This window comes from Plecotus auritus, assembly GCF_963455305.1.
Source record: "Plecotus auritus genome assembly, chromosome: 2".
In the NCBI taxonomy this organism is placed as follows: Eukaryota; Metazoa; Chordata; class Mammalia; order Chiroptera; family Vespertilionidae; genus Plecotus; species Plecotus auritus.
The window spans coordinates 85,779,686-85,923,864 of NC_137771.1; the positions used below are offsets into that span (position 1 = coordinate 85,779,686).

The 144,179-nt window shown below is 41.9% G+C and overlaps 2 protein-coding genes across 4 annotated transcripts in view; both read left to right on the top strand.

The window, feature by feature from the left end:
• The first annotated feature begins 22,024 nt into the window (after window positions 1-22,024).
• MCUR1 (mitochondrial calcium uniporter regulator 1) lies at window positions 22,025-51,045 on the top strand. 2 transcript variants are annotated; one of them, XM_080655014.1, is made up of 9 exons: window positions 22,025-22,598; window positions 30,601-30,720; window positions 35,540-35,643; window positions 37,001-37,102; window positions 40,318-40,359; window positions 41,155-41,226; window positions 44,506-44,559; window positions 46,423-46,537; window positions 47,354-51,045. In XM_080655014.1, exons 1-9 carry the CDS (start codon window positions 22,178-22,180, stop codon window positions 47,407-47,409), a joined length of 1,086 nt encoding a protein of 361 aa, XP_080511140.1. In that variant the 5' UTR covers window positions 22,025-22,177; the 3' UTR covers window positions 47,410-51,045. The 2 variants fall into 2 exon arrangements, with proteins under 2 accessions (XP_080511140.1, XP_080511139.1); XM_080655013.1 differs by having other exon boundaries at window positions 49,989-50,859.
• A 53,241-nt stretch (window positions 51,046-104,286) lies between these two features.
• RANBP9 (RAN binding protein 9) overlaps window positions 104,287-144,179 on the top strand; it is a 101,578-nt gene continuing 61,685 nt past the window's right edge. The window contains exons 1-2 of one of the 2 annotated variants that reach the window (XM_080656855.1): window positions 104,287-104,961; window positions 123,545-123,656. In XM_080656855.1, coding sequence (XP_080512981.1) covers window positions 104,415-104,961; window positions 123,545-123,656 — 659 coding nt within the window. In that variant the 5' untranslated portion in view covers window positions 104,287-104,414. Of the gene's footprint in view, window positions 104,962-105,043; window positions 105,155-123,544; window positions 123,657-144,179 lie in introns of those variants that run through there. The other variant, XM_080656856.1, reaches the window with a different exon arrangement.

Below are 144,179 nucleotides of genomic sequence, written 5' to 3' on the forward strand. Positions count from 1 at the left end.
ACCGAGGGACTTCAGAGGCAGGCATGCGGAGCGGCCGGGCTCCCTGGGGGCAGGCCCAGCCTTGCCATGCGCCTGCCACCCCGGCGGGGCTGAGGGGACTGGGCGCCGCCATCTTGCGGCTGTGGGCGCCACCATCTTTGAGGGTGTGGCAGTCAGTTAGCATATTACCTCCTTATTGGCTGTGGGTGCCGCCATCTTTGTGATGTCATGAGGGTCAATTAGCATATTCCCTCTTCATTAGATAGGATGGGATGGGGTGGGAGATAAGGGAAGGAGGAGGGAGACAAACACCAAATAATTAAAAAATATATACAGCATTTCAGAGAGTTGTTTTAAGTTCTGTGATAACATGTCAAAAGGATCCAGATAAGCATCTCAGCTCTTCCTTCTGAGTTGGTTCTCCATATTCTTGAGATGTATCTTTTAGAAATTCCCTTAGTGAAGATCTGTTGGTGATAAACTCTGTTTATTTATCAGCATTGTCTATATGTCAGCCTTCTTCCTGGAGAACAATTTTGCTTAATATATAATTATAGGTTGATAACGATGCTCCTTCAGCACTAAATACAGTTTCCTTCTTTTCTGGTTTCTGTTTTGCTCTTGGTACCTCCATTACTGGTCTAATTTTATTCTTTGTTGCATAATCAGTGTTTCCTCTGATTCCTCTCTACCTACTTTAATAATTTTGCATTGTCTTTGATGTTTTGCAGTTTTTTTACCATCTGTCTGATTGCACATTTCATTTTATTTATTATTCCCAGAAATTTGTCTTTTCAATAAATCAGCTTTGTTAATATTCTTTATTGTTTCATCATTTTCTACTAGTATTTTTTTTTTTTTTTTGTCTCTCCTGAATGTTTCCTTCCTGAATTTTTGGCTTTCTTTTTTTCTTTTTCTTTTTTCATAAAGGGTCAGAGTTCCTTCTCTTTTTTTAAATATATTTTTATTGATTTCAGAGAGGAAGGGAGAGGGAAAGAGAGATAGAAACATTAATGATGACAGAGAATCATTGATTGACTGCCTACTGCAAACCTCAATGGGGATCAAGCCTGCAACCCAGTCATCTGCCCCAACTGGGAATCAAACCATGACCTCTTGGCTCATAGGTCAACACTCAGTCACTGAACCACACCAGCTGGACTAGCTTTTCTTTTTAAGACTAAAAATTTGTCATGAAATACCTCTTTAGCTACATCTATTAGGGTTTTTTAAAATATTTTTATTGTGTTCTTTTGTTTGTTTGTTTGTTTTTTAGACAGAGAGGAAGGGTGAAGGAGAGAGAGAGAAATATCGATGTGAGAGTGAAACATCAATCAGCAGCCCCATGCATGCCCCCTACCTAGGATAGAGCCAGCAACCTTTTGGTGCACAGGCCAATACCCAACCAACTGAGCCACACTGGCCAGGGTCATCCATTACTTTTTATTATTATTATTATTGATTTCAGAGAGGAAGGGAGAAAAAGACAGAAACATAAATGATGAGAGCGAATCATTGATCAGCTGCCTCCTGCACTCACTCTACTGGGGATCGAGCCTGCAACCCAGGCATGGGACCCTTCAGTCCACAGGCGGACGCTCTATCCACTGAGCCAAAACAGCTAGGGCCATCCATTACATTTTAGTGTGTAGTATTGTCTTTGATCAATGAGGTATTTAGAAATGTGTTTTTAAAAAATCTAAACTAGGGAGAAACCAAGATGGCGGCATAGGTAAACACCTAAACTGCTGCCTCGCACAACAATTTCAAAACTACAACTAAAAGACAAAACGGACATCATCCAGAACCACAGGAAAGCTGGCTGAGTGGAAATTCTACAACTAGAAGGAAAGAGAAAAGCACACTGAAACTCAGAGGAGCTGCAGGAGGCAGAGGTATGGATGCACACGCGGAGAGGACTGGCAACTGAGTGTGCAGCTGGCTTTCTCAAGCGGGAGGGAGACAAAAGCTACCAACTGCGCTGAACTCCAGTTCCAGGCAAGACTCTGGGGACCCAGACTCAGGGTGAAACTGGACTGTCAGGAAAGAGAAAAGCACACTGAGACTCAGAGGAACTGTGGAAGGCAGATGTACCAAGACGCGCGTGTGGAGAGGGCTGGCAACTGAGTGTGCAGCTGGCTTTCTCAAGTGGGAGAAAGACAAAAGCTCCCAACTGCACTGAACTCCAGTTCTGGGTGAGACTCTGGGAATCCAGACTCATTCGGGGAGAAACTGGACTGTCTGGCAGCGGGCAGAACTCGAGGGCACCTTTCTCTCAGAGGTGCTTGCAGTGATTACCACGGGACACTGAGATAAAGGGGCCTATTAGGGCAGGGCTGATGGGAAGCCAAGGCTGTCTGCTCTGCCCTGAGACTCCGCCCAATCCAAGCTGAGCACAGAGGCTTTTGCAGGTCTTGTCTCATAAGGGTGTCACCAGCACAGGAGTTCTCCCTGCATAGACACAGCTGATCCTCACAGCCAATTGGCCTGGAGGTCAATTCCTCCCAGTGATACCAACAACAATCAAGGCTTAACTACAACAAGACTGTGCACACAGCCCACAAAGGAGTGCACCAAGAGTGTCCACCTCAGGTAACTGGGGAGGCTGAGCCACTGGGCCCTATAAGACACCTACCACACAAAGCTACTCTACCAACTCAGAGAAGCAGCAAAAATGTGGAGACAAAGAAACAGATCACAAATGAAAGAAATGGAGGAAAGCAAACGACTGGATATAGAGTTCAAAACCACGGTTATAAGGTTTTACAAGAATTTCCTAGAAAAGGCCGATAAATTTAGTGAGATCCTTGAGGATATGAAAAAGGACCAACTAGAAATTAAGCATACACTGACTGAAATAAAAAAATAATATACAGAGATCCAATAGCAGACTAGAGGATAGCAAGAAACAAGTCAAAGATTTGAAATACAAAGAAGCAAAAAACACCCAACTGGAAAAGCAAAAAGAAAAACGAATCCAAAAATATGAAGATAGTGTAAGGAACCTCTGGGACAACTTCAAGTGTACCAACATCTGAATTATGGGGGTGCCAGAAGAAGAGAGAGAGCAAGATACTGAAAACCTATTTGAAGAAATAATGACAGAAAACTTCCCCCACCTGGTGAAAGAAATAGACTTACAAGTCCAGGAAGCACACAGAACCCCAAACAAAAGGAATCCAAAGAGGACCACACCAAGACACATCATAATTAAAATGCCAAGAGCAAAAGACAAAGAGAGAATATTAAAAGCAGCAAGAGAAAAACAGTTAGTTACCTACAAGGGAGCACCCATACAACTGTCAGCTGATTTCTCAACAGAAACTATGCAGGCCAGATGGAAGTGGCAAGAAATGTTCAAAGTGATGAATAGCAAGAACCTACAACCAAGATTACTCTACCCAGCAAAGCTATCATTCAGAATTGATGGTCACATAAAGAGCTTCACAGATAAGAAAAAGCCAAAGGAGTTCATCACCACCAAACCAGTATTATATGAAATGCTGAAAGGTATTCTTTAAGAAGAGGAAGAAGAAGAAAAAGGCAAAGATAAAAATTATGAACAACAAATACATGTCTATCAACAAGTGAATCTAAAAATCAAGTGAATAAAAAAATCTGATGAACAGAATAAACTGGTGAATATAATAGAATCAGGGGCATAGAAAGGGAGCAGACTGACAATTCTCAGGGTGAAAGGGGTGTGGGGGATGCGGGAAGAGACTGCACAAAAATCGTACACCTATGGATGAGGACAGTGGGGGGGCGGTAAGGGCAGAGGGTGGGGTGGGAACGGGGTGGAGGGGAGCTATGTGGGAAAAAAGAGGAACAATTGTAATAATCTGAACAATAAAGATTTATTAAATTAAATAAATCAATCAACAAATAGTCTAAACTAATTAGAATTTTTAGTTTTCCTGTTGATTTCTAACTTAATTTCACTGTGGTAAAAAATATGATCTTGAAATTTGTCAAGATGGACTTTGTGGCCCACTCATGGTTGATTTTTGTACATGCTCCATGTGTTCTCATTATAAATATATATTCTCTAATTGTTGGGTGCAAGGGTTTATAATGTTATGCGATAATATTGTTAGTATTTTTGAAATGTTCCATGTCCTTATTGATTTACCATCTTTTGATCTTCAATAAAGAGTGGTTTAAAATATCTCACTAGGAAGGTAGATTTATCTATTTCTCCTAATGTTTTTTTTCTTTGTGTATTAGAGGCTTTGTATTAAAGTGCACACAAGTGTTGTTATTTCTTTCTGGTAAATTTAATGTTTATCATGATGAAGTGATCTTTTTATGTCTAGGAATGCTTTCTGCCATAAGGTCTAGTTTTCTGATGTTAACATAGTTACAACAGCTTTATTTTGTGCTGGAGGCCCGGTGCATGAAATTCGTGCACAGGGGGGCTGTCCCTCAGCCCATCCTGCACCTTCTCTAATCTGGGACCCCTTGAGGGATGTCTGACTGCCTGTTTAGGCCTGATCCCACAGGGATCCCACAGGGATCAGGCCTAAACAGGCAGTCGGACATCCCTCTCACAATCCAGGACTGCTGGCTCCCAACCGCTCGCCTGCCTCTGCCTGATTGCCCCTAACCGCTTCTGCCTGCCAACCTGATCACCCCCTAACCACTCCCCTGCCAGCCTGATTGATGCCTAACTGTTCCCCAGCCAGCCCGATTACCCCTAACTGCCCTCCCCTGCTGGCCTGGTCACCCATTACTGCCCTCCCCTGCCAGTCTGGTTGACCCTAACTGTCCTCCCCTGCAAGCCTGGTCGCCCCCAACTGCCCTTGCCTGCTGGCCTGGTCACCCCCAACTGCCCTCCCCTGCAGGCTTGCACCCCCCAACAGCCCTCCCCTGCAGGCCTGCACCCCCCAACTGCCCTCTCCTGCAGGCCTGGTCCCTCCCAACTGCCCTCCCCTGCTGGCCGGGACCCCCCCCCCATCAGCCCTCCCCTGTTGTCCTGGTCCCCCCAACTCCCCTTCCCTGCAGGCCTGGTCCCCCCCCAACTGCTCTCCCTGCAGGCCTGGTCCCACCCAACTGCCCTCCCCTGCAGGCCTGGGTCCCCCCCAACTGTCCTCCACTGCAGGCCTGGTTCCCCCTCAACTGCCCTCCACTGCAGATCTGGGTTCCCCCCAACTGCCCTCCTCTGCCGGCCTGGTGTCCCCCAACTGCCCTCCTCTGCTGGCCTGGTCACCCCTAACTGGCCACAACTGCCCTCCCCTGCAGGCCATCTTATGGCAGCCATCTTGTGTCCACATGGGTGCAGCCATTCTTTGACCACATGGGGGTGGCCATCTTGTGTCTTGGAGTGACTGTCAATTTGCATATTACTCTTTTATTAGATAGGATTAGTCCTGGAATCCAGACTCTAGAAGTATTGCTTACACAATAGCTATTATCCAATGGTGGTCTTTGAACCAACTCTTTAAGGATTCTCAGCTCACTCAGAAGAAATGTGGGGAGGTTTTAGCTTTCTCAGTAATAATGTCTTTGTTTTGTGGAACTGCGCCCACTCTCCCCTTCCGTGCCCTAGGAGCCAGAGAGGACGAATTTTAAAGCTAATAATTAACAGCATTTCAGAACTTCAGGTAATTTCAGTCTAGGTCATTAAACTAGCTTCATCCGTGTGTCATTTGGGGTCACTACCCAGGTGGAGCCCCTCTCCCACAGCAGGGCGGGACTCCTGCCCTTGCCTGTGCCTCACCTGCACTACAACTCACCTGGTCCCGCATCCCTTCCTGCGGGTCCCAGGCGCTGGTGACTGGCAGGTGCTGTTGCCTAATTAGCCAAGGGTGGGCCTCTTGTGCCAGTGGCATTTCTCCAGGGACTGCAAAGGGGTTGGAGCAGTTAGGGGACCTGGGAGTCCCTGTGGCACCCCAGTCTAGCAGAGATCCTGTTCCACAAAAAATGCCAGAATTTCCACTGGGATGGCCGCTTCTCTGTGACAACCAGAGGGGAACAATACTCACCCTGCCCTGCCCTCCATGTGCCCTTGCCTATGGCCAAGTCCCTCCCACCCATGCAGCATGCTAAGCTCTCGCCCACCTTAATTCTCTGGGGGACCCCAACTTCTAAAAGGAGTGGTTATTAATTCCTTGGATGGGATGGGGCAGACATATGAACACTCCCCTCTTCACAGGAAGGGCAGAGGGAATACATAGTCACTGCTCATTAATTCTGTTCTCCAAATGAAAGAAAATCCTGCTCTTACCTCCACCATTCTCTCTCTCTCTCTCTCTCTCTCTCTCTCTCTCTCTCACACACACACACACACACAAAGACAAACCGGTTTTTCCTCCATCCATGCCTCACCAAGACAAAGTGACTGTGTTAGTCTGCTCTGGCTGTCACAACGAAGTACCACAGACTGGGGGAGTTACAGAAATGCAGGGTGTCCCCAAAAAAAGGTATATACACTTTAACAGCTAACAGCTCAATTTTGAAAATGAAATGTATTTTAATAAACACTGCCTTTATAATTATTCAAAGTATGAGTATACATTTTGGGGGGACACCCTATGTTCCCACAGTTCTGGAGGCTGAAGTCCCAGAGCAAGTTGTCAGTAGGGTTGGTTTCTTCTGAGGCCTCGCCCTTCTGCGGATAGCTGCCTTCCTGCTGTGTCATCTCAAGGTCTTTCCTTTGTGCAAAAGTGCCCCGCAGGTTGTTGCCACAGCAAACACGTCACATCCCTGTTGCCTATGTTCAAGCCCCCTCATTCACAAACATTGGTGTGAAGCTCCGTCCTAACCACTCCAAATGGGTGCCATAAACTTGTGTCCAATGATTGTTGGTAAAACAAATGTGGGGACTTGGGGGGAAACAAACATTGGAAGTATAGACAGGAGGTTAAAAAGTGCCTGGAATCACCCTCAGAAGCAAAGAAAAAAAATGAAAGCAGAAGCCAACGGTGCTGGCTGAGCCCCAAGACCTCACCCTGGATAACACCGCCTGCGACATTTTTCTTTGCTGCCTCAAGGCTCCCTGGTGAGCAGTAATGAGAATTAGAGGTGGGCTTGTTCCAAGAAGCATTTTACCAAAGTAAAACTCCGCAACTTTTACTGCCCCACAGCTGTTCCTCCTGGGTCTCTCTTCACTACCTGTTACTGCTTGCTGGACTTCTGGAGCAAAATAGAAATACAAGCTTCCCTTCGTAGATACCACAGCACCATCACTTAATAGGGTTTGTTTTCCCTTTATCCTAAGCGAGTCTAGTAAAGCACAAGAAATGGCTGTGATAAAACCATTTTCTTTCTTTTTTTTTTTTTTAAATATATTTTATTGATTTTTTACAGAGAGGAAGAGAGAGGGATAGAGAGTTAGAAACATCGATGAGAGAGAGACATCGATCAGCTGCCTCCTGCACGCCCCCTACTGGGGATGTGCTCGCAACCCAGGTACATGCCCTTGACCGGAATCGAACCTGGGACCCTTCAGTCCGCAGGCTGACGCTCTATCCACTGAGCCAAACCGGTTAGGTCGAAACCATTTTCTGTGATCCCAATTAACTCCTTCATGGTGATGCTTTTTCTAGCTCAATATATCTTGTGCTCTGTTCCTTTAACCACTGCCACGAGCTACGGGCTTCCTTTACCCAGAAGCTCTCCCAGGCAACTGATCCCCAGGAACTGGAGCCCTCACAACCTTGTACCTGTAAGAAGGGAAGGAACACCTCACACCCAATAGCATGACTACTATCAACAACATGCAAAATAAGTGTTGGTGAGGATGTGAGAAATTGGGATCTTTGTACATTGTTGGTGGACTGTAAAATGGTGCAGCCGCTGTGGAAAATTATATGGCAGTTCCTCAAAAAAAATTAAAAATAGAGTTATCGTAAGATCCAGAAATTCCACTACTGGGCATATACCCCAAAGAGTTTAAAGCTGGATCTCAAAGAGATATTTGTACACCCATGTTCCTAGCAGCTTTATTCACAAAAGCCAGAGGGGAAAGCAACACAAGTGTCCAGCAACAGATGAATTAATAAACAAATATGACATATGCATATAATGGAATATTATTAGCCCTGAAATGGAAGGAAATTCTGATACATGCTACTACATGGATAAACCTCAAGGATGTTATGCTGAGTGAAATAAGCCAGTCACAAAAGGACATACACTGTGATTCTACTTAAATGAGTAACTAGAGTAGTCAAATTCATACACAGAAAGTAGAATGGTGGTTGTCATGGGCTAAAGGGAGGGAAGAATGGAGAGTTATTGTTTAATGAGTATAGGGTTTCATTTTTTCAAGTTAGAAAAGCGTTCTGGAGTGGAGGGTGTTGCTGGTTGCACAACAATGTGAATGTACTTAATGTCACTGACTCATACACTTAAAAATCATTAAGATAGTAAATTTTATATTATATGTATTTTATCACAAGTTTTAAAATTTTGAAAATCCATAAATGAAGATATAAATTTTAAAATACAATTTTTTTTTTTAAGAGAAGGAATGAAGGATGAGAATCAAAGATGGGATGGGGTCCAGGAGAGGTGGCTGTATCTGTTAAGCATGCCATTTGGTCATTTTTAAAAGCTGAATGACATTTTTATCATGCAACAAATTATCATTGTCAAAATGGTTGTGTCAAAATATTGATTGCCCCCTTCGTAGTTACAGAGCAAGAATGGTATATCACCTAAATATGTCTCTCTTGGAATCTGTCTTTTAAGTACAGACATTAGAATAAATATTACCTGCTCCAAAACCCACTTACATTTTCATTCTTTTACATCCAACTAAATGGGATGAGCTTATACAGCTGATCCGAATGAGCCATTTTAACGAGGACGGTGAGAGGAAGACATTTTTTTACCAGCTATTTGTCAATTGTGCCAAAGCAATACATCAAAATGAAGAAATCCTATTTTTATGGCTAATTAATATTTCAAATAAACATCACTGACACCCCTCACCCTGAGCCCCACCCCATCGCTAAGCCTATCCCATTTCCTTACCTCCATATTGATATAACTGCATACAAATTGTTAAAACTGTTTCTTTTCATTATCAGTTTTCGCCACAGACATCCAGACATCCCTGAGCTTCACACATTGCCCATCTGGTCCCATTCCTTGCAGGCACTCCCCCCATAATGATGGAAAGAGGCTCAAGAAAAAGTGTGTGTCCAAACAGGATGAGACATCGGGTACCCATATTAATGAGAAATTGCAGTAGCCTCTTTTGGTGCCCCCTGTCCCATCCCCTTGACTCAGCTCTGATTTTAGTCACAACTGCAGTAGACAGTTCCTGCTGGAGTAGACTCAGACCTAAGGCACTCACCCCAAGCATTCTCCTTAAGACTCCATGTCCTGCCTCAAGCCCTTCTCTGAACTCTCAGGAGCCCACTCAGCCCTCATAAAAATAAAAACTAGCACTCTTAAGGTGACCCTCAATCAGTGGAGGACAAAAGATCTGGTAGTGAATAGTGCCCCACAGTCTCATCTTACAGATAGATCTGGAGGCTGCCTGTACCCTGCTCATCCAGGTGGAATTGAACCCCCATCACCTGAATAACTCACCTCTTTTCTGGCCTACCTTACTCCACTCTTTTCTTATTTCCTAGAATTACCCTCTCTCTAGTGTTTGATTCAGGCTCAACTTTCAGAAGAACCCATACTATGATGGTAATTTTTTTCAAAACCTGAATGTTTCATGTTAGGTTTTTGTTTTTTTTATGTTGTTAAATTTTTTAAATGGTGGGTTAGGGGAAAAAAAACAAAAAACTAGTTATTTTCTTCAGTGTGGTATCCCTGTGACCTGAAAAAGAGTTCATACAATTTCTATTTTGCTCATTGGTTCTGCATCAGCCTAGGAAGGTGCAAAGTAAATCCCACAAGAAGGTGTGTGTGAGTGTGTGTGTTTGTGAGTGAATATGTATACATTACCATTGTAGGTTCAGTCCTAGGATAGTTTTTTTAAGGCATCTCTAAGTTTTAGCAGAAATCATAAAAAGAGGCAAATAATATTTGTGTTGAAAGAGTATTTAGATATCATCATATCCTATTTTATAGGTGGGAAGCTCAGGCCCAGAGAGGTTAACAACATGCTCAAGGCATGTCATAGGAATAATGGTAAAAGCGGGATGAAAACCCATTTATTCTGAATCCAAGGTCAGTGATCCTTCATTTATACCACACTAGAGGCCCGGTGCACGAAATTCGTGCACGGGGGAAGGGGTCCCCCTCAGCCCAGCCTACATCCTCTCCAATCCAGAACCCCTTGGGGGATGTCCGAATGCCGGTTTAGGCCTGATCCCCGGGATCGGGCCTAAACCAGCAGTTAGACATCCCTCTCACAATCTGGGACTGCTGACTCCTAACTGCTCACCTGCCTGCCTGCCTGATCACCCCTAACTGCCCCCCCCCCCGCCAGCCTGATCACCCCTAACTGCCTCTGCCTGCCAGCCTGATTGCCCCCAACTGCCCCCCCTGCCAACCTGGTCTCCCCCAACTGCCCTCCTCTGCCAGCCCAATCACCCCCAACTGCCCCCCCCGCCAACCTGGTCTCCCCCAACTGTTCCCCCTGCTGGCCTGGTTGCCCCCAACTGCCCCCCCTGCCAGCCTAGTCGCCCCCTACAACCCCCCTCTGCCAGCCTGGTTGCCCCCAACTGCCCTTCTTGCCAGCCTGGTTGCCCCATGCAGCCTGCTGTTCAGTCATTTGGTCGTCCCTCACTAACCTCCCTGCCAGCCTGGTCACCCCACGCAGCCTGCTGTTCAGTCGTTTGGTCGTCCCTCACTAACTCCCCTGCCAGCCTGGTCGCCCTATGCAACCTATTGTTCAGTCTTCCTTCTGGTCGTTTAGGTCGTGATGTCCCCTGGCTTTTTATATAGTAGGATAATGAAATATTTCAAACATAAAGGAGCCCATTACTTAAATGATGATGATGAAATAACAATAGCATTTACTGGATACTCACTATGTGCTCTAAGTGCTGTACCTACATAATTTCATTTAGTTTACATAGCCTTGAGATAAATACTGTTATCATCCCCATTTTTGCAGATGGGGAAACTGAGGAACAGAAGCATAAGGTAACCTACCTAGAGTCACAGGACTAGTAAGTAATAGAACCAGGCCTTAAACTCAGGCAGGCTGGCCGTAGAACTTAGTGGGGTTTTTTTGTTTTTGTTTTTTAAATATATTTTTATTTATTTCAGAAAGAAGGAAGAGGGAGAGAGAGATAGAAACATCAATGATGATAGAGAATCATTGATTGGGTGCCTGGAGCCTGCAACCCGGGCATGTGCCCTGACCTGGAATTGAACCGTGACCTCCAGGTTCATAGATTGATGCTCAACCACTGAGCTACGCCAGCCAGGTGAACTTAGACTTTTAACCCTTATGCTTAAGTGAAAAGTGATCACATAATTTCTCAGTTTTATAAATGTATATTTTCCCATGTATAATCAAAGTCATTGTCTTTGAAAGAACAGAAAAAGGTTTTAAAGTAGCTTTCTAGTTTCACAGGGAACTATGGCACTGGTGTTGGTCTCTTGGGAACAGGCCAGAGCTGAACTGCCTCCACAGATGGCACCTCTCTGCCTGCCAGTGCAGTGCCAGCAATTCTGGCCACAGTTGGACCCTCCACTGGAAAAGGGCTAGTGTTCTTCCCTCTTCTTCCCACCAACTCCAAAATTCTTGAAGTTCATTAGATGGGATGCTTCATTTAATACAGACTTAATGCCTACAGAGGATATTTCACAGAGAGCTCCTTTGAAGAGCAACTGCCAAAAATGTCATTTTATCAAGACAAAACATAATCAAATTTGAAAGGAAACATGTTTTCCAGGTTCACCAGTATAAAATAATTATAGTTACGTAACTACTTTATGTCCATACAGATTATATTCTCAAAGCACAATAATTATGTCAGATTCCATATAGTTCTTTAAATTATAGAAAAGATAAATATTACTGGCATCTATTGTAAACATAATGTTGATTAAGGGGAAAAATGCACAAGCAAAGTAAAGTCTATTCTTTTTCTAAACATATTACAAGCCACTAAAAGAAGGTAACTATGCTACTGATAATAGAAATGGTAATACTAATCATAAAAACAAGTTTGGCCCGGCCTGTGTGGCTCAGTGGTCGAGCACCAACCTATGAACCTGGAGGTCACAGTTCAATTCCTGTGCATGTTGTGGGCTCCATCCCCAGTGAGGGGAGTATAGGAGGCAGGCAATCAATGATTCTCTGTCATCATTGATGTTTTTATCTCTCTTCCACTCTGAAATCAATAAAATATATATATTTTTTTAAGTTTGAATATATGTAAAAAGAAGTTCATCTATATCACACAAAAATGACTATTTCCCAACTCAAAACAGAAAAATAAATCACTATACTAAAGAATATCCCTTAGTTTGAGAAACACAATACTGTAGCAGTTAAATGCACAGAATGACAAATGAGGCTTCATTATAATTTTAAATGAGATTTCCTGGTAAATGAAACTCCTCAATCCTTATACAACAATATAGAAATAATGAATTAACAGTTTTGCTTTTTAAAAGCTGATGAGTGAGCAAGTTACTTTACTTTAAAGTATTCGTTTTATTTATCATAACATTGAGTGATAAATGTGAGTCAGAGACCTGTTGATTACAGCTATAACCTTATGATATCATGGGAACACACAGAATTCAGTTTCAGATTCAAATTTAAAATAAAAAGTCCAACAAACAAAAGTAATTGAAAACAATTCCAGGTGTTATTTTTACCATTTCAAGAATAATAATTTTTACCATTTCCAGCTTCCATTTCTTCTTTCTTGTAATTCTTTCGAATTCCATAATTGCTTCATGCATCTTTTTCTTACTCTCAGTTCTCCCAGGAAACTCTGCCAGTCACCTTTCCTTTCACCTCCTCTGTGCTCCTCTCTTTGCCTAGAAGCTCCTCCCTCCTGGTCAAATCCTACTCGCCACCCAGTTCTTTGATAAATAATATTCTTCTCTCATGACAAGGTTCTGTTGAATAAAATTCTTCATCTCCTTATATAACAACATAGTAATGAAAAGTTAACACTTCTGAATTTAAAAAAACACTATTGAGTGAGCAATACAATTATATTACTTTACAACATTTGTGTGTTCTTTATAACATTGAGTGATAAATGTGAAAAAGGTGAAAATTATGTTTAAGGAAAGTGTTCCTAATAATGGAATAATAGTAATAGGAAAAGAAAAATCCTTTTAAAAAGCCAAACACTAGATATAATCAAATATTGGATCTTCTTAGTGGTATTTTGGTGGTATAGGAATGCTTTTACCTTGAACTGTCCACTGGAAAGATAACTTTTTAAAACTGTTATTCTGTAACCCTCTAACTCATATCTTCCTTTTCTCACTAAAACAACTGTAATTGTGTGGGGTTTGACCCTTCTCCATTTCCCATCTCACTGCCTGGTAAAAAGAAAAAAAATGGGGATATCAACTTCCTACCATATGGGACTACTAGACATGGTGGTTATTCATTTTGATGTTTCAGAAATATATTACTTCTGGGCGTACCATCAATCTGGATTTTAAAATGAGAAACAATGGTTGTGATCATCCAATGAAGTAAAATTTTGTACACTGGGACCCACACAGGTATTTCTTTTCCACCAAATGAACCTTTCACACCTTATTATTTCTCTTTCCAAACTTCTAAAACCTCCCTCCCAAATAAATGACCTTAGTTTCCTGTTTTACTGAAAAACAGAAGGATCAGAGAATTTCCTCCTGTTCCCACCACAAGTACCAACCTACCTGCATTACCAAGGCTGCGCCGGTTCTCTCCTCTTGTTGTGAATGAACTTGAGGGTGACCACTCCTCCTGTGTGCCAGGGGGATCCTCTCCCCTACACAAATGTATCGGTCCAGCAATGGTTCCGTCTCACTCTTGCAGCTGCAATATTTTTCCTCTCTAGAGGATTATTCTCATTAACATACAAACATACTGTAATTACACTAAAAACAATTTTAAGCCCTGCCAGTGTGGCTTAGTGGTTGAGTGCTGACTTATAAACCAGGAGGTCAGGGTTCGATTCCCAGTCTCTGCCTCTCCCTTCCTCTCTGAAATCAATAAAAAATATTTTTTTAAAAAAAATTTAAGCTTCTTCTATTCCACTTACCCCTCCGTCTTTCACCTCACATCTCTGTGCTCTTTACAGTAGAACTCTTGGAAAGTTTTACTACAAATTTTCTCCAACTTTTCTCCTCCCACTCTTTTGAAACCCACTCCAATCTGGCTTTCCTCTGCTCTTCCATCAAAAAGGGATCTTGTCAAGCTCACTAATGACTTTCATGCTTGTCAATGGTTAATTCTCAGTCCTCCTCCTACTTGATCTATGGGGATCTTTTGACCCCTTTGCTCTCTCCCTCCTTGACACTTTCTAACCACTCCCTTCTTGTTCTCTATCCACCTCAGGGACTGCTTTTGCTAAGTTTTCTTCACTAGCTGGCATGCCCCAAAGCTCAGACCTCCTCTCTGCTCTGTCTGCATTCAATCCCTTGGCCATCTCACCCAGGCTTGTAATGTTAAAAGGCATGCTGCCAACCCAGACCTCTCCCTTGAACACCAAATTCAAATCCACCTGCTTGCACACCATCTCCACTTGAATTCATCATAAACTCAGCATATCCAGAAACAAACTGCTATCCCTGCCCTCCTCCAAACCTGCTCCTCCTGTTATTGGTGGAAGTGTAGTTCTTGGAGTGCCATGAGAAAAAGATTTTCTGAGGCCCTCACAGGAGGTTGGGGTTTCATGGAAAGCTTTATTGATGATGTAAAATAAAGGGGGTTCCCTTCCAAGGTCCCATCTCTGTCTGTCTCATCATGGAAGAAGTCCAATATTGTCTTCAGCAGGGCCAGAATTAAGGCCACTACCCAGAATTTCTGTTCCATATTAAAGTCCAGTCCAGTCCAGCATCCTATGTGTGGAGTCCATGACCATAGGTCCTGCAGCTGCTTAATGCCACATGACTATAGAGAGAAAACACGTGAATGTACAGGTGAATGCAGGTCACGGAGTAAGCAAGAGCAAGAGGGAACAAGTGATCAAGAGAGTAAGAGGGAATCAGGAAGGAGGGAACTCTTTGGTTAGAAATTTTAACCTCCCAAGATTTCCCAGGCTTGCACTGAGTCCATCCCCTAGCCCAGTGGTCGGCAAACTCTTTAGTCAACAAAGCCAAATATCAACAGTACAACGATTGAAATTTCTTTTGAGAGCCAAATTTTTTAAACTTAAACTTCTTCTAACACCACTTCTTCAAAATAGACTCACCCAGGCCGTGGTATTTTGTGGAAGAGCCACACTCAAGGGGCCAAAGAGCCGCATGTGGCTCGCGAGCCGTGGTTTGCCGACCACGGCCCTAGCCAACCCGTTGTTCGCAGACTAAACTGACAGACAAGCACCCTCCCTATATCACCCTGACTTCACTGGTATGTGCTCATCTCCCCCTTTGTTCGATTTCTTCCCCCAGTGATCTGCAGGGAATGGACCAGTGGTTCCCTGGGGAGCATGAAGCTGTAGCTTCCTGATGAAGCTGCCCAGGTGACCATGCTTATGTCTGGCCTCCCCTTTGCTCTCTTCTTGTTATTAATATTAACAAACTAGCTAATTATGACAATAACACTCTCACCATCAGCCCCATCTCAATAAAAAACAACTCCATCCAGCCCTGGTGGGTTGCTCAGTGGTTAGTGTCAGCCCGCAGACTGAAGTGTCTCCTGATAAAGGGTATGAGCCTCAGTTGCAGGTTCCATCTCTGATCCTGGCTGGGGAACGTGCGGGAGGCAACCAGTCAATGTATCTCTCTCACATCAATGTTTCTCACTCCCGTTCCTCCCTTCCTTCCACTCTCTCTCTAAAGATCAATGGAAAACAATATCCTTGGGTGAGGATTGAAAAAAAAAAAAAAAAGAGAAGAAGAAGAAAGCAACTCCATCCTAGTTTTTCTAACCTTAGAGTCAACCTTGACTTCCTTCTTTCTCTCACAGCACTCACCCAAACAAAGCCAGCAGCAAATTTTGTTGCTTCTACCATCAAAATACATCCAAAGTCTGACCATTTCTCATTACATCTGCTGTTACCTGACTAGTTCTAGACACCATCATCTCTCCCCTGGATTACTGCATTATCCTCCAAGCTAGTCTCCCTGCTTTCCACAACAATCTATTCACCACACAGCCAACAGGGAGCTATCTTTTATAGATAGATAGATAGATAGATAGATAGATAGATAGATAGATAGATGATAGAAGATAGATAGATAGATAGATAGATAGATAGATGATAGAAGATAGATAGATAGATAGATAGATAGATAGATAGATAGATGATAGACTGAGTGGCCAGATTATTATGATCTCTGAACGCATAATAACCTGGCCACTCAGTGTATATCCTATATAATAAAAGGCTAATATGCAAATTGTCCCCTCGACCAGGAGTTTGACCAGCAGACAGGCCAGTCAACCACCAATGTTCCCTCCCACTGGTCAGGCTGGCCGGACCCCACCCATGCACGAATTCATGACCAGGCCTCTAATATACATATACATATATATATATATATATATATATATATATATATATATATATATACATACATACATACATATACTGAGTGGCCAGGTTATTATGCGTTCAGAGATCATAATAATCTGGCCACTCAGTGTATAATGTGATAGCCATTTACATCTCTTCCACAAGAGCAGCTTTTGAATTTAAAATGCAAAATTAAATTATCAAGTGCTTGAGCCAAACTTAAGAAAATTATGAATTAGATAAATTAAAGAACCTCCATATTTTTCTTTCATTGCTTATGCAACTCAAAATATTTTCAAATAGTTCAAGTGAGTTTAGTGTATAGATACATCCAAACTGCAAAAGATCTATATTTTAGAAGGACACAAACAGATTATCAAGGAACGATTTCTTGATTTTGTTCCTCAGGAAGATGGTCCAACTGCTGGAATTATATTAATATGGGAACTCTATTAATTTGAGTGATCTGGAGCTTTCCAAGTGTCATAGATAGGTATATAGAAGCAGGCTTAAGAGAATGACAGCATATACTACCTAGTCCAGAATCTCAATTTCTTTAGCAACAACACAGTTAGTGAGTGACAGAAGTATCTAGTAACAGTGTTTAAAATACATGTTTTACCTATGGCTTCAATCTTGAGATTTGCCTCAAATCCCATTCCAAGCAAATGAGATACTATATTAAAGAATTTTAATTCTAAACAAATTGATAATCCCTTTATATAATATATAGTATATACATATTTGTGTATAAATATATGTATACTAGAGGCCTGGTGCATGAATTCATGCACAGGTGGGGTCCGGCCAGCCCGCCCTGATCAGGGCCGATCAGGGGCAGAGCCAGGCAGGGGGAGGAGCTGTGGGCAGTTGGCCAGCCAGCCCCACCCCCTGGCCGAACTCCCGGTTGAACTCCCAGTCCAACTCCCAGTTGAGGGGACAATTTGCATATTAGCCTTTTATTATATAGGATTATTATACATATCCATAAAGGTGCATTTTAATATATATAATATTAATATATTTTATAATATAAAACTTAGTTTTCCTACCATGGAAAAAGTAAATTTTCACACATGGTGAAAAATCTTTGAATTAATAAAAGGTAATAAAAGTCCTTGGGTTGTTTGGATTAGCAATAATACCCCCAAATTTTTATTTTATTATTATCACAATACTACAATACAAGGGATAGATAACATGTGTCCATACCAAAACTTATACAAGAATGTTCATAACAGCCTTATCCTATACTAGAGGCCTGGTGCACAAAAATATGTGCACTTGCGGCGGGGGGGGGGGGGGGAGGATGGGGGATCCCTCAGCCCAGCCTCTGTGCCCTCACGCAGTCTGGGAGCCCTCAGATGATGTCCAACTGGAGCTTAGGGCCACTCCCTGCTCCTCTGCAGAAGGCGAACAGCGGCCGATCAAGGGATGACCCTGCCAGCGAGCGGCCAGCCCCACGCCACCAACTGCCCCTCTGCTGCCGCTGGTTGCTGCCACCCCCACCCCCGATCGCATTCCCCTCCCTCTGCCCACTGGCACACGTCTTGGCTGACCTGGTGCCACCTGCTCATCAGCCCGGTCCCCCACCAACCAGTCATTCCACCATTCAGTCTATTTGTATATCACACTTTTATTTGATAGGATAACAAAAGCCTAATATGCTAAGTGTTTGGTCGACTGGTCAGTCATTCAACCAATCAAAGCGTAATATGCTAATGATATGCTAAGGCTACTCAACTGCTCACTGTGATGTGCACTGACCACCAAGGGGCAGACACTCTGACCGGTAGGTTAGCTTGCTGCTGGGGTCTGGCCAATCGGGACTGAGCGAGATGGGTCAGACATGCTCTGGAGCCCTCCTGCAGTCCCTCCCTGGCTGGCCAACCTCCTGTGTCTCTCCCTGGCCCTGATCATGCACCGGTGGGGTACCTCAGCCTGACCTGCACCCTCTCACAATCCAGGACCCCTCAGGGGATGTCGGGGAGCCAGTTTCAGCCCGATCCCACAGGCCAGGCCAAGGGACAACACTGATGCACAAATTCGTGCACTGGGCCTGTAGTTCATAATAACCAAAAACTGGAAACCAAATGCCATCAATAGGAGAATGGATGGCTAAGTTATGGAATAGTTATACAGCGAAATGCTACTCAATAATAAAAAAGAATAATTCCTGAAACAATAATATGGATGTACCTCACAGATATTATATTGAAGACAGACACAAGGCAGGAGGAAGTCAAACTCAAGGCAATACTTGATTCCATTTATATGAAATTCAAGAACAGACAAAACTAATCTGTGGTGACTGAAATCAGAAAATGGTTGTTTGTGCGAGGGGATTATTTAAAAACTAGAGGCCCGGTGCACGAGACTCGTGCACTTGGCGGGGAGGGTGGTCCCTTAGCCTGGCCTGTGCCCTCTCACAGTCCGGGAACCCTCAGGGGCAGTTGGACATCCTTTGTGCTGCTACGGAGGCGGGAGAGGCTCCTGCCACCACCACTGCACTCGCCAGCCATGAGCCTGGCTCAGGGCTTATGGTTGAGTGGCACTCCCCTGTGGGAGTGCACTGACCACCAGGGGGCAGCTCCTGCATTGAGTGTCTGCCCCCTGGTGGTCAGTGTGTGTCATAGCGACCAGTCGTTCCACTGTTCCGTTGATTTGCTTATTAGCCTTTTATTATATAGGATGAAAGGAGCACAAAGGAACTTTTGTGAAGTGATAAAAATGTTCTATATCTTGTTTGGGTCATGGTTACATGAGTATCTACAATTGTTAAAAGTCATCAAGTTGAAGTAAAATCTATGGATTTTTATTATATGCAAATTTTATCTCAACTTTCTAAAATTACAAAGGGCTATCATTAATAAAGTTTGTGCTATAGTTTTTTTAACCATTCCTCTAATGATAGACATTAGCTTTTCCCCTCTTTGTCACAATCATAAATTATAATACAATAAGTATCTTAGTATATTAGGTTGATTCATATGACATTACCAATTCAATATTTCCATGTATAAAAATGACAAGTCCATATGTTAATGTTTTGGGTTATTTCCTTAGGTTAAACTTTCAGAGTTGGGAAGCTTGAGCAAAATTTACGAACAGGAATACATAAACTGTTGATACATATTGCTAAATTGTTTCCCTATTAGTTCTACAAATGTATAATTCCTACTAACCTTTTTTGTTGTTAATCTTCACCTGAAGATATTTTTCCATTAGTTTTTAGCAGGCTAATTTATTTATTGATTGATTTATTAAATTTATTGGGGGTGACATTAGTATAGATAGCCCAGCTATAAAACCACATGTATATGGACAGATAATTTTTGACAAAGGAACCAGAAACACACAATGGAATAAAGATAGTCTCTTCAATAAATGGTGCAGAGAAAACTAGAAAGCCACATGCAAACAAATGAAACTGGATTATAGTTTGTCCCCATGTACACAACTTAATTCAAAATGCATCAAAGACCTAAACATTAGACCTGAAACAATAAGTTACATAGAATAAAAGATAGGTAACAAATTTATGGACCTTGGTCATAGAGAACATTTTATGAACTTCACCCCAAAGGCAAGGGAAGTAAAGGCAAAAATAAATGAGTGGGACTATATAAAACTAAAAAGCTTCTGCACAGAAAAAGAAATGACAACAAAGTAAAGAGGCAGCCAACCAGATGGGAGATGATATTTGCAAATAGTAGCTTCGACAAAGGTTTATTTCCAAAGTATATAAAGAACTCATAAAACTCAACACCAAACAAACAATCCAACCAAAAAGTGGGCAGAGGACCTGAAACTACACCTCTCTCAAGAAGACATATGAACAGCCAATAGGTATATGAAAAGATGTTCAACCTCACTAGCAATTAGGGAAATGCAAATCAAAACTACAAGGAGATACCACCTCACCCCTGTTAGAGTGAGTGGCCATATCAACAAGACAAGCAATAGCAAGTGTGGGAAAAAGGGAACCCTCATTCACTGCTGGTGGGAATGTAGACTGGTATAACCACTATGGAAAGCAGTCAGGCAATTCCTCAAAAATTTGAGAATAGAGCTACCATACGACTCAGCAATCCCTCTCCTGGGTATATACCCGAAAAACTCAAAATCATGTATTCACATAAGTATGTGTACCCCTATGTTCATTGCAGCATTATTCACAGTGGCCAAGACATGGAAACAACCAAAGTGTCCTGTGATAGAGGACTAGATAAAGAAAATGTGGTACATATACACAATGGATACTACTCAGCCATGGGAAAAGATGAAATACTGCCATTTGCAACAACATGGATGGACCTTGAGAATATTATGCTCAGTGACATAAGTCAGTCAGAAAAAGCATATGGGTCAGGAGAACCATATGATTTCTCTCATATGTGGGATATAAAACTGAAACTTGTGGACACAAATAGCAGTATGGTGGTTGCCAGAGGGAAGGGGGTGGGGGAGAAGGAGGTCCTAATGTATGGTAACAGGAGATTTGACTTTGGGTGGTGGGCACATGGTGCAATATACAGATATTGTAACAGAAACCCACACTTAAAACCTATATGTTGACCAATTTCCATTGATTTTTAGAGAGTGTGGAAGGGAGGGGGAAAGACAGAGACACATGGATTGGTTGCCTCCCACAACGGCTAGGGCTCTACTAACCTTACATGAACGTGTCTATTTGCACCTTAATATTTTTTTAATTCTTTGTAATTTGATAGCCATTTACATCCCTTCCACAATCATATGCACTTTCTATCTTATCAAAGAGCGCACTTTGTAGGTCTCTTACGGCTCATGTATGTGTACACCTAAGGGTGTATAAGAAAACAACTTGTGAAGGTCAAAAATAACCTCATTTTTCTTTATCTCCTAGTCTAGTGCCTTGTGCATGTCATTCATTCGCTCAAGGAACGTCTATTGAGTTCGCACAATGGACCAGTAACTGAGATAGGTTCGGCAGGCATTCAGGACATTCACTGAACTGAGCACCCCTAGTTTCAGATATCCTTTTATTGTGCCAGTGGGTCGCATTCAACATACTTGCCCCGCGTTTTAAATTTCCAGATTGAGGCTTTCTCATTTCTATGGTGCACTAATCCGGAAATAAAAGCGCTGAACGTTTAGCCTTTAAATGTGTTGACTATGTACAGGTCCTTCCGTTGGCTCTGTTAATAATTCCTTAAAATGCATCCACGCGCCATACTCTGGGGGACTTCGAACGGGGAGGGTAAAACCGAGGGCAGCCTGGTGAAGCAGGGACTTTTCACCGAAGTCTGAAGGGCACCGGCGTGGTAAATTTCTCTGTAAGGACACCAGTGTAATAAGTATGCAAATCATGCCGCACAGGCTCACTCCAGTTCCAGGAACGCCCGCAGCCCCACCCCACTTCCCCGGGTTGCCTTACTCAGCGGGCGGGGCTTGCCTCCCGCGCGGAAACGGAGACCAGCCCCGCCCCCCGCCCCGCCCGCCCCAGGCGCGCGCCCGGAGCCCCGCCCACCCGGCTGAAAGGGCCGCCGGCGCTGCGGGCACAGCGTCCTGCCTTCTGATTCGGGCCGGAGCCGCCCGCGACCGGCGCCGCGCGCGAACGCCATGCGCGCGCGCCCGGGCCAGTGACAGCCTTCGGGATGAACGGTGGCTCCGTCTCGGGAGAGGGGCCGAAGCGCCCGCCGGACCTCCGGCGGCTTCTGCTCTTCTTACTTGCCAGTCGCTGCGGAAGCCCGGGCGGCGTTCCGTCACGCCGCTGCCTGTCCGCGCTCGCGGAAGGTCTGGAGGCGCTGGGCCCCGGCGCCCCCGTGGCCCGCGTCGCGTCACGTGCCTCGGCGTTGTTCCTCCTGGTGCAGGTGCCCGTCCCGCGCCTGGCCGCCGCCGCCCCGCGCCGACCGCTGGGAGTCCGGGAGCGCTCGCGCCTGGGGCCCTTGGCTCCCTCAGCCGGGCGCTGCTGCGCGTGGAGGTGCCAGCCCGGCCTCGTCCCAGGCGTCGCCTGTGCCGCAGGCCCCCTCCACCAGTGCCATGTCCGAGTGCCCGCCCTCGCTTCCACCCGGAGAGGTAGGGTCAGGCGGTCGGAGGAGAGGGGGCTCGCCCCGTGCGGCTGGGACAGTGGGGCGGGGAGGAGCTTTGGCTTTCACCTCCCGGGAGAAGGCCAGGAGACCCAGAGGTCGGGTCACTTGAGGTCACCAGGCTCCTAGGGCGTGGCGGAAGAAGGAGTGTCTGGCCCCGCCCTTCTGATCCTCGGTATCCAGGACTTGGCCAGCTAAGAAGACCTGAATTACTCGGAATGCCTGCCCAAGGGTTTGGGCGCAAAATTGAAATGGGATGCGGGGAGGTGGTGCGTGCGGCGGCAGTGAGTTTGTGCACGCCCCTCCCTGTGCAGAGCTACCACGTGGGCGCTAGCGTACAGGTTGCTGTTTTGCCAGCAACTCTGATGAAGGGTGTGCGGAAGGCTTGCACGTTTGAGAATCGGAGCTCTGGGAAATGAAGGGACTGTTTCACAATTTGGGTTCCTTGTTATCTTCAATTAAGCACTAGCTCCTATTCTGTGCCTGGTACTTTCCTAGATACTTGGGATCTATCAGTCAACAAAACGCCTTCCTTCTATTAACGTAAAAAAAAAAAAAAAACACACACATTGAAACCTCTAAAGAATTTTTGAGTTTATTTGAGCCAAACTGTTGACATATGCCGGGAAGCAAAACCTCAACGAATTGAGATAATGCTCCAGAGAATGGCGGGCTACATCTGTATTTATACATTGCAATCAAAGGAAAAGGACATAGGTGGGTTACATGAAATCCATTGGTGATAGACTAGAGAGGCGGGAGAAAGCAAAGCAGGGTAAAAAGTAAAATGATAGACACATACTCAGGTGGGTGCAGGAACAATTAACATAACAATGAAGGAATTTGTGGTATCTGTCCTGAGTCCAGGCACATTAGGTTGTGCCCCAAGGGGTCCAGACAAAGAGAAGTTACAAGTTACCCAGACATTTCAAGGGTATGTTTTATAGATGCAAAAAGACAGATGGGCTCAGTTAAGATAAAGGCTGACCTTGTCAGTGAAGATACCAGCCTAGGACATAACTCCCCACCATAATTGCTTTTAGTTAAAGTTTAATTTCAGACCATCCTTTGTGGTTATTTTAGGTCTCTTGAGTTTGCAAGACCGCCATGCAGGCCTTCCCTGAACTTGTCAGGTCAGCATGTGGCCCCTTTCGTCCACACTTCTTGGAGCTTAATTCTAGCAGAGGCGGTGATACACACATATGTTTAAATAGATATAGATATAATTTTTGTATACATATACAATTTACATATGCACATATGATATTTATATATACATAATGGATAAATACTATAGGAAAAATAGAGGTGGTAAGGGTTAGGAAGTGAGATGGGCCTCCAGTTACCAACTTAATAGCATCAGAATAGGTTTCATTGAGAAGGTAGCTAAATACTTGAAGGGGATGAGAGCAGTCACTGTCCTACATGAGATTAAGGCAATCTAAATAGGTTCAATTTACTAGGTAGCAAATTGTTGATTAAAATGTCATCATTTTGGGTAATGTTAATTAGCAAACTTGGCCAAAATATCTCTTTGGGAGACTATACTTTTCCATCAGTAACCACTCTGGTAGTTCCCACACCCACCTCCTCCAATAGAAACACCCAGTAAATGTTGGCTGCATCTAAAATTTAAGAATACCTTGGCTGGGGAAGAAACTGATTGGTAGAGCAACAAAGTGAACCAAGCTTGACATACAGAGGTTGGTGAATGAGTAGTGAATGAACTCTGTCAGTGTCCTGCAGTAATTTTGAGTTAGAGATGGCTTTGAACTTTATTTCTGTACTTTGCCTTTTGGTGCTCTTTTTTGACAAGCTGGAAACTTGTGATTTATTTTCCTCTAAAAACTCAAGATTATGGGGCAAAGGAGAGAGTGTTCTTTCTTATCAGTTTTCTGACGAGCAAGGTAGTAATGTTGTTTTAGTCTCAGATTATGTCATTCTTCACAGTGTGGATGAATTCATAAATACTATGGGGAAACAGCCAAGACAGTTAAGGAATCATGTATGCCCATTGCCCATGAGTAAATGAGAGTTTTGTTCCTTTGTCTTCAGCCTAATGGTTCGTTTGGTGCCAAAGGTTCTAAGTAGGGCTACTTAGACTTAAGGATATTACGGGTAGGAAATTTGTACTGGGTTCCCTCCTCTGGTCAAGGGTAACTTTGGGCTCCTTTTGTGTGTTTTTTAATATCCTTTTGATATACTGAAGGTCCCCCAAAGGAGAATTTCATATTACACTTTAACACATAGCTCAGTTTACTTGCTTCCTGGTTATAAGTAGGAATTTATAGTTCTTGGGCCCCGTTTTGTTATCACAATAAAAGAGGAAAAGTGAGTCAGAGGTGTTCTGGATGTCTGAGTATTGCTGTCACCCTTTGACAGAAAGCAAACTGGCATTCATCTTCTGTCAGCAGCGGTTGGATGGCCAACTGGGAAGTGGCCAGCCCTTTTCTCCACTTCTCAGATGACAATATTTTTTTTGAAATAAGCTTGCAATTGAAATAAATTCCAATACTTTTTTGGGAAAAAAATTGGCAGTATCTAAGTTAGAATTGGCTCTTGCTTAGAAAATAGTAATGATGCTTTGTTTTGTTGGGGGGGGCAGATTATTTTGTTATTAGAAACAAGGAAATGGGGAGTAGACTAATCCCGTCACTCTTCATAAGCCAGCTTCTAGACTCCAATGTTTTCAAGCTCCCTAACCCATTACAGTCCTCAACAGTTCTATGATGGATGGGGTGGCCTGTAGAGAGCCCCCTGAGAGGTGCATTCATTCATTCATTCATTCACCCACCCAATGTTTTTAGAGCTAAGTCTGTTTTGTGTCAGCAGACATTCAGGTTCTCTTCTCATGAGACCAATTTTTGTCCCAGGACTGGAGATAAAGAATGAAAAATGATACTCATTTATGTGATAAAGGAAGACCATAGGCAAAGAGCAACACTTGCTCCTGTGATTTTTGTGAGTATATAATCAGATGCGCCTCCCTTAGCACGGTATCTGTTACCTAATAATTGGTGACAATCTTATTATTTTTGCCATTGTTACTCTGTCTTCTGAGCAGGTTCCCAAGCCCTGTCCCCACATGCGGTGGACACTCAGCTGCGTGCATAGACATTATGACTCTGCCCCCTAATCATAAGTGGCTGGGCCCAGCAGGGCTTCTCAGAGGTCAAAAGGCTGGCTGTGCCCACTAACTGGCAGTGTGACTTTGGGCAAGTGTCTCAACCTCCCTGAGTCTTATATTTCTTGTATGGAAAATGAGGGTCATAATAGACCTATATCTGCCATGGGATTGAGCTGAGGATCAAGTGAGTTACTGCATGAACAGCATTTAGCACATTGTGGGGCACATGGTAAGTACCTTTAGATATTAACTATTTGTGTTACTACTACCCATGTGACTACAAGTTATTTGAGTGCCTATTGTATACCAAGCACTGTTCTTAGTGCTGCAGGTACATAGTGAACAAAACCAGGCACACCCTGACCTTGCAGCGCTTAGATCTAGGAGGAGACGGCAAACAATAAACAAGTAAATATAATATCCAGTAGGGAGCAGTGCAATGAAGAGCAATAAAGCAGGTTGGGGTCTAAGATACAAATGATTAAGAAAAGGGGTAACGTCGTCGAGCTTTTCACTGAATGTTTTGGGTTCTCCTTCCCGACCTTTGTGACTTGATTTGGCCAATGAAATATGAATAGAAGGGGTAGGTGTCATTTCTGAGTGGACCTGCAGAGGCCCGGTGTGATTCTCCACCTCCCTTTAAAAATAGAAAAAAGGGAACAAAAAGAGGTACTCATTTATGTAAAAAGGGAAGACAATAGGTTAAGAGGAGAAAGGTGTTGATCTCAAATTTTCCTTCTAGACAGTCTCAGAAATCATAACAATTGAAGTTTTGTTTTTAATATGTTGTTAGCCTGCAGTATGGCAAGCCCTCTGCTAGATGCTAACAATACAAAAATGACTAAGATTGGCTGCTCTTGGGTTTGTGGACTAACAGATGATACAGATAAGGAAGTAATATAACAAGTGCTATGATAGAGCCATCTGTACTGAGCTGAGAACACAGATAAGGTAGCAATAAAGGCCGCTCCCTAACCTGGGTGGGGTTGGCAGAGAGAACTATACACTGTATAATCATAACCAGAACATAAAGAAGACTTAGGAAGTTGTCAAATTAAATGAAGAGGGGTAAAGAAGGTGCTTAAAATTTACCAGTTGAGAAAGGGGAGCAAACCAGGCTTCAGGATGGGATGCCAAAGTATGAAAGAAAGTTCAGGAAACAGAATAGCTTAGGTGGCTAGAAGAAGGCTGAAAAGGTAAGTGGGGGCCAAATTGGCACAGGCTTTGTATGCTTTGCTAAGGACTTTATGGTATAGTCTGGCTAGTGATTCTTTGAATCTAAGGGCCCCTTTTAACCATTAAACACAGATAGACAATTGTTGCATTTTATTTTTTGTCAGTCTGCAAACTGTGCTACAGAGTGATTATTGGATCTCTTGATCTTACTTGATGCTAACTATGACCAAAGCAATCATACTCATTCCAAGTCTCCAGTAAGTTGGGAACCACTGTTCTAGGCTTACAGAGAAGAATCAGATCCGTGGGGTCCTGTCCATGTCATCTTTTTGCTTACTTTGCAGTTTCTGTTAGAGTGTGTAAGGCTGAGAATAGGAGTTGATTAGCTGAAGTATCTTTCTGGTCATTTAGGAGATCTACTGAGAAAACTTTGAACTTTGAGTTAGTAGATGACTGTTCTCTTCTACCACTCTTCTACAACACCTGGCATCATTGAAAAGTAAGAACAAATATGTAGCAAGAATTACATATCTGTGTTTATTACATTTAAATGAAGGATTTTTATTTTATGTTGTCCATCTCTTTTTTTTTTCCTTTGCTATCAAAATGTCTTTTTTAGTATGATTATAATAGTAAGGCGCTATTACGTTTAAATGTCCTTTTTGACAAAATTATAAATTGACACTGCAGTTGTTCCATTTAAAAAAAATAAAACTATTGTGGTTCATGAAATACAAAAGCCAGGAAGCCATTACTATGCCACCTCCTTCAAATGAGCACCTTGAAATAAATATACAAAACAGGTTGGATCTGTGGTTATGTGCACAGAAATTCGTAAAAATGGTAATATACAAATTGTTAGAATTCATCTCTCCAAAAATGGGCTTTTGCAAAGACACCAAGGGAAAGAAAATGACAGATCAATGTCTCTTGTAAATAAGGATTAAGAAAAAAAAAAATACTAGCAGACCAAATCTGGCAATACATAGCAGGAGTATATATACATCATGACCAGATGGGATTTTGTCCCAAGAATACCAAGTTCATTTAGTATCTGAAAATCAATTTATGTAATGCACCTTATTAACCAAATAAAGGAGAGAAACCACATGACCATTTCAAAAGACAAAGAAAAGGAATTTGAAAAAATTTAGCACCCCTTCATGATTAAAAAAAAAATAATACCACTTGGCAAATTAGGACTAGGAGGGAACTGCCTCACCTGATAAAGGGCATCTGTGAAAAACCCATGGCTAGCATACTTAATGGGGAAAGACAATGCTTTCCCTCTAAGGTCAGGAGCAAAGATGCCTGCTCTCATCATTCCATTTAACATTGTACTAGAATTTCTAACCAGGGCAGTTAGGCAAGAAAATGTAAAAGCATTCAGATTGTAAAGGAAGAAGTAAATCACAGGTGACAACCTTGTACATAGAAAACTCTAAGGAATTCACTAAAAAACGATTGGAGCTAATAAGTTCAGCAAGATACAAGATCAATATATTTTTAAAATATACAAAAATTAGTTTTATTTCTACACACTAGCAAGGAACAACCTGAAAAATCTGAAAAAGCATTCCCTTTATAGTAGCATCAAAAAGAATAAAACACTTAGTGCTAAATTTAACAAAAGAACATAAAATTTGTACTCTGAAACCTATATAACATTATTAAAGACATAAATAAATGGAAAAACATTCCATGTGCGTGGATTGGAAGACTTTAATATTGTTAAAATGGCAGTACTCCCCCAAATTTATCTACAGATTTAACACAATTTCTATCAAAGTTCCAGGTGCCTTCTTTGCAGAAATTGAAAAACTGACCCTAAAATTCATATGGAAATGCAAGGGACTCAGAATAGCCAAAAGCAGTCTTGAAAAAGAACAGAGTTAGAGGATTCACTTCCTAATGTTGAAACTTACTACACAGTAATCAAGAAAATGTGGCACTGGCATAAGAACAGACATACTAGTATAGATCAGTGAGATAGAATGGAAGACCCAGAGATAAGCCCTCACATTATAGTCCATTGTTGTTTTTTTTACCAGAGTCACAGGACAACTTAAGGGAGAAAATAGTGCTGGGTCAACTGGACACCCACATCGTTCAAAAGAATGAAGTTGAACTCCCATCTCACAACATATACAAATATTAACTCAAATGGATCAAAGATCTAAATGTAAGAGCTAAAATTGTAAAATAATTAGAAGGAAACGTAGATGTAAATCTTTGTGTACTTGAATTAATCAATAGTTTCTTAGATATGACACCAAAAGCACAAGGAACAAAAAGAAATTGGGCTTCATTAAAATAAAAAACTTTTGTGCCTCAAAAAGCATTACAAAGAAAGTGAAAGACAACTCACAGAATGGGAGAGAATATATGAAATCATATATATAATACGGAACATGATCTAAAATATATAAAGAACTGTTACAACTCGGCAATAAAAAAGATAACCCAATTTTTTTAATAGGCAAAGGGTCTGAATAGAAATTTCTCCAAAGAAGATATACAAATGTCCAATAAGCACATTGAGATATGCTCAACATCATTAGCCACTAGGGAAATGCAAATCAAAACTACAATGAGATACCACTTTACACCCGCTAAGATGACTGTAATAAAAAAGATAATATCAAGTGTTGAGGATGTGTAGAAATTGAAAGCCTCATACATGGCTGTTGGGAATGTGAAAAGGTGCAGCCACTTTGGAAAACAGTCTGGCATAACCTCAGAAGGTTTAACATAAAGTTACTGTATGGTGTAGCAGCTCCACTCCTAAATATGTACCCAAGAGAACTGAAAACATGTTTATACAAAAACTTATATACCAGTGTTCATAGCAGCAGCATTCATAATAGCCAAGAAGAAACAACTCAAGTGTCCTTCAACTATTGAATAGGTTAAATAAAATTGGTATATTTATACAATGGAATAGTATTTGACAATAAAAAGAAACATGGTACTGACACATACTACAAGGTGAATGAACTTTGAAAACACCATGCTAGGTGAAAGAAACCAGTATAGAATACCACATATCTTATGATTCTGTTCATATGCAGTATCCAGAGTAGGCAAATCCATGGAGACAGAAAGTAAATAAGTGTTTGCCTGGGAGTGGGGGTGTTGGGAGTTTGGGTATAGGGCTTCTTTGGAGGATGATGACAGTGTTTTAAAGTTGATTGTGGGGATGCTTGCACCACTCTGTATCTATATATATAAAAGCCTAAGTGGCCGTTATGACTGAACAATCGGTTGACCGGTCGCTATAACGCACACTGACCACCAGGGGGCAGATGCTCAATGCAGGAGCTGTCCCTGGTGGTCAGTGTGTTCCCTCAGCCAACCTCCCGCAGCGGGCCAACCTCCCATGGTCACTCCACAAGCCGGCTGGCCCAGATCGGGACGAGGCGAGATGGCCCCGATCGGCCCCAATCGCAGGCCAGGCTGAGGGACCCCACCATGCATGAATTTGTGCACTAGGTCTCTATTATATAATAAAAACAATCAAATTGTATACTTAAAATGGGTGAGTTGTATAGTAGTATGTGAATTATAGCTCAATAAAGCTCTCATGAAGAAACAAACAGGCTTTTGAGGTATGACTGATTTTTTCATGTTGCTGAGTTGCTTTTGTTTACCATATGTCTTTTGAACTTTATTGTGCTTTCTGTTCTAGAGCTAAGCCTCTCTGCTGGGTGCCTGCAGTTGGAGCACAAACGCGGAGATTTCACCTCCTCTGGGAGTAGGAAGCTCTACTTTGACACCCATGCCTTAGTGTGTTTACTCGAAGAAAATGGTAATCCTCTTTCTTTGGTCACTCAGTGCCATAGAAGAACACAATACAGTATGACTTCTCTTATGGTTCCATCTAATTTCTCCTGTTTCTCTTTGACTTTTAAATCTACAAGTAATCTTTTGGTCAGTCTCATTTCTTAAGTCCTCATTTTCTGTTGAAGGACTTCTTTGCTTCATCAGTACAATTGAAATTTTCTCACACAGTCTGTCCAAGTGAAGCATATGCTTTTAACATCACTCCAGAAGTACAGCGTTAAAGATAAAAAGTTAGACACAAGTCAGCAAAACTCAGGAGTGGTTCTTATTATGACCATCTGAAGCACAAAAGTGATGTTTTATTACTGCATCTTATGTGCTTTTACAATTTTTATGAAATTAAAATGTTGCTGAGCAGTAGTTATTGATATCAACACATTGTGTTCTTTTTAAAAAATATTCCATCTAACATTTTCCCTTACTGCTCTTGCATTCATTAATGTAAAAGATGGCTCTGAATTTTGTTGAAAGTGCACTTAATATATAGATAACATTCTTATGTTTAATCTTATCAAGACAAATACACCAATACTGTGACACATATATTCTCAAAATCAGAAACTCATATATCATAGGTTATGCCTTGAAAATAAATATATGTGCTTTTACTTTATTGTATAGTTATTTACCCAGCTGTGCATGATTGAATGTGAAAAGCTGCCCTCTGTAGATGTACTACACATGCCCAGGTCAAGGTGATGGAATGAATTGTGTTCCTATGGGCATTTAGAAGCTCTGATGGCATGGGCATAATAATTCCAAAGAACCTTTTTAAAAGATATATATTTTTAAGTGATTTTAGAGAGAGATGGAAACATCTATGGGAGAGAAACATTGATCAGCTGCTTCCTGCATGCCCCCTACCAGGGATCAAGCCCACATCCCGGGCATGTGTCCTGAACCCGTGACCACTTGGTGCGTGGTCTCAACCACTGAGCCACACCAGCTGGGCTCCAAAGAACCTTTTACTTTTTTTCTCTATTTTTTTTTCCAAAGAGCCTTTTAAATATTAAATGAAATAATGTACTTAAGTGTACTCTGGAAAAAATGTCAAATGCTGTATAATAATTTTGGCAACCATTTTCTTCTCAAACTTGAATAATAGGCCGTTTTCACCAAAAACTTCTTTCATTGGCCAAAAAGAAAGGTGGAAGTGAGAAGAGGGCTATCTAAAATTATCTTGATGAACAGCAGTCTTCCCTAGTTTTTTTCTTATTCTTTTTTTGGGGGCAGGGGGCTTTGTGTTTGTATTCAAAGTAACCAATTGTAAAAAGAGATATTAGAGACAATGGGGACATTTCAGTATCCACTAGGTATTTGATGGCATTAAGGGAGCATCGGTGATTTTGTTACGTGGAACAATGCAAGGTAGCTGCAATGGACTCTAGATGGCCACCAATCCTTCCTCCCAACGAGAGGTGGGATTTATTGCCCCTTTCCCTCTTTCAAAATTTGTTTATTTAGACAGAAATTGCGTATGTTAAAAATATGATGTTTTGGTACATGTAATTTCTGCTTTTCTTGGTTTCAAACCTTGGCCCATGAATATTTGCATATTTCAAGACCAGCGATGGGAAGACCCCACTGAAGTGTGTGTAGCGTATGACCATGCTGAGATCAGTGACAGATGTGTAAGTTGTCTGGGTTAGGGTGAGGCCAGGAGGAACCCTTCAAGGAATATTCCCTCCTTTATTCTTTTTTTCTTCAGTTATGTCTCCCGATTAACAAAACTTGCTTTGTCTATAATCTCACTAACCCTGATGTGTCTAGTTCTCTCATTCCTACAAAAAATAATTTGTACCTGGTAACTAAGCAGGTTTCCAGGCTTCTGCTTTTCCTTATTCCCTTTCACCTTCCACAGGTGCTTGTTAAATTTTAAGGCTTTGGAGTTTATTTGCTTTTTATTATCAACATAAGTCTTTTCCAGTCTCTATTTTTATTTTCTTCATAATTGCCAAATCTCATTATGTTTACCTCTGAACTTTTCTTAAAGTTTTAAAAATTGCAAAAGACATGTTTATTTTCAAAAAATTAGGAAGACAGAAAAGAATCATGAAAAACTATTCCGAATCCCAATTTAACACTTTGGTGGGTCAACCTTTTGGGTTATTTTTCCAGATGTGCATGATCTATACATTGAAAGCTAAAGGATTTTGAATGAAGTAAAGGGAGTTGATCTTCTTTTCTTAAATTGTTTTTTAGAACTTTATTGATTTTAGAGCAGAAGGGAGAGAGAGAAACACCTATTGGTTGCCTCCTGCACATGCCCCAACCAGTAACCTGGGTATGTGCCCTGACTGGGAATCGAACTTGCCACCTCTTAGTGTATGGGATGATGCTCTGAGCCACACCAGCTAGGGCTGGGAGTAGGTCTTTGAAGGTCTTTTTTGTCGCCTTTAAGTCTGTGCCTTGTTTTGTTCTGTTAATATATTTTTATTTTATTTTAAGTGCTTTTTATTTTTTTTTCCCATCAACATTCTTTTTAAAAATTATTCTGTATTGTTGGAAGTATTACATATGTCCTCCTTTTTCCCCCACTGACTTCCTTCAGCCTGCCCCCCGACACCCCACTCCAGGCCTTCAGCACCCTATTGTCTGTGGCCATGGGTTATGCATATATGTATACAAGGTCTTTGGTTAATTACCTCCCCCCACCCACCCACCCTCCCCGCCTTCCCTCTGAGGTTCCACACTCTGTTCCATGCTTCCATGTCTCTGTATCCACCCTGTTCATCAGTATATTTTGTTGCTTAGGTTACACATATGAGTGCGATCATGTGTACTTGTCTTTTTCTGAACTGACTTATTTCACTTAGCATGATACTGTCCCTCCATGCTGTTGCAAATGGTAAGAGTTCTTTCTTTTTTACAGCAGCATAGTATTCCATGGTATAGATGTACCACAGTTTTTAATCCACTCATCTGCTGATGGGCACTTAGGCTATTTCCAAATCTTAGCTATTATAAATTGTGCTCCTGTGAACATAGGAGTATATATATTCTTTCTGATTGGTGTTTCTCTTTTCTTGGGATATATTCCTAGAAGTGGGATTACTGGGTCAAGTGGGAATTCCATTTTTAATTTTTTGAGGAAACTCCATACTGTTCTCCACAGTGGCTGCATTCCCACCAGCAGTGCACCAGGGTTCCTTTTTCTCCACATCCTCGCCAGCACTTGTCATTTGTTGATTTGTTGATGGTAGCCATTCTGACAGATGTGAGGTGATACCTCATTGTCGTTTTTATTTGCATCTCTCTGATGATCAGTGACTTTGAGAATTTTTTCATATGTCTCTTGACCATCTGTATGTTCTCTTTGGAGAAGTGTCTATTTAGGTCCTTTGCCCATTTTTTAATTGGATTAAAAATAAATAAAACAGATTTTTTTTACTTATTTCAGAGAGGAAAGGAGAAGGAGAGAGAAATAGAAACATCAATGATGAGAATCATTGATCAGCTGCCTCCTGCACGCCCCCTCCTGGGCATTGAGCACTCAACCCTGGCATGTGCCCTGACTGGGAATCAAACTGTGACATCTTGGTTCATAGGTCAATGAACTGAGGCACACACCACCTGGGCTGTGCCTTGTTTTTTTTTATTATGGTCTCATGCTTAATCTCATCCATATTATATCAGCTATAACTTTATTCAAACAAATGTGCCATTAATTAATTATAAGAATCAATAGAGCCCTAGCCAATTTGGCTCAGTGAATAGAGCATCACCCTGCAGACCAAAGAGTCCCAGGTTCGATTCCTGACAAGGGCATGTTACCTCAGTTGCAGGCTCCTCCCCGGTCCAGGCCCTAGTCGGGTGCATGCAGGAGGCAACCAATTGATGTGTTTCTTTCACATCGATATTTCTGCCTTTCTCTCTCTCTTCCACTCTATCTAAAATCAATGGAAAAATATCCTCGGGTGAGGATTTAAAAAAAAGAATCAATAGATTCTTCTGAAATTCTTATAGATGGACATATTTAATAGAAAGAATTACTTTCCAGGGACTTGGTTTTAAACATTTTATTAGCATTTCCAATGTAAAATATAAATTACTATCTAAAGTTATTAAAAACAGTAATACTGCTGAATTGAATCTTTATATAATTCAATTCAGCATCATTTCTTGAGTATCAAAGTAAATATATATTTTCCAGTGTGGGCCCCTATCACTGGTGACTGAAGAGAACTGTGGAGGAAAAACGAAAGAATTTATTTTAACATTATCTTTGAACATTTAATTAACAGCAAAATTGTAATTTCCATACTCAATAATTTGATTTATGCTAGATATAAAACAAATGAGCTTTCTACGTAAGTAAATTACTTTTGCTAAATACATACATTTTAAAATCAAGGAAGTCACATCCATTGAAGAAAATAAAAATTATCTAGAATTTTTGTTAAATCACAAAAGTGATAAATTGTATCTATAATATTGAGTCTTGCTTTTTTTCATTTGACCTTGCATGACAGTCATCCCCTATGTTATTAAACATTTTCTGAAAACATGGTTTTTGACAGTGTGGAAGGGCGTTAGAGAGCAGTTAGCCCAACTGCGCATTTCACATGAGGAAACACTCAGATGTGTCATACTTGTCCAGATGACAAACACATAATAGTCTATGACTGTAGTCTCCTCATCCGCCTGCCTCATCCGCTTTCCACCTGCTTCTCAAATTCAGACATTTGCTCCATGTGTAACTTTGTGTTGTCTCCCTTTCTACGAAGGCTTTCCTTTGACAACTAGAGTCTCCTGAGTGTGATTGTCTTTGTCTGTTTGCTTAGGGTTTACTACTCAACAAGCAGAAATCATTGTATCTGCATTGGTGAAGATCACGGAGGCCAACATGGATATCGTCTACAAAGACATGGTCACCAAGATGCAACAGGTTAGCTTTGTCAGGGCACTTTTGCAAATTTGAAATCTAAAGGGAAGATGTCACTTATAATATATATTTTTGGATAATGTCCTATTGAAAAGCATGTAGTTAATTGTTATCATAGTTGAGAGGCTAATTGCAGTGGCATAAAAAGTATTTAGTCAAAGCTATTTAGTAAACTCTTGTAGAATCAAATCATTATGCTAGAAATTCACTATGCTAGAAAAGGCTCTCTGCTTGAAAACTGTTTCAGTTCGCCATCCTATGTAATAAAAGCCTAATATGCTAAATGTCCGGTCGTCCGGTCTTCCGTCCAACCAATCAAAGCATAATATGCTAATGATATGCTAAGGTTGCTCAACTACTTGCTATGATGTGCACTGACCACCAGGGGGTAGAAGCTCTGACTGGTAGGTTAGCTTGCTGCTGGGGTCCGGCCGATCGGGGCTGAGCTAGACAGGCTGGACATGCCCTGGAGCCCTCCCATGGTCCCTCTCTGGCTGGCCAACCTCCTGCATCCCTCCCCAGCCCCAGTCGTGCACCGTTGTGGTCCCTTGGCCTGGCCTGTGCCCTCTCACAATCCAGGACCCTCGGGGGATGTTGGAGAGCCGGTTTTGGCCCGACAGTGGAATGACCAGTCGCTATGACGTGCACTGACCACCAGGGGGCAGACGCTCAATGCAGGAGCTGCCCACTGGTGGTCAGTGTGCTCCCACAGGGGGAGCACCACTCAGCCAGAACCCAGGCTCACGTGGGGAGTGGGCCTAAGCAGTCAGTCGGACACATCCCCCGAGGCCTCTCGGACTGCAAGAGGGCACAGGCCAAGCTGAGGGACCTTCCCCTGAGTGCATGAATTTCGTGCAACAGGGTGCTAGTACTTTAATAAATGGAGGTGTGGCCAAAATTATAGCAGTGTGTTTTTGAGCCAGTGGTCCTCAGATTTCTACCCTTTTAACTGTAATCCATTTGATGATGATACTGGGCTTGAGTTTTTATTCTTTTCCTTTTCTGTTTTGGAAGAGAGAAACTTTTTTTCTTGTGTCCATATTCGTCTAGTTCAGTGGTTGGCAAACCACGGCTCGCAAGCCACATGCGGCTCTTTGGCCCCTTGAGTGTGGCTCTTCCACAAAATACCACGGCCTGGGCAAGTCTATTTTGAAGAAGTGGCGTTAGAAGAAGTTTAAGTTTAAAAAATTTGGCTCTCAAAAGAAATTTCAATTGTTGTACTATTGATATTTGGCTCTGTTGACTAAGGAGTTTGCTGACCACTGGTCTAGTTTCTCATTAAGATGATACCAGGTAGAAACCATAGGAGGTGGACTTCCTAGACTACATTAGGTTTTATGTTTTGTTTTCCTTTTCCTAGGAGATCACTCTTCAGCAAATAATGTCTCAGATTTCTAATGTGAAAAAAGATATGATTATTTTGGAGAAGAGTGAATTTTCAGCCCTCAGAGCAGAAAATGAGGTAAACCTAAACAGCCACTTATCATTATAAAAAGCTTCATATTCAGACATTGAGATATAATGTACATAAACGGAAGTGCACAAGTAAGAATACATCTTTTTTTTAAAATAAATCTTTATTGTTCAGATTATTACAATTGTTCTTCTTTTTTCCCCCATAGCTCCCCTCCACCCGGTTCCCACCCCATCCTCTGCCCTTACCCTCCCCCTCCACTGTCCTCATTCATAGGTGTACGATTTTTGTCCAGTCTCTTCCAGCACCCCTTCCCCCCTGAGAATTGTCAGTCCATTCCCTTTCTATGCCCCTGATTTTATTATATTCACCAGTTTATTCTGTTCATCAGATTTTTTATTCACTTGATTTTTAGATTCACTTGTTGATAGATATGTATCTGTTGTTCATAATTTTTATCTTTACTTTTTTCTTCTTCCTCTTCTTAAAGAATACCTTTCAGCATTTCATATAATACTGGTTTGGCGGTGATGAACTCCTTTAGCTTTTTCTTATCTGTGAAGCTCTTTATCTGCCCTTCAATTCTGAATGATGGCTTTGCTGGGTAGAGTAATCTTGGTTGTAGGTTCTTGCTATTCATCACTTTGAATATTTCTTGCCACTCCCGTCTGGCCTGCATAGTTTCTGTTGAGAAATCAGCTGACAATCATATGGGTGCTCCCTTGTAGGTAACTAACTGTTTTTCTCTTGCTGCTTTTAATATTCTCTCTTTGTCTTTTGCTCTTGGCATTTTAATTATGATGTGTCTTGGTGTGGTCCTCTTTGGATTCCTTTTGTTTGGGGTTCTGTGTGCTTCCTGGACTTGTAAGTCTATTTCTTTCACCAGGTGGGGGAAGTTTTCTGTCATTATTTCTTCAAATAGGTTTTCAGTATCTTGCTCTCTCTCTTCTTCTGGCACCCCCATAATTCAGATGTTGGTATGCTTGAAGTTGTCCCAGAGGTTCCTTACACTATCTTCATATTTTTGGATTCTTTTTTCTTTTTGCTTTTCTAGTTGGGTGTTTTTTGCTTCTTCATATTTCAAATCTTTGACTTAATTCTTGCTATCCTCTAGTCTGCTGTTGGATCTCTGTATATTATTTTTTATTTCAGTCAGTGTATGCTTAATTTCTAGTTGGTCCATTTTCATATCCTCAAGGGTCTCGCTAAATTTATCAGCAGTTTCTAGAAAATTCTTGAAAAACCTTATAACCGTGGTTTTGAACTCTATATCCAGTAGTTTGCTTTCCTCCATTTCTTTCATTTGTGACCTGTTTCTTTGTCTTCACATTTTGGCTGCTTCCCTGAGTTGATGGAGTGGCTTTGTGTGCTAGGTGTCCTATAGGGCCCAGTGTCTCAGCCTCCCTAGTTACCTGAGGTGGACACTCTTGGTTCACCCCTTTGTGGGCTGTGTGCACAGTCTTGTTGTAGTTAAGCCTTGATTGTTGTTGGTATCACTGGGGGGAATTGACCTCCAGGCCAGTTGGCTATGAGGATCAGCTGTGTCTACGATGGGAGAACTTCTGTGCTGGAGACACCCTTATGAGACAAGACTTGCTTCAGTGGGGCTTTGGTGCTCACTGAGTCTTCCCCCTGAGTGTGTCCCTTATGGATCTGAGGAGTTGTAATCTGGATGGTCCCACTCTGATCCCTGGGTACACTGGCTCTTGGATCTCTAAGGAGGTGCCAATTTAGCCTCTGCCTGAAGCCACCCAGCAGGAGCTAGGGAGAGATCTGCAGATTCCTCTTCTTTGGGTTTTGGATGTGCCCAGATGAGGCCCAGCTGTGAAGCAATGAAAGCTGCTGCGGAGCCTTGGGCCTTCTTTTGGATGTTCTGGGTCTCACTGACTCAGCTGCAGTTTGTTAGGTAAGTTTAAAATTCAAAGGACCAGGCCATTCATATGTAAAAGCCTCTGTGCTCAGTTTGGATGGGGCTGAGTCTCAGGGCAGAGCAAACAGCATTGGCTTCGTGGGGCGGGATCTCAGGGCAGAGCAAACAGCGATGACTTCCCATCAGCCCTGCCCTAAGAGGCCCCTGGTTCTCAGTGTCCCGAGGTAATCACTGCAAGCACCTCTGAGAGAAAGCCGCCCTTGAGTTCTGCCCGCTGCCAGACAGTCCAGTTTCTCCCCGTATGAGTCTGGGTCCCCAGAGTCTCACCCGGACTGTAGTTCAGAGCAGTCGGGAGCTTTTGTCTCCCTCCCGATTGAGAAAGCCAGCCGCGTACTCAGTTGCCATCCCTCTCTGCGCATGTGCACCTCCGTACCTGTACCTCTGTCTTCCGCAGCTCCTGTAAGTTTCAGTGTGCTTTTCTCTTTCCTTCTAGTTGTAGAATTTCCACTCAGCCAGCCTTCCTGTGGTTCTGGATGATGTCCGTTTTATCTTTTAGTTGTAGTTTTGAAATTATTGTGGGAGACAGCAGTTTAGGTGTTTATCTATGCCACCATCTTAGTTTCTCCTCAGTAAGAGTACATCTTAATGAATCATCACAAAGTGTGCAGTACCAGAGTAGAACATTACCAGCACCCCAGAGGTGGCCACTGTCTTGGATTCTGTCACCATTGGCTAGTTTTGCCCATTCTAGAACTTGAACTGATGGGATCTTCAGTGTCTTGCAGCAGTAGGTCATTCTTTTTCATTGTCTGTGGTATCATATGAATATGCCACATTATTCTACTATGATGCATATTAGAATTATTTCCAGTGTTTGGTTATTATGAATAAATGCGGCTATAAAATAGCCCTTAGTTTCTTAAAGTGTGACATGGGATCAGTGTTTAAATAAATGCTGTCTTTGCATCTTCCTTGTGTTGTTAGTCCTATCGGAATCCCATAAAGGAAGCTCATTTATTACCAGTTTGTTAGTCTTAGTCTTGCAAGAAACCTTCTAGCAAAGATGCTTTCTTTTTCTAGAAAACGATAAAGTCTGAAACTCTCAGAATTACTCTTCAAGTCAGCAGTTTAAGGGCATTTAGTTAAAAAAAATTTAAAGGAGGTATTCAATAAAGCAAGGTCTCTGAAGGCAAATGTGTATGTTAAAAAAAATTGCACCATCCTATGGAGACTCTTCAGCTAAGGTTGTATTCTGAATATAGCAACTTCGCATTGAATGAGGGAAGACCTTGTGCATAAGTACATGTTCTAATATTAGTTTATTACCAAGTTTTCTTTTTCTTCTAACCTTCTAAACATATCGTTGATTTGTTTCTTTTTAATGTGTTTTTAGAAAATAAAACTTGAACTACAGCAGTTAAAACAACAAATAATGGTAAGATCCTCATTCCTATTAGCTTGCTTGTTTATAATTACCTAAGCTTAATAATAAATATAATGTTAAAAATACTTTGTATGTTCTTAAAAACTTAATTCTATGTTAAATGTTTGTGTGATATGCCTCAAAGGTACACATTGAAAGATTTGGCTAAAAACACAGCCAGTGAATAAATTACTGATGTGTGTAACCAGATTCATTAAGAAAATTGTGTTCTAGAAGGAATTAAGTCCTTTTTAAATAAGAAATTCTCTAAAGTAGCCAAGTGGAACCCTTATATTGTCTTTGAAGAGTTCTCACATGTCTTTAGAGAGTTACATGTGATTTTAAAAGGATTAGCACTGTGCCAGTTTAATTTTTTAAAATGGCAACGACATTAATGTAAAGAAGAAAAGATTTTGATGAGTGTCATAAAGAAGGCTGTATTTAAATAAGAATGTAATATTTTACTTCTGTGAATTCATCTCTGCTTTCCAAAGTTGTCGAAGAAACAGCTTTAATCATAAATTCCACAGGATATTATCTTGGGAAGTTTGAGATAAAAAAACAACAGTGACCCACTCTTAAACATAAAAGGGAATTATTTCTGTATATAACTGGAAAGTCCCAAGGCAGGGCTGACTCCAGATGTGGGTTGGCCAGAGTCTCCCCAATCACTGGTTCCCAGCTCTGTTAGCCCCTGAGCTGACCCCCTACCTAGAAGAGTGGAGGCAGCTTCACAGGCTTCACACACTAGGTGGGTTTGAATTTCTTACTTTGGATTTTTTTCTTTGTTGTTTGCCCTTCTACTAGGATGAAGTGGTCAAGGTCCGAACAGACTCCAAATTAGACTTCAATCTAGAAAAGAGCAGAGTAAAAGAATTGGTATGTTCCCTTATTAAAAATAGAGTATTAATTAAATTCTTTGCAGGATGAAATGCTTGGTCAAGTCTAAGTTTATACACAGTTCACAAGTACTATTAAATATTTACCTACATATCATTATTAAGACACAGTTTTTTTCTTTATTTTAATTATATTTTGGATTAGGGCTTATATTTGATGCTTTCATAAGTAACATTAAAATTAAAATGTTGCCCTGGCCGATGTGGCTTACTCAGTTGGTTGGAGCATCGTCCCATACACAAAAGAGGTGGTGATTTGACTCTGGGTCAGGGCACATACCTAGGTTGCAGGTTTGATCCCTGGTCAGGGAGCGTATGGGAGGCAACCAGTCAATGTTTCTTTCTCTTGCTCTCTCTCTCTCTTTCTTCCTTCCTCTCTCTAAAAAACAAAACAACAACCACACAAAAAAACTTTAAAATAAAAATATTGGTCAAATAAGTTTGAATCCCTTTTTGTTTCAGAGATACTAAATTATGTATCACTTAAATATTAATAAAGAAATTAAACTCAATCTTGACTTGATAGTAAATGATATTAAATTTTATACCATAATTCAAGATTTAAAGAATATTTTCCTCTTGTCTTTTTCTTAGAGAAATTATAATGATTTTACTGTATTATTTTGAAATGCAAATTCTAAATGAGTAAGTTATGTTAAATTGAAACTTTTAATTAGGAAAGTTAGTGCTGCACATTTGATACCAAAAAGATAAACTAAGAAAACTGGAAATAAGCTCTGTTGCCCTCGCTTTTTCAAAGATAATGCATATAAATACGATATTTTTTCCCTCAGAGCTTTCGCAGTAATCTTTTTTTAACTGAGGTGTAATTGACATATATTAGTTTCAGGTGTACAACATAATGATTTGATATTTGTATATATTGCAAAATGATCAACACAGTAAGTCTAGTTAATATCCATCACCATATTACATAGTTAAGAAATTTTTTCTTGTTATAAGAACTTTTCAGATTTATTCTCATAGCAACTTTCTAATGTACAGCACAGTATTATTAACTCCAGTTGCCATGTGGTGTATTACATCCCCAGGACTCATTTTTTAACTGCAAATTTGTACCTTTTGACTCCACCCATTTTGCTCACCCTCCATCCCTCGCCTCTGGCCACCATTAATCTGTTCTCAGTATCTCTGAGCTCCCAAGGTTTCTTGTGTTTTCCAGAATCCACGTGTGAGATTGTACAGGATTTGTTTCTCTGTCTGACTTAGTTCACTTAGCATAATGCTCCCAAGGTTCATCCATGTTGTTGCAATGGCAATATTTTTTCTTTTTTATGACAGAATATTTCATTTGAGATATATACTATATACCTCAAATTTTCTTTATCCATTCACCCATCAGTGGGCTCTTAGGTTGCTTCCATACCTTGGTATTGTAAATGCTGCTATGAACATGGGGGCAATAAGTTGTATATTTTAATCTTTATGTGTTGGGTTGCCTCTGATTTTTAACCCATCTATCTTCTTATTCAGTCTTTATTTGGATTTAATAACATTTGGGAGATACCTTTTTTATTCTTGGCATAATGAGAAAGGGCATATAAAGCATTTTTCACTAACATAGAATTGGATACACATGCAGAAACCGAGTACTCACAATTGTTTGTTGTATTCTCATTTTTCACAATTTGCTTTCAACTAAAATATGTTACACTGATAAATGAAACTAACATTGAAACACAAACAAGTATTTCACTATATTTTGGAACTGGATATGGATTCAATAGTTAAGCTAAACTTTCTTATACCAAATAATTATTATTCTGTTCCTGTTACCTGTCTTTCTAGTCTTAAAACGTTTTTCAACCATGAAGATTAAATCAATTAGTAACACTAAAATATTTAGCGATCACTAGCATATGACTATATCTGGAAGAGGAGAAACTCTTTTGTCTATCTTTGTCTTATTGTTTGTGTACTTAACAAATTTTCTGAATTCACTTTGTTAAAAATTTTGTTTGTTTGTTTATTTATTTTAGAGGGAGGGGAGAAACATAGATTTGTTGTTCCACTTATTTATGCCTACATTGATTGATTCTTGTAAATGCCCTGACTGGGGATCACACCCGCAACCTTGGCATATGGGGACAGTGCTCTAACCAACTGATCTACCCGGCCAGGGCTGAATTCACTTGATTTAAGAAGATGCCTGTTGTTAACCAAGCTGGGAAGAAATATACCTAGAAGACTGGGAAATATGGGATGTGAGCCTGGATTAAAGCCTGTGAGTTTATATGATTTACTGACCTAGCTGAGAAGTTGTTCTTGGTAATCCTAAACTTAGATTACTCTGAAGTGCAGGACAATAATGTAATATTATGCAGCTAGTATGTATTTAACATGATGAAGATGAGTTGTTTGACCCTCTCATTCCCTTGTTTAATAAAGTTGTAATATTGTGCCAATAACATTAACTGGGGTGATATTTACAGCCAGTTTCAAATGTAGTATGGCAAGTAAACTGTTTTAGGATACAGAAAGATGGGACTTACTTTAAAAATCATGGCAATATCAAGATATGTAGGCTTTTCTTTTCTCTTGTGGCTGAATCAATATTGACTTACTGAAGGCCAGAATTTAAAAGTATAAAGAAAATCCAGTCCCCCCTGCCTTCTGGTGGTGATCAGATGCATAGCTCTCTCCTGGTCTGAAGCCCAGGCATTTAAAGACAGAGATGAGCATTCTTTGGTACTATGACTAGTCCATAGTTTGGGGTTTAGGGGCTTTTTCTTCTTCTTCTTCTTCTGCCTTCTTTTTTATTTTATTTTATTTATTTATTTATTTATTTATTTATTTTTTATTTACAAGCAATGCTATTGTAGTCCCAGGGGCAATTTTTATTGGAATTATTCCCCACTTTTTCAACTCTCTCCTGTCAGAGCCAAAAAGCGTATGACTCCGCATCCATCTAAATTGGTCCCTAGAGTGCCGGTATGGGAGTGGGAGGGACCTAGAGACACCACAGCTAAGAAATGAAAAGAGAAAAACAGAGAGAGAAAGGTGAAGGCTGACAAAAGGGAGTCCAGATACCGGAGTGATGAGTGAATATAAATAAGAAACCTCAAAAAATAGATCTAAAGGAAAGAAAGGGTCACGTAGGCTTCTTACAGCTGGAGGCAGTTTCTAGTGTTACATATTCTTGGAAGTAGTGAGACCAGAATATTTGAGACACTAGTGGAGGAGGAGGAGAGAGAAAGAAATAAATCAGAATCTGACCTATGTGATATGTTTGTTTCAGTATTCATTAAACGAAAGGAAGCTGCTGGAAATGAGGACAGAAATGGTGGCATTGGTAAGAAATGAGACCGACTTTTCTTGGTCATTTTATTCATCTCTCCTTCATCCTGTGCATGGTTACTGCTATTTGTAGTGATGTGTTATAGAAAACTATGTGCAGGTTTAGTATCATAGGATTTTTTAAATTGTGGTAAAATACACATAAACAGTACCATTTTAACCATTTTTTTAAAATATATTTTACTGGTTTTTTACAGAGAGGAAGGGAGAGGGATAGAGAATTAGAAACATCAAGAGAGAGAAACATTGATCAGCTGAGCTGCCTCCTGCACACTCCCTACTGGGTATGTGCCCGCAACCAAGGCATATGCCCTTGACCGGAATCGAACCTGGGACCCTTAAGTCCGCAGGCGCTCTATCCACTGAGCCAAACTGGTTAGGGCCATGTTAACCATTTTTAAGTGGATGTCATTAAGTACGTTCACATTATTATGCAACTATCACTACCATCCATATACAGAACTCTTTTCATCTTGAAAAACTGAAATTCTCCCCATTAAACAATAACTGCCCCCCAGCCCCTGACTACCACTATCTACTTTCTGTCTATGAATTTGACTAATGTAGGTACCGCATATAAGTGGGATTATACGGTATTTGTCCTTTTGTGACTGGCTTGTTTTCATTTAGCATAATGTCCTCTAGCATCATCCATATTGTAGAATGTGTCAGAATGTCCTTTTTACAGTTGAACAGTAATTAGGTGGATACACCACATTTGATTATCCTGTCTCTGGACAGTTGGGTTGCTTCCTCTGGTGGCTGTTGTGAATGATGCCGCTATGAACATGGGGATACAAATATCTTCTGGGGTCCCTGTTTTCAATTTTTTTTAGCATATACCTGGAAGTGGAGTATCGTAGGATTTTTTTGCACTTAACCAAATACTTGATTATCATAATAAAAGTTTAAATCTCAGTGATTTAAGAATAATAAGGAATGGATTTTTAAATTATATTTTTAATTTATGGCATGCGTTTACTTCTTTTCCATCCTATATTACTTGGGACCTCAACCCGCAGGAGACTTCCATGAGAGAATATTGGAATATTCCTCTGGAATACTTTTTTGTTCATCCAGGCTCTTGTTTTTTTATTTGTTACCTGAATTGTTAGCCATAGGGCACTACTTTCCTGCCCTAGGATTTTTAGTAAAGCATTTCTAGTGCTTTGATGCATTAGTGAAGTATGACAACCCCTTTATAACATCAGCCAAACTCACCATCCTTTGGGGGTAATTATGTATCTAGTTTGACTGTTATATTTGAGAAAAAAAAAACACACACACAAATAGGCCTTTGGTATAGCCAAGCCTCATAATAATAAAACACTTGGAATTTGAACTATAAAAGAAGAAAACTTTAAAAAATGTGAATAGAAAAAGTGTCAAAGTAAGTACTGTTGCTTTTAAATTATCCAAGATTCTTTTCATTTTTTTAAAGCATTTTTGTATGCTTTTCATTAAGGGGAACTCAGAAGGGTGGAACATATTTATTGCCATAAAGAACAGACTGGCTTCATAATGTTAACATTACTTGCAGAGCAATTATAACGTACAAAAGCTTTTTTACGTAGATTATCACACTGGATTCTCTAAATAGCCTGTGTGGAGGCAGGACTAATGGTATTTTTTTTTTTTCCTTTTTTCAAGCAGAAAGAAACAGACCTAAGTATATTAAAGGCCCTGACCAACGCAACATAGCATGAGGATAGTAGAACTAAGACTAAAGCCCAAGTCTCCTTAATCTTACCCCTGTTCCCCTGACTGCACCTTGGTGGGCAGGAACTCTCAGGACTGACAGCAGAGGGGACGGTATATCCCAAGTGGTATAATGCTGCGAATCTCTTTGTTTTAAAAGCATGCCCAGCAAGATCGGGCCGTCACCCAGACAGACAGGAAGATAGACACTGAGGTTGCTGGCCTCAAAACCATGCTCGAGTCGCATAAGCTTGATAATATTAAATATTTAGCAGGTAAGCTGTTTTATATCTAGGTAATTGAAACAAGCTGAAAATAAAATAAATAAATTTTATAAAATAAGTTGGATAGATATTGCATTTCATTGATTCTAACACATTTTTTCATATTTTAATATCTTTGAATTTGGCAAGCTTCTTATAATTTCTGATAGTATCATATTACAATTGGCAGTTTTTTCTTAGAAGTAAATAAAATGATGTACTTTGCAGTCAATGGAATCTTAAATCTGATATGATACTACCATTAAATTACAGTTATTTAAAAAATTTTAAGTGGAATTCAAGACGGAATATTGGACAGATAGAACGAAAAGCTTTTAAGTTGTGATCTTTCTGCTTCTATTGGTGACCTTCCTCATAAGGAGTTACTTGCAATTTTTGAGACAAAACAGGGAATAAAGCTTCATGTACAAAAAAATTAGCCATTATTTTAACTCAAATTTAGTATGTTGGGTTCATCAATATTTTAAAGCTACAATAGTATTAAGAAGTGACATTTTGCTCATAAAACTAAGTCTGTGTCCCTTCCAGTACATCTACGTATGCTGTGACCACAGACTTTATGATTCTAAACTCCTATTGAAAGTTCTCTAGATTATTGGATACATTTGTACTTGGAAGAAGATGATTTCAAGGTGTGGGGGTTTTTTATGGGCAGGTGTCTCGTGGAATGTGGCACGTCAGTGAAGAAGTTTCTTAGTATGTTTTTCCCCCTTGGTAGATAGGTGGATATGTTTTCTTAATAAAGAGATGTTCCCTCAAGTCACTATTAAAATAACTAATACTGTGCTTAATTATTTTTTCTTACAGGGTCTGTATTTACATGCCTAACAGTAGCTCTGGGATTTTATCGCCTATGGATATAATAAAGTGTATATTTAAAGAAATCTCTATTGTTTTGCCTTGAGAATATCAGATTGTTGTGCTCTCCTACCCCCTCGTTTCAACTTTTAATGCCGATTTTTACTTAAAGCATATTACTTATTTTATGCAAATTATGGACCTATAATCAAGGCAAAGAAGTCAGGAATTTCATAATTGCTCCTTTACTCGTTTCTGTTTGGTTGACTTTATAATGCTGAGTGGCAGTGGACAAAACACGGAAGACTCCACTCAGCTGGATCGGTGAACTCGGCCTAACCTGTGAGACATAGCAACAGTAAATATTTGTGTAACTATCATTGTAAATCTTTTGTCACACAGAGGACTTGGGGTCTCCGTTTAAAAGGCACGTTGGCTTTACTGAGTGCTGAAGAATCACTGAAAGTAAACCAAGAGCACCTTATCCGCTTCACCTGCCCTGACCTTAGCATCAGCATCCCTAATGAAACAGCTGTACTTTACATCCAAACGAGGGTTTTTTCTTTATTTCCATTGTCTCAGTAACTTACTGTTACTGGTATTTTTATGTGCCTTCTGACTAGAAAATCTTGTGAGGTGTTGTAATTGTAATGGGGACTCTTGTACTTGTGGGTTTCTCTCCCTCCCTCTCTCTCACTGGGCCCTTCTTACCCTCCCTCCTGATTGGAGAGCTATGGTCATACTCCACTTGTGCCTGCCTAGAAAACTTGCTGATTCTCAGCCTGGACGTCTACTTCAGTTTGTGGGATGGGGTCTGCTTCCTTCTCGTCTTCTGCTTTTTATACAAAGGAGGCAGCCTGTGGCAGCATCTGGATATTTAGAGAGTGTATGCACTTTCAGGAATAACCCGTTACAAGCTAAGATCATAGGCTTTCAAAATTAGAAAACTGTCATGCCAGATATCTGAATTTAGGTTGATTTCTTTGGTTATTAAAAATATTCTCATATCTACCTTACCTCTATATTTAAAATAAATTCCTAGATAAAATGGGTTATTTTGAGAAAGAACCTTCCCAAAGGCATCTTATTGGAATGACTGGCAGGTAGGAGAAAATGAGCATTTTAGAACAGATGACATTGGTAGGACCTTTACTGACCTCCACAGGCAGACGTACGTAATCTGGTACAGTGGAGAAACCATGTTGAGACCACCTGACCAAACTGGTAGAATGAATACCCACTATCATTGTTTCAACCAGACTGGTAAAAAAAAGTCACCTGTTGTCCTGTGGATGGCATTTCTAAACTTCAGAAAGTGTAAGCCATTGCCTTTTTTTAAAAAAAACATTTGTGTAGCACAAAAATTCTGAATTCCAAATAAATCTGAAAATCAATCAAGTACTTTTGCATTTCAAAGTGAATAACAACTTAATCTTTTCAACTAGGTTTAAAACGATCTTAACTGCTTCATAAAATATTTTATCAGTATATTCCCTTTCAGAGAAGGATCCCCAGAAAATGGTGCACATTTAGCAATTGCCTTAAGTAGTAAAGACTCAAGGAAATGACATCCCATTAAGACCACATTTGCAGCTACTTCATAACTTTGGTTCATAGAGCTTAGAGAAAAGGCTTGGAGTACAGACACTCCTCAAATAAAGAGCACCCAAGGGAGAAAATATTATAGGTAATTATGTTTCAACGCAAACATTAACTTGTGCAGGTTGAAAACAGTGAAGTGGCCTTATATTCTGATAAAATATTTTAAGGTAATATTCAGTGGGGTGACATTCTTTCACCTGCCAAAAGTAGTCCAAATCAGCGGTCGCCAGCCTTTCGGACCTCATGGACCACCAGTGATCTGCGGACCACCGGTTGGCGACCGCTGGTCCAAATGACATTCCTACTGCTGATAGTGGGCTGCGTCAGCCCGTCACTTAATTCGGGCCGTTGATTTTGCTGTAGAGTCCTATGCAGTGCAGAGCAGCCTCTTTTACCCCTCCGCTTTGGGAACAATGAGCTCTCCTTTTGATGGAGGGATTGTGTGCTGATGTGAAGGTTCGGAGGGTGCGGGATGATGTTCCCTTTATTTAGTCAAGTGTATTCTACTTGAAAAGCATATGAGCCAAAAATACAAGTGTCCCCTTCCCACTGCTGGCTCATATTCAGAACCGTGGAAGCATGCCATGACGGGACAACCATGCAACAACTTCCTGAGCCCGCTTGGCTTGGCAGGATTCAGATCACTTTAGGAAATGAAGCATTCGCACTCAGAAGGGGGCAGATGCCTGGCAATGCTTCAGAAAAATCTGTGTCTAGCCCTCGGGAAATTAACCACAGGTAGATCCTGAAGCATACCTCTCAAGCACAGGTGCCTAAGGTACAGATGCCTGAAGCAGAACATCACAGATGGAAACTGTTTCCTTGTATTAATTGCTCCATTCCTAAGGGCTCCTCTGCATTCCTACTGTCTCCTCTCCCTTTATCTTTTTGAAAGAGCTAAACTCCACTTCCTCTTCTTACCTGCCCCATTAATAAGCAAAACCTATTTGTGTGTGCAGTTCTTATAGGAAACACGAATTTTAATTTTCTAGCTTAATATCTGACAAAACTGAATCTGAATGTATTCATTTTTTCCCTTAAGTATGCCAAGTGCCTCAGTTGAGAAGTCACAAATTCAAGAAGAAAGGCTTGATGACGGAAAACCACATATCTTGATGGAATTTGTCTCTGAACACATTAAAAACCAAAACCCTGAGCCACTGTAAACATGATCCTGACTGGACTTTCGTGGCCTCAGCTCTGCTTTCCCTTCGCAGCCCCACTCAGTGACATGGTCCCACTTCGTTCTGGTCTCCTCGAGCCTCACCGCTTGTTAACTGTGTCATCATCCGGCATTCCTCTCCCCTCACCTTAATGTTTCTCTTCCCCTACCCCAGTGGTTGGCAAACTGTGGCTCGCGAGCCACATGCGGCTCTTTGGCCCCTTGAGTGTGGCTCTTCCACAAAATACCACAGCCTGGGCGAGTCTATTTTGAAGAAGTGGCATTAGAAGAAGTTTAAGTTTAAAAAATTTGGCTCTCAAAAGAAATTTCAACTGTTGTACTGTTGATATTTGGCTCTGTTGACTAATGAGTTTGCCGACCACTGCCCTACCCTAATGTGCTATGTTCTGAGAATTCTGGCCTCATTTCTGAACAGATATACAGATGGCACTAGAGAACTCATAGAAAAATGACTTATACATTTACCAAATTTCTTGTGATTTTTCTGACACTACAGCAAAAACATGTTAATCAGAAATAATATATATAAAATGTTTGAGAATGTTTAGCCTTTTATTGGAATTTATTTGGAAAATACCTTTCTACAGATTTATGCTTATTATGTTCCTCTGATTATAACCCAAATAATTTCTTAACCCTTTTATTACTTATGCAAATATTCAGTTATCCTTTATGATATATTAGAGTGGGTATAACATTTTTATCATCTAAAATAAAATATTTAATTCTCTCTGTGTGACTAACACACTTTTCTATTTGTTCAAATTGAATCTGAACACTAGAATTTCGCCTACACTGTATTTCAATTGTTATTCTCTCCCATTGTATATGATAACACTGAAGTATTATAAGAAAACCCAGTACATAAAAATTTGAATTTGCATAAAACAAATTTGAAAGTAAATATTTGATTTACAAAATAATTTTTTATTTTTCAAAATTCTTTTAGCATGTTCATGGAAAATACTTTACTTGTTTGAGGGGATGTGGGGTATATACACAAGTTTTTAAAAACAGCTGAGGATTCAGGTTGCAAATGATAGAACCTAAATTGAACCAGCTTGAGCAAAAAGGCAATGCTTTTTTGACGTACGTGATCAGAGTTCAGGAAGAAGAAAAACAACGCCATCACTTCTCTGTACCTCTTACTGCTCCCTTTTCTCCAAGCGGGCCCAGTTCTCAGTCCAACTTAAGTATGGAGAGCCGGACACAGCCAGCAGGTGCCCTGCAACCTCACAGTTAGAGTTCCACTTTGAAAAAGCCTAGAAGGAAGTATCCAAAGCAAACTAGCAGCCAGCACAGGGGTCCCTAGACTGATCCATTCCTCGAAGGCTTCTTCCCTGAGGACCCGTGAACAAATGTCCCACCCCTGGAGAGTCAGCTCTTCAGCCTGCCCTGGCTGATGTTTGGAGTAATAAACATCTACTCAGGAGGAACACCTTAGCAAGGCAGATAAATTGGCAAATAGCCTGGAAATTAATTTTAAATACATTTCATTTTCTCTAACCAGAACTCTTTTACCAAAATTAGAGTCAAATAAACTAAGTAGATTTGAGGGTGAGCTGTTAAGTTTCTCAAAGGCCCTAAATGATTTGCAAACTCAGTCTGTGTTTAAAATGGTGTGCCGTGGATATTTTAGAAGATTACCCACATATCTCACCTGGATCCCACTCACAGCTGTGGTGTGCGGACCAACTCAAAAACGTTTCCTCTGCCTTGAGGCTTTGGTTTCTTTCCAAATAACATGTCTAGAAGCTGCATTCTCTCTGGAATCAACCTTTTGGCATTCCACAGCAGAGCTTCATGCAGCCGCTAGGGATCCTACCTTACCTTAACTGCAGTTTTCACACAAAGATCAGACTGGGAACCGGGAGAGGGGTCATAGAGCCACTGTCAACCTCACGGGTCCGAGCTTTGTGCCCTTAGCGAGGGAACACTAAGCTTGTCTTGTACATACAGATACGCAGATAAATGTTTTTAGGCCAACACTGAGGAATAAGAAGTTGAAATACTTGGGCATTTTACAGGGTCCTAACTTTTCACTTTAACCTGTGTGTGTGTGTGTACTCAGTAAACCCCAATCAGTGGCTTATGATTTTGAAGTTTCAGGTCAGTGTAATATTAAAGTCCAGGAAGCTACTCCGTTTCAGGGTAGTGTGTCATTTCTGAAGTTACTGTCTTGAGAGGTTTTTTCAAAACTTCCCTCCTCAGCCATTTAGATTGGACAACACCCATTCTCCCAGGAAAAAAGACAGCTGCTTGGCGGTGACTTGTCCCTTCCAACATGAAAGTCGGTGTCTGCCTAACATAGAAGTACTTTTTTACCATTTCTCTTTAATTTTATAGTAATTTATGGTTTGGACGAACCTCACAGCAACCCAAGCCAATGCTGTAACAGGCACTGTCTCTCTCAAACTTCCAGAATTGCTATCTGTGAAAACCTCAGTGGTAAGACTGTGGGGAAGAGATGGAAGCCAGAGATCAAGACACTTTGAACCCATGCGAGCACTTGTGCATGTTTTCATTGCATCTGTGTCAATTGGCTGCTTTCAACTGCAAGTAACAAAACAAACAGTGCTTGTGCCCAATGACTTCAATTCTTGCTTGAGTCTAGAAATAAGTGATCCTCAGGGTTGGGTTGGCAGCTCAATATTGCTTTTAAGAACCTATCTCTTTTCATCTTTTGCATTTTACCTTCCTCTATTTGTTAGCTTTCAGCTCCAGCCTTGGTCACCAACCTAATCACGATATTGCTACCACAGCTCCAGGCAGCACGTCCTCGCATGGCAGCATCCGAAGCAAAAAGAGCTCTTTTCAGATGTCTCCTTTTAATCAGGGAGAATGCTGTTCCCCTCCCACGGAAATCCTCTTATGTCTTGGGCCAGGACTAGGTCATAAGGTTACCTAGAGCAAGATAGGTAGCAAAGGGGAATATTTACTAGTAGCTACTAGTAGTATGGCTTATATTACCACCCAAACAACTAAATTTCCCTTGGTATGCTCCTTAGCAACCACTCCAGAGTACCCAGACAGACACATGTCCAGGGAAAGATGCAGGATTTCAGCAAAAGAACATAACCCTTCGAACTCCGTAGTAGGTATGGGGGAATAAGATAGCCTACAGGAAATCAGCATGAGCTCTCAAGTGCTGGACCCCGCCAGCCCTCATATAAATTCCAGATGATTGTGAATGTTCATATTTATTTGGAAGTCTTTATGTAAAAAGATTGATGTTGAGCCCAGCCAGTATGGCTCAGCAGTTGACCAAGAGGTCACTGGTTCAATTCCTGGTCAGGGCACATGCCCAGGTTATGGACTTGATTCCCAGGGGGGAGCAGGGGAAAGGTGTGTGTGTGTGTGCATGAGGCAGCTGATTGATTATGTTTCTCTCTCATTGATGTTTCTATCGCTCTTATGAAAAAGGCCTCCCATTAAAAAGGGCTCATTGCAGTCATTAAAAGTAATATAGGTTAGCCAAAACCGGAAACCTATCTTTTTTTTTAATCTAACACAGTGGCCAGTATTGTGCTTATGGCAGTCAAGGCAGGCAGAGCCACCCATCCTGACCACAGGACCTCTTCTAGGGAGTGAGTCAGCGTGGGGACTCTAGGGGGTGCTGTAACAGGCAGGAAGGCCCAGAGGTTAGCCATCCAGAGAGCCCAGAGCAGTCCACTCCACAGAAGCCCTCTGACAGGACCTTGCTGAGTCCCTCTCCATGTCCCTAACTCTGGGCCGACCCAGCCAACATAGGTAAGCCGGGTGTGCCTCAGAATCCCCCAACTGTGACTATCTTAGACCTCCAGTAGTATCTGAGAAACACTTGTCCAACTGTTCTCCTCTCATCCCAGGCCCAGTCCAACTCAGGCTGCTGCATTCAGGAGGTCACCTAAGGGGCGGTGGGGGAGGAAAGGCCCTAGAGTCTGGGGTGTGCTGGTCTGGGCACCACAGAAGCTCTTTGAGCGTAGGTTTCCTTGTCTATAAAATAAGGAGGTGAACCAGGTGATTTTATCGTCCTTTCCAGATCCAGAACTCTTGTTCTAAAGCACTTCAATCTTGGAACTCAGAGCAAGCAGGGCCCCAATAGCAGGTACTTATCTATATAAATAAAAGCCTAATATGCAAAGTGTCCCCTCGGGAGTTTGACCAACCAGGAGTTCAATCACTCGCTATGATGTGCACTGACCACCAGGGGGAGGCGGCAGCCAGCAGCCACTAGGGACCCTACCCATGCACGAATTTTGTGCCCTGGGCCTCTAGTGGAATGATAAAATTTAAGCATTTATGGAAAAGGCCTCCCATTAAAGAATGCTCATTGCAGTCATTAAAAATAATATAATTAGTTAATCTAACTCATTCTCATTCACCCTCAACATTTCCCTGACTCCTCGTAATTTATCAAAAGAATTCCTGCCGTGGCTGGTGTGGCTCATTTGTTTGGAGCGTCCTCCCATAAACCCAAAAGTTCGCAGGTTCAAATCCCTGTCAGGACACATACCCAGGTTATGGGTTCAACCTGATCAGCACTCGTGCAGGATGTTTCTCTCACATCGATGTTTTTCTCTCCCCTCTCCTTTCCTCTCTCTCAAATCAATTAAACACACACACACAAATATCCTTGGGTGAGGATTAAAAATTAAAACTTAACTCCCCCAGAAAGCTGTCTATCAACCCCATCTTCTCTGTGTCCCTCCCTGTTAGTATGCTGTGGCTGGTTAGGAGCGTGGCCACCAGAGCGAGGCTGCCTTGGTTGGAATCCTGTGTGACCTTGGGCAAATGACTTAACCTCTCAGTGCCTCCGTTTCCTCATCCGTAAAATGGGGATGAAAACAATACCTATGTCAACATGAGGATTAAGTTAGTGTAAACACCCAGTACCTAGAAACAATTTTGTGTTCGCTCATCTTATTATGTGTGTCATTGTCTACTTATTGACTTGCTGTTTTACAGTTGTTTCTAAGCATTGTTGGAAGGGTTGTCCCCTAACGGTGTCCTTTCCCAGGGCTTAAATAATGCCCTGCACAGAGCAAAGACTTAATAAATGCTTATCAGTTTCCCAGAGCAGTCTGTTTCAAAGAGGAGAAAGTCCTTCATCAGAATTGTTGGAGGGGGTAACCTGCCCTTACTTTAAACTCTGGGTGAGTGTTGGAGAGAAGAGTTATCACCTTGTTTGAAGCCTTGTTTTGCATTTTCCCTGAAAGTGTCCTTTAGCCAGAGCCACCTCAGGACTGCCCTGCACTGGGCTTCAGACTACAGGTTAAAATCAGCCACATCACCCTGGGAGGGGGAACAGAGGAGGCAGGATTGTGGTGGGAGAGGATGAAACAGACCTGCCATGGAGACAGTGGTGCAGGGGAACAGAGGCAAGAGCCCCCTCAAATGTTGGCATCCACTGAGGGGCTCCAGAGCCTAGGGATCCCCAGGGTTAGAAAAATCCTGAATTCATGCTGTGCATCTGTCTCTTGTGCAAGGTCTGCTGCTGCTACATTTTAGCTGCTTGACAAGTGGAATCTTCCAGACTATTCCTTTTGTAATTACAGAGTGTCTTTGGAGTTGGTGTGGGTGGATGCAGTTTATAGAACTACTTGGACTAAGAAGCCTACTCCTCAAAAAAACACTAGCTTTACACTCATCCAGTGTTGTTCTTGCAAAACAACATCATATGTCCATCTGTTTGGGGGAAAAGAGAGGAGAAAGGACATCATTCAATTTAAGGACATAAGAAATACCAGAGCATAGACCAGTCCTGAATAGAATTCAGCAGGAATTATCTGTCTTGTACACATCCTCCCTCCTCTCTCTGAACCTTTTTCTCATTCCTTGGTATCCTTCCTCTGTCAAATGCCCACTGCCTTCCTGTAGTCTCAGTACCCTAACCCGCCAAAAATACATAGAAAACCCTCCGCTCCCAGGAAAGGGGCGCACCTGGCCCTTTTATGGCTTTGTTTTGAAGGCGGGCCTTGACAACAGAGACCTGGGTTCCAATCCTAGCTCTGCTGCTGAACCACTGTGAACGACCACCCTCTCCTATGTCAAATACAGGTAATCACGCTAACCCCACCTGGTAGTGTGCTGTCAGCTGCAAGTGACCGAAAAGCCAACGCAAGGGGTTTAACCATTTAGGAAACTTATTGACCCACGTAATCAGAAGTTCAAAGGTGGGACAGACTGATTGAACCCTGATGTCAGGAACACAGGTTCTTTCTGCAACTTTGCCTTCCATCCTCAGTGTCAGCTGCATCTTAAGGCTCTTCCAGAGTCAGAGTAGCTGCCAGCAGGACAGAGAGAGCCACTCCCTGCGCCCCGAACTAATAGCACATCAGGGATGCTGTGTGCTGATTGGCCTAGGACTGGGTTCCTAAACCCATTACTAGCAAAGTAGGGACAGGATGACATGATTGGTATATAGACCAGTGATTCTCAAACGTGAGCATGCATCAAATTGCCTGAAGGACTTATTAATTCACAGATGCTTGGGCCTCAGCCCCAGCGTTTCTGATCTGCTGTGTCCAGGGAAAAGCCTGAGAATTTGCCTTCCTAACAAGTTCTGCACCCAGCCCACAGGCCCCAGGCCAGCCAAGGCGGGTGTCAGTGGGGGCCCCTGATCGCCCTGCCAGTCGCCCCACAGAGGGAAGTGACCAGAGGCGGCGGGGGGGTGGGGGGGCAGGGCCAGCAAGAGGGCAGCACCAGGCCAGCCAAGGCAGGTGCCAGTTCACCCCCGACCCCCGACCGGTCGCCCCACAGATTGGCCCTGATTGCCGGCCAGGCCTAGGGACCTTACCCATGCATGAATTTCATGCACTGGGCCTCTATTATTATTGCTGTTCTTTTCAGGGGGTTTTGCTTATTACACTTTATCTGTTATTGAGAAATTAAAGGCTTTCTCAACCAGAAAGGATTTTCAGGCAACTCACTAGCCAGGTTAGGCAATATTTTCTTGGAGTGTGATCTTTCCAGGGTCCCCAAAACCATACTTACTCCTGAACCAGGAGTGAAGCCCACACTCCCCAGTACATCTGCTGTTCAATGGAAATGCTCCTTTTCTACTGGTTTCATTGTGGCTCCTATATTACAATGTTGGCTTCTGATGAGCGATTTTTTTTTTAAGTCAGGTTCCTGTAAATTGGCTGATTTTACAAATAAATATGACAGCTTTTATTCTGTGTCAGTACTTAGGTAAATGCTAGTCCTCATTCACATTTCAATTATGAAAAAAGTCTCTAGACCAACAACTTATCAAGTTACTCAGTATCACTCCCATCAGCCACCTCTATTCTGAAGATAAACAGACCTTCCTAATTTGCAAAACACTATGCACCCACTTAGTTTCAGAACAGCCTCATAGATAGGATGAAATTTCTTATTTCTGCCAAATATGTATATATGTATCTTAGCTTTATACTTACTGGGTTTTCCCGCTTCTTTAGAGTCTGAAAGTTGGGTTTTTAGTTAACTGCATGACTAAGAGAAACTTGGGGGCTTTCCGTTTCTGCATGTTGTTTGGGGTGGAGGAGGAGCAGGTGCAGTCTACCAAAAGACTCCACTGGCTCAGAGGGGAAAAGCCAGCGAAGTCTGAGGAACCAGAGTATTTTGTCTGTCGGCTAAGGTAACCATGTGGCCTGCCAAGCTCTGATGTGTTTAGACTTGAGCTTCACGGGGAAGATTGCACAAAGGCAAGTTCCTGGGATTGGTTCTGAGGGCTGGGTAGGCTGGAGTGTTCTCACTGAGCTATTTCTGTATAAAAAGCTTTCTGGAACCATCTGAGAACCCACTAACCACTGCAGCTCACTGGAATATATCCAGTCACTCTCTGTTGCATCATTTCCCCTCTGGTTTATGGCTAAGAGAATGGCTGTGTGTGCACACGTGTATGTCCGTGTGAGTGTGTGTGTTGTGTGTGTTCCAAAGTTATGTTACGGTGGAGAGTTGTTTGAAAAGGCATCTTATGAACCACTTCAGCTGAACATATAAAAATGAATTTCAAAAATCAAAGCTCCTCTTATTTGTGTAGACTGTTTGGAAGGACACAAAATGTTAGTAACAGCAGTTGCTTCTGGGGAGGGGAACAGGGGATCAGTGGGCTGAGGGAGACTTACGCCTTCCCTGTGTCCTGTTTGATTTTTATTTTGTACCATCAGCATTTCATACTTTTTAGAAAATGAAACCCGGATTCTATATGCCTGGAGTCTATATATAAGGCTTCTCCTGGAAAACACTTGCTGGTTCACATGCCCGCTGGACTCCTACACTCAACTTCCCAGAAGGAAATTGGGAGCCTCTGAACAACCATGAGCTGGACAGAAACAAGGAACCTGACTGCCTTCTCGGAAACTGTCCATCACAGTGGATCAAGTGTGCTGAGGGGAGAGACTGTGTCTCTCAGACTCAATAGTAACCAACGATGACTTAAACACACTCCTCCTGGCAGAGTCTCAGAGAAAAGGCAGCTGGCGGGGAGAGCAGCGCAGACTGCAGAGAGCTCGACATATGCATGACGCCTGGAGCTGCCTGCCAAGCTAGCATGAAACAGCTCATCCAGGTCGGCCAGGGGAGCTTCATACCTGGCCACGTGGAAGAATATTAAACACGTTCATCATGTGTCCACACGGGTTTTAATTCCTGAAGAGATGCTAGCTCAGACTTCAGATATTGTGGTGACCTTACTGTGTATTCTTAGACTCTCTTTGCTGAGCTGATGACCCACTTCCACACCGAGAGTACAAATTACAAATGAACATCCCAATCACATTCCTGTTTCCATCTTTACTGGGAGTCCGCTAAGACAGAGTGGGCACAGCTTCTCTCAGTGACCCTGTGTTCAATGTGAGCTAACTGGATTGCACTGGACAGAGTTCTAGTCCCTGGAAATCATTAGCCAACTCGAGAGGGAGGAAAACATTGCCCTGCACAGAAATAACTCTAGACTTGTGCAACCTGCCTACATTGGTCATTTGTGTTGAACTTGCTTTCAGCACTCTATTAAATATACCACATCCTACCACTGAAGCAATTGCTCCCTTCCTTCGAATAACATAAAAATGAGAACTAGAAAAGTTTCTGGGAATTTGGCAAGGTTTAAGTATAAATGTTTCCATTAAATCTGGCAAATGTGTGAATGGGAGAGCGAAATCATTATGCTTCAGTGCCACCTGTCTACTCAAGGCTACCTTTTCGGAGTGAAGCTGTGCTTCCCCGTACATGAGAGAATGCCCTGACCTAGTATGTACTTGGCTGACAATATATTTGGCTGCACAGGTTATTGTTGTATTGTTCCAATGTGTTTGAAATTATCATGGAACTTCATGTAATGCTGAATATTTTCCCGTGGGAAATATTCTATTTGGCACAAAGAGCTACCCAGTCTCAGCATTTCCTGCTGAGGACATGGTGTTACCACACTGAACACACTAGGGCAGATGTTTCAGAGGATTTCGGTAGAATCAGGAGAAATTTGCAGAGTGCCAGCTTTGCACAGACACTTCCATACGTCCCCATGTGCTGTTGGCAGCTGCTGGGAGAGGTTGACATCAATGATTGCACTTCCCAAGGGAGGAAGCTAGAGCGCAGGGAAGTGAAAGTCTTGCACAAGGGTGTACCCCTGTAAATGTCAGAGCTGGGGTACACACTCAGGCCCTTCTTTCCGTACAGCAGTGCCACTGCCTGTCAATGCCCTCCTTGGTGCTGAAGGTAAGAGGTGTGGCTCATAGTTTGGACATGGACAGGTAGGCTGACCAGACCATGGGTGGACATTGATGAGAATGAGGACTTGGATTAGGAGGCGGGGGAGTCTGGTAATTAACAATACAATGACATCTGGATTGTGAGAGGTGGGATTTCTGCTCCTCTAATAGCAGGTAAATAGGAACTGCGCTATAGGAACAGGACTGCAATCTCTAGAAAAACTGAGGAGGAACTAACAAGGCAGACAGACCCTTTGTCATGGAGGATAGAAGCCAGGAAGGCATTGCCTCAGAATCCAAGGAATCGACAGGTCAAGATGAAAGCCCACAGGCAGGACTTCCGTTGCAGGGACTATGTCAATGGCCAATGACTGGCATCAGGTCAGAGCATGACCAGTACCAGCCTGACTTGGTTCTGAGTCTCTACTATGTGTCAGGCACTAGTCTGGTTACCATGGAAATGGCAGTGAACAAAATAGATGAAGTCCCTGCCCTTAGGGGGATAGTATAGCAAGAGACAGTTAAACAAATAAACAAGGAAGTATGTATCAAATGATGATAAATACTGTAGAAAACAATTCATCTGAGTAAGGCCGATAGCAATGTGGTGACGGTGGTACCTGCTAGTTCACACAGGTAGTCAGGAAAGACCACTTGCTCTGGGACATTTGAACAGACACTTTGAAACGTGAGGGAGTAAACTATGTGAATATCTGAGAGAAGAGCCTTATAAGCAGAAGGAACAGCAATTACAAAAACCCCGAGGAAAAGGGTACTTGAGGCATTGGAGGAAAAGCAAAGAGTTGAAAAGAAGTAAGAAATGGTGGACCTTGAAAATGACTTCAGGTTTTCTCACTGCTCAGAATATAGTTAAACACTGCTGCAGTTAAATATTTTACCCTTTGTCCTCCCTGCATGATCTACAATAATAATCTGCTTCATGTTGATATTTACTGCTGTGTTGCTGACAATTACCTGAAAGAGAAGTTGGGGTGCTTCACTGGGCTGGAAAAAGTTTAGCTACATCAGAGAACAGGTCTAATTAAGCAAGTTTATCTATATCTATAAAAGGCTAAGTTGACTTGTGCATGCATGATACATATAAAGCTCTCACTGGCACCAATCACACATATGTGTTTCAGTCTGTCATTGTCAATTGTGAATTTGGTTGACATTTCTATGATAGAGAAAGGGCAAATAGCAACATTAAAATACTTCTTCTAATTAATTTCCTTTCATTGTGCACAAATTCATGCACCGGGCCACTAGTTTAATATAAACAGAACCCTGAGAGCAGCATGGGGTAGGGGGACAGAAGATGTGTGTGATGTCTGCGGGGTGCATGGGGCTACCGGCACTGGCTTGCACTAAGGAAAAGGTATCCATCCTGAGCTTGGAGATTAAAGGCTGTGGAGTATCACCTTGACAGTAACATGATGAGCATACCACCTCAGGTGCTTTCACATGGTGTTTCCTCTGCTTGGACTACTTGGCCCTAACTTCCACCCTTAACCCCCACACCTTTATTTATTATTTATTTATTTAATAATTTTATTGACTTCAGAGAGGAAGGGAGAGGGAGAGTTAGACAAAAGAAACATCAGTGATGAAAGAGAATCATTGATTGGCCGCCTCCTGCATGCCCCTGCTAGGGATTGAGCCTGCAACCTGTGCATGTGCCCTTGACCGGAATCAAACCCTGAACTTTTTGGTCCGCAGGCTGACACTCTATCCACTGAGCTAAACCAGCTAGGCCCTGGCTGACTCTTAACTCATCCTTCAGGTCTCATCTGAAATGTCACTTGGTAGGAAACCCCCCAGCCAGCTTCATTCCACCTGAATTCAGTGGTGGGATCAATTAATTTGAAAGGTACAAATATTTCTTCTGGCATAACCTTAGAATACAATAAAAAGGGAGTGGGGGGAAAGAGCCAAGGTTGGAAATTCATCCCATACACCAAAAGGTTATGGGATGATTCCTGGTCAGGCCACATACCTAGGTTGGGAGTTCAGGTGCAATTGGGAGGCAACGGGTCTCTCTCTCTCTTAAATCAATAAGCATATCCTCAGGTGAGGACAAAAAAAGTCAACATCTCATTAAATAAGTTATCATTGAGGCCATTACAAATGCTCTGTGAGTTATGCCAATTGTGTGGATGCTAAAGCCCATCCTTCTAATAAAAGAGTAATATGCAAATTGACCATACCTCCACTATACCCACAAGCCACACCCACCAGCCAATCAGGAGCAAGTATGCAAATTAACCCAACCAAGATGGCTGCGGCCACGGCGAGCAGGAGGCTTGGGTTTCCCCAGCAATGGAAGAAGCCAAGCTTCCTGCACACCCTGGCCAGCCCTGGACTCCACTCAAGGCTACAAAGTTTCAATTATAGAAGATAAATAAATCCCAACAAAAGTGGCTGTGGCCACGGAGCGAGCAGGAGGCTTGGGTTTCCCCGGCAATGGAGGAAGCCAAGCTTTCCGCCCACCCAGGCCTGCCCTGGCCTCTGCTCAAGGCTACAAAGTTTCAATTATAGAAGATAAATAAACCGCAGATACCAGGGCCTCTGCTTGGGTCGCCGGGGGGTGTGACCGGCCTGCAAACCACCATAGTCCCCTTGCCCAGGCCACCCCATGCCCCAAGGGAACCCTCACCCTGATCCAGGACACCCTTCAGGGCAAACCATCTGGCCCCCACCCGTGCACCAGGCCTCTATCCTATCTAATAAAAGAGTAATATGCAAATTGACCGTCACTCCAACACAAAGCTGGATGCCCCCCATATGGACACAAGATGGCCACCACAAGATGGCCAGCAGGGGAGGGCAGTTGGGAGGGACCAGGTCTGCAAGGGAGGGCAGTTGTGGGCGATCAGGCCAGCCGAGGAGGGCAGTTAGGGGTGACAAGGCCTGCAGGGGAGGGCAGTTAGGGGTGACCAGGCCTGCAGGGGAGGACAGTTAGGGGCAATCAGGCTGGCAGGGGAACAGTTAGGCATCAACCAGGCTGGCAGGGGAGTGGTTAGGAGGTGATCAGGCTGGCAGGCAAAAGCAGTTAGGGGCAATCAGGAAGGCAGGCAGGCAAGCAATTGGGAGCCAGCAATCCTGGATTGTGAGAGGGATGTCCAACTGCCCATTTAGGCCCGATGCTACCGGGATTGGGCCTAAGCAGGCAGTTGGACATCCCTCAAGGGGTCCCAGATTGGAGAGGGTGCAGGCTGGGCTGAGAGACACACCCACCTCCACCCCCCCCCCCCCCCCCCCCGCCGCCGTGCATGAATTTCGTGCACCAGGCCTCTAGTGGTAATATAAGCTTCTGGCTTTTTCAGGCCTCCTATGCTAAAGGACCATAAAGCACTGTTCAAAGCACTCTTGCTAAGGAGGTCTGCAGAACCCACCCTTCCCTTCCTCTAGGTCTCCCATCATCAAAGACAGCATCCCTGAGTGCTCTATACAAATAGCAAGTCCACCCAGGCCACACCATCACCAACCCTCCTACCTTGCTTTATGGTTCGCCATAGTCTCTGACGACCTTTTCACATGTTTTTGCTTACTGGCTGACCTCCTTGCCACGAGGGCAGGGAGTCTGCCTTGTTATCTGTTGTATTCCTAGAGCCTGGAAGAATGCCTGGCAAGTTGTAGGTGTTTGATAAATATTTGTTGAATGAATAAGTGGATCAATCAATGTCAGATGACAGAGAGGGAAGGCTGCCAAGGCACTGACCTGGTCGTCACGTCCCAGCTCCAGGACCCCAGGGGACAGAGGAAAAGCCTCCTGACTTCCCCCTTCTTTCGCTTCTCTTTCTGTCGTACAGAGTGGCGCCAAGCGCCTCCATTTCTTGGCTTTGGTTACCTGCCGTCCCAGTTCTCCTCTCGCCTTGTGCTGAGTCTGATTTCCTGGTTCCTCTTGGACTAATGCAAGCCCCCAACACACAGCCTGTTCACACACCGCCATCTCCAGCTGCTCCCCTCTGCCTCCAGCCGCCCCTCTGAGTCAGTCCCACCTGTTTATGAGATAGAACGTCTCAGCAGCACTACATCCAGTTCCTGAAAAGTTGCTCACCTGCTCACTAGCTATGCTGCGGGAAATGTGTTAAGGAAACTTCTCACTCTCCTGATTAAATAGTGATCACAAAAAATTTTCCTGCAGCAAAATATTCCAAATAATCATTGAGAAGCACTTTGGGTTTTTGTTGTTTTTTTATTAAGGTATAATTAACATACAACATTATATTCATTTCAATTTTACAACATAATTATTCAACATTTGTATATATAACAAAATGATCAGCACAATAAGTCTAGTTAACATCTGTTGCCATACATAATTACAAGTTATTTTTTCCTGTGCTCAGAAGCACTTTGATTGGTAGAGGTTGCCCTTAAAACTTCCCATTGTTTATGGAGACCTTCCTATGTAGGATTTTAGGTGACATATTTTCATGAGGTTCTGACTAAACTACCAGCAGAGAATGAACACATGGAAAGATTTCTCAAGGTCCCACATCATTGACTATTTCCAATATTCAACTGGATTGGGGAAGGGTGAGAGAGAAATGGCCAGAGGTTAGGGTGACACCTTCCGCAGCTCCCTGTCAGTGCTGTGGGTCTTCCCTCACCATAATCAGGACAATCACTAGAATGCCCGAAATCAGAACAAAACACAGCACCCAACTTTCACAGGTCTGCTGAATTTTTACCATGTTTTTCTTTACTTTTTATTTTTATTTTTATTTTTTTAGAGAGATAGAGACATCAACGATGACAGAGAATCATTGATCGGCTGCCTCCTGCACACCTCACACTGAGGATCAAGACTGCAACCCGGGCATGTGCCCTGACCTCCTGGTCCATAGGTTCATGCTCAACCACTGAGCAACACTGGCCAGACTACCAAGTTTTTATTCTCCCAAATGACAAGCACAGCTAAGACACTTCAGACTCTACTAGCCAAAGACTTTCCATGGTTCAGATTTGTGGTCCTGAGGCTACTTCCTCAAATGCCAGGGACCATAGACTGCCTTCACTCACTAGGACCACAGCCACTGTTTGCTACCACTTTAGGGGTAGGGCCCAGTGACAAAATGCCAGCTGCCACCAAGCCATCCTTTGCTTATTTTATTGGAGCAATGCCATCCACAGGTAGGAAAACAGGTGAAGACATCCTTGCAGTTAATGAGGAATTAAGAAGTTTCACCCTTGCTCCTAGGCTATTTCACTGGTAGATGCCAGAAACCTCCTTCCCACAGTCCTTCAATACAGTGCCAGTTAGGCAGCACTTTCCTCTGGGTGAGCCTCGTGTGAGGACACAAACTCTCTTTAACCATTATTGTACATCCAGCATATTCGAGCCTGCCAGGAACAGATATAAATATTTGTTGAATGGATGAATGAATGAACAAATGAATGAATAAATAAATAAATAAATTACATTTAAGGATGGTCTCTGGGAACAAAGAAGGCTGCAACTTACTAGCTAAGTGACTTTAGGGAATTTACAGAGCCCCTCTAAGCCTCAGTATCCCAGTGTGTAAATGAGGATGACGATAGAACCTATTTCAAGGTTGTTTTAGAGTCTGGACAGCACAGCATATCACACGCTGTACACAGCATCTGGCACAAATCTTAATACAATATCCTTATTGTTTCCTGTTTCACTTCCCACCCCATTCTCGTCGTAAGGCCTCTAATTCCTGGATTATAGTTCAGCAACCGAACAAGAGGCACTACTACCTTTTGTATGTCTGGGGCACTGTGGTTCAATATTATATCATTGTTCCTTTTCCGTCCCTGCAGGTGTGAACTTCTGTGATGTAAAATGGGATTCAGCTAAAATAGTTTTTCAATATTAAAGTACTTTCTGGTTGAAAATGATTCCTTGCTTATAAATTTTTGCTACCTAATCAACAAAGATCTGATTAACAAATTCACATCAATATCTTGATGACTAATGATAATAGCTCACTTTAGGAAGCAGTGTAGTGTTAATGGTGGAATTTGAGGCAGTTAAGTGAGAACTGTAGAGTAAGTATTTTTCTAGGTCATTACTACTTAACATGTGGTCCTTTGGGGGTTGTAAGAAATGCAGAATCTCAGGCCCTACCAGAGTCAGAATCTGTATTTTACAAGGTACCCAGGTGGTTCATATGCACTGTAGTGTGGGAAGCACTTGTCTAGGGGTCCATGAGGTACTGGAATTGCCCATTCAATCTATATGGGCAATTCCAAAATAAACTCACTGTGTTAAACTGAAGAGGGCAGATGGATGTAGTAAAACTTCCACAAGTAGGCACCCATTTCCCTCCTTTTTTTGTTGCCCCTCCTCCCTACCTGTTCTAAAATCCACTTATCATTATCAAGCACCTCCCTTTACCCTACACACCCGCTTTGTCTAGCAATGCCACACAAAAGCACACCTCCACATATCATCAGTGGTGAATATTGTGAACCTATTTATCTATTTTTATGGTTAATTTGTTTAAAAAAAAGATGAATCAAAACAAGTCTGTTGCTGATTGTCTCCAATTTTTATAATAAAGAATATAAACTCAGTTGTTCTATCTTCTAAATAAATTCCCATTTTAGTTCATTAGGACTGTCCTCTCTGTGTTGGCCTAATTTAAAACAATTCTAACTCCTGAATTTTTTCACACAGGTATTATGACACAAGCTGATCAATCCTCCTCACCCTGATATCCATGGGAAAATTGGAAAAAAATCAAAATGATCATATTGGGCACCATCATGCTACAATAACAAAAAGAGAAGCTATTAAACACTTCCTTGGGTTTTTGTGATGCCTGCAAAATATGGAGGACAGGAGAGGGCTTACAGTTTCCCTGCTCCATACAAGGGGGACTTATAGTTCTTAAAGAATAAAACAAGGGCTATGCTCAATGGAGGAACATTCTTTCCTCAATATAGAATTCAACTGACCCTGGGCCATGAGAAATACTGTTTCTGTCATGTATTTACTCCATAGATAACTTAAGGAAAAGCCATTCATAGCTCTCACAGATGGGAAAGGAAATTAAAACTAGGAGGCTCATATTCAGTTTCTACTGTGGGAGCGATATTAGTCAGGGTTCTCCAAAAAAAACCCACACAGATTATATTATATACAGAGGTGAGCAAAAGTAGGTTTACAGTTATGAGTAGGAAAAACACAGAGTTTATTCTTGCATTATTACTTATTAGTTATTGTATTATTTTCCACATGAATAACTGTAAACTTACTTGCCCTACCCTGTATATACTTAAACAGAATTGTTATAAGGAATTGGTTCACAAAGTTATGGAGGCTGAGAAGTCCCAAGACCTGCAGTCAGCAACCTGGAGACTCAGGAGAGCCATGGTTTAAGTTCCAGTCACAAAACTGGCAGGCTTGAGACCCAGTTTGAGTCAAGAGGCAGGAACAGACCAATGTCCCAGCTCAAGACAGTCAGACAGGAATAGATCCCTCTTACCGACAGAATAGTCAGCCTCTATATTCTATGCACATCTTCAACTGGTTGGATAAGGCCCACCCATATTGGGAGCATTATCTGCTCTACCCAGTTTACTGACTCAAATGTTAATCCCACCCAGAAACACCCTTACAGACACACAGAGTGTTTGACCACATATCTTGGCACCCCATGGCCTAGTCAACTTGATACATACGTAAAATTAACCATCACAGAAGCACAGATGAGGCAGAGAAGCATGTTAGTGTTAGAGTCACTACTTGAATTTTCTGGATGACAAGGAACCTAAGAGGGAAATCTCTTTTTGTGAAAGTGAGTATGACTGTCTGTCTGAGGACTCTCACTGGCTGCAGGAGCCTGATCCATCTGCATGCTGGGTAGGCTGGAAGGTAGGGAGCTACTGCTCTGGGGGGGAGCAGTCTTAAACCAATAATGATTAGGAATTGGTAGATAAATACCCCAATTTTCTCACCACTCACATCACAAATCCAGTGTGCATTCTGTACCAACTTCAGGGGAGTTTTGTAAGAGTTGTTTATACATCTGAATATGAGTCCTTTGTCAGATGTATATGAATATCAGAAGTTAAATTTTGTCTAATTTATCAATTAGATAAATTGGACCCCAGTTATCCAGTAGTAACCTTCTCCTCATAAATGTACCTATCCCATTCCTTTTCTTATCTTACTTCCCTACTGGGTGATCTGAGATCACTGCCAAAATAAACTATTTGCACTCAAATCAGGTCTCAGGGTCTGATTCTGGGGGAACCTGACCTAAGCTAAGAGAATAAACTAGACTTATAAATTCACTGTTACATGGGTTTAGAGTTGTAATTCATACTACATGGTCCTCCAAAAATGCAAACCTAAAATCAAACACTTGGCGGCAAAATAGGATGCTATTAAACAATGATTGGGTTACCAAAGAGATCAAAGAAGAAATAAAAAGCATCCTGGAAACAAGTGACAATGAAAACACAACAATCTAAAATCTATGGGACACAGTGAAAGCAGTCCTGAGAGGGAAGTTCATAGCTCTACAGGTTTACCTCAAAAAAACAAGAAAAAATGGTAATAAATTATCTAACCTACAACTTAAAGAATTAGAAAGAGAGCAACAAAAAAAGCCCAGAGTAAGCAGAAGGAAGGAAATAATAAAGATTAGAGTGGAAATAAATGACATAGAGACCAAAAAATAAATAAAACCAAGAGCTGGTTCTTTGAAAGGATAAACAAGATTGATGAACCTCTAGCCAGGCTCACCAAGAAGCAAAGAGAGAGGACCCAAATAAACAAAATCAGAAATGAAAGAGGAGAAATAACAACAGATTCCACAGAAATACAAAGGAATGTTAAAAAATACTATGAACAACTCTACTCCAACAAACTGAACAACCTAGACGAAATGGACATATTCTTAGAAAAATACAATCTTCCAAAACTCAATGAGGAAGAATAAAAAAAAAAAAAACCTGAATAGGCCAATAACTACCAGTGAAATTGAAGCAGTAATCAAAAAACTTCCACCAAACAAAAGCCCGGAGCCAGACAGCTTCACAGGGGAGTTTTACCAAACATTCAAAGAAGAATGAAAACATATCCTCCTTAGACTATTCCAAATAATTCAAGAAGAAGGCACACTTCCAAGCTCTTCCTGTGAAGCCAGCTTTACCCTAATACCAAAACCAGATAAAGACACCACAAAGAAAGAGAATTACAGGCCAATATCTCTGATGAACATAGATGCTAAAATCCTCAACAAAATTCTAGCAACACCATGACCAAGTGGGATTTATTCCGGGGATGCAAGGATGGTACAATATCCACAAATCAATAAACGTGATACATCACATAAACAAATTGAGAGACAAAAATCATATAATCATATCAATTGATACAGAAAAAGCACTTGACAAAATCCAATACCCATTCTTGATAAAAACTCTCAGCAAAGTGAGAATAGTGGGATTATACCTCAACATAATAAAAGCCTTATATGACAAACCTACAGCCAACATCATACTCAATGGGCAAAAACTAAAACCATTTCCCCTAAGAACAGGAACAAAACAGGGATGCCCACTTTCACCACTCCTGTTTGACATAGTACTGGAAGTGTTAGTCATAGCAATCAGACAAGAAGAAAAAATAAAAGGCATCCAAATTGGAAAAGAAGAAGTAAAACTCTCTTTATTCGCAGATGACATGATATTGCTGGTGGGAATGCAGACTTGTGCAGCCACTGTGGAAAACAGTATGGAGTTTCCTCAAAAAACTAAAAATGGAACTGCCATTTGACCCAGTGATCCCACTTCTAGGAATATATCCCAAGGAATCAGAAACACCAATCAGAAAGGATATATGCACCCCTATGTTCAAAGCAGCACAATTTACAATAGCTAAGATTTGGAAACAGCCTAAGTGCCCTTCAGATGAGTGGATTAGAAATCGGTGGTACATCTACCCAGTGGAATACTACAGGGCTGTAAAAAAAAAGGAACTCTTACCATTTGCAACAGCATGGATAGACCTGGAGAGCATTATGCTAAATGAAATAAGCCAGATGGAGAAAGATAAATATCACATGATCTCACTCATTTGTGGAATATAATGAACAACATAAACTGATGAACAGAAATAGATCCAGAGACAGAAATAGAAGCATCAAACAGATCGTCCAACCTCAGAGGGAAGGTGGGGGATGGGGAGAGATAAGAAAGCAACCAAAGGACTTGTATGCATGCATATGAGCATATCCCATAGACACAGACAGTAGGGGGGTGATTTCATGTAATGGGGAGTGGGAATGGCTGGGGGGAGCTCAGTGGGGGAAAAATGAGACATATGTAATGCTTTACACCATACCTGGAATTTTGTTTAATGTAGGCCAGGGTAGTAATTTATGGCTGAGAAAAGCTAAGACAAATCTCCTCTAAAAAGCACATTTTAAATTCTGGCCTCAAAGAATTATCAGAGATAGATTTCCAAGAGATATGAGCTCGCAATTAAAAAAAAAAAATCTCAGAACACACAAGGATATAAGTCCTGATGCACAAGTCAGCAAATTCTGAGTGATGTTTTTAAATGAAAAAAAAAAATTTTGATCTATAGATTCAATGTAATACCTATCAAAATTTCAGTACACATTTTTTAAGAAATTAACAAGCTCATTCTAAAATCTATATGGGATTCAAAAAGACATAGAAATGTCAAAAAAAATTTTTAAAAGAACTAAGTTTGTGGAATTGCAGTAACTGATTTCAGTTCTAACTACAAAGCTACACAAAGCTACAGTAATTAAGACAGTGTGGTATTGGTATAAGAACAGATGTAGAGATTAATAGGATATAGTAGAGAGTGCAGAAATAGATCTCCTATATAGCCAATTGCTTTTTGACAAAGTGCTAAGGTAATTCAATGAGATAAGGGTATCTTTACAATAAAATGTGGTGGAAAAATTGGATATCCATATGGAAAAATGAGCCTTGAATTGTGCCTCACACCATATCCTAAAAGTACATGAAATAATCAGAGACCTATATCTAAAAGCCAATACTATAATATTTCTCCAAAAAAAAAAAAGATTGAAAAAAAAGTATTCACAATATTAGATTAAGCAAAGATTTCTTAGAGGGAACACAAAAACATAATAAAAATTGATAAATTACACAAATTTTAACTCCTGATATTCATATATATCTGACAAAGGATTCATATCCAGATGTATAAACAACTCTTACAAATCAATAATAATAATACAAAAACCTAATTTTTAAAAATGGGCAAAAGATTTAAGCAAACATTTTACAAAATAAGATATACAACTGACTAATAAACAAATGAAAAATGCTCACCATTTTTTGTTGTTGTTGTTGTTTTAAATATATTTTTTATTGATTTTTACAGAGAGGAAGGGAGAGGGAGAGGGATAGAGAGTAAGAAACATTGATGAGAGAGAAACATCGATTCAGCCGCTTCCTGCACACTCTCTACTGGGGATGTGGCCACAACCAAGGTACATGCCCTTGACCGGAATTGAACCTGGACCCTTCAGTCCGCAGGCCGACACCCTATCCACTGAGCCAAACCGGTTAGGGCACTCACCGTTTTTTATTCATCAGAGAAATGCAAATTAAAACCAGAATAAGATACCACTAGATATCCACTAGAGAGGTTAAAATCTTAAAAAACTAACACCACCAAGTTTTGGCAAGGATGTAGAGCAATAAAACTCTCATACACTGCTGGTGGAAATACAAAACAAGAACAACCATGTTGGAAAGCAGTTTGGTGATTTCTTATAAAGTTATTCAACCATATGACCCTGCAACTCTACTCCTAGTGTTTTACTCAAGAGCAATGAAAACATATATCCGTACAAGGACTTGTACGTGAGTGTTTATAGAAGTTTTATTCATAATAACAGAAATAATACAAAACTGAAAATGACCAAAATGTCTGTCAGCAGATGAGTAGATAAGCAAATTTTGGAATAGCCATATAATGGACTACTATTCAGCAATAAAAAGGAACAAATTACTAGTAATATACAGTATATAGCAATGGTAAATTTCAAAAACATTAAACTGGGTGAAAGGAGCCAAATGCCAGAGTATATAATGTCTGATCACATTTTTGGGAAATTCTAGAAAAGGGGAAAATAATCTATAATGACAGAAAATAATCTATAATGCTCACTCTCATACAGAATTTTTTAAAGGCAAAGTAAAACCACAATGAAGTATGTTTTTTTTGTGTTTTTTTTTTACCTCAGGATAGCAAAAGTATGTGCTTTGAGCAAGCACAAATCCAGCTCAGAGGTCACAGGTGGAGTTTGGGAACTGACTGCAAAGGACCATGAGGGAATATTTTGTGGTGACAGAAATGCTGTATCTTTTGACTATGACAGTGATTACTGAAGAATATACATTTGTCAAAATCCAAAAAAAGTGTATACTTAAAATAGGGATTTTTGCCTGGCCAGTGTTGCTCAGTGGTTGAGGTCATGGTTCAATTCCCCATCAGGGCACATGCCCGGGTTGTGGGTTCTATCCCCAGTAGGGGTGTGCAGGAGGCAGCCAACCAATGATACTTTCTCATCATTGATGTTTCTATCTCCCTCTCCCTCTCCCTTCCCTCTGAAGTCAACAAAAATAGATTTTAAAAATATAGGGATTTTATTGCATGTAAATTATACCTCAACCATTGTTTAATGAGCACAGATTTTCAATTGGGGAAGATGAAAAAGTTCATATTTTTTGTGGTGGCAATAGATAGCATTTAATGTGAATGTTTAAAAGAATAATGTAAATGTGTTTAATGCCATAGACTGTATACTTAAAAATGTTAAAATGGTAAAATTTGTGTTTTGCATATTTACCACACCAAAAAAGAATACCTCAATAATGCTGATTTTACAAAAATGAAGGAGAATTTTTCAAATAGAAGTTTGAAAAAGAATCCTATATAATAAAAGGGTAATATGCAAATCAACCGAACGGCTGAATAACCGGTCGCTATGATGCGCACTGACCACCAGGGGGAAGATGCTCAATGCAGGAGCTGCCCCCTGGTGGTCAGTGGACTCCCACAGGAGGAGCGCTTTAACTGCCCCACTTCCAGCTCCAGGGGACACGCTAATTTGATCTAGGCTTAAGCAGACCTTCTTCCCACAGTGATTTATTTAGAGTATATAGGTCCAAGCCAATCAGCACTTGCCATTCTTCTGGCCACAGGGGCTCATTCAGGGTTGGACCAATCAATATTAAATCTGAAGTCTTTTGCTGAGAATTATGAGACACAAGCACTTCTCTGCTTCTGGAGACCATGGAGGTGCATATATGAAGCCTGGAACTGATGCAACTTTTTTTTGCTACCATGAGGGACTCTCACCTAAGATTCAACTGACACTGATTTATTAGCAGAAACATTTCAGGCCAGAAGGGATTGGCATGAAACATTCAAAGTGATGAAAAGCAAGGACCTACAACCAAGACTACTCTACCCAGCAAGGCTATCATTTCAAATTGAAGGAGAAATAAAGAGCTTCCCAAACCAGTATTACATAAAATGTTAAAGGGACTTCTTTAAGAAGGAGAAAAAACAAGAAACATAAATCCTGTATAATAAAAGGATAATATGCAAATTGACCCTAATGGCAGAACGACCAGTCCCTATGATGTGCACTGACCACCAGGGGGCAGACACTCAAAGCAGGAGCTTCCCCTTGGTGGTCAGTTTGCTCCCACAGGGGGAGCTCCACTCAGCCACAAGCCAGGCTGATGGCTGTGAGCTGATGGCTGTGATGACTGTGGCAGCACTAAGGATGTCTGTGGGGAGTGGGCCTAAACCATCAGTCAGACAATCCCCGAGGGCTCCCGGGCTGCCAGAGGGATGTCTGACTGCCAGCTTAGGCCTAGTCCCCTGGAGAGGGGGCCTAAGCCAGCAGGTGGACATCCCCTGAGGGGATGGCCAGGCTGAGGGGACACACCCCTCCCCCACGAGTGCACAAATTTTCATGCGCCAGACCTCTAGTATGTATAATAAAATGGCAATAGCCCTGATCAGTGTTGCTCAGTGCTTAGAGCATTGGCCTGTGCACTGAAGGGTCTCAGGTTCAATTCCCAATCACAGGAATGTACCTGGGTTGCAGACTGGATCCCTGGCCTTAGTCAGGGAGAGTGAGGGAGGCACCAAATCAATGTGTCTCTCTCACATCAATGTTTCTCTCTCTCTCTCTCTCTCTCTCTCTCTCTCTCTCTGTCTGTCTGTCTGTCTCTGTCTCTCTCTCCCTCTATCCCTTTACTCTCTCTAAAAATCAACAGAAAAATATGGCCATAAATACGTATCTATCAATATTCACTTTAAATGTATGGGTTAACTGTACCAATCAAAAGACAATGGGTAGCTGAATGGATAAGAAACCAAGAACCATATATATGCAGTCTACAAGAGACCCACCTCAGAGCCTGAAAGTAAAAAGATGAAAGAAAATATTTCATGCAAATAAAAACAAAAAAGGCTGTTATACCTGACAAAATACTTTAAAACAACGGCTATAATAAAAGACACAGAAGGATATTACAAAATGATAAAGGGATCAGCCCAACAAGAGGATATAACCCTTATAAACATTTTTGCACACAGCACCTAAATATATAAAGCAAATCTTTATTGACAAAAAATGGAGAGATCATAGTGGGGGACTTTAACACCCGCAGTAAGGTTAATGGATAGATCTTCCAAACAGAAAATCAACATGGAAACACTGGTCTTAGAAGATACACTAAACCAGATAACTTTAATTGATATTTTCAGAGCATTTCACCCCAAAACAGAATATATATTCTTTTAGAAGACCTATACTCAGAAAAATTGTAAGACATTGAAGAAATAAACTGAAAAAGGTACAAATAAATGGAAGCATATACCATGCTCATAGATAGGAAAAACTAACATCATTAAAATGTCCGTACTACCAAACCAATCTATAGATACAATGTAATTTCTATTAAAATACCAATGGCATTTTTCACAGAACTAGAACAAATATTCCAAAAATTTACATGGGACCACAAAAGAGATCGAATAACCACAGCAATCTTGAGAAAAAAGAACAAAATTGGAGTTTTTACGCTACCTGATATCAAACTATACCACAAGGCCATAGTAATCAAAACAGCATGAGACATACTGGTATAAAAACAGGTAAATAAATCAATGCAACAGAATAGAGATCTCAGAAATAAACCCACTCCTATATGGTAAATGAATATATGACAAAGGAGGCAAGAAGATACAACAGGGTAAAAATAGTCTATTCAATAAATGGTGTTGGGGAAAATTAGATAGATTCATGCAAAAAAAATGAAACTATACCACCTTCTTACACCATGTGTAAAAATAAACTCAAGATGAATTAAAGACTTAAATGTAAGATTCAAAACCGTAAAACTCACAGAAGAAAACATAGATAATAAATCTCTGAAATTTCTCTTAGCAATATTTTTTCTGAAATATCTCCTTGGTTAAGGGAAAGAAAAGAAGAAAATAATCAAATGAGACTACATCAAACTAAAAATGTTTTGCACAGCAAAGATAACCATTAACAAAACAAAAAGACAACCTACTGAATGAAAGAAGATATTCATCAATGATATATCTGATAAGGGGTTAATATCCAAAAGTGATAAAGAACTCATACAACTCAACATGAAAAACAAACAATCCAATTTAAAAAGTGGGCAGAGGACCTGAATAAATACTTCTCCAAAGAGGACATATAGATGGCCAAGAGACATATGAAAAGATGTTCAACATCTCTAATCATCAGAGAAGTGCAAATTAAAACCAAAATGAGATATCACCTCACACCTGTCAGATTGGCTGTCATCAACAAAGAACAAGTGTAGATGAGGATGTGGAGAAAAGGGAACCCTTGTGCACTGTTGATGGGAATGCAGATTGGTGCAGCCACTATGGAAAACAGTATGGAGGATCCTCAAAAAATTAAAAATGAAACTACCTTATGACTCAGCGATTCCACTTCTGGGCATATATCCTAAAAAATCCAAAACACTAATTTGAAAGAATATATTCACCCCTGTGTTCATTACAGCATCATTTACAGTAGCCAAGATCTGAAAGCAAAGGGGGTGCCCATCAATAGACAAGTGGGTAAAAAGATGTGGTACATATATCAGCCATAAAAAAATGAAATCTTACCCTTTGTGACAGTATGGATGGATCTAGAGCAGGGGTGGGCAAACTTTTTGACTCGAGGGGCACAATGGGTTCTTAAACTGGACTGAAGGGCCGGAACAAAAGCATGGATGGAGTGTTTGTGTGAACTAATATAAATTCAAAGTAAAGGAGCGGGGGGAGAGCAAGAGAACCCTCCGCTCTTTCGGCTCCACGGGCCAGATAGAACAGCCGAACCGGCCTGATCCGGCCCTCGGGCCGTAGTTTGCCCATGGCTGATAGAGGGTATTATGCTAAGTGAAATAAATAAGTCAGAGAAAGACAAATGCCATATGATTTCATTTATATGTGGAATCTAAAGAGCAAAATAAATAAACAAAATAGAACAGACTCATAGATACAGAGAACAAATTGATCATTGCCAGAGTGAAGGGGAGTTGGGGGGGTTGGGCTGGGTGAAGGGATTAAGAACTACAAATTGGTAGTCACAAAATAGTCCTAGGGGATTACAGCATAAGGAATCTAGTCAATAATCCTATATAATAAAAGCCTAATATGCAAATTGACCAAACGGCGGAATGACTGGCAGAACGACCGATCACTATGACACGCACTGACCACCAGGGGACAGACACACAATGCAGGAGGTGCCCCCAGCCCACAGGCCCCAGGCCAGCCAAGGTGGGTGCCTCCAGGGAGCCCCCCAATCACCCCACCGGTTGCCCCACAGATCGGCCCTGAGAGCCGACCAGGCCTAGGGACCCTACCCATGAATGAATTTCATGCACCAGGCCTCTAATCCTATCTAATAAAAGAGTAATATGCAAATTAACCATCACTCTGCTACACCCACAAGTCACGCTCACCAGCCACACCCACCAGCCAATCAGGAGCGAGTATGCAAATTAACCCAACCAAGATGGCTGCGGCCATGGAGAGAGCAGGAGGGAAGCTTGGGTTTCCCCAGCGATGGAGGTAGTCAAGCTTTCCGCACACCCGGGCAGGCCAAATCCAGGCTACAAAGTTTCAATTATAGAAGGTAAATAAGTCCCAACAAAAATGGCGGCAGCCACGGAGCTGGAGAGAGCAGGAGGCTAGGGTTGCCCCCAGCGATGGAGGAAGCCAACCTTCTGAAGCCCTGGCCTGCCTTGGCCTCTGCTACAAAGTTTCAATTATAGAAGATAAATAAATCCCAACAGAAATGGCTGCCGCCACGGAGGGAGCAGAAGGCTTGGCTCTGCTCCAGGCTACAAAGTTTCAATTGTGGAAGATAAATAAACCCCAGATACTAGGGCCTCCACTTGGGTGGCCGGGGGGCGTGGCAAGCCTGCAAACCACCATAGGCCCCTCTCCCAGGTGGCCCCACACCCCAAGGGAACCCCCACCCTGATCCGGGACACCCTTCAGGGCAAATCAGATGCCCCCCCCCCATGCACCAGGCCTCTATCCTATCTAATAAAAGAGCAATATGCAGATTGACCATCACTCCAACACACAAGATGGCTGCCCCCTTGTGGTCAAAGATCTTGCCCCCATGTGGACACAAGATGGCCACCACAAGATGGCCAGCAGGGGAGGGCAGTTGGGAGGAACCAGGCCTGCAAGGGAGGGTAGTTGGGGGCAATCAAGCCTGCAGGGGAGGGCAGTTGGGGGTGACCAGGCCAGCAGAGGAGGGAAGTTGGGTGTGACCGGGCCTGCAGGGAAGGGCAGTTAGGTGGGACCCAGGTCTGCAGGGGAGGGCAATTAGGGGTGACCAGGCCTGCAGGGGAGGGCAGTTAGGGGCAAGCAGGCTGGCAGGGGAGCAGTTAGGCATCAATCAGGTTGGCAGGGGAGTGGTTAGGGGGTGATCAGGCTGACAGGCAGAAGCAGTTAGGAGCAATCAGGAAGGCAGGCAGGCGAGCAGTTGGGAGCCAGCAGTCCTGGATTGTGAGAGGGATGTCCGACTGCCCGTTTAGGCCCGATCCCACCGGGATCGGGCCTAAACGGGCAGTCGGACATTCTTCAAGGGGTCCCAGATTGGAGAGGGTGCAGGCTGGGCTGAGGGACACACACCCCTGTGCACGAATTTCATGCACCAGGCCTCTAGTATTGTAATAACTGTGAACAGTGCCAGGTGTGTGCTTGAAATATTGGGGGGACTACTTTGTAAAGTTTTTGATTGTCTAACGATGATGCTGTACACCAGAAATTAATACAAAATAATACTAAATGTAAACTGTAGTTGAAAAATAAAATTTAAAAAAAAGAATGCAGCTGACCCACCTGAAGACTGAGAAGAGAGAGGGAAAGAAACCAACTCCTTGAAGACATTATGAAGTTGCCAAATTATAGCAGACCTCTGACCTTCCTTTATGTGAGCAAAAGTTCCCCTTTTATACTTAAGCTCCTTCGAGCTAAGCTTTTCATTACTTACTAGGTAAGGAGATCTAAATGATACATATTTAAAGTAAAACAGTGAATGTCTCCCCACTTCCACACCAAAGGAATAACCACTGTAAACAATTTGGTTTGTATCCTTTTTTACATACACACGTTTAGTTTTTTTGGGTTTTTTTTTTAAGTCATCAATTATACTACTCAAGATTTTTACAACTTGCTTTTCCCATTCAATTATGTGGCATGAGTAGTTTCCCTGTCAGTACAAACAAAAGTACCTCCTTGCTGCCTAGTATCCCATGGTAGGCTGTAACTTACTTATTGAACCTTCCTTCTAATCTTACAATTTTATATTTAGTCTCTCTCTACTCTAGTGGTTCTCAACCTTTCTAGTGCTGTGACCCTTTAATACAGTTCCTCATGTTGTGGTGACCCCCAACCATAAAATTATTTTCGTTGCTACTTCATAACTGTAATTTTGCTACTGTTATGAATCGTAATGTAAATATCTGTGTTTTCCAATGGTCTTAGGCACTACAGCAGTGGTACTCAACCTGTGAGTCAAGACCCACAGGTTGAGAACCGCTAGCAGGGTCGCCTAAGACCATTGGAAAACACAGATATTTACATTATGATTCATAACAGTAGCAAAATTACAGTTATGAAGTAGCAACGAAAATAATTTTATGGTTGGGGGTCACCACAACATGAGGAACTGTATTAAAGGGTCACAGCATTAGAAAGGTTGAGAACCACTGATCTACACTAATAAAAGAAAAAGATGCAAATTGACCGTACCTTCGCGATGCCCACCAGCCAATCAGGAGTGAGTATGCAAATTAACCCAACAAAATGGTGGGTTAATTTGCATACACAGGCGCCGAGCAGCCAGGGGGGAGGGATGCTTGCATCATCGCCATGGCAACAACACAGGCGTTCCGCACCGCCCCAGCCGCTCTGGGCCTCTGGGCAGCGTGGGAAGGTGGAAATGCGGCTCCGGACTGGAGCGAATGTGGTGCCAGCAGCCAGGGGAAAGAAGGCCCATTCTTGCACCAATCTTTATACATCAGGCCTCTAGTATTATAATAATGCTATATAGAGGGTGTCCTCAAAAATGTGTACACACACTTCAACTAATTATAAAGGCAGTGTTTATTAAAATACATTTCATTTCAAAATTGAGCTATCAGCTGTTAAAGTGTATATACATTTTTGGGACACCCTGTATATCCTCTCATGCACATCTGTGAAACATGTTAAAGGTAGTGATTATATGTATGGGCTCTGAAATCAGACTGCCTGGATTTAAATCCTGGCTTCACTAATTAGTAGCTGCAAAAACTTAACTTCCCTAAGCCTCAGTTTCTCTTTCTGGAAAATGGAGATGTAGGCCCACACTCAACAGGCCACTTTATGAAAGAAACCTGGCATAGGAACAGACACATTGTATGTGTTTAGTTAGGTTAGCTGTGTCATTATTGAAGTCAGTTTCTGGAATTGGCCCAGCCGGTGTTGCTCAGTGATGGAGCGTCAGTCCATGCACCAAGAGGTCACCAGTTTAATTCCTGGTCAGAGCACATGCCCAGGTTTCAGGCTTGATCCCCAATAAGGGGCGTGCAGGAGGCAACCAATTAGTGTTGATGTTTCTATCTCTCCTTCTCCCTTTCTCTCTATATCCATAAAAACATATTTTAAAACATTTCTGGAATTGGACTTTCTGGGTACAAGCATTTTTACCTTTTAAATTTTGATAATTGCCCTCCAGAAATAAACCAAGTTACAATTTCCCCTGGAGTGCCCTTTGACCCCCACCTTTACCAACACTGGATTTTTGACAATCCAGTAGGCAAAATAGTTACTCATTGCTGTTTTATTATTATTACTTGGATCACTGGCAAGCCCTTTGATTGTCTGTAAACCATCTGTATTGCTAACTATGAATTATTTGTTCATCTTTGGCTCTTTTCCTTTTGAGTTTTGAGTTTTTCCTCACTGGTTCTTTGTATGTATTTAGGATACTAAACCTTAGACTAATATATAAGATGTAAATATTTTACTCTAGCCTATCATATGTCTTTTAACTTTTAAAAATGTCTTTTGTTTCATATATATACTAGAGGCCCAGTGCACGAATTCGTGCACGGGTGCGGTCCAACCGGCCCAGCCCCAATTGGGGCAGATCGGGGCCAGGCCTGTCAGGAGGAGATGGCGGGAGGTTGGCCAGCAGGCCCCCCCCCTCCCGATTGGGGTTGGGAGAGCCAATTGGGGGCAGGGCCAGCCGTGGGGAGGGGATGTGGTCCTTGGACTGGCCAGCCCTGCCCTCGAATGAGGTGTGGGGGGGGGGGGATCGGGGGTCAGCAACTGGGGGAGGGGCCGTAGGAGGTTGGCTGGCCAGCCCTACCCCTTATTGGTGTGTGAGGGGCCAATTGGGGGCAGAGCTGCCTGGGGGGAGGGGCTGTGAGCCTATTGGGGTGGTGGGGGCTTATCGGGGGTGGGGCCGGCTGTGGGGAAGGGCTGTGGGCGGTGGGCCGGCTGGACCCATCCCTGATTGGAGTAGGGGGGCCTGTCTGGGATGGGGCCAGGTGGGGGAAGGGCTGCAGGAGGTTGGCCAGCTGGCCCTGCCCCCTATTGGGGTAGGGGGGCAATCAGGGGCAGGGTCAGCTGGGGGGAGGAGCTGCAGGCCAATCAGGGTGATGGGGGCCCATCGGGGGTGGGGCCAGTCGGGGGGAGGGGCTACAGGAGGTTGGCCGGCTGCCCCACTCTTGATCCTGGTGGGAGAGTCTGATCAGGGCTGGGCTGGCTGGGGGGAGGGGCCACAGGCAATTGCCCAGCGGGCCCTGCCCCTGATTGGGCCAGTTCACTGGCTGCAGTGGGTGTCATTGCGACCAGTCATTCTGGTTGTTACGGTGTTACGGTCACTGGCTTTTTATATATATAGATATGTTTGTTTTTTGTTATTCCTCACCCGAGGATATTTTTTCCCCATTGCTTTTTAGAGAAAGTGGAAGGGACGGGGAGAGACAGAGAGAAACATCAATTGGTTGCCTCCCACATGAGCCCTGACCAGGCCAGGAATGGAGCCTGCAACCGGAATCGAACCTGCTACCCTTCAGTCCCCAGGCCAATCTCTAACCACTGAGCGAAACTGGCCAGGGCAAGGTTTATAATTTTTTAAATATAGTCACATCTGTCCATTTTTTTCTTGTGGCTTCTGGATTGTGTCTTTTTTAAAAGGATACTTTCTGATACACATTTGGCTGTTCTATTTCGAGCAGGGTTGTTCTTAGGTTTGAGGCATACCATGGAGTTTTTTTCAGGAACAGTCTGAGCCTCCTGGACATTATTATAGGCTATTAACTTCTTGGTCTGAAAAAGGTTTATAGGGCCCGGCCTGGGGTCTTGAAGCTGTGTCCACAGCACCCCCTCCTGGGCACTACAGAACACCCAACCTAGAACAGGCCTCCTGAGCTGAGGAAGTGGGTAGGTCTCTGTTCCTCGGTTTAGTATGTATTGAGTGCGGTATTAGCAGTGGGATACAGGAATAACACAGGATATATAGAAATAATATAGTTCCTGACCTGGAGGTGCTTGGAGAAAATCGACACAGAAACAGATAATTTCAGCTTTTCTCCTATGCCTGATTACCAGTCTACACTATCTTCATAAAACATTTAAATACAGGTAGTGATGTTGACTAGATTACTTCATTTAGAATTGCAGAATTCTACTTTTAAAAAATGGACACAAATAGTATGATCTAAGAAACCACAACAACAAAGAATTACCTGCTAAATGAGACTAATAAAAATAGCCCGGTGTAAACAGAAGCCACTTGAACAGTCAGTTCCTTGGATTCTCACCTGGACTGTGCCAGGAACAAACCTATGATCCAGGGTGCTCCCTAAACCTTTAGACTTTGTCTTTTCTTAGTTAGCTCTCAGGATCTTGGGATGAGGGGAGTTTGGTAAGAGGAGGGCAAAGGAAGGCAGAGGTTCATAAGGATTGTTTTATTGTTGTTTTGTTTTTTAAATATCACATTGAGAAATCCTGGCCTTTAGAATACACTCATATTTGGTTTACAAAATACTTTGTAATCTGCCTTGCACCCACCCCAGCCGCATCTGGCCCTCCTGTTTCTGTTCCCGGAACTGCCCTGAGTTCTCTGGTCTCTGCAAAGTTTTCACATGTGCTTTCCTGGCTTTCTGCTCTGGCCTTCCTCCCATCAGTTCTTCACCCACTGTTATGGGGTAAATGTGTCCCTCAAAATTCATATGTTGAAGTCCTAACCTCAGAAAGTGACCTTATTTGGGGGAAAGGTGTTGTGTATGTAATTAGTTCAATTAGAATGAGGTCATACTGGAGTAATTCAGTAGGGTCCCTAATTCAGTAGGGCTGGTGATCGTAACAAAAAGAGGTAAATTTGGACACAGAGACACAAGTCAAGAAATGCCAGAGATTGCCTGTGAGCCACATAAAGCTAGGGGAGAGGTGTGGAACAGAGTCACCTCCACAGCCCTCAGAAGGAACAAATCCTACCAAGACCTTGATTTGGGACTTCTGGTCTCCAGAATTTATAGAGATAATTAATTCCTGTTGTTTAAGCCACTCAGACTGTGACACTTCGTTACATCAGCCCTCTGAAACTAATGCACATATTTCAGGACAGCTCTCACACATCCTCCAGGAGATGGGAGAGGTGTAGGACAGATTAGCCCCCACAGTCTGGGTAACTTTTTATAAATAACAAATTTGGATGTGGTTGACATAAAGTTACATTTTGTAGACATTCAATTACTCATGTATTTGATATTGTCATTTTCTTTTCATATTTTGGACATAATATATTTTTTTTCAGGACTCAAACATTTTCATAGTTCCTGGGAAAACTTGTAGGCCTTAAGTTCCTGCCTGTGGTGCCTTGAATGAATCAAACCCTCTGGGTGTGTGGGTATAACTGACACTTCCTCATAAATTCCTCAAGGACCAGTCTCTACCACAGCTCTCTATGACGTCTAACACGCAGCTGGCTGTTCAAGAGACTCATTTAATGAACAAATAAACATTTTTATTTTTTTTACAAATCCCACTTTTTAAAATTACTAAGTATGGCAACAATTAATATTTCTACTTTCAAGATCAGAAGCAAGGAATAACCACACATGAAACAAAGAAAATCCTAGGGCATGTTTTTTACATGTGAGAAAATTTATACTCGGAAGACTTAATGAGGACAAACCCACATTTTACAGCATGTAGACAGAACCATTGTCATTTTGCTAACCCTAAAGAGCAGAGGCTGAGTGCTGGCAAGTAATTTAACTAGACTTCCATCTCTCTTGGCCTTTCTCCAAGGCCTTGGTTTAAGGAGGTTGCATTGTGTTCCACTTAAGAGTTTAGAATAAATGCTAGAGAGAAAAGGTCAGGTGGGAGAAAAGCAGCAACAGCACAGTGATGGGAATAACTGGCCTCTGGAAAGAAGTGGGCACGTGAGGAAGGGGAAGGCAAAGTGGAAAGAGAAGGCAGTTGCCTGTATGATAATGATGCTGTGGATGAGATCATAAGCAGGTGAGCAACCAAGCACATTCTGAAAGTTTACTGTTGCCTAAATTAACGGAAGTACTGGCGCGCTTTGTCTCCCTTCACCCTCCTGACAGCTCTGTGATGCAGTTGTAATTCTCCCTACTATACTGACAAAGAAACTTGGGTGTAAAGAGATTCTGCTGAGGTGAAGCTGGTGATGGCAGAGCTGGGACTTGGAGTTTGTGTGGCCCCAGAGCCACACACCTAAGTACCACCACCTCTCTAGCAAGTTGTATTTCTGTGTCTGTTACTACATTCTGGGCCCCCTGAAGGCAGAAATGTTATGTCCATCTTGTATTATGGCCGTGTTCTGACTTCTTGAATGGAAGGATGTAATAATTGCTTACTAAATCAATTGATTTTGATTGAGGAAAGCACATCATGCTCTCCAAATCCATTTCTCTTGTTCATCACAGTATTTATTTGAGGGCAATACTTCTTTGAATCAAGACCTATTCAGTTAGCCCTGACTGGTTTTGCTCAGTGGGTAGAGCGTCGGCCTGCGGACTCAAGGGTCCCAGGTTCGATTCCGGTCAAGGGCAATGTACCTTGGTTGCGGCCATATCCCCAGTAGGGGGTGTGCAAGAGGCAGCTGATTGATATTTCTCTCTCATCGATGTTTCTAACTCTCTCTCCCTCTCCCTTCCTCTCTGTAAAAAAATCAATAAAATATATTACAAGAAAAAAGACATATTCAGTTAAAATGATCAAGCACAAACAGTGCTTTTTCTTCACTGGGCACAATTCCACCAGCTCTGTGTATATTAACTCATGTGATACTCTCAGGAACCCTCCACACAGAGCAGTGGCTCACAGTAGTGCAGGTTGTGACCAGTGCCCCCTAAAATTGTGCAGTTCTCAAAACCTGCCCAACCACAGGTGGTGACTCTGCTGGTAGCCCTTAATGTACCCATTTTACAGATGGAGAAACTGAGGCATGGAGATGTCTCAGTGAGTGAAACTCACAGTTTAATCAAACTCATGATAACTACATAATATTATTCAGCACATGTTAAGATAAAACCTCATTAATTCAGCCCATTTGGAAAGGTAGTAGAATTTACACTACTTGAAAGAATATGGATTATTCCTAAGAAAATTAGTTCTAGTACATTAAGCTACACTTAACCAATTAGTTAAGTACTATCAGAATGTGTATTAAGAAACACTGTCATGTTTCTTTTGAATGTTAATGTCTCATTTACAGTCAGGAATAATTAATGTATAAAAATCCTTAAAATTTAAAAACGGGGTCTGGCTTTATTTATTTAGCCTGTCAATTTACTTACTAAATAATTTCTTCTTTAATTATCCCAAGACTTCACCATATTTCAAATGAATGTATTACATTTAATAATTGAGTTTAGGTTAATAAAGTTTTAGTATGCTGTTAAATAAGGCAGGAGATTCAAGAGAAAAACATTTTTAAACTTCTGATGGAATAATTCTTAAGCCAATGATAAGACTGGATATAAACCCAGTTCATGGGCAATTGAATAAAAAATTTGGGGGGTCCAATTTCTAGAATAAACTGCTTAGTTTAAAAAAAAATGTCCACACAATTTCAAGTAAAGTTTTTTTTATGCATATATTAGTATTTGGTACTACTCTTATAAATCTGGCTTTAAGTATTGCATAGTGGTTTGGGCTTCAGTCTTCCCAGCCACCCATGTGCACAAGAATCTGTTGGGGACCTTGTTACCCCGCAGATTCTGATCCAGTGGGTCTGGGGTGGGGCCAGAGAATCACAGATCTAAATGTTCCAGGGGAAACCGATGCTGCAGAGTTTAGAACTCAGACTTTGGGAGCCAGATAGCTGATGAGTGTCCTTGGGCAAGAAACTCAACCTCTTAGTTTCTTCATCTGTAAAATGGGGTAATGTTAATAGTATGTATATAAGGGTGTTGTGAAATAATATTCATTAATAAATGTAAAGCAACTCAAGCAGAAAAAACACACAACTGGCATTAGACTACACATATGGTTTTTTTTCACTTAACAATATATCCTGGGTATCTTTCTGTGTCCATAGAATAAAATCTACTGCATTCTTTCTAACAGCTGCAGAGTATTCCTCCATTGGATATATCTTGATTTGCTTCATTCCAGTGGATTTTTTAGTTTTTAAATTGTGGTAAAATATACATAACATAAAATTTGCCATTTTCACCATTCAGTGACATTACATACATTTACACTGTTGTGCAACCATCACCACTATTCATTTCAATAATTTTTCCATTATCCCAAACTGAAACCCTGTACTCATTAAAGCATAACTCCCCTGGTAACCTCTATTCTACCTTCTCTCTCTATGAGTTTGCCTCTTCTGGGTCCCTTGTATAAATAGAATCATACAACATGTGTCCTCTCATGTCTCCAGTGGATTTCAAAGGACATGTTTTCTCAATGGCCTTCCTGCACAATCCACACTCTACATCCTGAATCCATAGAGCCGGAGGTTGCCCTTCTCCATGGCCCAGGCAGAAATTAGGTCTGAGTTGCTGACCTTCTGTGATGTGCAACCTCTGTAGGCTTCTGACTCTAATTAACCAAAACCACTGTCACTTTCATTCCTTGTGTACCCAGCCTGGGCCAGCCCTGTACTGAGTACTGCAGACTATTCTGTGAGGTTGGACAAATGACCCCCATTTTGCAGATGTAGAAACTTAAGATCAGAGGAAAAATGACTCCCTGCTCTTAGCTAGGGGCAGAAGTGGGTTATAGTTAAGTGTGGCCCCAAAGTCCCCGCCCTTTCCACTACCTACTAGTCTGGTAATGGAAAAGCAATCATTTCCAGGGTTTTTAATACAGGTAAGACTTAAATTAAGCAAGCCGGATAACTAAAGATTCAGAAATATCCCAAAATATTGCTAAACAAAAGAATTCATCACAGAACCTGCCTAGAGCAAAGCTTCTCATTTTTACTGTTTCTCAGATAGGGAATGTTTTCAACAGCGTGCATGTTTGAGTAGATTTATACTGCCTGCCATTGTCCAGCCTCCTTTTTCAACCGGTCTCTTTCCCATCATGAGACTTTGTTGACTTAGAACGATAGTTATGCAAACAAAGGACTAGGAGAACCCTAAGAAACAGTTCCTTATGGAGCTGATCCTATCCTGAAACACTGCAGCCTTCCCTTCAGCGCTGCGGAAGGAACAAGAACGCTCAGAGGCAGCACTGTGATCCCTGTCATACATAACAAGTCAACATGCTCTATTCATATCATCAGATATTCCCTGGCCACCAAATGGGCACGTGCTGTGTGTTGTGTATGCACATGTGTATCCAATTACTTTCTAGAACTCAACTGGAATGTTCTATTTTTCAAAAAGCAAAACATGTTTAAGTTGGTCGGGGGGGGGGTGGGGGTGGGGAAGATCTAAAAATGGCTATCACTGTCACATCTGAAAATTTCTTTTCTTTCTCCTACGAGATGTCTTTTGTCTCTTGTTTTTGCCAAGAAGCAAGAGCACTGTTTACGTTTTGCAGCTCTCTCTTCACGTGCTCAGTTCGGGATCCTCCTCGCCAGGCTCACATGTTGTTTTGGCCGCCCGCATGCATTCTTCCCTGCTTCCACCCCTTAAAGGAGCCATGCTCAGCAGAGTGGGACTGGAGCTGTCCCCCCAGCGGTGGTGGGACGGGTGTACTGCAGGTTGTGATTGTGTGATGTTATGCTTTGGGTCTGTTTCCACCGGGTTTTAGATCAGGGAGGTTTAGGGAAAGCTTATTGATAATATCTCTTAAAATATGACGTACAACCCAAAGGCGCTATCTTATTACTCATCATGAACACAACAAGAAAAAAATAATGATAGTATCCACAAGGGCTCTTGGAAGTTTACTGGACAGAAAGCAAAGATTTTCCAGGTCTGATGCTTTTTAGTGCCTTGGGTCAAACTTGTTAACATTTCTGTGATGCTGACTAATATGCACCCCTACACAGTCACCAGGAATTTTATTATAAGACAAACAAACTTCTGATTTGCTGTTATAGATACGTCTGAAATTTAAATCACGTGTAGCCCAGTCCACTAAATAGCCCTGAGGGATCCATGAGAAGCAACTCCCTTAACCCCATGTCTGGGACACAATAAAAGACTGAGGACACATGTCATGCTAGGAAATTACTATTTTCTTATTGAGGCAAAAGATGCTGCCTTTCTTAACTCACACTTTGGTACTACTCTTTCAATGGTTTGTAAATATAATTGGGCATCCACATTCAGTGCGACTCCTCTAAAGTATGGGGCTTGTATTATGTACAGGGTCCAGAAAAACAGGGGTAGAAATAAAGCTATTACTCCAGTTCTATTTACATGGCCCTGACCATCCATCTGGGGTAGGTGGCATGTGATGCACGTGGCTTCTGGGGTTCATGTACCCTGGGGAGGTCGGGGTAACTGTATGTGCTAAATTATAATTCAGTACACATTTACAGAACATTTCAATGCTATGCTTGCCTTCAGTCAAGAGACTGAACTAAACAAGAGAACAAGAGACGAAATAGCTAGTGGTTACCCATCTGAAAAGGTTACCTCTCCTCCTCAATATCATGTCCCTACAAAGAGTGGCTGGTTTCAATCACTCAACAAATATATTAGAGACACAACGAAATATATATATATATATATATATATATATATATATATATATATATATATATGTTTAATCCTCTCCTAAGGATATGTTTTCATTGACTTTCTCTCTCTCTCTCTCTCTCTCTCTCACACACACACACACATACACTTTCTTTCTTTTTAGAGAGAGAGAACCATCAATGTGAGAGAGTAACACGGATCAGTTGCCTCCCATATGTGTCCCGACCAGGAATCGAACCTACAACCTGGGCATGTGCCCTGACTGGAATTGAACCCGCAATCTTTTGGTGTATAGGGCAATGCTCCAACCAACTGAGCCACATGGCCAGGGCATGAAGGAACTTACTATCTTTAAGGAACTTACTATCTAGTTCAGGAAAAAAGATGTATATACATAAAAGAGCTAGAGATCGACACAAGGTCATAGAGAATCCAGCATTAGAATGTGGTCACAAAGACTTGAGTATGGATTAGAAGTTTAAAGGGGAATAAATGGTAGGGTTAAGGTTAGTGAGGAACTCTGTGGAAGAAGGAGCCTCAGGAGCTGGCCCTTATGTGAAGTGAGAAATCAAACTAATGTAAAGAACAGAAAAGTGGGCATTTCAGAGTGGAAAACAGATGAGCTCAAGCAAAGCACCGAGGAAAGATGAAGCCTGTGCTGCAGGTTTCCCTTTGTCCTTCCTCTATATTTTTTTTGCTGCTTCACACATTAGAGAGTTCCTCCAACTCCAGCTAGCAGGCTGCAAATTCACAGAATAGCCACTGCCATTTTACACCATCTGTTCAGGGAATATTTTGTACCTATTCTCCCATCTTTGGGGAGAGGGAAGGAGAATTGTATTTAAGGAGGAAAATAATGGAATCATTAAAGAGAAATGTGCTCTTTTCCTTCCTTTACCTTATCTTCTTTCCAGATGATTTAGCCCTAAGGTCTGAGACAGGGCAGAGTGAGGTGGACATTAATGTTGTGGCGAGAGGGTTAGCTGTGGTGTGTCAGAACCCCAGCAAGGTGGAGGGCCCAGAGTCCATGAGGGTGAGGGCATCCACATTCAGGCGGCTCTGAGTGTGTCAGAGTCTGAGACATCCTCGTGACCAGGGCCTGACATGGACTTTAGAGTCTGAGCAGAGACAAAAGCATCTGTAAGAGGGGAGGGGTAGCAGCAAAGATAGGAAATTGATCAAATGAATAAATAGATGAGGTTTTCCACTGTCATAGAAGGGAGTCACAAATATGGAAAGGAAGAAATATGGGCTCTGAGGTGTTGGGTTGGAATTAGATGTATTTGTATAAACCATGATTTGTATAAACCAGGATAGAAAAATGAGAGATGACAGATAAGATAGAGGATAGAAATATAAACAGATGCACATGTGCATATGTGTATTATAGCAGACAGACTCGGAGATGGCCGCCAATTATTCACTTTGGGAAACCTGGGTGTCCCCTGCCTCTGCCACTTGGAAAGGTGAGTGCAGTAAGACACTCCCAAGATGGCCCCCACCAACCCACATCTCCTGGTATTCATGCCCTTGTGTATCGTATTTCCCTCCCCTGGCTTCTACTAGGTGTACCGGTTAACAATACGGATTTTTTTTCAATAGATGGACTTACACATATGTCGATATATATGCGATTTGATATGTATGCTATTTTGTTGTATTGACAGCAAGCTTCAAAACTTCATATGTCAAATTTTCTGAAGGTGTTAACATCATAGATATTTTTACGCTTAAAAATGTCGAATTTCGTGCCAAAAAAAAAAAAAAAAAGCATTTGCGGGAAGTTTTAATTCATTACTTTATTTTTAAGAAAAAGTTATCATATACTTCGGGAAGCTTATGGTGAACATGCTCCATCTCAAGATACTTGTGAAAGCTGGTTTAAATGCTTTAAAAATGATGATTTCGATGTGAAGACAAAGAACGTCCAGGTCAACCAAAAAAGTTTGAAGACCAACAATTACAAGCATTATTGGGTGAATGTGCGTGTTAAACTCAAAAATAACTTGCACAACAATTAAACGTTGCTCATCAACAATTTCTGATCGTTTACAAGCAATGGGAAAGATCTTAAAGGAAGGAAAATGGGTGCCACATCAACTGAACGAAAGACAAATGGAAAAACCGAAAAGTCATCAGTAAAATGTTGCTTCAATGGCACGAAAGAAAGTCTTTTTTGCATCGAATTGTGACTGGCAATGAAAAATTGATTTATTTTGAGAATCCCAAACGCACAAAATCATGGGTTGATCCAGGTCAACCATCAACATCGACTGCAAGGCCAAATCACTTTGGAAAGAAGACAATGCTCTGCGTTTGGTGGGATCAGGAAGGTGTAGTGTATGATGAGCTAAAACTAAGTGAAACAGTTAATACTGATCGCTACCAACAACAAATAATCAATTTGAACTACGCTTTGATCGTGAAACGACCAGAATGTGCCAAAAGATATGGCAAAGTAATTTTGCTTCATGATAACGCACCAGCACACACTTCAAAACCAGTTAAAGACACGTTGATGATCTTGCCTGGGAAGTATTAACCCACCCGCAGTATTCACCAGACCTTGCTCCTTTAGATTACCACTTGTTCTGATCGATGGTACACGCACTTTCTGAGCAGCACTTCAAAATCATGAAGAAGTGGAAAATTGGGTCTCTGAATGGTTTGCCTCAACAAGAAAAGTTCTTCTGGGACAGTATCCACCAATTACCTGAAAGATGGGGGAAATGTGTAGCTGGTGATGAACATTGCTTTGAATAAAGCACTTTTGATGTTTCTCTAGAAATTACTGTGTTTTCTCTGATTACAAAATCCACCATTATTAACCGGCACACCTAGTATATACCAGAATATACAGCAAAGATAGTAGGATGTCATTTCTGTATTATGTTATATGAGATTATATGTCTGTCTTGCTTGGAGACACTCTCCCTGGCAGCGTTGGTGAAGCCAGTTGCTATGTTGTGAATTGCCCTCTGGAAAGGCCCACATGGCAAGGAACTGAGGGCAGCCTCCAGCCAACAGCCAGTGAGAAAAGGAGGCCCTCAGTCCAACAAATCCCCAAGGAACTGAATTCTCCCTCCGCCTGAGCTTGGAAGGGGGTCTTGTCCCAGCTGAGCCTGGAGATAAAACCACAGCCCCTGCTGATACTTGGTGAGAGCCTGAAGCTGGGGAGCCAGCTAAGACACACCAGGACTCCTGACCTCAAATGTGTTGTCTGAAGCTACTAAATTTGTGGTAATTTGTTACCCAAAAATATATGTAATATATATACCTTAGCTCTCACTGAGAAGGCTTAAAGGCAGCAACACTCCAATAGCAATAAGCATATTTGGTTCCCAGATCTGGGTTTCAAATGTCATTTTCAGCTAAAAGGAACTTCAACTTCTTAGAGAAATGTCTAAGTCCAAGGCTGCAGCATGAAAAGTATAAGATGAATCTAGAACATTTTGTTGTGACAGAAAACAAGGAAGTGCTCAAAGAATGATGGGCACATGTCTAAAGGACGTAGAAACCCAGATTAAAAGGGCTCCCATAAGCCAAATTCAGGATGATTTCAGCATTAAAATAAATTATTACAGTAGTGGATTATAAATTTATTGAATAAAATAGGAAACCACGAGCCCATCTATATAATAAAAGCCTAAGTGACCCTTACAGCAGAACTATCAGAACGACCAGTCACTATGATGTGCACTGACCACCAGGGGGCAGACGCTCAATGCTGGAGCTGCCCCCTGGTGGTCAGTGCACTTCCACAGGAGAAGCGCCGCTCAGCCAGCAGCCAGGCTCACAGCTTGTGAATGCAACGAAGGTGGTGGGAGCCTCTCCCACCTCCGCAGGAGCACTAAGGAGCAACAAGCAGGTGGGCAGTAAGGAGCGAGGGATCCCGGACTGTGAGAGGGATGTCTACCTGCCAGCTTAGGTGAACATTCCCCTGAGGGGTCCCGGACTGCAAGAGGGTGTAGGCCAGGCTGAACCACCTCCCCCCGCCCCCCGCCACAGCCAGTACACGAATTTCATGCACCAGGCCTCTAGTAGAGATATAAATAAATAATCAAATGAATAAATTGAAAGTTTGGTAAGAAATGAGATATTTAGATCATTTCAAAATACTTCTGTATAAAAGATGTATTAATCACAAAGAGGCAAAGGAGTAACTTCATAGTGGATTAGCCTGGCAGATGCCACCTTTATTAAATGATCAAGGTTAGCATTGTCATTAATGGGAGACATTACAATCACACAGCACCTGATCAGATGCACTGAGAAGAACACAGAGACGTTTATGTAACACTAGTGGCCTGGTGCACGAAATTCGTGCACATTAAAAGGGAATTAATTAGAGGAAATATTTTAGGGTCTGGGGTGCAGGTGAATGGGATTCCTGGCTGGCAGGCTGCTGACAGCAAGCTGTCCAATGGCTGATTCTGCAAGGAATGGGGCTCCCTCCTTCCTTCTGTCAGGGTCCGGTTTGAAGGCCAGCCATGCCCCTGATTGCGCAAGACCCAGAGTTCCGTTGTGTTCCGGCCAGGGCCCAGAGCTCCCTCCCGCCATGCTGAGACCCATTAAATTTATCTTAACTGCCCCCCTGCTGGCCTGGTCACCCCCAAACTGTCCCCCCCACCAGCCTGGTCATCCTCAACTATCCCCCCCCCACCGGCCTGGTCACCCCCAACTGCCCCCCCTGCTGGCCTGGTCACCCCTCACTGCCCCCCCTGCTGGCCTGGTCGCCCCACGCAGCCTGCTGTTTGGTCGTCCATCTGGTCATTTAGGTCGTGACGGCCCCTGGCTTTTTATATATTAGGATTTCTGCCCAAGATGTGTAACATGAGAAAATATCAGACAAATCCAATTTGGGGGCACTCTAAAAAATAGCTGGCGTGTGATCTTCAAGGGTCAGGGTCATGGAAATAAAGGGGAGATGAGAAACTGTGCCATGGCGATGGAAACATGACAACCTCATGTGATGCATGGTTTTGAGCTGGATCTTTTGGCTATAAACAATGTTATTGGGGCAATTTGTGAAATTTGAGTAGAGTGTGAAGATTAGATGGCAATAGTGCATCAGTGTTCCTTTCATGATCATGATGGTCATACTCTGGTTATACAGAAGACTATCTTTTTAGGAATTCCACACTAAAATATTAGAATGTGATGGGCATTATGTCAGCAACTTATTCTCAAATGGCTCAGTAAAATAAAAATTCTTTGTACTTTATTTCTAACTTTCCTGTAACTTTGAGTCCAGTGTTTCTCAGAGTAGAATAGTCCTACCCAGACTGGAAGAATCAGCACTACCCAGGAATTTGTGGAAATGTAAATGCTGGGTCCCAACCTGGACCTATCCTTCAGGTGAATCTGATGCACTCTTAAAAGTTTGAGAGCCACTAGTCCATTTATTCAAAACATAAAATTTAAGAAGCCATTTCTTAGCTGAGTATTACTCCCACTGTTGAACACAAGTAATATTGGTCTTTTTGAGTCACTACTTCTATTTCCATTGATGATCCATTATAAAGCTGGTAAAGTTGATACTAAGTAAAGAAAGTGGAATAATAGATTTTAAACCTATTTCTAAAAAAGAAGAAAGGAACTGCTTTTTATTGAGAGCATGTCAAATGCCAGATTTTAAGCTAGGTTCTTTCTGGTAGGAAAGAAAATCCATAGATTTTCAGAATATTTTTCAGAAATTTAGACAGTTAAAATTACTAAACTCTCACACCTTAATTCATGGAATATTCTAGTTTTTTAGAAATCTGTTTAACATTCATTCAACAAACATCTACTATTGTACCCCACAGTGAGCAAAGCATTGAAAGTTATGCTGTAGTAGATTCATGTACACAGTATTTGGTGGCTATGACACAAACCTTCATGGCACATATAATCATTTTTTTAAAATAACAGCTATGTTGAGATATAAGTCACATACCACATAAGTCATCCATTTAAAGTATGCAGTTGAATGGTTTTTAGTATATTTAAAAGTTGCGCAGCCATCATCACAATGGATTTTAGAACATTTTCATCACTTCAGAAAGAAGCCCTGCACTATTAGCAGTCAACACCCATTCCCTCCTCCCCTCAGCTCCTGGCAACCACTAATTTATTTTCTGTCTCTACGGATTGGCCTACTCTGCACATTTCATATAAATGAGTCATGACGGTTCAGCCATGTTGTAACCTGTATCAGTATTTCATTCCTTTTTATTGGGGAGTGCTATTCCATTGTATGGACATATACATTTTATTTATCCATTCATCCATTGGTAGACATTTGGATTGTTTCCACTTTTTGACTATTACTGATAACACTTCTATGAATATTTGTGTACAGGTTTCTATGTGGACATGTTTCCATTCCTCTTGGGAATATGCACAGGAGTAGGGATGGAGGGTGATATGGTAAACCTATGTTTAATATTTTGAGAAGCCACCATACTGTTTTTCACAGTGGCTGTCCCACTTTGCATTCCCACCAGCAGCACGTGAAGATTCTGACTTCTCCACATCCCTGTCAACACGCTATTCGTACACGTAATCTTGGCATCATTATCAAACTGTGAAAAGCAACGTTCTTAGAATGAAAACCATAGGGCGGGTTATAAAGACTTGGACTCAAGCATTATGAAATTCATGTGTTCGTAGCATCAAGCAGTATTTAAGGAGTGCCTACTAGATGTAGGGCACTAGAATAGGAAATGGGTTTTAAGGTGTTTCTCGTGGTTGTGTTAAATAGTGGGGCACCTAAGATGCAGATTTCCCTGGCAAGCCAGGAAGTATCTCAAGAGCTCTGGGTCTGGTTCTACAGGCCGAGCAGTGTGACCAAAAAAAAACATCTGCTGCTTCCAACCACCCACTGTGGGCAGAGGCAAATAATAACAGCTTTGGGTCCTCAGTGAGCCAGGCAGAGATATAAGGCCGCAGAGCACACTCAGGACATCTGTGATTGGCCTGCATTTCCAGCTCTGCGTTCCGACCAGCCTCCAGGCCACTATCTGGTGACCCATTAGCTACATCTGACCCACAGAAGTATTTGTTTGGTCCGTGTAGTGTTTCAAACACGCTGATTTGAATTCCTTTACACTCTCCAGTCTTTTATAGCTCCCACAGCTCTCTGTTATTTTATCTATACTTAATCTGGTTCACTCTTTTACATTACCTATCTAGGAAGGGATATCTGAATGTGCATGTCCTGCTCCTGCCTGAGTCATATGTTTAAAGCCTGGGCAATTATTTGTACATCACTGCCATCATCAAAAAGCAAACAATCAGGTATCTACACTGCATCATCAAAAAGAAGCAGTAGTTAAGTAGGTAATTGTGCAACATGTTGCATGAAGAACAATAAATAGATATGACCTGTACCTACTGTAACCTTACAGACTAAACCACACCAACACAGACAGATGTTCATGGGGCTGATAGAGAGTGGAAAAGACATACAGACCATGAAAATGAACAAGATGGAGGTCAGCTCTGAGCACCACAGCACAGCCAAACTTATGACTGTGCTCCTGCGTACACATGCATGCTAACAAAAGACTCTTTACAAAAGACACTCTTCCCAGACTATTCCTATGAAAATTTGAAAGTATTTGCTGATCATATCTCCATAATATGATTTACAAGACTTGTAAAATTCCAACACTCTTCAATAATGCAAACATTTTTTTTCTTTCAGAGTTCTCTTATGGCAGAGGTATTCACTGAAATGATCAGCTGTGTGATTAGAAATGCCATTTAGAGCAGAGCCCAGGCATCCCTAGTTGCTATTGGTGCCCAGAGCATTTCCCATTACCTGTCAGTGCACCCTCTCAGGCTGCTGTGTTGGTTGCCAACGGCTCCTGCCACACCTTTTTCCAGAGAATTGCTCTTGCCTGAAGGGAGCCTCCTTCCCCAGAGATGCCCAAGATATTATGCTCCCCGAGGGAGGCAGGTGGTCTAAGCTAATGAATGACTAATACCGGTTATAAAAGTCCTGGACTCCTGCCTAAGCTGAGGCAATGCTGCAGTGCCATACACTCCAGGCTCCCTGTGTGGGCAGGCTTAAGTCAGACTTCACTGAACCCTCATCTTTACCTGGCTTCTTCCTCTGCACTATCTTGCTCCCCTTATTCCCTATGGATTTCACTTGAGAGGATGCTCTTAAAAAAAAAATTGCCTTTTTTTTTTTTTTAAGAGAGGGGAAGAGAGAGGAAAACATTGATCTGTTGCCTCCCTCATGCATCCCAACCAGGGATCGAACCTGCAACCTGGATATATGCCCTGACTGGGAATCAAACCCGAGACCTTTCAGTGCATGGGACAACTGAGCCACACTGGCCAGGGTGAGGAGATGTTCTTTCAAAAAAAAAAATCACTTGCATCAGAAACCCCATCTCAGGCTCTGCTGCTAGGAAACCTGCTGTGAGGTACCTGACCCGTCCTACAAAGTTATCCTCATGGGGGAGATTTTTAAATGGTTGTTAAAGCATAATACACATGTCATTAGGTATGTAATGGTTAAAAAGTAACCGCCCTGAGCTGTGGAAGCCAAGGTGACCCTATAATAATATCCTTAAGGCAGTTTTATGGCATTTATGGCTTCTGCTCAATGGAAGAGCAATTTCAATGCATACCTCAATCATAGAATTATTTTTTCCATCAAATCAGGGTGCTTGTAACTCCTTCCTTTACTGAGCTTTGGCCAGAACCGAGAGAGAGAGAGAGGAGAGAGAGAGAGAGAGAGAGAGAGAGAGAGAGAGAGAGAGAGAGAGAGAGAGAGAGAATTATGAAGATAAGTAATAAACGTAGATTTATGTATATAATTTACATGACTCATGAGCTCTGAATCTTACAAAAAAGTACATTCAAATAAAAAGCATTGCAATTTGATGAAGGACATGTGCTAATGTATTACTCTTGCTTCCACAAAACATAGAAACAACTTTACACAACTTTCCCCCTGCCCATGATCTAAAAATGTTTGAAGTATATGTGTGCATTAGTATTCTGTGGCTGCCACAGATTTGGTGGCTTACAACAATTTATTCTCTTCATCATTCTGGAGGTCAGAAGTTTGAGATCAAGGTGCTGGCAGGGTCCCACTTCCTCCAGTTCTATGGGGGAGAATCCATTCTTTGCTTCTTCCAGCTTCCACTCCTTGGCTTGTGGCTGCATCTCTCCCTGCTCTACCTTCACATGGTCCTCTGTGTGTGTGCCTTCTCCTCATCTGTCTGTCTCAGATCTTCCTCTGCCTCTCTTTATAAGGATACTTGCCATTGGCTTTAGGCACACCAGGATAACTCAGGATTATCTCATTTTGAGATATTTAATTTAATCGCATTTGCAAAGACCTTCTTCTTAAATAAGATGACATTCACAGGTTCACAGGTGCATATTTGGGGAGCTATTTTTGGGTCTACCACTTGTGTGTGCTTATACAACCACACTAAGATAAAGGGGGATGTGCACAATTGAAGAATCTGATCAGGGCAGTACTTGTACACTTATACTCACATTGAATACCCAGTCTTGACTCTTTAGAAGGAGGCCAGAGGTTCTTGTCATAATTTTGGTTCATAATTTTGCCAAGCACAAATAGCAACCCACGTGTGATGAGGTTAGTGCATTGAATGGAAATATGCACTTGGTCAACAAGTAGCCTAGCCAGCCACCCAATCCCCCTCCCCCATGTCAGTGTGGCTTTGTTCTCCAATCATGTAGATTTTCATTATACTTATGGAATATTATGGGGTGGCATATTATGCTATAGAAATGTCTTTGGTTTCTTAAGAATGCCAAAACTCAATTATCTATGAGAAGATTTCTGATGAACAGTGGCATAAAGCACATATGAGGGATTGAGAATGTTGATACTAGGAAACAGAGTAGGAATTCCATAGCCAATGCCACTCCTCTTTAAATAATTGTTATCTATTTCTAAGTTAAATATTTGTAAGATAAACTAATTGCAGATGAAGCAGAAAAATACTAAAGTTTTTGAAACAGTTGCTTTTTAAGATATAGGTGTTTTGAAATATGACAATTTGAAAAAGCCTCACATATTGCTAAGCTTCTTTTTCCTTGCATATCTTGAAAGGTACTTAAGGAAAACAAACAAAAATGTTTAAAATATTAATAACCAAACATAAATCATGTAGCCATTATGAAAGAAATAGTGAATTGTGAAATTAATTGTTTCACTAAATTGTTTTTAAAAATACTTACTTAGATTGCAAATTAGGCCTTGCACCTTCTTTGAGGACCATCATGATTATGTGTATATCTCCATGCTATAAACTAGGTACAAAGAAATGTAAATTGAACAACTAATTCATTTTACTTATAACAATGGGTTTAGACTGGAGAATTACTTTGCTTGGAATATCAGAAAAATAGCCGTGGGTTCTTGTCTCTATTGTAGCACTTTTCACAATCTACCTTGAAAAATTGGTTGTGTAAATAATGTTCTTCCCACAAAACTGTAAACTCCTTTAGGGCAAGGACCTGAGGTTCCTCTTTTTATTTTATTTTTTAATGTCTATCTGCTATCTAGCCCTGTGTATTGCATATAGTAGGTACTCGATAAATCGTGCCTAAAATGCAGCCTACATCTCAGGAATAGGGGTTAACCCCCAGTGAGTAGGCAAGTTATATAGCCCACATGATATCTGGCATTTTGGGGAACTACTTATCATTGTCCTTTAAGGACACATCTTTTTTGTTTTTCCTCTCCTCTTTTTTTTTTCTATTTTCATCTTTACCATCCCTTTTCTCATCTCTTCCCTAATGTTGATGCTAGACTGAAAGTTTGTGTTCTCCTCCACCCCTCCCCACCCGAATTCATATGTAGAAACCTAATTCCCATTGTGATGGTATTAGGAAGTGGGGCTTTGGGGGAGGTGATTAGGTCACGAGGGTAGAGCCCCCACGAATGGTATTAGTGCCTTGTAAAAGAGACTCCAGAGAGACCCCAGTGAGAAGATGGCCATCTATAAACCAGGAAGCTGGTTCTCACCAGACACTGAATCTGCTGTACCTTGCTTGATTTTGAACTTCCCAGCCTCCAGATCTGTGAGTAATAACTGTTTGTTGTTTATAAACATCCAGTCTATGGTATTTTGTTACAATGGCCTGAATAAACTAAAACAACCAGGACTTTGCCTGAAGGCTATAGAATGCACTGAACCCATGGCCATTTCCTAGGACAGCAGGTGGCATTGTGTGGAACTCAGGAAATTCTGGGGCATCCTTCACATTCCATGATTCCTTTGAGAACCTTCCCATGCCTGCCCTACAACACTGAGGAAGATGGTGCAGAGGAAGTGAGCTTCTGCCATCAGCGCCCTGTTGCTACTCCATTTTGAATCCAACTTTTCGTATTGCTATAAGAAAACAAGAAAGAGGGAACATAAAAATCAATATGAAAAAAAAAATGTGAGTTTTGATAAATGAGTTTCTAATGGACTAGAAAAAGGAAAGGAGAAAAAAAAGAAAAAGGAGAAGGGAAAATAGAAGAATCAGGAGATTGACAGTAGACTAATTTGTTAAATAATTGTTAGCTCAGATTCTTTAAGCCAATATTGTAATTTTTGTACAAATTCTTCTAGAGCATGTTAATAAAATTGTCCTAAAATGTAATAAATTTTGTTTTTAACATATATTAATGAACACTGAACTGTAACCATTTCATTCACACATGAATACGGAATAATGCACTTGTATTATCCCAGGTGATTCTACAGATTCTTTTCACTTTGAACCCTAAGCCCCTGAACTACTATGTCTTGGTTTTGTAGGTATAGCCAGCACCACCTTCCCAGTCTGGCCAAGATAACATGAGAAGTCCTCCCCTCGTTAGACTCTGTCTACCTGGCCTCCAAGCATGTCAAACTCACGGCGGGCCATGCTTGCCTTGCTAGTCAAAGGATGGTCCAGCAGCAGCGGCATCACCAGGAATCCTGTTAGGAATGCAGAATCTCAGGTCCCACTCAGCAAATCCCCATGTTCAGGTTTGAGAAGCCCTGCTTTAATTCATCTGTACCAAGTTTGCCTCTCGAACTCTACTCTGTTCACTGCAGGAATAGGTTCCATACTGCCTTCTTCATCTTTGTAATCCCTCTTCCCTATTTTGCTTACTCCATGCCCAGAACTTAAAACAGGATTCCATACATAACAGGTGCTTAATAAATGCTGACAGAGCACTACTTACAATTTGGACTTTATCCTGCTGTAGTTGCTTAGCATTGTTCGGCTGTTTGCCATGCATTTCAATTTACCACACAACAGCTGCCAAAATATCCTGATTCCATTCACATATGCCATAGGTTTGTCTGGGACTCTAGGGTACAGCATGCACTGTTGTTAATAAACTTATCAACTCCTGGAATTTCATTGTCAGTGACTTGATCTTGTCATTTAGTGTTGAGAATAGTTTATAAGGACTATTGATAAAATGGTCTTGTCTAGGGATTACAAAGTATAGCCTGTGGGCCAAATCTAGCCTGCTGCCTTTTTGTGTGTATGTGTAATAAAGTTTTATTGGAATACAGCCTCATTCATTGGTTTACGGATCCTCTATGGCTACTTTCCATCTACAATGGCAAAGTTGAGTAGTTGTGACCATATGGCCTATAGAGCCTAAAATATTTCCTACTGACCCATTACAGAAAAAGTTTGCCAGTCCCTGGTCTAGAGCTATATTTGATCTGTGTGTGGCAATGCAGTCTTTGGTTCACCAGAAGTTGCACCGACTCAGTGATAGACAGCTTTTAAAGATGGTCACAAGATCCCTGCCCACTGGTATTTATACCCTTGTATCATCCTCTTCCCTGAATGTGGGCTAGTTTTCCAGCCTTCTGCTCAATTCTGAGAACCATACATATCTTTCCAATAAGTTCCTGATGCTTATTGTTGGCTCCTGAAAACCTCAGCAGATAGATATATATCGGTATTATAGCAATACATGGTAAAGACTAAAAACACAGGTACAATGAGAAGTTCAAGGCTAATGCATTTTTATTATTATTATCTCTATGTAAAAGTTTAATATTTTGTAATAAAAAAGTTACTTTTAATTATGTATTGCAATTGTCCATTATAAAACAGTTTGGGATTTTCCTTCATGTCTTTTTAGTAACAGTTTTGGAAAAGTATAATTATGGTGTAGCCTTGTTCCATGTAGCACATCCACATCACTTTTCCATGTCTTCAAAACCATTTTTAAAGAGGCCATCTAATACTTATTTCAGCCTGTGCCTGTGCAAGAGGCCTGGCAGGAGTGGATCTGCAATTGAGCCCAGTCTCCACTGACTAAGTCAAGAGGAAGAAGTGTCTTTTTCTAAATTTTGGCCTCATTCTTTTGGCAATTTCCCTGCCCAGAGGGGAGGTCTTAAAAAAAAAAAAGTACTATATACTAGTATGTGCTCCTGCAGTCCTAATTCCATTGAGAGGGGTATACGATGCTTTCTTCAACTAGTCCCTTCATGCTGAGCATTTCGTCTGCTTTCGTATTTCATCTATCAATACTTCCTGTTGAACATGTTCAGGCCTAAATTTCTTCCACATTTTAGATGTTGTTTCTTGGTTTTGAGTTTTTGGTAGAAAAAGGTCAATAAGCATGAACACCTTCTTGTCTCTTTATAAATATTACAAAATAGGTAGCTTTCTAAAATGACATTATCAATGTTTTCTGCCACCTTCAGTGTAAGTGCCTATTTCACAGCATCCTCCCCGAAACCGAAATCATTAATTTCTTGAGATTGCTTGTTTGGAGAAAACCAGTCACTCCTATAAAAAGCTTCCAACAAAATGTCAGATTCTTTTATTTTCTCAACCATTCCCAGGATATGTAAAGTTCTACATAGTTTCCAAGTGTGCTGACAGGAAAAAAAGTACACCTTCACAAATAAAACCTTGATGAGAACTTCAAGAAAGTTTGAGTGAGGCTTGGAGCCCATTTATTATTCTACCTTGGCTAGTCAACATTAAACAGAGATTGGCTTACATTTGACTCATTGTCACTGTAATATAAATGAAAGTTTTAGAACAAGTTAAATACAATGGCAACATTTAAAGTGAAATGACTTGAAAAAATCATCAAACAATAGATCAAATATTTTTATTAAAGAACAACTGGGGATCTAGTTGTCTGGGTAATTGAGAGAGAAATTAGACTAAATGGCTATTAGTTCTGGCCAGACATTGAGGGCCTTCAGTTAAATCACCATTTACCTACCCCCATCAAGACAAAATAAAGAATTCTCTATCCAGCAAACTGTTCCTTGCTTATTTGGTCAACTACCATGATAATATCTTTGGAAGTAAACAAAATACCAGAATTTATGTCACGTAGTTTATACATGTAAAGTCCAATTTTGTCCACTAAGGAAAGGATAACATAAAGGGAAGTAGTGAAAACAAAATAGTAATTCTAGGATGGGTCAGAGAGCAACACTTGGCAGCTTGTGCCAAATTAGGGGACCATGCAAAGCACTGGATTGGGAACTACAAAGTAGGAAGTCCTATTTTTGACTCTGCTGACCTCAGTGAATATTTCCTTGTTTTAAAAATGAGCATAGCCAGGCTGGCATGGCTCAATGGCTGAGCAGCTACATATGAACCAGGAGGTAGCAGTTCAATTTCTGGTAGGTTGGGGCACATGCTGGGGTTGAGGACTCCATCCCCAGTAGAGGGCAGCGGATCAATGATTCTCTCTCATCATTGATGTTTCGCTCTCTTCTTCACTGAAATAAATAAAAATATATATTTTAAATGAGCATAATTCTTTGCTACCTAAAGAGGCCTGTTATGAAAATTAATGAGTCTATAAAATGTTTTGATGTCTCTAGAAGCCCTTCCTAACGTACACAACTATAACCTTGTCTTCTAACTGCTCTCTTTGAAGCCGTGCCCGGCTTTTGTAGTATACCTGTTACACCTTCTACCACTATCCATTCACGTTAGGGCCTCATAAAATTAATACAATGCTCACTATTTTAAGTGGGAGACTGCCTTCAGAAAAGGTTTCCACTCCCCTAATGATAACGTTAAGGTATTAAATACTGTGAAGTATTAAGTAGGTTCGTAAACAGGGAGGCCCACCAGAACCTGTCCTGGGGAACCCGTGGGCACTCTCCTGACTGCTCACCTCGAGGGATCTGATTTGGGGTCCCCGAGCCCGAGCGCTCCGGAGGCCTCAGCGGGGCTCGATTACTTTCGCCTGGGCGAGCCGCAGCCCTGCCGCTCCAGCGGTAACCCCACGGTGGGGAGGTGGGGCGACGACAACAAAAAGAAGTAAAGTAGGAGGAGATACTGCGGGGGGCGGGGGAGGAGGGGGAGAGGGGAGGCGGCGAGCTCCGCGGAGGGGGCGGGGACCTCCTCGGGGACCCCGCGCCCCGTCCGCGAGCCGCCTGCGGGGCCGGGGAGCGGGCTCCGCCGTTCGGACCGCGCCCCCATCCCGCCGCCCGGGCCCCGCCGCCGGCGCTTCCCCGCCCCCCGCGCCGCTCGCGCTCGGTGCCGCCCCTTCGCCCAGCGCCGCCCGCGCGCAGCGTCTCGCGCCGGCCCGGCCCGCCCGCCGGGAAACAGCCGCGAGAGCAGCGGCCGCAGCGGCTGCCTCCGCGCCCTCCCGCCCGCGCTCCGTCTAGCCTCGCCTCGCCCTCTCCCTCGCCCCGGCCCACCCGCGCTCCGCCAACGTTCTCTCGGTCTCCCGGGCCCGCCGCCCACCCGGCTCCGACCCCCAACCGTCGCGCTCTCCCTGGGCGCGCGGCCCGCCGCCTGCTTCCGGGGCGGGCGGACTGGGCGCCTGGTGCCGGCGGCCGCAGCGACAGCGCCCCCGGGAAGCGGAGGAGGAAGGAGAGAAGAGGTGGAGGTGCCCGCGGGCTGAGTCGCGGCCGGGATGTCCGGGCAGCCGCCGCCACCGCCGCCGCAGCAACAGCAGCAGCTGCCGCCGCCACCGCCGGCGGCCGTGGCCCCGGTCTCCGGAGTCGTCCTGCCAGCGCCCCCGGCCGTCAGCGCCGGCTCCTCGCCCGCAGGCTCGCCCGGTGGCGGCAGCGGCGGCTTGGGGGCCGCGGCGGCCGCCCTGCTCCTGCACCCACCGCCACCGCCGCCGCCGCCCCCGGCCACCGCGGCCCCGCCGCCTCCGCCGCCCCCGCCGCCCGCCTCGGCCGCCGCCGCCAGCGCGCCTCCGGGTCTCGCTGCGGGCCCGGGCCCGGCCGGAGGCGCCCCAGCTCCGGGCCCGGCCCTGGCGGGCAGCAGCGCCGCGGCGCCCTTCCCGCACGGGGACTCGGCCCTGAACGAGCAGGAGAAGGAACTGCAGCGGCGGCTGAAGCGCCTCTACCCGGCCGTGGACGAGCAGGAGACCCCGCTGCCACGGTCCTGGAGCCCCAAGGACAAGTTCAGCTACATCGGCCTGTCGCAGAACAACCTGCGGGTGCACTACAAAGGTAGGGCGTGCGTCCTGCGGCGGGAGGGGCTGACCGGAGGGTCCCGCCGCCGCCTCTCGACCCGCCCCCGCCCCCGCCTGCCTCCCTCCCGGGTCCGGGCGCCCTCGGCGGGGACTCGCCGCCGCGCTGCAGCTCCGAGGGCGGGATGGGGTCGTGGTGAAAGGTGCGAGAGCCCGGGGCCGGGGACGGCAAGGTGAGTAACCTGCTCCTCGGCGTCATGGAGCGGTAATCCTAGGCTCGGAGTAGGACACCTTGAGGGAAGCCAGCATGACAGGACACAACTCGCTTTCTGATTTCCCATGAAGATAAATCTTAGGGCTTGGATGGAGGAATCCATGGACTCGGAGTTGGGTTACATTGTTCTCCAGGTGGCGTGGGTCAGGCGTTCTCTTCTTACACGGGGGGAAGAGAGGCACGATGCCGAGGTATAATTTCTAAGGGAGTGCAGGGCTATATAGGGGGAGGAGTAATCAGTGGAGGATTTTGTCCAAAATTAGGCCAGAGATTAGGGGGACAAACGGACAAGGGGCCCAAGTTTGCCATCTATGTGTCTTACTGAAGGCAACTGGGGAGGGTAAGGGGAAATCTCAGGAGTCCGCGTTTTCTTCCGGGAGCAGAAATCTACCACTACTGATTGGAAATGCCGTATATTTACGTGTTGGCATTATGTGAAGTCTGGTGTTTTAAAGAAAATTGGCTTGGGTTTTACACCTGCAGTTTTTTTTTAAAAAGCCTTAGGCTTGTGCTTCTCTCCCTCTTCCCTCATCTGTGTCTGCTATATTAAAACAAAGCTTCATGCAGATCACTTTTATATAACATAAGTTGCAATGGAAATTTTAAAAATGTAGCACAAATTAATAACATGCATCAAGTTTACTTGTGTGTGTGGTGGGATGGGGTGGGGTGGCGATGAGGAACAATCCAATGTATTTGCCTGGAAACAAATCCAGTTTTTTAGGCCCCAAACCCGAATCTGGAGCTTTTACATTCAAAGCAGCCTTATTTTGATTGGCTACAAAGGGAGGGTTTTAATCAGGTCCTAGTGACATGGATAGAGAGGGAATAAACTGTTGTGGTGGCTAAATAAAGTATACAGAACTAAAATTTAAGAACCTTGACAAATAAGTTACTATTTAATCAGAAAGGAGAATGGAGACACATCTACCAAATGATTTGGCTGCATAGAACCAAAAATAGGCCTTGTTGAATATTTCTTCTTTTTATTCATAGATCCAGAGAAAAGCTTCCCATATGCTTCTTAATTTAAATGGCTGAAAATTTCAGAATATTGGACTTTGGTTTTTTCTTAAGTTTGGATATTTTGTTAATATCCTGTCAAGGCTATTGTTTAATTTTGTGTTTTAATTTGTGTGGACAGTGCTATGTTATGAGGTGTTTACTTCTGATCTGGTCGCTAGAAAGCTTTTTGTTAGACTTGACAAACTTAAAATGTATGGTTGATGGTTAATAATTAACTCACAAAAATCAGAAGCAGAAGATATGGAAGATTATTGAACAAAGAGTTCTAGCTTTCCTGAGTTCTGCAATCATTTGTGATTTTAGGCATGTTACAAAACAGGGCATCAGTTTCTTTCTCTGCCTGAGGAGGGAGTTGAGCTGATGGTTGGGAAGGAAATTTCCAGCTCTGAATTTCCATGATATCTAAGATTCATGATTACAGTTTATTTAGCACTGTAACATGGTTTGATTAGTTTTACTAACTCTTTTTACATAAAATTGATGATTTAGGTCAGAGAAAAGTACATGCTTGTGTGAAATTGGTTGGCGTTTGGAATATTTATGACACTGCTGTCTCAATTATTTTTCCTGTTGGCATCTGTATTACTTTCTGTTGTGTAATACTAAGATTCACTTTCTGGAAACTTCACTCTTTTATAATCATAAACCATTATTTCCGGAAGAACAGATTTTGTTGTTTGTCATCCTTTTGCTCTCTTGTCCCTTTCTTCTATCTCCCCTTTGTCTCTCCCTTCCCCCTTGATGCAAACACAGTCTCTTTTCCCCCCCCCTTCTACTGCCTCTTCCTCTTGTCTTGTTATTTTAATGTGTTGGGTGTTTTTCTTCCTGTTGTTTTTCTGTGTGCCTTCTGAGTGGATCACACCAAAAGTACTAGGCAACTCTGTCCCAGTAATAAGGGAAGGGAGAAAAGGGGAAGTGTAATAGGTAGTGGGTAACTAAAACTTTGAAGTCCCAAAATAAGCAGAGTTAATTTTATTTAACCTATTATTTTGCTGCATTGTTTTTACCTAAGCATTTTGAGACACATTTGACATTAATAACTACTGTTCACAAAATATTTTTGCATATTACAGAATTTTAAAGGATTGATAATTATTTTCCAGAATGAGAATTATCCTTACCTTTTTTTTAAAAAAAAAATATTTTTATTGATTTCAGAGAGGAAGGGAGAGAGAGAGAGAGAGAGATGGAAACATCAATGATGAGAGAGAATCATTAATCGCCTGCCCTCCCTTCCCTCCCTCCCCTGCATGCCCTCTACTGGGGATCTTGCCTGCAACTCAGGCATGTGCCCATGACGGGAATCAAACCTGGGACCCTTTAGTCCGCAGGCCGACGCTCTATCCACTGAGTGAAACCAGATAGGGCTATCCTTACCTTTGAAATAAAATGTCTTGGTTTCTTTTGCTCTGACCACATTCTGTTTTTAAGAGTTTATTCTTCTAAGTTGGAATTACTGTTTTTGGTCGCAGTGTGTGGTTCCTTGAATGATCTGAAGGAATTAATATTAAACAATGCCAGCCAAATAGACAAAGTTATTTGGATTGCAGAGAAATAGGGTGTGTATTCTGTATGTTAAAAAAAAAACACACACACAACAAAACCTTTTGCTTAGCAGTCTCACACTAACTGTTGAAATACTCAAGCATGTTTCTTTCCTTTTTACAGTTGTCAGCTTTGAATAAATACAAATATGACAAGTTTAGACTTAAATTATTATGATAACTTTATTCCAGCTTAAAGCATTTTCATGGATTTGATTACCAGAAATGTTTTCAGTTACAGATTTCTTTTTTATATGTGTGAAGTTATCACTCTTGGGATATTTTATAAAGCATTTTGATAGAAGTAGATTTGGACAAGGTGGTGGAATTCTCATTTTAGATCTGAGAAAGTGGGAGCACTTAGAGGTTAGATTTTGCCAGTCACAGTTAAGCCAGGATTGAAAACTAATTTTCAAGATTCTAAATGTAGCTCTTTCCACTATACCGAATTGCCTATTTCAATTTGTATAAGATTTTTAAGTATCTCAAGTAGATAAAATTCATTGATCACATTTAGAACTTTTTGAAAAATAGTTAACATTGAAACTATTTCTGGAGAAAAGTGTACCTGGATCACACTAATGTCATAGAAAAGTCCAGACACCTTGATTATGCTAATTTAGGGCAGCTTAGAAGATAAGTGTAAGTTGGGACTGGTAGGAAGCATTGAAATAGTGGATTGCATTTTTATTTTAAAGCTTTATTAACAGTATCTAACCAAATAGGTTGAGCTTTTGGTATGCCTAATTCCCCTCCCCCTCAATATCAACTGCCATTAGACCTAAGTTTAATTGCTTATCTGATTTCTTTCACTTCTTAAGGTTGAACAAATATCTTAATAAATAGTTGCTTGCCTGCCAATACAAATGTCCTATAAGAATTATGGGGGTGATATAAAATTGCTCCTCAAAAGTCAAGGAATTTAAAAACCAAACTGAGCATTTCCCAGGGGTCCCTTTGCCAGATTTTTGGGAAACTTAGCTTTAAAAATACCTGTTGACAATTGAAAGAATCAAGTGAGTTTAATAATCATATCTGCAGTAAAATAGCCAATAGTAATGATAATTCATTGAGCAGTTGCTGTTTAGCAGATACCTTGCTAGACAATCTATAATAATAAAAGGGTAATATGCTAATTAGACCGGATGTTATTCTGGACGTCCTTCCTTATGAACAGGGGCCCGGGGGAAGCCAGCCCTGGTCCCGGGTGCCTGCGGGCGGCCCGGTCGAAGCCAGCCAGGGTCCTAGCTGTCTGTGGGTGGCCCAGGGGAAGCCAGCCCAGGTCCCAGGTGCCTGTGGGCGGCGGGAGGAGGGAAGCCTGGGTCCAGGTGCTGGAGGGAAGCTGGTGCCGGCAGCCAGAGGAAGGAAGGCCTACTCTTGCACGAATTTTCGTGCATCGGGCATTTAGTCTAGATATATAAAACCCTAAGCAACCAGTCGCCTGCTTGACCGGTTGCTATGATGTGCACTGACCACCAGGGGGCAGAGGCTCAATATAAGAGCTGCCCCCTGGTGGTCAGTGCACTCACACAGTGGGAGCGCCGCTCAGCTGACCAATGGGCACCAGATGCTGGGCTCACAGCTGGCAAGCACAGCTGCGCTGGAGCAAGCCTCTCCTGTCTCCATGGCAGCACTACCAAGCGGTGGCAGAGGCAGGCACAATGGGGCTGGGATAAGCGGGTGCAGTGCCCGACCCCGGCTTGGGCTCCTCTCCGGCCGCCTGCCACTTTGCACACTACTACATCCCTTGGGGGATGTTGGATTGCCAGTTTCGGCCTGATATGTGGGGATCGGGCTCAAACCGGCAGTTTGACATCCCCCAAGGGGTTCCGGATTGCGAGAGGGTGCAGGCCAGGCTGAGGGACCCCCACTGGTGCACGAATCTGTGCACCGGGCCTCTAGTTTGTGTATATGCCTTGATCTCTATTTACTTATTCTTTCATTTATGCAGCAACCTTTTAGTGAATGTTTGTTTACATTGTGCAAGGTTCTGGGCACTCAAAGGTGCATGCAATACTGTCTTTTTATTCAAAAAGCTCCAAGGACTTGATGTAGTAAAGGAAGTGTTATAAAGAGCACACTTTGGAGGGCAGGAGAAGCTCTACTCAGGCTGACATTGGAAGGGATGAAGTTGGTGTCAGGGACAGCTTTTAGAGGAGATGAGGCTAGTAGTCAGTCTTTAAAGATAAGTAGTCTATAGGGGAAGAGGAGGGGCTAGGTATTACAACTAAAAAGGCAGAGAGAATTCTTGTATATGTTTGGAACTACAAGCAGTTTTGGGTGATTGAAATTTAAGTGTGCAACAAGGAGCAGCTGGAAAAAGATTGTGAGAGGCCTTATAGAATATTTTATTGAGCTTAGATCTTATTCTGTAGGAGGTGAATCATCAAAGGATTTTAAATAGGAAGTGGCTGGTTCATATTTTCATTTTTGTCAGATTATACAATAATTGGAAGATAGATTTTCAACAGGTACAATATTGGATATAACAAACCCATTTAGGAGACCATTGCAGCAGACCACATAAGAAATAAGTATCTGAACTTGATCAGTGGTAGGGGTGGAGAAGAGCAAACATAGTTATAATGTTTTAAAGTAACACTGACAGGATATGATGGGATGATGGAGAGAGAAATCAAAGTTGATGGCTGGGTTTCTGACTCTGTTAGGTTCTTGCAAGGAACTATGAATCAAATAATGATTGTAAGAAGTATCTATAATAATAAAAGGGTAATATGCTAATTAGACCGGACGTCATTCCGGACGTCCTTCCTGACAAAGCCGGGGCTAGAGGGAAGCCAGCCGGGTCCCTGGTGCCTGTGGGCAGCCCAGGGGAAGCCAGCTGGGGTCCCAGGTGCCTGCAGGCGGCCTGGGGGAAGCCAGCCTGGGTCCTGGGTGCCTGCGTGCGGTCTGGGGAAAGCCAACTGGGGTCCCAGGTGCTTGCCGCGGCCAGAGGAGAGAAGCCAGTGCCGGCAGCCAGGGAAGGAAGGCCTACTCTTGCATGAATTTTCATACATTGGGCCTCTAGTTACAATATATTTGAAGATAAGTAAAAATGGGAATCTTATGCCCTAACCAGTTTGGCTCAGTGGATAGAGCGTCGGCCTGCGGACTCAAGGGTGCCAGGTTTGATTCTGGTCAAGGGCATGTACCTTGACTGTGGGCACATCCCCAGTAGGGGGTATGCAAGAGGCAGCTTATTGATGTGCCTCTCTTATCGATGTTTCTAACTCTCTGTCACTCTCCCTTCCTCTCTGTGAAAAATCAATAAAATATATTTTTTAAAAATGGGAATCTTAGCCATGTGATCTGACTTCATGGAAACCAGAAAAAGCCAAAGAAGCAAGCCTTACACAAAGAACAGGTCTTCTGGGGTTAAGGTGGCTACAGTAATCACAACAGCTGGGGTTCATGGTTTTTCACTTTATTCTCCTGCTAAGGTGACTCAGCTGCAGTCACTAGTTTCTGGTTTTCTTATTTCTCTTTTTTTTTCTCTTGACTTATTCTTTCCTTCCTATTTCAAATTCCTGAGAGACTTACCAAGTTGGCCTTGCTAATTGTCATCATTCTTAATTGGGCAGAGCTTTTCCTTATATGCAGTGGTATGAATTGGTGTCTTTCATGTCAAGTGATCACCTGTGTTGCATCAGCTGTAGGGGTGTGAGGGTAGTAATGATATATAAAACATCCTCCTGGCACAAGGATGGTCTGGACCAGCCGTGGGCAAACTACGGCCCGCGGGCCGGATCCGGCTGTTCTATCCGGTTCTCTTGCTCTCCCCTCCGCTCCTTTACTTTGAATTTATATTAGTTCACACAAACACTCCATCCATGCTTTTGTTCCGGCCCTCCGGTCCAGTTTAAGAACCCATTGTGGCCCTCGAGTCAAAAAGTTTGCCCACCCCTGGTCTGGACTCTACTTTCAGTAGGGAAGTGTGTGAGGCAGATTGGCAGGGACCATTATTGCCTGGAGCTTGGGAGAGATCTAGGTCATGACTGATTTGGGAGTGACCTCTTGGTAGTTGGAACTCTGGGAGTGTATGAGAGAGTAAGTGAAGTGAGAAGAGCAGTAGGCCAAAGGTGGAACCCTGAGCAACACTAACATGAAAAGACTGGATGGATCCCAAGAAGGAATAGTTAAGAGGAACCTGGAAAGAGGAGTGTGGTGTCACAGAAGCTGAGCAGAGGAGTATCAGAAATGAAGTGTTCTTTAGTGTCAAATGCAACAGATAGGTTTAGTGAAATAGGCACAGAAAATTTTCCACTGAATTTGGAAATTAGATCATTGTGATCTCAGGGAGAACAGTTTGAATTGAGTGATGGGGGCAAAAATCAGAATAAACAGAAGGGACCAAGCAGAGAGAAAGCGAATATAGATTACTCTTGAGAAACAGAGATGAGGAAAGAGGTTAGGGAGTGCCTGGAGGAGGATTGAGGTTAAATCAGGTTTTTGTTTTTGTTTTAATGACTGGCTAATAGTGGAGTTACATTGTACCTGGCAATTAGCTTCTAATGTCAGCATGTAAAATGAAAATCCACATAATCCAAAATTATCCCTAAAATCCCCTTTGGAAAGTACTGTTAGAGACTACTGTATCATTTCTAAGTAAGTTTCCTTTTAGTTTGTCTGTGTAGATAAAACTGAAGTGACGTAAGTTAGATAAGAGTAAGATGTCAGTCCAAAGTATGGCATCCCAATAAATGTATACAAAATTTAACACATTTTAACAAATAATTAGTAATTGTACCTGTTTTTATTACATTAAAAATTTTTTAAAAGTTCATTATGCTCACCACCAGCCTCAGTGCATTATTGACAGTGATTTATACCATAGGAGCATGTACAGGGTGGGGCAAAAGTAGGTTTACAGGAGTTTTCTAATACGTTAATTAATGAATAATAATACAAGAATAAACTCTTGTTTTGCATACTCACTACTATAAACCTACTTTTGCCCCACCCTGCATTTTATGAAAAGTGTATACATTTTTTGAGACTGTGTTCTTATAGATTGAGAAGGAAAGTAAAGAGAGAAAGGATAAAAATATAACTTGGAAGGCTCTAGGCAAGAGCCTGGAGGGAAGAAAGTAGTTCAGGAGCACAGGATGGTTAGTCTTGAAGAGGAGTGCATGCTCTTCACTCTGATAATAGTGGAAGAGGTGAAGAATGTTATGGATACAGACCAATTTGTAATAGGAAAGTAGAGGATAGAACTCATGACCATATATCATGGTGAAGTCCCTTTTAAGTCCTGTTTTATGATAAAAGTAGGCAAGGTAGTGTGCTCACTGAGTTTGAATAGAGGGCTTAAAATGAATGGTGAAAATGTGGGCTAGACACGGAAGGGAATGAGGAACAAACTAAAGATTTCTGAGTGTATTGTTGATAGCAGTGGGAGAGCCCAGCTGACTTCGTAAGAGTGGGTCTTTGCAAGATTGTTGGACTTTATTCAGCAGAGGCCAAATGCTCAGTGCAGGAGTTAGGGAAGGGAGATTATAGTATTGCTCTAAGGCTGTGCGTTTTTTGCTGGTTGGGTGTGATGGAAGGATAGGCATCTGAGGAAAATCAAGGCTGTTTGGGAGCTTTTAAGTGATTATCATGTAAGCCCATCCTGGGAGAGGAAAAATGAAGATAAAAACAAACCAAGAAAGGGTCCAGGGAATTGAAATTCCTTTGATGTTGGAAAGTATAGAAGTGAAGTCTTTAGAAATAGAAGATGATAGGATGGTGTGTCCTAGGGGAAAGTATAGGCATTTCTGCTGTAATGCCAAAAATGTGTTACTGGAGAAAACCCCATGTTTTCCACAAAATTGCACTCTAAAAGTAGCAGGGCTTATGGGAAAAAGAGGGCTGTGCAGACCACTTAAAACCTGTGGAACTTTGTAACCAGAGACTACAAAAATAATAGTCCTAATAAAATACAAGCCCAGTTAAATTTCCACTGGCATTTGTGCCCAATATCACACTGGCTGCTGATCCTTCACATCCTTACGCCTCAGGGTTTGGGCTTCCTTCTTAGAGATGTGAGCACTTAACAGCTCTAATCAAAAATAAAAATCTGATTTGGAATTTAGTTTTTTTCACCTCCCCTTTTTTTAAAAAAACCGAGGAAATACCTACCTTTAGCTATTAGAATGGCTAAAATCCAAAGAAAACCTGGCCGTGCTAATTGTTGGTGAGGATGCAGAGCAACAGGAACTCTAAGACATTGTTGGTGGGAATGCAAAGTGATACTGCTACTTTGGAAGATGGTTTGGCAGTTTCTAACAAAGCTAAACATAGTTTTACCATATGATCCATCAGTTCAGCTCCTTGCTATTTATCCAACTGATTTGAAAACTTATGCCCACACAAACACCTGCACATGAATGTTCATAGAAGGTTTTCTCGTAATTGCCCAAAACAAGCAACAAAGATGCTTTTCTGTAGGCGAATGGATAAACTGTGGTATATCCATACAATAAAATATTATCTATACTAATAAAAGGGTAATATGCAAATTGGTTGGGACGCCCTCACACAACAGCCGAACAGCAGGCTGCGTGGGGCGACCAGGCTGGCAGAGGGGGCAGTGAGGGGTGACCAAACGACCGCACAGCAGGCTGCATGGGGCGACCAGGCCGGCAGAGGGGGGCAGTGAGGGGCAACCAGGCCGGGGGGGGGGGTGCAGTTGGGGGTGGCCAGGCTGATAGCAGGGGCAGTTATAGGGGATCAGGCCAGCAGAGAGAGGCAGTTAGGGGTGATCAGCTGGCAGGGGGGCAGTTAGGGGTGATTAGGCAGGCAGGCAGAGGCCATTAGGGCTGATCAGGCAGGCAGGCAGGTGAACGGTTAGGAGCCAGCGGTCCCGGATTGTGAGAGGGATGTCCGACTGCCGGTTTAGGCCCGATCCCCAGGATCGGGCCTAAACCGGCAGTCGGACATCCCCCGAGGGGTCCCGGATTGGAGAGGTTGCAGGCTGGGCTGAGGGGACCCCATCCCCCCATGAATGAATTTTGTGCACTGGGCCTCTAGTTCAGTGATAAAAAGAAATGAGCTACCCATCCATGCAAAGACACAATGGATCTTAAGTGCATATTGCTGACTGAAAGAAGCCAGACTGAAAAGATTACATACTATGTGATTTCAATTATATGACATTCTGGAAAAGACAAAACCATAGACGTAGTAAAAAGATGACTGGTTGATAGGGGCTTTGAAGGAAGAGAGGGTGGGAATAGCGAAGTACAGGGATTTTTTACATCAGTTAAATTATTCTGTATGATATGTAATTGTGGATACCTGACACTGTATTTATTTATCAAACCCATAGAATTTTACAGCATGAAAAATGAACCTTAATGGATGCAAATTAAAAAATCATTTAGAAGAAAGGGGGAAATCATAGAATGCAGAATGTGATCATATAATCTTTTTTTTTTTAATATATTTTTTATTGATATTTTACAGAGAGGAAGGGAGAGGGATAAAGAGCTAGAAACATCGATGAGAGAGAAACATCGATCAGCTGCCTCCTGCACACCCCCCACTGGGGATGTGCCCGCAACCAAGGTACATGCCCTTGACCGGAATCGAACCCGGGACCCCTCAGTCCGCAGGCCGACGCTCTATCCACTGAGCCAAACCGGTTTCGGCGTGATCACATAATCTTTTACAAACGTATGAAACAGCCTGGAGAAGGGGAGGGGAAAGGTACTGACCTAAATAACTTTGGAAATCAGTGGAGTCTGTAAAACTAAAGGTAAAAGAAACTAGGTGAGCCCTAGCTGGTTTGGCTTAGTGGATAGAGCATTGGCCTGTGGACTAAAGGGTCCCAGGTTCGATTCCGGTCAAGGGCACATGCCCGGGTTGTGGGCACAATCCCCAGTAGGGGATGTGCAGAAGGCAGCCCATCAGTGATTCATTCTTATCATTGATGTTTCTCTCTCTCTCTCCCCTTCCCCCTCTGAAATCAATAAAAATATATTAAAAAACAAAACAAAACTAGGTGAGCACTGAACTCTTGATAAAGTCATATTCCTCAGGGATATGAGTTAACAATTCTGTTACTGGTATATACTTATACTAGAATTGAACAAGTAAATCAATGGATGGCAGATGATGGGAGCTAGGTTTCTTACCATTGGAGTTGAATTTTATGGATAAAAAGCAGAGGGGGGAGGAGTGATCCATGTGATGATTAGAGTTGGAGATATCACCATGAACTCATGTTTAGTTTAATATTGACACAAATGATAACATGGAAATACAGATATGTGTATATGCAGGGGTTTAGTATACAAACACATATTTTCTTGCTCTTGTCAACAAGGGCACCTGAAGGTAATAATCCCGTATAATAAAAGCCTAATATGCTAAGTGTCCGACCGTTCGACCAGTCTCTATGATGCGCACTGACCACGAGGGGGCAGATGCTCTGACCAGTAGGTTAGCTTGCTGCTGGGTCCAGCTGATTGGGACTGGGCAAGACCGGCCTAACATGCCCTGGAGCCCTCCCGCGGTCCCTCCCTCCCCAGCCTCTAAAATATTTCTTCTAATTAATTTCCTTTCTGTGTGCACGGATCTGTCCACCGGGCCTTTAGTACTTCCATAACAACTAGCACACTAATATCTAGAGCTGGGTTCTAATGCCATTTGCCAGGGCTCCTTGGAGAAATCCCCCATTCTAGGAGAGGGGCAGGAACTATATTAGCATCTTGTGGTGCCAGAGAGTAACAAACAAATAAGGACACATCATGGAAGTATGTCAGAGTGCCAGAGGAGCCAACTGAAAAACACTCCCGATAGCCTAAGGGGGAACAGTTTGAGCAACAAAATAAAGTAGTATTAAATTATAACCCAAAGCATAAAGTAAATATGCATGAGATGTTTGAGTCCATACAGATATAGCCAAAGAGGAAATATCGTAGCACCTTTTGATCTGCACTGCACTTGCATTTTCCCCAGATGGTTTCATATAGTGGCAAGTGTAAGTAGTTCCTGAAGCCACTAAGCATTGGACATTATAGGAATGCACTTCTGTAGGAATCCCAGTCTTCATTGACCTAGGGCCTTTTGTACGTGCTAAACTTTTCTCTTTCATTCATTAATGTACTGGGGAAAGCTGTGTTATGAACTAGATGACTTTTTCTTATGCTGACATCATTCCCACATTTATCAAGTGCCTATCAGCTAATTTGTATTCAAGAAATGTGTTTTGTAGCAGAACAGACTTTATGAGAATTTAATATTTCAGAGTTGGAATTGTTTGAGGAGATCATTGTGGCTCCAGGAGGAATGATTGAAGTTAGTTGGATGTCAGTAGGAATTAAAATGCAAAAAATGTTCAGGAATTAAAATTCAAAAATGTAAAATAATTGCATGTAACTGTTAAGTATGTTAATGTATGGGAAAAATATGTGTTACTATGAGGGGCATATAAAAAGGAAGTTAGAACAAGGCAGAGAGGTTAGAGAAAGAGTAATTGAGGAAGTACAGCTTGAGCTAAGATCTGAAGGAAGAATAGGACCTACCCAGGCTGAGAAGGAAGGGGAAAGCTTTCCAGTTAGAGGGAATTGCTTGTGGCAAAGACTGGCCTGGTGAATGTAGCTGGAACAGAAAGGAGATAGAAAATGCAGGGGCCGGGGAGCTCGAACAAGGCTTTCTGGAAGTTTATCTTTTTCCTAGGTTTAACAGGAGGCTTTTAAGAAGGAATTTTAATTGTATTGAGGGATAGTGGTACAAAGAAGGCAAATTTATATTTTTAGAAAGACACTTGATAGCATGTTGGTGAATGGAGGGGGATAGGATGGACTTTATTTAGACCCTTTCCATTTCAACGAAACTAGTCAACAGATTTAATAGAAAGAACTAACTTTACTAGCTTAGAGTTTTGAAGCAGTAAATATATTTTCTGCTTGAACCATATAGAAAATGCTCAGTAGTGAAGACTTTGTGTTTTTAAAAGTTTACACTTCGGTAGTGTAAGGTTGTATTTTGGTCACCACAGAATTTTAGGTAATAAAATTCCTGCTGATGAACATTATTAGAAGTAGGCCTTTCAGTTTGATAATAGTAGTCTCACCTAAGAAATAGTATGAATCCTTTTTTAAAAAATTGAATTTAGCCTTAGCCAGTTTTGCTCAGTGGTTACAGCATCAGCCTGTGGACTGAAGGGTCACAGGTTTGATTCCGGCCAAGGGCACATGTCCAGGTTGCGGGCTTGATCCCCAAGTGTGGGGCATGCAGGAGGCAGCCAATCAATGATTCTCTCTGATCATTGATGTTTCTCTCTCTCTCTCCCTCTCCCTTCCTCTCTGAAATCAATAAAAATATATTTTTAAAAAAGTTGAATTTATTGGGGTGACATTGGTTAATAAAATTACATAGGTTCAGGTGTACAATTCTACAATACATCTGTTACTGCAGTGGTCGGCAAACGGCGGCTCGCGAGCCACATGCGGCTCTTTGGCCCCTTGAGTGTGGCTCTTCAACAAAATACCACGGCCTGGGCGAGTTTTTGAAGAAGTGGCGTTAGAAGAAGTTTAAATTTAAAAAATTTGGCTCTTAAAAGAAATTTCAATCATTGTACTGTTGATATTTGGCTCTGTTGACTAATGAGTTTGCCGACCACTGTGTTACTGTATTGTGTGTTCAACATCCCATGTCAAGTCTCCTTCCATCACCATTTATCCTCCTTTTACCCTCTTCTGCCTGCCCCTACCCTCTTTTCCTCTGCTGATCACCATGCTATTGTCTATGGCAGCCTTGGGCAAACTACAGCCCGCGGGCGGGATCCGGCTGTTCTATCTGGTTCTCTTGCTCTCCCCTCTGCTCCTTTATTTTGAATTTATATTAGTTTACACAAACACTCCATCCATGCTTTTGTTCCGGCCCTCCGGTCCAGTTTAAGAACCCATTGTGGCCCTCGAGTCAAAAAGTTTGTCCACCCCTGGTATGGGGTGGTGGTTTTTGTTGTTTTTGCCTAATCCCTTCACCTTTTTCAACTAGTCTCCCAACATGAATCCTTTTAATCTTACATCTAAACTTTTTCCTAAATATTTAAATATTTATAGAACTTTTCTATAATGTCTTAGTAGAGCATAATGAAGATTTATGATCATGTAGTTTTTTACAGTTATTTTTGCATAATGGAAAAAATGTAGGGGATTTTAATTCATACATAGATTTAACATGAGTCTACTAATTTGGGACAAGCTTATATAATCTCTAAGAATTTTTTGATTTAAAAAAATGAGGTTAAATAATACCTATTTCACAGATGTTGGATGAGAAAAAGCTATAGAAAAGCACATAATGCTTTCAGAGATTGTTTACCCTAAATATTTTCTATCTCTTTTCCCAAAGAAGTAGCAAGGATTGGAGATGGGAATATATGTGAAGTAATCCCAGAATGCTCATTTGTAAGTAAATCCTTCCTATGGGTTCAGAGCTGCACTGAATCAGGCTTCTTGAATTTAAATCCCAGCACAAATCCTGGTTTGGAATTCTCACACAGCAGTGTAATCTTGAGCAAGTTTCTTTATTTTCCCTTAGTTTCCTCATCCTGTATAATAAAAGGCTAATATGCAAATAGACCGAATGACGGAACGACCGGTCGCTGTGACGCGCACTGACTACCAGGGGGCAGATGCTCAACACAGAGCTGCCCCCTGGTGGTCAATGTGCTCCCACAGGGAGAGCTCCACTCAGCCAGAAGCCGGCCTCATGTCTGGTGAGCACAGCAGTGGTGGTGGGAGCCTCTCCTGCCTCCATGGCAGTCGGACATTCCCCAAGAGCTCCTGGACTGCGAGAGGTGTAGGCTGGGCTAAGGACCCCCTGAGTGCATGAATTTCGTGCACTGGGCCTCTAGTTTTTAAATTAAAAATAAATAGTATCTACTTTATAAGTTGTTTTGAATGCTAAATAAGTTAATAAATATAATGCTCTTAGAACCAGTGCCTTTCACATAGTATTAAATGTATGTGAACATGGGCTGATTTGCATGGCAAGTGTAAATAATAAATTACCACTTATTATTATTACTAAGTATGCCTTGAGATTATCTTTTTAAAAATATATATATATTTTATTGATTTTTTACAGAGAGGAAGGGAGAGGGAGAGTTAGAAACATCGTTGAGAGAGAAACATCAATCAGCTGCCTCCTGCACACCCCCTACTGGGGATGTGCCCACATCCAAGGTACAAGCCCTTGATTGGAATCGAACCTGGGACCCTTGAGTCCGCAGGCCAACGCTCTATCCACTGAGCCAAACCAGTTAGGGCGCCTTGAGATTAACTTATCTCTATAAACATTTTGATAATTTCCCTTCCAAAAAAACGAAAACAAATATAAAAGCTAGTTGATTTAGGACCCCAAGATTAATTAGGGTTTTCTTTGGATTTATTTTTAACGGTCTAAATTTTTTTAATGCATTTAATTTACCTGACCTTTTCCCAGGCAAATCAATTATTTTTAACATGTTTTTACTGAAAAGATGTTTTGCTAAAACCATAACTTACTAAATATCTATTTTTAAAAAGTCACTGGTGTCATTCTGCAGATTTGTGCTGTTACTTGTTTTTTCCTGCTTAGCTCAGCGTAAATCTATTACCTACATATGTTAAAGCAGTTTTAGTCTGTATGTTGCTGCTTCCACTTTTATGTTCTTTGCCAAGCTTATCGCCTGCCAGTGGTCATCTATTTCTGTTCATAACACAACACCATATATACTTAAGATGTCTATGGACATACGTTTTCATGGTAATAGAAAGGAGCTGTGGAGTTCAACAATTTCTTTCAGGCTATATCAACATCGGCTATTTTGCATTACAACTGTAAACTTAACTGTTTAACGGTAGGATGTACATTGGTAATTTGATGAAATGCATGGTAAGGGAAGATATGACCTCATTGGTTTGTGATGGCTATTATAGGGGTAAGATATAATTTGTGAGTTAAGTTTTTTAGTTTTAAAACAATCGTAAATTTGAGGTGGGGAATTCTCCCCATGAAGGTATTGTTTAGTATGACTGAAAGGTTAGCCCAGCTGGCGTGGCTCAGTGGTTGAGCCTGGACCTATGAACCAGAAGGTCATGGTTCGATTCCCGGTCAGGGCACATGTCTGGTTTGCAGGCTCATACCCAGTAGGGGGCGTACAGGAGGCAGCCGATCAGTGATTCTCTCTCATCATTGATGTTTCTCTCTCTTTCTCCCTCTCCCTTCCTCTCTGAAATCAATGAAAATATATTTAAAAAAGAGATTAATGACATAAGTTTGTATTGTGTGGGACATATCTAACTACATATCTAACTAGAACACCTGAATAATGATTTTAGAGTATTGTTTCTCATACAGTCTTTTGGGATTGTGGAGAATGGTCTCACTCACTGAGTACTTTTTGACCAGCTATTTCAGCTTCTGTCTTTATTCATATTCTGTGGTTTTATGGGCTTATTTTGCACATGTTAGCTTTCAAGGTTAATTGTGTCTTGGGCAAGGGACAAGGGAGGTGATTATGAGTGCAGGACAGACACTAACTCTCCCTCTCCCTTCCTCCCTCTTCTGGGATCAAAATTGAGGAATAGCTAATTTAAGATGTTTAAAGCTATTACTTAACAGGTTTTCTAAGATGTCAACAATGGTATGGGGTTATGTTTCTTTTTTTAAAAAAAAGAAAGAAAATACAGCTAGAGATTAGCTATTTCTCATGCTGTAATTGACCAAAGAAATTTATAGGTCAGCGTTTATATAGAATAAACTAGAGGCCCGGTGCACAAAATTCGTGCATGGGGGAGGGGGGTGTCCTTCAGCCCAGCCTGCACCCTCTCCTATCTGGGACCCCTCGGGGGATGTCCGACTGCCTGTTTAGGCCCTATCCCGGGCCTAAACGGGCAGTCGGACATCCCCCTCACAATCCAGGACTGCTGGCTCCCAACTGCTCGCCTGCCTGCCTTCCTGATTGCCCCTAACCACTTCTGCCTGCCAGCCTGATCACCCCCTAACCACTCCCCTGCCAGCCTGATTGATGCCTAACTGCTCCCCTGCCAGCCTGCTTGCCCCTAACTGCCATCCCCTGCAGGCCTGGTCACCCCTAATTGCCCTCCCCTGCAGGCCTGGGTCCCTCCCAACTGCCTTTCCCTGCAGGCCTGGTCACCCCTAACTTCCCTCGTCTGCCGGCTTGGTTACACCTAACTGCCCACCCCTGCAGGCTTGATCGCCCCCAACTGCCCTCCCTTGCAGGCCTGGTTCCTCCCAACTGCCCTCCCCTGCTGGCCATCTTGTGGTGGCCATCTTATGTCCACATGGGGGCAGGATCTTTGACCACATGGGGGCAGCCATCTTGTGTGTTGGAGTGATGGTCAATCTGCATATTACTCTTTTATTAGGTAGGATAGAGGCCTGGTGCATGGGTGGGGGCCAGCTGGTTTACCCTGAAGGGTGTCCCGGATCAGGGTGGGGGTTCCCTTGGGGCGTGGGGTGGCCTGGGCGAGGGGCCTGTGGTGGTTTGCAGGCCGGCCACACACCATGGCGACCCAAGTGGAGGCCCTGGTATCTGGGGTTTATTTATCTTCTACAATTGAAACTTCGTAGCCTGGAGCGGAGCCAAGCCTTCTGCTTGCTCCGTGGCGGCAGCCATTTTTTGGGGTATTTATGTATCTTCTATAATTGAAACTTTGTAGCCTTAAGCAGAGGCCTGGGCCGGCCAGGGTGTGCAGAAAGCTTGGCTTCCTCCATCGCCGGGGCAACCCTAGCCTCCTGCTCTTTCCAGCTCTGTGGCTGCCGCCATTTCTGTTTGGATTTATGTATCTTCTATCATTGAAACTTTGTAGCCTTGAGTGGAGGCCTAGGGCAGGCGGAAAGTTTGGCTTCCTCCATTGCCAGGGAAACCCAAGCCTCCCTCCTGCTCTCTGTGGCCGTAGCCATCTTGGTTGGGTTTATTTGCATATTCGCTCCTGATTGGCTGGTGGGCATGGCTTGTGGGCATGGCTTGTGGATGTAGCGGAGTGATGGTTAATTTGCATATTGCTCTTTTATTATATAGGATGATATGTCACAGAACAAAATTGTAAATTCTTTAAGAATGCTCTTTTGCCAATTCAATCTAATTGTAAAATTTCATTTAAAAATACAGTCGGTGATACAGATGCTTCTTTTTTTAATTTTTTTTTATTGATATTGGAGAGGAAGGGAGAGGGAGAGAGAGATAGAACATCAATGATAAGAGAGAGTCATTGATTGGCTGCCTCCTGCACACCCCCCACTGAGGATTGAGCCCACAACCCGGGCATGTGCCCTTGACCAGAATCAAACCCGGGACCCTTCAGTCCACAGGCCAACGCTCTATCCACTGAGCCAAACTGGCTAGGGCCAGATGCTTTTTTAAAAAGGAGGCCATTTTGCAAAATAGTATTGTTTAGAAATTTTATAAATGATATGCAAATTTAGATTAATAAAATTAAGATCATATTCTCATCATGTTCTTCAAATTTAACCTTTTTTTTTCTTCTCTTAAAAATACAGTCTACTCTAAAATACTTTAATTTTCCTAAAGGACTACTAGGTTCAGTGGTTTAGATTCTGAAATTTTATTAAAACTACTGTGTGAAGAGTTCCATGACTAGCTTGGGCTATTTTGCATATTGGATTAATTGTGATGACCGTTAAGTCTTTAATTATTTGTACTCATGGACGCAGAAATGTATATATTATTCTATAAACCATATTTGTTCCTGAATTATTTGTTAAGATTCTCATTTGGATATCTCATTTGATTTTTTTTCTTTCTGTTTTTTATGCAGGTCATGGCAAAACCCCAAAAGATGCAGCATCAGTTCGTGCCACACATCCAATACCAGCAGCCTGTGGGATTTATTATTTTGAAGTAAAAATTGTCAGCAAGGGAAGAGATGGGTAAGTGTAAATTGTGGTGGGAAAAATTGTTTGCTATTCTTGGGTAATTATTTTTGTTTTAATTCGTAGTGTTTATATTAACCAAGTTTCTCTGGTAGGTTTGTCATTTTAATAAAGAGGGAATATGCTAATTGACCCTCATGCCATCACAAAGATGGTGGCGCCCACAGCCAATAAGGAGGGGATATGGTAATTGACTGCCCCGCCCTCAAAGATGGCGGCGCCCAGTCCCCTCAGCCCCACCGGGGCGGCAGGCACGTGGCATACCTCCAGAGTCCCCTCAGACCCCCAGCCGCCCAGGGCCGGCCCGAGGCACAGGCAAGCGTTGGATGGCAGCCGCCCAGGGCCGCCCGAGGCTCAGGTAACCAGGGCCGACCAAGCTTGCACTGCCGGCAGTGGCAGCAGCAGAGGTGTGATGGGTCGTCCCCTTACCCTGATCACCGGGTCGCCTTCTGCACCTGAGGGCTCCCGAACTGTGAGAGGGGGCAGGCCGGGCTGAGGGACTCCCCCCTCCAGTGCATGAATTTTCATGCACCGGGCCTCTAGTTAAATAATAGAGATAGTAATTTTTTCTGGCCTTTTCTTACACTGTATCTTTCTGAGTTGAAAGAGCCAAGTTCAAATAAGCACGATTGTAATCATTTCTAACCCTACTGCTGCATATTTATTAGTAAGCCAGTTCCTTTTGTACTCAGATTATATCCTTAACCCCATAATGCTGGTGTTGTGCAGGATGATTCCCAGGGTTCTCTTTTCCTTTCACACTACATAGTCTACCTTTGCCATGATCTTGACTTTATATTTTCATGACTGCAAATATCCTGATGAATTTCAAATCTAAACTACATCTCAGGCTGTTCCCCTGAGCTCTGGACTAATATCTAACCAGATGTTAGCATTTGCATACCCCACAGGCACTTAAATTTAGCTTGTCTAAAATCTTTTTCTCAATGTTAGCTTGGTTAGTTGTTTCACTAGTGCTTGAAAGTCTAGGAACTTCTTGGTTTTACTATCTTTGTCCATCTCTAAAGCCTCTACCTTAGTCAGGTCTTGGTAATTTATCCCCTAAATTCCTGAGATGGTTGGTTCATTGGTTTTCTAGTTGCTCCCTGTTTTCTTCTTCTTTTTCTTTTTTTAAAAATAACCGAGGATATTTTTTCATCGATTTTTAGACAGAGAGAAATATCAGTGTGAGAGAAACATATTGATTAGTTGCTTCCTGCAGGTACCCCAATCAGGGCCTGGGCTGAGGAGGAGCCTGCAATCGAGGTATGTGCCCTTGACCAGAATCGAACCCGGGACCTTTCGATCCTCAGGCTCACGCTCTATCCACTGAGCCAAACCGGCTAGGGCTCTCTGTTTTCTTATTTCATTCTATAATTGTTGTTAGTGTTCTTTTTAATATGGAACTGAATTGTGACTGTCCCCTTATTGAAATCATTTAGTACACTTGTTGCTTTGAGGATAGAATCTAAAACTTTGTTACCAAGCAAGGACTCACTCCCTGACACAGGTATAAGCCAATATTATGGCACCAGATTTAAGAAAAGATAAAAGCTTTATTGAGAGGTGAATTGGTAAGGAGACAGGAGGCAGAGCTCAAATCTGTCTCCCTCATCCAGGCTTGGGGTGAGATTTAAGCAGTTAAAGGGAACAGGCTGGTATGCATAAGTGCTGAAGGCAGGTTTCTGTAGAAGGGCTTTGGGTCATTCATATGAGATATGGTAGGGGCTTCAGACAGCGGATTTTCTGGACAATGGAGACTTTACTTCTGAAAGCCTTCAGGCTTTGCTTGTGGTGGAGGTTGGGTGGACTACCTCTGGGTTTGATTGGAGGTCAAAATTCTTATACTCGTGCTTCTCGAGAATGACTTGTGATTTTGTTTTGTTGTCTCTGAAAAACAACTCAGTATCTTGTTAGAAACAGGATAGGGCCAGTTTGAGCTAGTTCTATTATTACAACTTCTTAGGGTCCTTCATGAAGATAAACTCCTTTCTAATTTTTCAGGCTTGTCTCTTTGTTGTCAGGTTTTTTCTCTCTCTCTCTCTTTTTTTTTTTTACAATTGTAATATTAGTTATATTTTAAATATAGTAAAATTTATCATTTATCATTTTTAGCGTGTAGTTCTGTGAGTTTTGACAGATGTGTATCGTCATTTCACTACCACCACAATCAATATATAGAACAGTTTCATTACCCCCACCCCTCAAATACCCGTCCCTTCCCCTTTATAGACAGTTCTGCCCTATCTCCAGCCCCTGGCAATTGCTGATTGGTTTTCTGTTTCTATAGTTTGCCATTTCTGAAATGGTTTAAAAATGGCATCATACAGTTCTTGGTTTATCTTTCTATTATTTCCTTTTGAAAATGTAAGTAAATATTGCCACAGAAAACTCTGAACGTGTATCACAGATAACTGGTGACACTAGTTGCTTTTCTAGATAGGGGAAGTGGTTAGCTTCTGAACATAGGAAACTTTTATTTTTTTTAATTTTTTTATTTTTTAGAGGGGTATTCTTTTATTTTTTATTTATTTTATTGATTTTTTTACAGAGAGGAAGGGAGAGAGGGATAGAGAGTTAGAAACATTGATGAGAGAGAAACATCCATCAGCTGCCTCCTGCACACGCCCTACTGGGGATGTGCCCGCAACCAAGGTACATGCCCTTGACCGGAATTGAACCTGGGACCCCTCAGTCCACAGGCTAATGCTCTATTCACTGAGCCAAACCGGTCAGGGCCATAGAGGAAACTTGTTCCAGTTATGCCCCAATTAATTAATTATCTGCCTAGATTTAGTGGGACATACGTAGGTGACCAGGGGTCAGCAATAACAGCCTATCCCCTGGTACTTTAGTGTTTAGACAGTGGAGCCGAACCGGAGCACATGAACACATAAGACAGAATTAGTATGCAATCACACAAGGTTTATTTACCTATTCCTAGTGGGTCCTAGGCTTCGGCAAAGGCCACCCGCCTATGTACACCGAAAGACGGACGACGAAGACAGAGACAGGCGGCTACAGTTGGTTCAGGCTCGCACAGGAGAGCATTCAGTCAGGGGCTCGTCTCACATGGAGTTCTCCTCTTATCAGGCAGGAGACGTTGACTGAAGAAGGTCTGGTGCTTATGTAGCAGGTAGTAAACTTGTGTCTTTATCAGGTGTGCCTTATGCTAGGAGCAGGATGTTTACACTTTAAGGGCTTAGGGCATTTACATCAAGGTAGTGGGGCGTTCACCATGTTTATAACATTTTGGAAGTTACAGAGTATTGGGGTCTCCACACAGCAAACATCTCACGCAATAATCATTTCACATATAAGAGGGGTTTCCTTATGACCATAAATAACATTATAACAAAACTTTAAACATTTTTGTCACTTTTGAATTTTGTGTGTGTTTTTTTATAAGGTAGTTTATTTTCTTTGCTATTTTAGAGGTTAGTATATTTTTATGTTTAGAAAGTTACTTTTATACTAATACCTGCAGGCCCCTCCTTTTGAGATATTCTCTTTTTGTGAGCAGTAATGGAATTAGTAATAACCTCTTCACATTCCCTTCCCTCTTCCCTGGTATCTATATTTTTGGCATTTAAAAATTTATTATTGATTTACATGCAGTAAAATTCACTTTTTTGGGATGGCATGTATAGTTCTGTGAGTTTTGACAAATAAAATACAATCATGTAATAACTACCACAATCAAGATGTGGAACAGTTCCCTCACCTCCCAAAATTCCCTTTTGTAATGAAATCCTCCTCCCACCCCTAACTCCTGGCAACCACTTATTTGTTTTCTATTTCTATAGTTTTTCCTTTTGAAACCAGAATGTCATATAAATGGAAATGTCACATAAATGTAACCTTTTAAGTATGGTGTTTTTTCACTTAATTTAATGCATTTGAGATTCATTTTAGATAGTCCAGTCTATCAATATTTCATTTTTTTTTTTGTTAAAGTCTCCCCGTCTCCATTTTGTTAATTGTATTATATCTGTTGTAAAAGAACACCTGTTACCTCATCATTTAATGTTAGTTCTAAATTCAATATGTTCAACATCACCACCAGATCTTGTCCCAAAACTTCTCTTGGGTTATTTTGGTTGTCTGAAGCTCACTCTTTACCAGAGAGCTCAGGAAGAGCTCATGGGAGACAATATTATTTCAGTCCTTTTTGGTTCATAACTTGTTTGTGACCATTACACCATTGCATTTGAAGGTTTGATTGGGTATAAAATCCATGCCTTAACATTTTCTTGTGAGCTCCATGGACTTGGAAATGAAGTATTATTGTCAAAGTCTTATGCTTTTCCTCTTACATGAAACTGGGTATTTTGCTTACATGCTGAAAAGATTTTTCCTTTTTTAAAAAGTACCAATACTTGAGTATGTCTTGTCATTAACCTTCATGTATGGCCTTAAATAATAGGGTTAAGTCTTTTATTTCAGAAAATTTTTCTTTTATGAGTTTTCAGTATTTGTCCTATTTCATTACAAAGGTTTCTTTTGGGGTGGGAGTGGGGGTGGGGGTGGTCTCCAATTATGAGTGTATTAGATCTTCTTTGCCTAACTTATATATCATTTGCTCACAAAATCTTTTTCTTTTCTTCTTTGTTTATTTTAAAAATTTCCTCCATTCTGTTCTTTCTTGTGGGGTTTGTTCCACTCTTGTGTTGCATTTAGTTTGTCTTTATTTTTGATATAAGTTTTAGTTCTTATATGATGAACTAAACTTTCTTAAATTAAAAATTGGAGACTTCCTATGAAAAAGGCTTAAAGATCTAGTGTATATTTTAGGTTATAACACTTGTGAAGAAAAATATTGCTGAAAACCAAACAGTAAAATACATCTCAGTCTTCATAGTTTTATAGGTATATGTCACTAAGTATGATGGAAAGCACCTGTAAAATTTATAGTTGAAATTTGAAGCAGTTTCTTGCTAACTTATTTGTATGATTTGGAATTGCTGCTATTCATTGTTCCTTAATTTTGTAGGGACATGATGAAAAATAAAAGGATTTTAAATATGGACTATTGCAATGTGTAGAATTTTATTAAATAAAAATTTTATTTTATTAGAGTCATAAATAATTTAGTGCCTATGAGGTGAAAAGTAGGATTTGTTTTATATGTGTAATGTGTTAAGTTCTTTTTCTTACACTATATTTAACACTATAACAAGCTACTTTGAAAAGTCAGGAAACAAAGTTATGTTTATTTGTTGTTACTAACTACAGATCAGATTATTTGACAAAGAGTTTTTAGAGGAACTCTCAGACTAGTAGTGTGCTTTTGTTGATCTTAGAGTTTTATTATCTTAACTAGAGGCCCGGTGCACGAAATTCACGCACGGGGGCGGGGGGGAGGTGGGTGTGTCCCTCAGCCCAGCCTGCACCCTCTCCAATCTGGGACCCCTCGGGGGATGTCCAACTGCCTGTTTAGGCCCTATCCCGGGCCTAAACGGGCAGTCAGACATCCCTCTCGTAACCCAGGACTGCTGGCTCCCAACTGCTCGCCTGCCTGCCTTCCTGATTGCCCCTAACCACTTCTGTCTGCCAGCCTGATCACCCCCTAACCACTTCCCTGCCAGCCTGATTGATGCCTAACTGCTCCCCTGCCAGCCTGATTGCCCCTAACTGCCCTCCCCTGCAGGCCTGGTCACCCCTACTGTCCTCCCCTGCAGGCCTGGTCACCCCTAACTGCCCTCCCCTGTAGGCTTGATTGCTCCCAACTGCCCTCCCTTGCAGGCCTGGTCCCTCCCAACTGCCCTCCCCTGCTGGCCATCTTGTGGTGGCCAACTTGTGTCCACATGGGGGCAGAATCTTTAACCTCATGGGGGCAGCCATCTTGTGTGTTGGAGAGATGGTCAATCTGCATATTACCCTTTTATTAGATAGAATTATTACTTAAAAGGCAAGATAAATGAATAGGTACTTGAAGTCCATTTTAGTATTGTGTATTTATATACTCCTTGCGAGGTAATGGGAGAATTGTGGAACTGATGGTTTGATGCATATTGTTGTGGACTTTCTAGATGAAAGAAGTAGAGCCTGTCAATTTTTGTTTTCTGTGATCCTTCTGCTTTGGGAGGAATGCGGGCAGGTGCAGTATAGAGAGAGATAAGTGGCTGCTTTGCTGTCAGCATAGAATTAGAATTGTAACGAAATTTTGTGTCACAGACAAGAAATCAAAATGTTCTAGGTTCGAATAGGAGTATTGAAAAAAAGAATTTTCATTTTCTGTTACTTCCATTGTAAATTATTTACCTCAATTCTGTTGGCTCAGATAATTAGTACTTTGTAATATTTTGGATATGCATATTCTTGAATTTTGTATACTAACAGTGGCTGTACTATGAATGCACATGTTGGATGTGATATGTTAAAGTTGTTGTGGCCAGGAGGAAATAAGAATGAGACTAGGAAGGAAGTTTATTATACTCACAGGGGTCACGAATGCCACTCTGTCACAGGGAAAGCATAAAGCTTTGGACATGTGGCAGAAGACAGGAATGAGAGGAAGGCCTAGGCCAGAATGTTTTTGGGGTTCCCAAGGGAAAAGCAAGGCAGGGCAGGGTAAACAGCTTAGGTTTGGCATCCTATATAATTAAAGCCTAATATGCTAAGTGTCTGACTGTTCGACCAGTTGCTATGATGCACACTGACCACCAGGGGACAGACGCTCCAACTGGTAGGTTAGCGTGCTGCTGGGGTCCGGCCCATTGGGACTGGGTGAGATGGGCCGGACATGCCCTGAAACCCTCCTGTGGTCTGTCCCCAGCCGGCCAACCTCCTGCAGTCCTTCCCCTGCTGGCCAGCCCTATCAGTCCTGATCAGGACTGGGCGAGACGGGATGGACAAGCCGTGGAGTCCTCCTGCAGTCCTTCCCCAGCCGACCAACCTCCCGTGGTCCCTCCCCAGCTGGCCGGCCAGCCCCAATCAACCCCGATCATCGGCCAGGCTGAGGGACCCCACCCATGCACGAATTTGTGTACTGGGCCTCTAGTGTTTTAATAATTCCAGTGGGGTTTGGGCTATAGGAGTGATCTCTAATTGTCTGGTACCTGACTCTGGACAAGGGAAATACTAGCTTGTGTGCATCTGTGTGTGAGGTAGATAAGGAGATGGCTGGGGCTGTTGACTTGGAATTGGTTGGCTTGTATATGAGAGAGACGTTTCTGACCAAGTCCTTCGCTATTTTTTTTAAAGAAAAGGCTAGCCTTGGGATGAGCAGTCTCTCACTGGCCAGAAAGCTTTTTAAGATGTCTAAACATCATATAAAATACAGCAAATAAAATACATTACTAGTGCAGTGGTCTGGTAAAGTTTTATCTGCTTACTTTGTTATATTTCTGATGTGTTCGTGATCTTTCAGAACCTTAGTTCTCTAGACAAAATTTTTTTTGTTTACTTTATAAGTTCTTAAAAGTTTTTTGGTTAGTGATTGCTTTTTTCTTTTAACCCTGAAATATGCATGTTTTAAAAACCTGATTGAAATATTTTTACAGGAGCATCTGTAACTCTGATGAAATGTTTTTGGTTTAATTAAATGTGAATCACTGTTTGGTATATATCAGCAGTCCACTTTCAATGTTTGATTGAACAGGTATATGTTCCCTCTTCCACATAAAGAAGAAATGGTGTATGTTAATATCTTCTTTAAATGTTTAAGTTTGGTAGCTTATGAGTAACAGGTAACTGTCCTGATTCTCGTTATTTTTCCTGTAAGCATTTTTATCGCAAACGTTTTTGCTGTACAACTAATTGGCCAAAAGGCAATTTCTCCATAAAAGATAAAAGAACAAAGAATAAAAGAGGGATGTTAAAAAAGACAATGAAATTTGAAAATTAATGTCAGAGTTAAAAAGACTTTATTGCAAAAAATGTAAATACATTGTCTTGGAAATCTTTTGATCATAGTACACATTTTTTTTTTTCTTGTTGATTTGTCTCATTCAACATCACAATTTTTCTTTTTTGCTAAAATTTTTTCTTTCATTGGGAGAGGTGTCAACCAAAGAATTGATAATGCTCTCCAACACATGAATTAGTAGCCACTTCTTTTATTGTGTGTTTTTTTTTTCTTTATTGATTAAGGTATTACATATGTGTCCTTACCCCTCCATTGGCCCCCACTCCCCCACTCATGCCCTCACCCCCCTGGTGTCTGTGTCCATTGGTTAGGCTTATATGCATGCATACAAGTCCTTTAGTTGATCTCTCCCCTTTACCCCCACCCTCCCCTACCTTCCCTCTGAGGTTTGACGGTCTGATCAATGCTTCTTTGTCTCTGGATCTGTTTTTGTTCATCAGTTTATGTTGTTCATTATATTCCACAAATGACTGAGATGATGTGATATTTATCTTTTTCTGACTGGCTTATTTTGCTTAGCATAATGCTCTCCAGTTCCATCCATGCTGTTGCAAATGGTAAGAATTTATTCTTTTTTACAGCAGCATAGTATTCCATTGTGTAGATGTAGCACCGGGTTTTAATCCACTCATCTGCTAATGGGCACTTAGGCTGTTTCTAAATCTTAGCTATTGTAAATTGTTCCGCTATGAACATAGGGGTGCATATATCTTTTCTGATTGCTGTTTCTGATTTCTTGGGATATATTCCTAGAAGTGGGACCACTGGGTCAAATGGGTGTTCCATTTTTAGTTTTTTGAGGAAACTCCATACTGTTCTCCACAGTGGCTGCACCAGTCTGCATTCCCACCAGCAGTGCACGAGGGTTCCTTTTTCTCCACATCCTCTCCAGCACTTGTCATTTGTTGATTTGTTGATGATAGCCATTCTGACAAGTGTGAGATGGTACCTCATTGCCATTTTGATTTGCACCTCTCTGATGATTAGTGACTTTGAGCATGTCTCCATATGTCTCTTGGCCTTCTGTATGTCCTATTTCGAAAAGCATCTTTTAAGTTCATTTGCCCATTTTTTGATTGGATTGTTTAGCTTCCTTTTTTTAAAAAAAAAAAAAATATTTTATTGATTTTTTACAGAGAGGAAGGAAGAGGGATAGAGAGTTAGAAACATCGATGAGAGAGAAACATCGATCAGCTGCCTCCTGCACACCTCCTACTGGGGATGTGCCCGCAATCAAGTTACATGCCCTTGACCGGAATCGAACCTGGGACCCTTCAGTCCACAGGCCAACGCTCTATCCACTGAGCCAAACCAGTTTTGGCATAGCTTCCTTTTGTTAAGTTGCGTGAGTTCCCTATAGATTTTGAGATTAACACGTTAAGTGCCATGTCAGTCACTGGTGACTGAAACGGAAAGGAAGACAAAACAGGCTTGGCCCTTAACATGTTAAACCCTTGTCAGATATGGTGGGGAAAATTGGACAGATACATGCAAAAAAATGAAACTAGACCACCAACTTACACCATACACAAAAATAAACTCAAAATGGGTAAAGGACTTAAACATAAGACAGGAAACCATAAAAATATTAGAAGAATTCACAGGCAGCAAAATCTCAGACATATGCCAAAGCAATATCTTCACCGATACAGCTCCTAAGGCAATGGAAACTAAAGAGAAAATAAACAAATGGGTCTACATCAAAATAAAAAGCTTCTGTACAGCAAAAGGAAACCATCAACAAAACAACAAGAAAGCCCATTGCATGGGAGAACATATTTGCCAATGTTACCAGTATCTCTGATAAGGGTTTAATCTCCAACATTTACAGGGAACTCATACAACTTAACAAAAGGAAGATTAACAGCCCAATCAAAAAATGGGCAACGGACAAAATTAGATACTTTTCAAAAGAGGACATAAGGAAGGCCAAGAGACATATGAAAACATGCTCAAAGTCACTAATAATCTGAGACATGTAAATCAAAACGTCACTTCTTTTATATTTGCCATAGCTTGGTAAACTTTTAGTTTGATAGGTGGGAACAATGATGTGCTCACCAAAGGATTTGCAAATTGATATGTATGCATTTGGCTTTACATGTAGCTTTGCAATCTGGCTTTATACTTGGTTGTTACCCACTATTTTATACCACCAGGTATATTCTTGTCACTGTATAGATCATTATGAGGGCTGAGATTTATATAATATAAAAATGGGCATACTGCAAGAACTTAAGTGGAGTTATAAAACCAAACTGATAGCTAGCTTAAATACATTAAGTCTGTCACAAAAACCAACCTGTCAACCAGGAATTTTATCTTTTATGGAAAAACTGCCTTATGGCCAATTAATTGTGTGGTGAAGATGCTTATGGAGAAAATACTGGATTCAAAGTGATCTACACTGATAAAAGAGAAAGATGCAAATTGACCATACCTTCGCAATGCCCACAAGCCAATCAGGAGTGAGGATGCAAATTAACCCAACAAAGATGGCGGGTTAATTTTTTGCACATGCAGGTGCCTAGGGGGCGGGGCGGGACGCAGGCATTCCACACAGCCCCAGCCGCTCCAGGCCTCTGGGCCAGAGTGAAGGCAGAAAGGTGGCTCTGGGCCCGGAGTGCAGGCGGAAAGGCGGCTCTGGACGGAGCGAAGGTGGTGCAGGCAACCAGGGGAAGGAAGGCCCATTCTTGCACGAATCTTCATGCATCGGGCATCTAATATATATGTCTACACTAATAAAAGAGAAACATGCAAATTGAACATCCCTCCGCTACGCCCACCAGCCAATCAGGAGCGAGTATGCAAATTAACCCAACAAAGATGGCGGTGGCCACGGAGCTGGAGCGAGCAGGAGGCTTGGGTTGCCCCTGGTGACAGAGGAAGCCAAGGTTCTCACCCGCCCTGGCCGCCGCTGAAGGAGCGGCTGGAAAAAAAAAAGGAGCTGGGAGCCTGGGTCACCGGGAGGTGTGGCCAGCCTGAAAACGGCCCTCAGCCCCTTACCCAGGCTGACCACACCCGCATGGGGTGAGGGTCCCCGCTGGGGGGCTTGGCCAGCCTGCAAACAGCATTCAGCCCCTCACCCAGGCTGGCCGCGTTCCCCCCCCCCCCCCCCAGCGGGGACCCTCACCCCATGGGGGCATGGCCGGCCTGCAAACCACCACAGGCCCCTCACTCAGGCCACCCCACGCCCCAAGGGAACCCCCACCCTAGATTCGGGAAACCCTTCAGGACAAACCAGCCGGCCCCCACCTGTGCACCAGTTCTCTATACTAATAAAAGGGTAATATGCTAATTAGACTGGGAGACCTTCCAGGAGACCTTCCGGACGTTCTTCTGGACAAAGCCATGGTGGTGGGGCCGAGGTAGAAGCGGTTAGAGGCCAAGAGGGGAGGGCAGTTGTGGGTGATCAAGCCAGTTGGGGGTGATCAGGCCAGCAGGGGTGGCAGTTGGGGACGAGCAGGTCATCAGTGGGGGTCAGTTGGGGGTGATCAGGACAGCGGGCGGGGGGGCAGTTTGGAGTGAGCAGGCCTGCAGGGGGGGCAGTTGGGGGCGAGCACACTGGCACGGGGGGCATTTGGGGGTGAGCAGGCTGGCGGGGGGCAGTTGGGGCAAGCACACTGGCATAGGGGGCAGTTGGGGGTGATCAGGCTGGCAGTGGGGCAGTTGGGGGCGAGCAGGCTGGCAGGCAGAGTGGTTAGGGGCTATCAGGCAGGCAGGCAAGTGAGCTGTTAGGAGCCAGCAGTCCTGGATTGCGAGAGGGATGTCCATCTGCCGGTTTAGGCCCGATCACTGCAAACCAACAGTAGGACATCAGAGAGAAGAAAGGAGAAAGAGAGAGAGAGATAGAAACATGAATGATGAGAATCATTGATCAGCTGCCTCCTGCATGCCCCCTATTGGGGATGGAGCCTGCAACCCCACCATGTGCCCTGACCGGGAATCGAGCAGGTGACCTTCTGGTTCCTGGGTCAATGCTCAACTGCTGACCCACATGAGCTGGGCTCTTTTGGTACTCTTAATTTATGTGTCATGTCATTGTATTCATGATGTCATTCTGCAGAAATAAAGGATTATTTCAAAAGATATTAAGTAATTTAAGTCCTGTAAGACAAAAGGATCCATCTTGTATCTTGAGTTACATGAAGAAATTATTCAGAATTTGAATTTTTAAAATAAGACATCAAGCAAGGCGTTAGATAGATGACCATTATGCCCTTTAGATGAATGCTTACTGAGAAGCTAACATTTAGTATAATTTGAAATTTTCTTTATTTCTAAAATTTATAAACGTGTGTTAAGAAATCATAGTCATAAAACCGCTTGAGTTTCAAATAAGGTACTGGTTAAATGAGTTCTCTTGTAAATTAAAAGCTAACCAATCCTATTTTGTGAGCTAGGATAAAAATGTCTAGCTTACCAGTCTTTTTGAAAGTGCTAAAAATTGAATTATTTTATATCTACCTTCCATATTATCCTTTTGGAAAACATTGTCAGTTTATATTTCTAACAAATGCACAAGATATTTTACCACATGCTTTCCTCATTATAATCTTCTATCTTTACAATTTATTAAATACTATTTTTATAGCAGCATTTATAATTACCATGAAGGTTTGCTTTGTTTTTAAAGCTTTGGGGGTTCTAGCAGGGCCTGGCCAAAGTTTGATGGCTTCTCAGTTGCAGGGCTCTCTCTTCTTATAGCCCTCAGTTTGCATAGTGGACAGGGCCTGGGTGCAGACTTCTTAAGATGGGGGCCGAAGTGCCACATAATTTAAATATATGCATGTACAGTGATTTACTCTTCCACCTATAGGTTAGCCCTGGTTTTTATATAACATAAACAACACTGCATTAAATGTTCTTGTAGATAAGTTTTGCATATATCCATTGTTACTTTCTTTGGGCTATATTAAGTGAAAAATGGTTTGCTAGTTTTTAAAAAAATGTTTTTATTGATTTAGAGGGAGAGATAGAAACATTGATGAGAGAGAAACAGCATCAATTGCCTCTTTCATGCCCCCTACTGGGGATCAAGCCTGCACCCCGGGCATGTGTCCTGACCGGGAATTGAACTGGTGACTGCTTGGTGCATGGGTTGATGCTCAATCAGTGAGCCACACCAGCCAGGCTGGTTTGCCATTTTGAGAGAATTTCTTTGATTACTAGTGAGGTCACATATTTTTCATGTTTACTTTGATGTGTGACATTTTTATTGGAGTATTCCTTTTTTTAAAATTTATTTTAAATTAACATGAAGTTCACCTTTTTTGTTTGTCTGATTCTCTGAGTTTTGACTAATGCATAGAGTCCTGCAACCACCAGCACAATCAAGTTACAAAATAATTCTCACTCCCCATAGTTTCCTAAAAGGGAATGCCCCTTCATTAATTTTTCCTACACTTGTAACTTCTGACAACCACATCTTCTTCCCTAAAGCTTTTCTTTTTCAAAACTGACATATAGCTGAAACCGGTTTGGCTCAGTGGATAGAGCGTCGGCCTGCGGACTGAAGGGTCCTGGGTTCGATTCCGGTCAAGGGCATGTACCTTGGTTGCGGGCACATCCCCAGTGGGGGGTGTGCAGGAGGCAGCTGATCGATGTTTCTAGCTCTCTATCCCTCTCCCTTCCTCTCTGTAAAATATCAATAAAATATATTAAAAACAAACAAAAAAACTGACATATAAAAGGATCTATTCAGCCGTGGGCAAACTACGGCCCGTGGGCCGGATCCGGCCCGTTCGGCTGTTCTATCCGGCCCGCGGAGCCGAAAGAGCGGAGGGTTCTCTTGCTCTCCCTTCCGCTCCTTTACTTTGAATTTATATTAGTTCACACAAACACTCCATCCATGCTTTTGTTCCGGCCCTCCGGTCCAGTTTAAGAACCCATTGTGGCCCTCGAGTCAAAAAGTTTGCCCACCCCTGAATGTAGTATGTAACCTTTTGAGACTGACTTTTTAAATTTAGAATAATGCATTTGAGATTAATGCATGTTGATGCTTGTACCAGTAGTTTATTGCTTTTCATTACTGAGTAGTATTCCATTGTAAGGATGTACCACAATTTCTTTCCCCCCCCCCCCCCCCCCCACAATTTCTTTATCCCCTTACCAGTTGAAGGACTGGGTTGTTTCCAGTTTATGTTGATTATGAGTTTAGATTTCTAGAAAAATTAAATAGTATAGAGAATTCCTGTATATCTCTCTCCCCCACAGTTTCCCCTATTTATATCCTGCATTATTAGTATGGTACATTTTTATAATTGTTGAACCAATATTGATACCAAATTTATTACAAAAGTCCATAGATTACATTATGGTTCACTGTGTGTTGAGTAGTATTGTGGGTTTTGGTATATGCCATATGTCATATATCTGCTATTATAGTTTCATAAAGAATGGTTTCATTGCCCTAAAAATCCTCTATGGTCCACCTATTCCTCCCTCCCCCCCATTTCCCTCTACCCTTCATCTTCAAACTAGTAACCACTGATGTTTTGTACTGCATCCGTAATTTGATAATTGGAATTATATAGTATGTAACCTTTTTAGACTGGTTTCTTTCACTTAGCAATATGCATTTAAGATTTCTGTGTCCCGTCATGCCTTGATAGATCCTTTTTATCAGTGAGTAATACTCCATTGTATGGATGTACCACTGTTTTATCCTATTGAGGAACATCTTGGTTATTTCTAGTTTTTGACAGTTATGAGTGAAGCTCCCATAAACATTCATGTGCAGGTTTTTGTGTGAACATGTCTTCAGCTCACTTGAGTAAATACCTAGAAGCATGATTGCTGGGTCATATGGCAAGACTGTTTAACTTTATAAGAAACTGCTAAATGTCTTCCAAAGTGGCTTTACCATTTTGCATTCTCACCAGCAAATAATGAGAGTTTCTGTTGCTCCTCCCTAACAATTGGTATGTCAGGTTTTTTATTCTTTTAAAAAACCATTATAATAGGTTTGTAGTGGTATTTTATTATTATTTTAATTTGCCAATTCCCTAATGACATATACTTAGCATCTTTTCATGTGCTTATTTGCCATTTTATAGATCTTCTTTGCTGAATTGTCTGTTCAGATTTTTTGTCCACTTTTTAGTTATTTTGCAAATATTTTCTCCCCAATATATGGCTAGGTTTCATTCTCTCTTAACTGTCTTGAAGAGCAGAAGTTTTTAATTTTAATGAAGTCCAACTTGCCATTTTTTTTTTTCACAGATCTTGCTTTCCGTTTTGAATCTAAAAAGTCATAGCTGAATCTAAGGTTACCTAAATTTTTTTTATACATTTTATAATTTTGAGTTTTATATTTAGGTCTCTAGTTCATTTTGAGTTAATTTTTGTGAGAGATGTAATAAGGTCTCTGTCTATATTCACTTTTTCAAGTAGATGTCTATTTGTTCAATACCATCTGTTGAAAACTCTTTTCTCCATTGAATAGGCTTTGCTCCTTTGTCAAAAATCAGTTAACTATATTTTTGTGGGTCTATTTCTGGGCTTTCTATTCTGTTTCATTGATCTATTTGTCTATTTTTTTTTTTCTAAATGCGGTCTTTAAATACTGTAGATTTATAGTGTGTATGCTTGAAGTTGGGTAGTGTCAGTTCTTCAGCTTTATTTTTCTTTAGCATTGTGTTTGCTATTTTGGATCTTTTATTTTTTCATATAAACTTTAGAATCAGCTTGTTGATATCCACAAAATAGCTTGCTTGGGATTTGATTGGGATTATGTTGTATCAGCACATCAAACCAACATCTTAACAGTATTGAGTTATCTTGTTCACAAATGTGGAATCTCTCTCCATTTATTTAGTTCTTCACTTTTTAAATCAGTTTTATAGTTTCATCATATAAATCTACATATTTTTTTAACAATATACCTTTTTCCTTTTTCATGGTGCTAATGTAAATGACACAATTTTTTAAATTTCAAATTCAGATTGCTCATTACTAATATGTAGTGATTGACTCCCTCCCCCCTTCCTGTTGAATTTATTGCGGTGACACTGGTTAACAAAATTATTCAGGTGTAGGGTGCACAATTCCACTAGTGATTGACTTTTGCAGATTAACCTTGTATCCTACAAACTTGCTATATAATCCCTTATTAGTTCCAAGAACGCTTTGTCAGTTCTTTGGGATTTTCTACATAGACATTCTTATCAGCTGCAAAAACCAGACTGTTTTATTTCTTCCTTTGCAATCTGTAATTCTTTTATTTCTTTTTCTTGTCTCCTTGAGTTACTAGGACTTCCATTATGGTGTTGAATAGGAGGGGTGAGAGGAGGCATCTTTTCTTTGATCCCAGGAAAAGTATCTAGTTTCTCACCATTAAGTATGATGTTAACTGTAGGTTTTCTGTAGCTGTTCTTTGTTAAGATGAGAAAGTTTCCCTCTATTCCTACTTTACTCAGAGTTTTAATCATGAATAAGCATGTTAGATTTTGTCAAGTGCTTTTCCTGAATCTATTATTATAATCAGGATTTTTCTTCTTTAGCCTGTTGATGAAATAAATTATATTAATTGATTTTTAAATTTGAACCAGCTTTGCATGTGTGAGATAAATCCCGCTTGGTTGTAGTGTGTACTTCTTTTTGTACATTGTTGGATTTGATATGCTTTGTTATGGATTTTTTACATTTATGTTCAAGAGAGATACTGGTCTATAGTTGTTTATGTTTTGTTTTATAATATTCTTTTGGGATTTTCTAGCCGTCTTTTTTTGATTTTTGGTTTAATTCAATTGTGGTCTGAGCATATTTTGTTTTATTTCAATTTTTAAAATATCTTAAGATTTGTCTTATGACCCAGAATGCGGTGGTCCATCTTGGTGAATATTTTTTTTTTTAAAATATATTTTATTGATATTTTACAGAGAGGAAGGGAGAGGGATAGAGAGCTAGAAACATCGATGAGAGAGAAACATCGATCAGCTGCCTCCTGCACACCTCCCACTGGGGATGTGCCCGCAACCAAGGTACATGCCCTTGACCGGAATCGAACCCGGGACCCTTCAGTCCGCAAGCCGACGCTCTATCCACTGAGCCAAACCGGTTTCGGCATTGGTGAATATTTTTGAGAGCTTGAGAATAATGTGTATTCTGATGCTGTTGGATGAAATATTCTATAAATGTCATGAAATCCAGTTATTGAGTTTGACTGTATCCTTGCTAGTTTTCTGCCTGCTTTGTCTGGGAGATAATGATGTAGTTTTTTTGGTGTCTCTAGTTATAATAGTGGATGTAACAGTTATTCCTTAAAATTCTATCAGTTTTTGCCTCACATCTTTTGACACTTTGTTATAAGGCACATAAATATTAAGGATTGTTATGTTATCTTCGACATTTGACCTTTTATTATTAAGTAAATCTCTTTATCCCTGATAATTTTCCTTGTTCTGAAGTCTGATTTGTTTGAAATCAGTATAGCTAGTCCAACTTTCTTTTGATTAGTATTAGCATGGTGTGCCTTTCTCCATCCCTTTACTTTTGATTTATCTGTATCTTTATATTTAAAGTTGACTTCTTGTAGACAATATATATGTGAGGCTTGTTTTTTATCCACTCTTTCAGTTTCATTTAATTGGTGTTTTAGACCTTTTTGATTCAAAGTGGCTGTTGTTTATAGCTGGGTTGATATCAACCCTATTTGAAACTTTTCTATTCATTGCATTTGTTCCTTGATGCTTTTCCTTTTTTAATCTTGTTTTCTTCCTTCTCTGGTTTTAATTGAGCACTTTATAATTGCATTTTCTCTTCTATCTTAATATATCAGTTATACTTATTTTTAAATTTTATTGGTCATTGCCCTGGAGTTTGCAATAGACCAATTTCAACTAATACAAGTCTATTTTCAAATAATACTTTACCACTTTAGAGGCAATGTAGGTGCTTTATAACAGTCTAGAGCAGGGGTGGGCAAACTTTTTGACTCGGCCACAGTGGGTTCTTAAACTGGACCGGAGGGCTGGAACAAAAGCATGGATGGAGTGTTTGTGTGAACTAATATAAATTCAAAGTAAAGGAGCTGAGGGGAGAGCAAGAGAACCCTCCGCTCTTTCGGCCCCACGGGCCGGATAGAACAGCCGAACAGGCTGGATCCGGCCCGCGGGCCATAGTTTGCCCACGGCTGGTCTAGAGGCCCAGTGCATGAAATTCGTGCACTGGTAGGGTCCCTAGCAGCTGCTGACTGCCAGCTGGTTTCTCCTTCCCTTCCGCCTGCCACCGCTGGCCGGGGCCTTCCCTTCCCCCGGCTGCCTGCCAGCGCCAGAGCCTCCTTCCCTTCCCCCGGCCACCTGCTGCCACTGGGCCGGGGCCTCCCTCCCTTTCCCTGGCCAGCCTGCCCCCTGGTCAAACTCCCAAAAGAACTCTGGTTGAGGGGACAATTTGCATACTACACTTTTATTATATAGGATTATAACCAATTTCTTCTTCCTGTCCTTTATAATATTGCTCTTATTCATTTCACATATTAGAAAACTAACATTGATTGTTACTGTTATTTTTTAAACAATTATCTGAGCTCAATTCAGAATAAGAAAATTAAAAGATTTTATTTTATCAGTCATGCAGTTATGCCAATGGAACCTCTTCCTTTCTTTATGTAGAACTGAGTTTCTTATATATGTCTTTTCCTTTTCTCGGAAGAACTTTTAATACTTCTTGCAAGGCAGGTCTATTGGCAACAAATTCCCTCAGTTTTTATCTATCTGATAAAGTCTATTTGTTCTTAACTTTTGAAGGAAAATTTCCCTGGATATCTAATTATAGATTGGTAGTTTTTTTATTTCAATACTCACATAATTCACTCCAATCTTTCTTTTTTTTTTTTTTTGCTTGCATGGTTTCTAAAGAGAAGTCTGACATAATTCTTACTCTTCTTTCATATAAGTAAGATGTGTTTTTTTGTTGTTGTTGTTTGTGTGTCCTTCAGCTTATTTCAGGATTTTCTGTTTGACTTTTGCAATTTGAATATTATAAGCCTAGGTGTTAAAGTTTTCTATTTAACCTCTTTTGTGTTCTCTAAGTTTTCTGGAATTTTGATTTGGTGTCTATAATTAACTTCAGTCTGTAATTAACTTCAGTTTCTCTCCTCCTCCTAGTATTCCCATTATATGTATGTTACACCCCTTATAGTTGTTCCATAGGTTATATATATTCTTTCCCCCCTTTATTTGGCATTTCAGTTTGGGACATTTCCATTGACATAGCTGCATGCTGACTGATTGTCTCTCCTCAGTTGTGTTTAGCCCATCAAAAGCATGCTTGATTTGTGTTAGTGGTTTTGATTTCTAGCATTTTGCTTTGATTCTTATAGCCAATAGCATATAAATTAACAGTTATCTTAAGTTCTTAGTTTTGATAATTCCAAAATATCTGCTGTATCTGATTTTGGTTTTGATGCTTGCTTTGTCTCTTTAGAATATGATTTGTCTTGCTTTTTGTCATGCGATGTAATTTTTTGTTGAATACTATATGATTTATTATATAACTAGAGGCTCGATGCACGAAGATTCATGAATGCAAAAATGGGCCTTCCTTCCCCTGGCTGCCGGCACCGCCTTCGCACCGGCCGGAGCTGCCTTTCTGCTCTGGCCCGGAGCTGCTTTTCCACCTTCCCACACTGCCCAGAGGCCCAGAGTGGCTGGTGCGGTGTGAAACGCCTGCGTTGTCGCCATGGCCATGACACAAGTGTCCTGCCCCGCCTCTGGCCTCTTGGTGCCTGGGTATGCAAATTAACCCACCATCTTTGTTGGGTTAACTAGCATACTCACTCCTGATTGGCTGGTCGGTGTCGCAACGATATGGTCAATTTGCATCTTACTCTTATTAGTGTAGATAGGAACTCAGGTAAATAATTATCTGGCTTGTATTTATGCCATGTTTAATGTTTGCTAGGTGTGTTTGTATTGTTTCTATGTGTCAGAGGCTTTATTTTTCTCTCGTTACCTTGTCTGCTGGTTGTTTTAGGGTTTACCTAGAAACTCCTTATAGTCTGTGTCTTGCAGCTTTCTCACTTGTCATCTGTTTTTATCTTGGAACCTTGTTGATGTGGTGATAAGGTACTGGAGAATGGACATGTGTTCTGTAATGTTAGGATTAAATCTCAGTTGTTCTAGTGGACCAGGTTATGATCTTCAGAGAAGTTTTAGTATTTTCCCCCCTTGCTTTTAAGTCAGGAAGGCTAGCTGGGACTGGAGTTGTCTAATTGTCCTTACTCTAGGTCAGACAAGGCTCTAATACAGTAGTTTCCCTTGGAGGCAAGTCTTTGTTAAGGAGAACTGATTGCTCTGGGCATATCCACTTTTCCTCTCCCCCAGCCCAAAACTGGAAGGAATTTTTTTTTTTTCTGAAAATAATCTCGTGGAGTTCCCAAGGTAAAACTCATGAATATGTGAAGGCTTCTTTAAGATGGGAAGGATTTTGCCCAGGTGGCGTGGCTCAGTGGTAAGCATCAACCTATGAACTAGGACAGTGGTCGGCAAACTCATTAGTCAACAGAGCCAAATACCAACAGTACAACGATTGAAATTTCTTTTGAGAGCCAAATTTTTTAAACTTAAACTTCTTCTAATGCCACTTCTTCAAAATAGACTCGCCCAGGCCGTGGTATTTTGTGGAAGAGCCACACTCAAGGGGCCAAA

Coding starts and splice junctions, on each gene's coding strand:
- MCUR1 (XM_080655013.1), top strand. CDS start 22,178: ATGAACGGTGGCTCCGTCTCGGGAGAGGGGCCGAAGCGCCCGCCGGAC. Junction 30,721..35,539: donor GTGTTTACTCGAAGAAAATG/GTAATCCTCTTT, acceptor CTGTTTGCTTAG/GGTTTACTACTCAACAAGCA. Junction 40,360..41,154: donor AGTTAAAACAACAAATAATG/GTAAGATCCTCA, acceptor CCCTTCTACTAG/GATGAAGTGGTCAAGGTCCG.